Source organism: Rhinatrema bivittatum, chromosome 4, assembly GCF_901001135.1.
Source record: "Rhinatrema bivittatum chromosome 4, aRhiBiv1.1, whole genome shotgun sequence".
Taxonomy (NCBI): domain Eukaryota; kingdom Metazoa; phylum Chordata; class Amphibia; order Gymnophiona; family Rhinatrematidae; genus Rhinatrema; species Rhinatrema bivittatum.
This window is the reverse complement of record NC_042618.1, coordinates 145,747,155-145,891,333: the sequence shown is the minus strand read 5'-3', so window position 1 is coordinate 145,891,333 and position 144,179 is coordinate 145,747,155. Positions and strand designations below refer to the sequence as shown.

Sequence of the window (144,179 nt, the reverse complement as noted above, 5' to 3'; positions counted from 1 at the left end):
GCTGCGCTGGGTTTGTCCAGTTGTTGTTAATAATGCATCACTGTTAACCCTGGAGATGAAAAAGTGAAGCAATAGACAGGTGAAAATAACAACAGAGGATTTGTTTGCAGAGGTCTCACAGAGACACATGGGTTTTTTTTTGTTTTGTTTTTTAATGTTTTTTGATGGAGTTCTAAAAAGACATTTGTCCCAAAACATATAATCGTGAAACATATACAGTTCTGCTAGTGTTTGCATGTTCTAAATGTAAAATTAACATAAGTTGTCATTCAATAATAGTTATTTTATCTGCTTCCCTTACTACATATTATTTATTTTATTTATTTAAGGATTTTTATATACCGGGGTCCGTAAGAAACATCACCTCGGTTTACATTCAAACATTAATTCAGCATAGAGCTTTACAATATATTATGGGTACAAACTAGGGGACAACCCCCCCTCTCCATTCTGTGTTCAAAGCACAAAGGCACTGTGAACAGCCGTCAGTCATTCTCTGGTAATGATAATGGTTTTGTTGCTCTCTTCAGCCAACACAGAAGGAATCGTGGCTGATCAGTTTCCAATTACTAGGGCAGATATAATAGGTATGCAGCATACGTGAGCTCCTGCACACAGTCAAGAGCAAACAAGGGCTTATACTGTATTTATGAAATAGCACAGCCTGATAATGAAACTCCGCAGAGGGATTTCTGCAAACTGTACAAACAAGCTGCCAACACGTTTCTTAATGGGGCAGGTATTTTTCTTCTCTGAGAAAGGGGCAAAGAGAGAGAGAGATGAAAAGACTACCAAAATCAGTACTTACTGAGTGAGCCCTAAAGACGTCCATCAAGCAAAGTGAGCCTTCTGCAGTAATACAAAACTAACTTCTAATTATTGGCCCATTTTGATTATTAAGAGCTTAGGTTCCTTTGCCCTCTGCTCCAGGGACAAATGATGTTTATCAAGACATAATTTCTGCACTCACTGGTACAATCTCTTTCTGCTACCACAGACCAGACAGAAAGGCAAAATGCATTTCCAGTTGAACCATGAGTGGAGGTAAAACTTGCCTTCTTGTTTTAGGGGCATGACAGTGAGGGGTTGAACGACAGATGACAAAGGTAGGTAGTAAATGGAATTCATTCCAAGGAGAGAGCATTGATTATTTATTGGAGTGACTCGGGGATTTGACCTGTGGCAGGTTCTGTTCAATATTTTTGTGAGCAATATTATGGTAGCGTTAGAAGGAAAATGTTGTCTGTTTGCTTTGCTCCAAAATTTACAACACTTGTTTATGTTTCTGTTTATTAAAATGCATCTAAGGGAAAATGTTAAGTGATCTAAGAAAACTTGAGGACTGGTCAAATGCTTGATAGTTAAGATTCAGTGCAAAAACAAAGTGCAAAGTTATGCATTTCGGGGTGTAGAAATCCAAAGGAGCAATATGAGGTAATGGACAAGAAGCTGAAATGTTCCAACCAGGAGAGAGACTGTGAAGTGATAGTGTCTGATGATCTCAAGGTAAGGCAGTAGCTAGAGCCAGAAGAATGCTTGGATGCATAGGAAGAGACATAACCAGCAGAAAAAAAAAAAAAGGAAGTGATCACGCCACTCTACAGGTCATTGGTGAGTGCTGTGTTCAGTGTTAGAGACCACATCTCAGAAAGGATAGAGAGGCCAATCCGCCCCTGCTTCTATCGAGATTGGGCATCCCCCAGTGGGTCGGTCGCACCGGTCACATGATCTGCTGAGAGGAGCTGCTGCGGAAGAAGGTCTTGGCTGGGCCGAGACAAAGCACAACTTGCAGCGGCTGGATGAAGGGCTTGGTGGGGCTGCGATGGAGCTCAAACCGCTGTAGCTGAGGCAAGTGGTAGGGTACAGGGCAAGGAGTGGAGAAGAAAGAGGGGGACTTAGGGCATGGAGTGGATCGGGGGGGAGAGAAATAAGAGGATTCAGGGCACAGAGTGGAGTGAGGGTAGAAGGGGATACAAGGGAAGGAGGGGAAGGGAAGAGAAAGGGATTGCTGGGCATTGATTGGGGGAAGAGAAAACGGGGATGCTAGGTAGGAGGAGAGGGAGAGAGAGGGGTGGTGCTTTGCTGAAACTGCCACCACTGTAAGCACTGCTGTGCCTTTGCTGCTGAAGGAGAAAATGCTTCGTCAGAGCAGACACTGGTAAGTGAAATAGGGGGTGCCCGTATATCTACCTTGGGCACAGAAAAAGCTGGTCCCTGCTCTGATGGGGGGTGTTGTATGTGGGAGTGGGTTATGGTAGGGCTTGAGGCTATGAGGGCCATGTATGTGTGGGAGAGAGTGTGTAGTTTTAACACAGCATAACCACTGATTAAACAGACAAATGGACTGTTCTGCCCCTGAAAATAGGATTTATGATTAGTACGTTATTGTTGAACCAGAACATAGGTTACTTACTTAGACTGAGTCCTTGCCGGTACTTTGAAATGTAAGAATGTTAGTGATCATCAGTGGCATGCGGTGACATTTATAGCAGAGGATTCAGTATCATTCCCTCAGCCTGCACGTCACCAGCAGTCTCACTCCATCATTCTCCTCTCCCCTCTTACACACCCATTCCCCTTCAACAACACATACACACTCAGGTCTCCAGCAGTCTTGCTCCCTCAACCCCTTCTCCCCAAGGCAAAAAAGACACTTGGAACCCATTTGATATTTGGCCTATTGTAACATGTACTGGGTATGGGCTTAACCCTCAGAAAGCCATGAATAAACAATTTGTTATGACCATCGACCATAGCCATCCGTGATCGACCCAACTCACGTCATGTCATGCCTGGCTCTCCATTCCTGGTGAATTCGCAGCTGTGGCCAGCTGCTACCGCCACGTTCCTCCTGGCTCCCTGTGCCCCGCGTGGCAGCTGGGATGCCGCCGACCAACGCTCCGACTCTGGGCCTCCTTAGGCACGCGCCATCTGTCTGCCCTTTAAAGGTCCAACGGCAGAAACTCCAGGGTCATCCCCGGCTGATGATATCACAGGCCTGAGATACTTAAGCACCTCCTCTGGCCTTCGCAAACCAACTTGGTAACGAGTTCCCTGAGCTCCTCTGGTGCTTGTTCCTGTTTTTCGGTCCTGCGGTTCCTGTCTTGAATCTCTGCTCTCTTATTGTGGACTCTGGCTCTGGGTACCCGCTCCTCAGGGGCCTGCTCTGTGCTTCCATTCCAGGAACTCTGTCTCCGCACCTCCCCGCTCCTCGGGGTAGTCTCAGCCCTACTATGCTAGAGATCCTGTCTCCATGCTTCCCTGCTCCTCGGGGTAGTCTCAGCCCTACTATGCCAGAGATCCTGTCTCCTCGCTTCCCTGCTCCTCGGGGTAGCCTCAGCGTTACTACACCAGAGATCCTGTCTCCACACTTCCCTGCTCCTTGGGGTAGCCTCAGCGTTACTACACCAGAGATCCTGTCTCTACGCATCCCCGCTCCTCGGGGCAGCCTCAGCGTTACCACATTAGGGGTCCTGTCTCCGCACTCCCCATTCCTCGGGGCCTGCCCTGTGCGCTTCTGCATTGGAGATCCTTCCTCTGGTATATCCTTTCTCCAGACCTGCCCAGCACTGCGATATCATTGAACTGATTCTCTCTATCCCTGCTCCTCGGGGCACCCTGCAGTACTGCTGTGCAGGTGCCTGCGATCACGTGACTGTGACGCAGACAGTTCTTCTACACCTCCTCTCAACTGGGCCACAGCCATGGTCCTGTTGCCTTTGTTTCCAGTCAACCTCGCCTCCCGACGGTGGGGACCTTGGGCGCCCAACTCCTCAACTCCCACCTCGGGCCAAGGGTCCACGAAACCTACAAAACCTAACACAATTACATTATAGTAAACCTACCATACCAAAACAGCACTAATTGTCAGCAAACAAACAGTAATAACTCTTACCTATGAAAAGGCAACACTGCAAATATGACACCAATGCACCTCCTATCAGGAAAATAGAACAAGTCAGACTGCCTAAAAATACCTGTAAAATAAAAAAATACCTCTACCTAAAAATATTCCACAAAAACTTTTAAAACTATATAGGTCCCTTCTTCAGATGCAAGATCAGAGACAGTCATATCTAAAAATGAGTCCTATATTGGTCAATTGCTTATGTACAGTATTTTTGGATAATACTTATATAGATCCAATAAAAGTTATCATAGCCTGCTAAGTAAACAGTTTGCCCCAAGAGACAAATCTGCCATAATAAAACAACACTAACTCCCAAGACTCAACCAGCAACAACCCTACCCAGGAAAGAGCAGCACTGCAAATATTAAAGCAGGCCCCAGAAGATCATTCACCTCTTCTTGAAATTAGAAAGAGATGGTCTCTTATAGACCCTTACACAGAAACTATATGCTAGTAGAATCCCTCACTGGTCACACATACAGAACACAGACAAACCCTTACCAAAGACAGAACAGAAGACAAACAAACAAAATCAATCATAACAATAAAACAATATAACTATAAAACAACATCAATCATAACAATAAAACCATATTAATACAAAGAATAAGCATTTCAAAACAACTGATGAATAGAACATCCAATGATTAAAACCTCATAAAAATATTTATACATTTCCCAAAACACCAATATAATATTTTAAAACAGCAGACATATCAAATAATATTTTTATTTTTATTTTTTTTATTTAAAAACATTTCTATACCGTTTTTTCAAAAGCGAGATCGCTCACCAAAATGGTTTACAAATATAAGCAAATATATAAAAAGAAAATGAAAATAATATAAATAAAAATATAATTAAATAATTAAATGATAACGTCTAAATTAAGTAACTAAGATGAAAATAAAATAAAAAAATAAAAAAAAATAAAATAAAATAAACTAAAACTAAAAAACAATAAAAAATGAAAGCAAAAGTAGTGAAAATAAGAAAATACAATGTATTCAAATAAACCCTACCACTGATAAATATCTCTTTGTGATTAAAATTAACTATACTAAATTATATTACAAAAATAAGAAAAGTCAGAAATTAGAATAAAAATAGAACTAAAAAGAACAAATCTAATATGCTGTGATAATATCTGCTGCAATAAAATAATATTAACTATAGATGATATGAAACAGTGTGTACTGGGTAAAGAGTAGTTATGAAATCCTATGCCTAGTTCTTCAAACACTTTATTAAATGACTGCAAATAATGTATAAGATAAAGTATACAATCAGAGGTCCTATACGCAGTGCTATATTCTACAAATAAATCTTTTTTATTAAACACATTCAATATAAATCATCCTCCTCTATTGAATGTGTTTAATAAAAAAGATTTATTTGTAGAATATAGCACTGCGTATAGGACCTCTGATTGTATACTTTATCTTTGATATAGACGGAGGCACTGCACTATTTTAGTGTACCTGCAAATAATGTATGACATTTCAGTTTGATTATGTTCTTGTATCTAGATCCCCGAACGCTTCTTTAAATAGATGATGAAACTAATAAAGATTAAAAGATTAAAAAATCTTCTCTCCATACCTGGGATTTTTTTATTTCTAGCCACACTGAGATTGTCATGGATTGGGGAGGGGGGGCTGCACCAACTTTACCCTCGCTCTCTCACACATAAACACAGGCGCTCTCTCTCACACACATTCTCTCACTCACAGGCTCTCTCCTTTCTCACACACACAGGCTCTCTCCCTCACACACACTTACACACACAGAGTCTATCACACTCAAACACACACTCACATGCAGGCTCACACTCTCTTCTGGGCCTTTTCTTGTAGACTGGGCCTCCTTCACTCTCTTTGACCTCTGCGGGATGAGCTCTATAGCTGCTAGAGATGTGAATCGTGTCCTCGATCGTCTTAACGATCAATTTCGGCTGGGAGGGGGATGGAATCGTATTGTTGCCGTTTGGGTGTTTAAAGTATCGTGAAAATCGTGAAAATCGTGAGCCGGCACACTAAAACCCCCTAAAACCCACCCCCGACCCTTTAAATTAAATCCCCCACCCTCCCGAACCCCCCCCCCCAATGCCTTAAATTACCTGGGGGTCCAGCGGCGGTCCGGAACGGCAGCGGTCCGGAACGGCCTCCTGCAATTGAATCGTGTTGTCTTCAGCCGGCGCCATTTTTCAAAATGGCGGTGCAAAATGGCGGCGGCCATAGACCAACACGATTCGACTGCAGGAGGTCGTTTCGGACCCCCGCTGGACTTTTGGCAAGTCTTGTGGGGGTCAGGAGGCCCCCCCAAGCTGGCCAAAAGTCCCTGGGGGTCCAGCGGGGGTCCGGAAAACGATCTCCTGCCGCGAATCGTTTTCCGTACGGAAAACGATTCGTGGGTTCGGGAGGGTGGGGGATTTAATTTAAAGGGTCGGGGGTGGGTTTTAGGGGGTTTTAGTGTGCCGGTTTTCCTGCCCTCCCCCTTCCCCCGATTTACGATTTTTTGACGATAAATCGGGGGAATTGGTATTGTATCGTGGCCATAACGATTTTTGACTATTTAAAATATATCGGACGATATTTTAAATCATCAAAAAACGATTCACATCCCTAATAGCTGCCTGCCAGGCCTTCATTGCTATCTTCGGCCATTGTGGGATGGATTTTGTGGCAATTTGCTAGGCCTCTGTTGCTTTTGTCTCTTCCCAAACACCATCTATGAAAGCAACTGCAGATGAAGAAAAACAAACAAATAAATAAATTAAATAAATCAGGGTTGGGGATTCACAGAATTTCTTGAAGGCCCTGAACGCATGCCACTGGTGATCACCCTATTTCAAACAACCCCTCCCTTCCCCATTTTCACAGCCCTTCTGCTCCACCACAGGGCATGGGGTATGGGGTGTAGGAAATTTGCAACTTCATCCAAGTTTCCCAACCCCAGCCTCTGCTGAAAATTGGTAAGGGGCCATCCTACAATTCCTCTCCTCTCACAGAACATATACTGAAGGCATCTAGGAGATTGTAATTGAAAGGGGGTTATATTAAATATCAATTTTGTCATGTAATTTTTGAGGTTAACGTCAGTAATATGAATACTTCTGCATTAGGAACGTGTTTTAAATTTTTTAACAATATGAAAAATAAGATTGCAATATGGGGTTGTGTGGGGAGTGCAATATATGTGGCTATATATATGGGGGTATTTATATGGATGTGGGAGAAGGATGTGTGTGTGTGGTGTGTGTATATGTGTGTGATGTGTGTGTGAGGGGGTATGGTTTTATGTATGCATGGGGAAGTATAGGTGGGGTATATATATATATGGTGAGTGTGTTCGGGAGTGGTTTGTAGTTGGGGGAGAATGTGTGTATTTACAGAAGGAATGTGTATGGGGTATGTGGGTGTGTTTGGAGGGTATGTGTGGTGGTTTTATGTGGAGATGTAGGGAATATGTGGAAAAGGTGGGTGTAGGTGTTTTGAGGAAGTATAGGGTATGTGTGGTGTTGGGTTTGGGATTCTGAGGGAGTATATAGGTATCTGTGGGTAGGTGGATGTGTAGGTGTGGGGTATGGGTTTATTTGGGGTTGTATGTGGAATGGGTGAGTGGAGGGCTTAGAGGGTTATTTGAGGTGGATATGTGTGAGTGCAGGGGTAGGGGGGGGCCATATGTTTGTGTGGGTATGCATAGGGTTTTGTGTGTATGAGAGATATATGTGTGGAGGATTGCATGGGGTGGGTAGAAAATGGCATGTAAAGTATGTGTGGAAGAGTGCATGTGTATGGGGGACTGTATGTGTGTGTGTGTGTGTGTGTGTGTGTATATATGAGTGTATGTAGAGAGTGCTGGCTGTGTGTGTCGGGGATATATGGGAGTGCATTGAGTGGATGTGTGTGTAGGTGAGTGTGAGGATGAGGGTGTGTACGGGGCATTAGGGATTGTGAGATTTGTGTGTGGGGTGGATGTTCATATGTTTGGAGAGGTATGGGGGATGATATTTTGTGTGTGTGTGTGTGTGTATGTGTGTGTGTGTGTGTGTGTGTGTATGGAGGAGGTACAAGGAGTGGGGTACAAGTCCAGTGGTCTAGGGTCTTTGTGATTGTGTGTGGGAGTGACTTTGAAGATACATTTTGGTGCTACTTCAGTTATTTTTCTCTGCCTCTGTTGCTATGGGCTAAGTGCCCAGGGATGGGGGGAGGGCAGTGTTTCGAATGGATCGCTGGTCAACATTCTAACAATTCAAACAGCTTCTAACAGCTTCCTATAGAAAGCAATGGGGATTTTTTTTTTTTTTTGGATGCTTGGTTCTCTGAAAATACCGATTCACTGTTTCTGGTTTTCAGACTTATCCAAGATATTCACATTTTCTTACTATGCCAGTGTTGCGCGGGCCGGCCTCCCTGCCTGGCGTCCAGTCCCGCTTACTTTTTGCCGCAGTGTGGCTGGCGAGGTTCCAGACTCTCTGATCGCGGCTGGGGTCCGCCGCTGTTGTCCCGCGGTCGGCCAGCCTCTCCTCCAGCGGTGGGGTTCCAGGCTCCCTGGATGTTGCAGGGGTTTGCCGCTGTCTTCCCGTGATTGGCCTGCCTCTCCTTCAGCCGGCAGCGCGGTGGGACGCCCCAAGCCGCCTCTGAGCAGCCTGCAGGCCGTCCGACGAAGCCTGCCTCAACCGACTCCCTAGGCATGCGTGCGTGCGCGGGCCGTTTTCTTTTGATTTCAAAGGGCTATGACATCATATTGCAGGGACTACATAAAAATAGTCCCTGCCCTCTACCAGTGCCTTGGCAACGACTTTCCTAAGACTCCTGAGTATCCTGATCTTGCTGAGTGCCTCCTGGGTTCCTGTCTCATCCTGTTCTTCAGACTGATTCCTGCCTCGACCTTAGCCTGGACACCGACCACGTGTATCGCCACCTGCCCCAGCCTTTGCCTGGACATCGATCAGTATCACCGCCTGCCTCGATCCTTGCCTGGACATCAACCACAGAGACCCCACGTAAGTCCAGCCGGCCCCGGTACCCGAGGGCTCAGTCTAAGAGGAACGTGAGCTGGTGGTGGTGAAGCTCCAGCGGGGTCTCTGTTCCTCTCCAGCCTCGCCTGCTGAGATGGGGCTCCTCCTCACAGGATGAGACAATCCCCCTCGGTCCAAGGGTCCATGATCAGAACAGTCAGATTTGGTGAATTTTTGTCCCTTTTTTGGCAGCTTCTGCCAACAGACTGACAGATGGATGGATGGACGGACATTGATCGCCTCATTATAATTTTTTCCAACATCATCTGTTAGAAAGCATACAAATGGCAGCAGTAACCATATGTAAGTGCTGTTTCCAAGGGGTTTGTACCTTCTTCTTCTTTTTTTTTTTAATTTCTTTTTTATTCTTTTTCATACAATACATCAACATTACTTACTTAATATTTCCATGCTATATTCATTCTTTAAACAATTCTAATACAAAAGAGGAAAAAAAAAGAAAAAGCATTCTTTCCATATTTCTTTATCTTAATGGATGTATATATTTTTAAGTAATATTGGAAATAGGGGTGTATAAAAAGCGGTCTAAAGAAAAGAAATAGAATTTCACAATTGAACGTATTAGCACACTGGTGATATCTGTGAGCTATATATTTTGCATCAAGCATTAATCAGCAATCTCTAATGGGCGACCATCCAAAAACGTACATAAATCTAATGGGTCAAAGAACATGTTTGTTATCCATACAACTTAATATACATTTACAGAGATATTTAACTATAAATTCCCCCCCCCCCCTCTCCTTTCAACTTCAGATTTCATCAAAATACATTTTTTCCTTCTCTCCTGGATGGCTCTTGATAGATCAGGGTAGATCCAAATCTTTTCACCGTGAAACAGTTTTAACCTGTTTCGCATGAAGAATCTAAACACCATATCTCTGTCAGATATCAAGGTGAAAGAGGCAAATAGTGTTCTTCTTTTCATTACAATTGACTCTGATGATAGCTCCAGAAATTGAGATGAATTCATATTTTCTCCTGGCTGTAAAGTGTGTTGGTTTTCACTTTTTCTATCATCTCTCTCTCTCTGAGATCTTGTTAAACACAGGTATTATTTCTTTAGGTCATTCTAGAATTTGTAAGAGGCATTTTTTAAACATCACTAATGGGGAGATTGCATCCAAGTATGGAAGTACCTTATTCTTCTAAGGTAGCAGTTTTAAAACAACAATAGCAAGGTACATGTTTTTGCAGTACAGTAGCAATGAAAAAATACTGCCTTTTCAATACAATTCTTATATAGACCCAACAAAAAGAAGAGAATCACTATGCCTGTTACCTTGCTTCTGATTTAGGAAGCAGACTGTCCAAAAATGGAGAAACAACAGGTTTTTATTCAAATAGGTAAATTGCTCCATCTATCCAGATCAACATCCAGCGTTAGCCTGCCCAGTGAGTCATTTCTGCTGGCATAGCTTCCTCTTGCCACTGCTGAAACACCCTGTGATTACTACTCCCTTCCCATAATTACATAGCACAGGTTCCTCAGCAACAAGTGTGCCTACATGCAGCTCCTTCACTGACCCTTTGTTAGGATGATTCAGAATAGATGTCGGTTCCAGCAAGAACTGTGCACTGCCATGTGAAAGGTTCCTGGTTTGATGCCTGAGTTGGGTCTTGCCTTCCACTCTCCAGGTTGGCTGAGGCAGGGATGCTGTAGAGGCAGTGTTCGCGGCCCCAGGGAGAGGCAATTTTTGTCAGCCCTTAGAGGTGACACCTGGTGGCCACATTCAGGGCCCATGATTGCAGGCTTCTCTGGAAGAAGCCCTGTTGCATGGGCCCAGCCGAAGGACTGTTTGTTTTATTGGCCAGCCTGTGTTTGCTGGGTGACATAAAATAGAGGGGAAAATCCATGGATAGTTGTGCCTGGATCCCAGTCCTGATTCTGACCGAGTGGAGGACCAGAGGAGAAAGAGGAAACTTCCAGGACCAAAAAAAAGAGGAATATAAATCAATTCTTTTCGCAGATTTGATTTGGAAGAGTCGGCGTCACTGTTCTTGTGGACCCCCCTTTCAGGGTTCCCGAAATGGAGGAATACATTATTATGGGAAGTACAGGGAGGTATCATAGGGAGTAATGTGTAGGATGGTCCATTCCCCAAAAAGGGTTGGGTTGGGAGGCGGTATAAAAAGTACTTTCCATGAGACATTGAGAGGAGTCATAGCCTGGAACCAGAAGGGCTTTAGGCTGGTTTGTTTGCCGGGAGTCAGGGAGGGCAGTAAGAAGCTGTGCCTTGCCTGTAGTTCCAGGACTTTTTTAATCTGTGGAAGAGGAAGAACTCATATGCAAGTGGCAAGGGTTAACTCAGGAACTTCTAACCACCAGAAGAGCGTAGGAGGTTTTGTTCTGGGTCAACCATGCCAGTCGGAGGAAGTTCAAGGAGGACTGTATACCTATGGGAGAAAGTGTAGCCTTATCGGTGTGTGAGAAGATTTAAGCTGAATAAGCTCTGCATTATGTGAGCTTGAAACTCTGAAAAGAACAGTAAGATGGCCTTTCTGACTATTGCATCTTCTGGATATTGGAATTTTCTGGTATTTGTTGAAACTTTGTCATTTTTTTCAAATAAACTTTCTCTGGTTTAGAACATGCTTTCTGGCATGGACTATTTTAATTTTGTTTTTCTGGACAGTGAAAGTGCATAGTCATGCATTTGGGATGCGGTAATCCAAAAGAGTTGTATGTGATAGGGGATGAAAAACTGATGTGCATGGACCAAGAGAGGGATCTTGGGGTGATAGTGTTTGGGGATCTAAAGATGGTGAAGTAATGTGACAAGGTTAGGGATGTGAATCGTTTTTTGACGATTTAAAATATCGTCCGATATATTTTAAATCGTCAAAAATCGTTAGGGCCACGATACAATACCAATTCCCCCGATTTATCGTCAAAAAATCGTAAATCGGGGGAAGGGGGAGGGCAGGAAAACCGGCACACTAAAACCCACTAAAACCCACCCCCGACCCTTTAAATTAAATCCCCCACCCTCCCGAACCCCCCCCCAAATGCCTTAAATTACCTGGGGGTCCAGCGGCACACTAAAACACCCTAAAACCCACCCCCCGGCACACTAAAACACCCTAAAACCCACCCCGACCCTTTAAATTAAATCCCCCACCCCAAATGCCTTAAATTACCTGGGGGTCCGTAGCGGCGGTCCGTAGCTTAAATTACCCCCGGGTCCGTAGCTAAATCGGGGGAAGGGGGAGAGCAGGAAATCCGGCACACTAAATCGTGGTGTCTTCAGCCGGCGCCATTTTGCAAAATGGCTGCCGCAAAATAGCGGCAGCCATAGACCAATACGATTCGACGCAGGAGGTCGTTCCGGACCCCCGCTGGACTTTTGGCAAGTCTTGTGGGGCTCAGGAGGCCCCCCCAAGCTGGCCAAAAGTTCCTGGGGGTCCAGCGGGGGCCCTGGAGCGATCTCCTGCTGCGAATCGTTTCCGTACGGAAAATGGCGCCGGCAGGAGATCGACTGCAGGAGGTCGTTCAGCGGCGGTCTGGAACCCTCGCTGAACGACCTCCTGCAGTCGATCTCCTGCCGGCGCCATTTTCCGTACGGAAACGATTCGCGGCAGGAGATCGCTCCAGGGCCCCCGCTGGACCCCCAGGAACTTTTGGCCAGCTTGGGGGGGCCTCCTGACCCCCACAAGACTTGCCAAATGTCCAGCGGGGGTCCGGAACGACCTCCTGCGTCGAATCGTATTGGTCTATGGCCGCCTCCATTTTGCGGCGGCCATTTTGCAAAATGGTGCCGGCTGAAGACACCACGATTTAGTGTGCCGGATTTCCTGCTCTCCCCCTTCCCCTGATTTAGCTACAGACCCGGGGGTAATTTAAGCTACGGACCGCCGCTACGGACCCCCAGGTAATTTAAGGCATTTGGGGTGGGGGATTTAATTTAAAGGGTCGGGGTGGGTTTTAGTGTGCCGGGGGTGGGTTTTAGGGGGTTTTAGTGTGCCGGTTCACAATTTTAACGATTTTAACGATACTCTAAACACCCAAACGGCGACGATACGATTCCCTCCCCCTCCCAGCCGAAATCGATCGTTAAGACGATCGAGGACACGATTCACATCTCTAAAGGCGATAGCTAAACCAGAAGATTGCTGGGATGCAAAGAGAGAGGAATAACCAGTAAGAAAAAGGAGGTGATAATGCCCTTGTTCAAGACCTTGGTGAGGCTTCACCTGGAGTACTGTGTTCAGTTCTGGAGCCCGTATCTCAAAAAGGATAGAGACAGGATTGAGGCAGTCCAGAGAAGGGCAACGAAAATGGTGTGCGGTCTGTATAGGAAGACCTATGAAGAGAGGCTGAAAGATCTGAATATATATACCCTGGAAGAGAGGAGGTGCAGAGGAGATATGATACAGACCTTCAGATACCTAAAAGGTTTCAACATTTTCCATTGGCGTCACAAAATGAAACTCCAGGGGGATGACTCAGAAACAACTTCGTGAAATATTTCTTCATGGAGAGGGTAGTGGAGGCCTGGAATGTCATTCTGGAGGAGGTGGTGAAGAAGAGAACAGTCAAAAAATTCAAAGGGGCATGGGATAAACAATGTGGATCTCTAAAGGCTAGCGGACAAAAATGAGATAAGTGTGCAAGGGGGTATCTTGCTGGTACAATGGTTACTACCTTTAGCAGAAGGCATGGAGATTAGTACCCTTAACCATAATGCTTTGATGCTTTTAATGCAACTGCAACATTGCTGCCCACTTAGGAGATGGGAAAAAGAGGAATTGGATTCAGAAGACAACCGAGGGCCCCGACTTCCATAGTCTAGGATACTGATATGCAGACATTAGGGAAAAAGCACAGGACTACTTCTACAGCCAAGTCCTAAACGAAACAAAGAAAGTGTGCATGGGGGTAACTTGCTGGTGCGGCAGTTACTACCCTTAACCAATAAGCCTGGACACTTTTGATGCAACTCTAACATTTTCTCTCTGCTTCAATGGCAGGGGGGAAAATGGGAATTGGATTTAGACTGCAACCAGTGAGGGCCCTGACTTTTACAGTTTGGGAAACTGATAAGCATGGGAGTAACCTGAACAGAGCAACAGTTACTACCCTTAATAGAAGACATGGACTACTACCCTTAACAAATAAGCCTTGATGCAACTGCAACATCGCTCTCTGTTCCAAAGGAGGGGGTGGGGAATGGAGGGAAAGAGAAATTTGGATTCAGGGACAACCAACATGAGCCATTACTTTTTTCAGTCTGGAGTACTGATGCGCAGACATTAAGGAATGATAAAACACAGGACTGCTTCTATGGCCAAGTCCATAAACACGGCACGTCAAGCATCACTGGGGGTAACCTGCATGGCAGATACTACCATGGGAAGCTTGCTGGGCAGACTGGATGGACCATTGGTCCTTTTCTGCTGTCATTTCTATATTTCTATCTGAAACTCTCTTTGTATTCCCGCCCATAGAACCTGAGTCTTTCTCCCCATGTGCGAAAGGTCCGAAGCTCTCCAGAGCTGGGAAGTGTGTTCCCCTCCTCTGAGGGGGGAAGGTTGCACTCAGTCATAGAGGGGTGTTCTACAATAAGGACCCTACAGCATAACTAATCAATAAGGGCCCAATTCAGAATTCAGAGGTGAATGGGGGACAGGAAAGCTCTCAGCAAGGAACATGATTCAAAGCTGCATTGGCAGAATCATATTATTATCTTCTATCTTACAGGGACTTAAATTTGTTGTAAGATGCCCTAGATAAGGGTGTCAAAATGCTTAAATAAATAAATAAATAAATAAATAAATAAATAAATAAATAAGGGTTTGGGGATTGATGGCCACATGTCATAAACATAACTCCTCCCCTTCCCCAGCACTTGCTTAGAAAAGCGAATCAGATATATGCATCCAAAATCCTTTTGACAAGACCATTGCTAAACTATTTCAGACAGCTTGTGAGGTGTGAGCAGAGGTTGGATAGCCCCATAGTCTGCCAATCTTTGCTGGAGAACCAAAAGTGCCCAGACCAGCTAAACCACTTTCATGCTGTTTTCTCACCACAAAAATATTCATAATCTGATGCTTGTGCAATGACCTCTATCCATGATCATATTCTGACTTCTTTTTTCAATTGGATAATACACTTTTATCCCTTCTATACAACACTGCAGTTAGTGTAGCTGAGTTTAAAAAAGGTTTGGATAAATTCTTGAAGGAGAAGTCCATTAACTGCTATTAATCAACTTGACTTAGGGAATGGCCTCTGCTATTACTGGCATCAGTAGCATGGGATCTTCTTAGTGTTTGGGTAATTGCCAGGTTCTTATGGCCTGGTTTGGCCTCTGTTGGATACAGGATGCTGGGCTTGATGGACCCTTAGTCTGACCCAGCATGGCAATTTCTTTGTTATGTTTATGTAAGAATGTGAACCCTGGGCTGAGATGAGAGATGTCTCCGCCCACAGGGAGGAGCCCTGTGAGCCTCACCATCAGCAGGCGCAGTCTCAGTGGCGTGGGACACAGCTAGAAGTAGAGACTTTTTTATGAATGCAGAAAACAGTAATGTCCACAGAATTGAGGATTTAGTAGTATAGCCCTGAGCAATGAGGAATGCCCAGGGTGAGACCACAGATGAAAAGATCCGGTAGTGGCCCGCGGAGCGTGATATGCCGGGAATCCCCTCTGATGAGTATAGTACCTCTGGAATACAGATCCGGTAGTGGCCCGCAGAGAGAGGTATGCTGAGAATGTCTGTACAGTAGATGTTGAAGAAGTGGTAGAGATGCCGGATCCCGGAAGTGGCTCCCGTAGTTGGTGTGTAGATATTCTATAGTGCAGGAAAGCTGAATGGCTTCTACTGAAGGAAGGCGGTAGTGGCCCGGTGTTCGGGGTACACCGCCAAGAATCCTCAATACAGTTCATATATCAGAAGTCAGTAGAGATACTCACAAATAGATGGTTCCTGGATAGAGTGAGAGACCTGAGAAGCAGGTCTAGTAGTGGTCAGGCAGGTAGGCCCTCCGAGGAGCAGATAGCCAGGAACACAGGGGAGCCCCCGAGGAGCGGGTACTCAGAACGTTTAGATGCCAAGACCAAGTCAGGAACAGGAAGTCCTTGAAAGAGGAGAATTCAGCAAGACGGAACTCCTTGCTAACTCAAAGAAGGCAAGGGCTGTCGGATTAAATACACAAGCGGGTTGACGTCATCGGGAGGGGACGCCCCCGAGGTTCCGACCATGACGTCTTCAAAAGAGGCCCTTGTGGGTGCGCACGCACCTAGGTGATTCTGGGTCCAAGATGGTGGTCGGCAGCACGAACGCTGTCCCAGGAACGCAGGAGAGGTCGGCAGGAATTGACAGAAACTGCCATTCTTCCCAGAGTTGATGGAGTGGGGAAAAAAGAGGTGAGCATGAGAGGTCGCAGACATCTGCGACCGACAGGCGTAACATTATTATGTTCTTATGTTCTTCCTTTATGAATCTGCTATGTAATGTCAATGCCTGCAGAAGCTGCCAGTGTTACACTGCAGATGCTAGGTATTGGAATCATGGCTTGGATAAAAGTCTGTAGATTTTTAATAATATAATAAATTTGGATGATTATTACTAAAATGCTTTGCTACATATCTCTTTAACCACATAAGACTACTTATTGTCCCTCTGCACATCCCACATAAGACTACTTATGGTGTCCCTCTGCACATCCCACATAGTAGGGATGTGCAGAGGGACACCATACGTTGCATTCGGGATTCATATTCATTGGGAGCAGAGACGTTGCATTCGGCAAGGGGGGTGGGGGCCCTGATACGCTCATGTGTTAATTCTTATTCGTTTCCCAGCTAAAATTGAATTAACCTCAACCCCCCACCTTCCTAACCCCCCCAAGACTTACCAAAACTCCCTGGTGGTCCAGCGGGGAGTACGGGAGCCATCTCCTGCCAATAGCCTTTGACCTTATTATGTCACAGGGGCTACTGGTGCCATTGGTCAGCCCTTGTCACATGGTAGGAGCACAAGATGGTGCCAGCCATCTATTGCTCCTACCATGTGACAGGGGCTGACCAATGGCACCAGTAGCCCCTGTGACATAATAAGGTCAAAGGCTATTGGCGCCATTTTGAATACTGGCAGCTGAGGGCGTGAGTGCAGGAGATGGCTTCCGGAACCCCGTTGGACCACCAGGGAGTTTTGGTAAGTCTTGGGGGAGGGGTCAGGAGGGTGGGGGGTTTGTTTAAATTCGCTCCTTTAGACGGCCGAATAATTCGGTGAAGATTTGTTGTATTCGTGGGGAATCGCAATACGTTTTGCTTCCCCACGAATACAATGAATATGGCCCTATACGTTGCTCATTACCAATATGTAGGAAACGAATGCACACCCCTACTCATTAGTAAACACTTTCTAGCAGTGATAAACATTGCAACAGTGTACTAACTGCCATGGGGAAAACTCTCTACTTTGGTTGAGGAGAGAGAGGGATTGGCTCTGCTTTTTAACCTACCAATAAAGCAATAATATCAATAATCCATTTTTTTGCATTTTCATTTTTTTGCAATTTCAGGAAAAATACTATTCTAAGGTTCTTGTTTGCTGCCTGGGATCTTTCTAGGCTTTGAGACCTTTATTGGGTCAACAAAACAGATATTGTAGTACATGAGTAGTACATAGGTACATAGGGCTTATTCAAGTAATCTTACACAGCAGAGAACAGCCCTCTATTTCCTGCTCAAACCCCTCCCTTCCCCTCCCAGACAACTTGCAGGAAAAGGAGAGGAAGAGGTGAGGCAGAGAACATAAGAAATTGCCATGCTGGGTCAGACCAAGGGTCCATCAAGCCCAGCATCCTGTTTCCAGCAGAGGCCAAACCAGACCACAAGAACCTGGCAATTACCCAAACACTAAGAAGATCCCATGCTACAGATGAAATTAATAGCAGTGGCTATTCCTTAAGTAAACTTGATTAATAGCAGTTAATGGACTTCTCCTCCAAGAACTTATCCAAATCTTTTTTGAACCCAGCTACACTAACTGCACTAACCACAACCTCTGGCAAAAAATTCCAGAGCTTTATTGTGCATTGAGTGAAAAAGAATTTTCTCCGACTAGTCTTAAATGTGTTACTTGCTAACTTCATGGAATGCCCCCTAGTCCTTATATTATTCGAAAGTGTAAATAACCGATTGACATCTACTCATTCAAGACCTCTCATGATCTTAAAGACCTCTATCATATCCCCCCTCAGCCGTCTCTTGTCCAAGCTGAACAGCCCTAACCTCTTAAGCCTTTCCTCATGGGGAGCTGTTCCATCCCCTTTATCATTTTGGTTGCCCTTTTCTGTACCTTCTCCATCGCAACTATATCTTTTTTGAGATGCGGCGACCAGAATTGTACACAGAATTCAAGGTACGGTTTCACCATGGAGCGATATAGAGGCATTATGACATTTTCCGTTTTATTAACCTTTCCCTTCCTACAGAACAGAGAGAAAAAGAGCCATTCTGCTCCTATTCCAGTCCCTCCTCTCCAGGAGGTAAGAATGTGAATTTGGAGTAGACAATGCAGAGCAGACCAAAGAAGAACTACCCCTGACTATGAGCTTCTCTCATTTAGCTTGGGGAAAGATTCTGTAAAGTCTATAGTGGCAGGGTCGGGGGGGGGGGGGGGAAAGACTGGGAAGTGGGGACATGGGGTTATTTGTAATTCAGGGTGGGGGATTGTATTAGACAGGGATGGACAATGTGAAGAACCTCAGTACAGGCAGTCAGTTAGGCCCTCTCAAAATTCAACCACTGACTGAGCTGTATAAATTGTGAATATATATATATTTAAAATTTGTTGCCTTTTTTGGCTTCTCTTTTCTGATAAGTTCTCTGTCTTCTCTGGAAAACTAAACCACTGAATTTTGTGTGCTAGTGGTAAGTCTCTGAGGCCCTCAGGAAATCTGCATTACTGAGCTACTGTTGCGCAGGGAGGTGGACCCTTGGCCTGGTGCAGGATTGGTAGGCTCCCTGGTCAGACCGAGAAAGCGCCTGCCACCAGGAGGCGGAGCACAGGAGGAGACAGAGGCTAGCTGGTGCTTTACCAATAGCAACCCGGGTTCCCTCAAGTTGAGCCCTTGGTTACCCTAGCAGGATCTCCGAGAGATAAAGTTTAAGGGTGTGCCCACCACGAACAAGGGTGCATGGTCGATGTTCAGGTCAGGGAGTCCAGGACCAGAGAAGGCCAGAACAGAGTCTCTGAATGAAGAGCAAGGATCAAGGCCAGAGTCAAGTATAGCATGGTCAGCCAAAGCAGGGGTCAATACCAGTGGTCAGTCCGAGGATGGTCAGTCAGGCAAAGGTCAGGTTCCAGGTGGTGGTCAGATGTGGTCAATGATCAGGCAGAGGTTGGTTCCAGGCAGCGTGCAGATGTGGTCAGTGGACAGGCAGAGGTCAGTTCCAGGCAGCATGCAGATGTGGTCAATGGACAAAGCAGAGGTCAGTTCCGAGCAACATTCAGATGTGGTCAATGGACAAAGCAGAGGTCGGTTCTGGGCAGTGTTCAGACGTAGTCAATGGACAAAACAGAGGTCAGTACCGAGAAGACAGTCCCCCTGTTTCTATGTCTACCTGGGTAGACATAGAAACAGGGGGACTTTGGAACAGGAGGACGCTGAAGCAAGACACTGGAACAAGACACTGGATCAGGAAGGCAAACTAGCTATCACAACATGATTGACCCAATTGCCAAGGCAAGGAAGTGGGATCAATCAGGGTGCACAGCAGAGCTGGGTCCCGCCCCTCGCCCTTTAAGAGGCCAGGCGGTCCACGCGCATGCGCCTAAGGGGTGGGGCTGATGCCATGGAGACGCCGAGCCCTGCCGTGAGGCCTGGTCCAGAGCGGGAGCGCAGGGGGACCAGAGAACCGCAAGCTGGGAGCGGCTGTGGAGGGGACTTGCCCGGAGCTTGTAGAAGGCGTAGTGAGGTGAGCAGGCCCGGCCGCGGAGTGTACGCAGCCGGGAAGTGCAACAGCTACCTATAGGTTACATTCCACTGACCTTTTGAGTCTACACCTGGCAGGGCCCCTCTGCCCTAGGGCTGGAATGCATGGGAAAGAAGAAATTGCACAGCATGATTATTGGCTGAGTATTGGTGGGAAAGACATACAAAGAACAGATATTCTATTTAAACCACCTTACGAAATCAGCACTTCAGTACTGGCAGTAATGTAAGACGTTCATGACATGCCAGTGCTCCAGCGCTGAAGTCCTAAGAGTTTGACTGCGCCACTGCTGAGATTCATGGGATGACCTCAGGGAAGTGAGCAGATTTAGTTTTACCTTGAAATATATATATATTCTCTGGTTTTGATTTACTTATTCTATGCATATACTTTCCTACATCTTATTTTCTATTATATTTGTATTATTTTTCCTTGTTTACATTATACCTTATTCTTTTGTGCATTGCAATTTATATTAGTCCTGGATTATTATATATACTCAATTTGCTGGGACAAAAAATGTGAAAATCAGCTAAGCACAGTGTATTTCTGTTTGTGTCTGTAAGAATTAAGAAAGAGAACACCACCACCTAGCAACCTCATCCTCTCCCCAGCCACTACAGGGATAGAGGAGAAGTGATGTTCGGCCACAGGCAACTTTTTTTTAAAGACATATAGGTTCTGTCTCCACAGTATATGTATATATTTCTTTATTATACTGCCAACCTGCATCATCTTGTTATATTGCATAGGTTAGATTTTCAGTAGGGTTTAAGCCCTTTCCTGATTGGTTATTGTTAACTGCTTTAAACTTTCTTATTGGACCTGTTCCTGCCTTGCCCTTTCTCTCTCTATGTTCTCTTCGTATTGGTCACTTGACCCATAACAACCTGGGACAGTTTGCTGCCTGGAGGGTTTTTCGGTAGGGGTAAAGGCTCTTCAAGCTCACAGTTCTTCCTGAGTCCTTCTACAAGCTCCTAAGAAGCATCACTTTGTCACTGCTAATATCCATAGCTTCTACTATTTCTATTTCTATGCAGTGTCATCCTCTGACAATTGGGCTTCCAGAGACATAACAGCTGAATCAGGCTTTGCTATCTGTACAGTTATTCTTGGTGCCTTGTTACTCACAGTGAGTGTTGAACTGTTCATTATTCTAATAAATGTTGTTGGATATTCAAGAAATACATTTCTCTGGTATCCAAAGCTGGAAAAAGGTTTCATTGGCTATCTGTGAACACAACCTAATATACATAATTCTGAGGGCAGCACAGTATGAAAAACTAAAGGAGTTACTAATCAGAGGTTTCAGTAAAGGGCTAGCTGCAAGGACTTCCAAGAGAGGGAGGCGAGAAGATCCCCTCTGTCAATTTAAATACAGACTTGAAGTACTGTTTATATCGCTCCAAAGTCATTCATACTGTGCAAAATCAATTATTTATTCTTCCAGGGAGCATTTTCAAATCCTGCTAGCTCCCTCCCTCAACTGTAATTGCTTAGCAACCTGAAGAAGCTTGCAAGCATTGTTGCTACTTGTTGAGCTGCACAGCTGCAGAGAGCTCTAACCTGATCCTGCCAGTGTTTGTTATTGTTTCAAAAGATAGCAGAAGGTGCTTTTTCAGAGAATAATGTGGTCTGTGAAAATGCAAATAAGGCTGTCCTCCCAGCCACCACTGCTTCTAAAAGAATGTATGTTTTAACACTCAAGGCTTTAGAAAATTATGAATCTGAGAAGGCTGGTTACCTAAAAAGGGGTAATAAGACATAGGAAGAATCAGATTTTCACAGACATAAACTTGCTAGCATTACAGATACATAGTAAATTCAGCAAGCCACACATCAACTCAAGTATTTATTTATTTAATTTATTTATTTAAAGTCTCTTTTATACCGATGACCGTTCACACATCGCATCGGTTTACAATTAAACAGTAACAGATGGGCGGAAACCCTTACATATAACATTGTAAAACAGCGTAACTTTTGGGCAGGGCCCTTACATGTAACTGATAAAAAGGAGGCTAAAACTTGGAAAGGGTATAGAGCTGACTATACTGGGCAGAGTCCATGTAGTCAATAAATAGATACAGCCTAATCACTATATACATATAAGAACAAAACTATATACAATAGATAATGACATAAATAGCCGATTCAAAAGTACCAAATCGAAGGGCATAAGTACAAATCGAAGGGCATAAGTACAGCAACAGATGTTATCAACACCAAACAGATAGATACCTTGTATGCCTAACAAGAATCAATAGAAAGGGAAGCCTTGAGGAAAGAGACCTGTACAAGGACATTGATCTAGAACACGATAATTTATTGCAAGGCACTATTACACAAGCACAGTACAAATCTGAGAGTTTAAAGGAAACTGCGTCCCAATATTCCAACCTTTCCCAATGCTCTGCAAAGTCTTCAAGGTCATGAAAGTAGCCCACTCAAACCAGTATTCAGCAAGTATAGCCACTGCCATAGAATGCACAGAAACAGAAGCTACACGGGCACATGCTTCATTTAATAAACAAAAAGCTGCTTTAAAGCTAGCCAGAGTTAGAATTGATGAAGAAGGATGTTCAGCAGCTGCTGTTGCCACAGCATCTGTATTAGATAGAAGGGATCGGGAGAGAGTTGGGAGTTTGGATCTCTGGCCTTTTTTCATTTTAATGCTGAAGGGGGAATCAGAGCTTTATGTTTGTGGAGTTGTTAATGTTTCAAATTGCTTTATCTGTGCATGCTCCAACTTTAGTATAGTCATGTAATTTCTAACAAATCATATGAGCTAGCAGCCATTATTAGATGCCATTGGCTATGCACAGAGGGCTGGATTTTGAAAGCCCTACGCGTGTAAATCCAGAGGATTTAAGTGCGCTGGGCCTATTTTAAAAAGCCCCGGGATGCGTGTAAGTCCCAGGGCTTGCAAAAAGGGGTGGGGCGGAGTAGGGGCAGTGCCAGAGGCCTCCGACAAAGTGGCCATTTGCCGCTGTGTCGAAGGATCATGTGCCGGCAGGCTGCCGGTGTGCGCAACCTGCACCTGCCTCCAGGCAAGCGCAAAAGGTTAGATAAAGATTTTAGGGGGTGTTAGAGTAGGGCTGGGGGGGGGGGGGGGGGGGGGGGGGGGGAAGGTTAGGGGAAGGGGTGGGAAGGTTAGGTTAGGAGGAAGGGAAGTTTCCTTCCAGGCCGCTCTGATTTCGGAGCGGCCTGGGAGGGAATGGGGGAAGCCTGTGGGCATCGGCGTGCACAAGGTGCACTAGTGTGCATGCTGACCCCCGATTTTATAACATGCGTGCACCTGCGTGCGCATGTTATAAAATTGGGCATACATGTGTGCGTGCCGGGTAGCGTGCACACATGTATGCCCACGCGCACCTTTTAAAATCTACCCCAGAGTATTTATGGATCAGCCCTTGATATCCTACTCCAGAGGACATAATATTAAGGAACTCATGGTTAGAGCAGCATTATCAGTGTCATAAACGTGGGATAAAGTGGAAGTTGCAGGTCACTGTGCATGTGGGTTATGTTCATTTTGTCAACTGACTTTTGAAGGAACAGTATGGACACATACCAGATCAGAACATGCCATTTTTTGTAAATAGTGCAGTAGTTGCCTAGCTGATTTTGTTATATATGTGTTACAGTATATGCATAGGCATCAGAATGGAATAGGCTACAGGGGCCATTGCCCCACCAAAATTTGGGCCTCCATTAAAATTAAAGATCCTTTGGGATTTTTTGTGATCTTGACCAATTTCCAACAGAACAGCCATTTTTTCTTTTAGGGAGGGGCTCAATTTTCTAGTTATCTACCCCTGTAACCAGTTAACAGTGGTGACAGAAAGAGTTGGATTTGAAGACATTTTGAAACCCATTTTGAAGGAAGGAGGGTTTTTATTATATTTCTAACCCTTGCCTATGATTGTGGAAGAGGAGAATTTCCCTACTTTTCAAGGGAAGGGCATATGGAACACTAATTCAGATCAGAGGAGGAAAGCTAAGAGGAGGTGCACCATAGTTAAAGAAAATGCAGCCCTTGGAGTTCTTATTCTTTGTTTTATGTTAATTATTTCTTTCCATTCTGGCATAAATCTTGTTTTTTAAGTTGAAGTAAACCTATTTTTGTTGAACACCACTACCCGTCTGCTGGCTGTGTTTCTTTGTATGTATCCTGTGTCATGGACTGGCAGGCTGGAGTTAGGGAACACCCCCAAAGAGGCAGTACAGGGCTGCAGGACAGGCCTAGAACTTGTCTTCTGCCTATCCAACCCTCTCCTCTGCAGGTTAAACCCTTGGGTTCTGGGGGCCGGTAGGACTTGACTTCTGTGGAACATCATGGCACAGACATGGACTGGGAGCTTCTCCACATGCTCGGAGCTGAGGTCAGGCACAGGCTGAAAGCTGGATACAGGTATTTGGTTGAGCACTGGATGCAGACACTGGTTGAGGACTGGATACAGGTATTGGCTAGAGGCTGGATACAGAGTACAGACTGGGGGCTGGGTATAGACAAGGAACAGGATACAGATGCTGGCTGGGGCTGGATACAGAGCACAAGCTGGAGCTGTATCTGAGGCAAAAGACAAGGGCAAAGCCTGGGAAATAGACAAGGGACTGAACTGGACTTGGCAGGACAAGGACCAGACAAGGACAGGACTGGACTAGACAGATAACAGGGAACAAGAAAATCCAACAGAACATGAAAGTGAGCAAGGTAATCCTAATAGACCTGGGACTGAAGGAAAGACAGAAAATACCAAGAGAGCACAGAGCAAGGCTGGTAAGCGTGAGAAGCTGCAGAGCAAGGCCAGAAGGCCTGGTGTTATGAGATGGCAGAAAGAATCAGAGATCTGGGATGTTAATGAACAGCCTTGCGAGCTGTGTGGCCCCCTTCATACAGTCTATTAAAGGAAGAGAGGATTACAGTTATTTTGTGGGGATTGCCTCTCTTCTTGCTCCCTGAATCTGCTTCCAGTCTTCTTGCAGGCTCTGATGTATTTTATTTACCAAGTACAAATATTTTTTTTTGATAAACTGAATTAAGCCACATGTTTATGCCAAAAAGTGAAGCTACAAATACTCATTCTTCTGATGTTTCTTGGCTTTCCTTATAGGAATAATTGTTTCATATGCAAGGGAATAAATGAGGCATTCAAAATGCCAACAATCTTGAACATACACCAAAGAGAAACTGGGCTGGGAAATATAGTAACAATGCACTTTGTACTCAGTGGGATTTGTCCCATTGATGTTGTGCCTGAGACTGAAAAAAATCTTTAAAATATTTTGGCCCATTGGGGTAGCTGGCACAATGGCTTACGTGTTATCAGTTTCAACCAGGTGTAATCAGTCAAAATTGTGCCTCAAATTTAGCAAACTTTTCCATGTGGAATGTACGGCTAGTCTCAACCTAATTCCTAATGGTGGGCTGCAGGGTACTGGTGAAGCACTATACAGCCCATAGAAGGATCTGTGGCAGGTTAGGAGTGCTTCCAGCTGCTGACCTTTTGCAAATACTCACTTCCTTTTCTTAGAAGAAACTTTATTTTTACAAGAACTTTCTTGGTTACATTTTTTTCTCAAGAAAAGGTACCAGCTTTGCTCTTCATCTGCTTCATTGCAGAGGATTGCACACTCCGCCCTATGCGGGGGCATCTCTCTCTTCTATGGCTCTTCCATTCTGATACAACATGCTCTCTACAGACTTCCTATGCTGCTCCTTATGTAAAGGGTCACGGCTCTGCATCTCCTTAGCTTTAGTTACTGCAGCTGCACGCCTCTGTCCATCAAGCTTTTTACTGGGAACCGACCCAATGAGACCACTCTGGCCACAGAGCACCTAAAATGCCAAACTCTACTCCATCATCACATGGGTGATGGAACAGAGCCGTACCTCAGCTCAAATCTTAGTAGCAATAAGGGGAATGATGGAGGGCTTGTGGCTAGGCCAAAAAGACATGAGCATTCCAGATTTTTAATTATAGACGGAGGCAGGAACATGATCAGCAGATCCAGTGCTTTTCACACTTGCTACATCTTGCAAAATGGACTCCTGGGACTGGGGGCAAGGAAAGCATTAGCTTTGACCTGTGTGAACTGATCGATAGGTGTAGAAAAATAGAGGGGCATTTTAATTAGAGCGGGAAGGGTAGTCAGAAGGGTGCACTGCACCAACTTAATCAGGATAAAGGCACCAGATGCAATTCAACCTTTCTGATGATGCAGAGGATAATGGAGGAACAGATACCCCCTTTACTAGTTGTCTGTGGATGCTGAAATGGGTGTGATGGCCCCTGAGGTGTCAGCAATGGTTACACATGATACAGGTGGTACAAGTCCTGAAATTCTTCAAGGATGCTATAGAGGATCCGAATCCAACAACAGCTATGGGGAAGGTCATTCTCATAATCAATAGCCTGGAGAGTTTCCGGCGGGAGCAGGAACTGGCACTACACAACAGTTCTCCTGCTACAGGCCATAACTTCAGCAGTTGGCAACAGAGATCAGTATCCACCCTTCCCCCAGTGAAGAACTCTGTACAAATTGCAGTCACACAACTCCTTGAAGAGGCATTCAAGTTCATAGGCACAAACCCATTAGCATACTGAGCACAAAAGGCTATGGGCCGGATTTTCAAAAGGTTACGCACACCAGGCCTATTTTCAAAAGGCACGGCAATACGTGTAAAGCCCTGGGATGCATATAAGTCCCAGGGTTTTACAAAAGGGACGATCTGGGGGCAGGGCAGGGATGTGGCCAGAGGCCTCTGCACAGCTGCTGGGCTGGGGATCGCATGCCGGCAGTTGGCCGGTGCGCGCAACGTACTTCAGCCCCAGGGCTGAAGTAAGTTTTAAAACAAAAAAAAGAAAGCAACAATGGTAGGGGGGAAAAGGCGGGGGAGGTAGGGGAAGGGAAGGTAGGGTGGGGGGGTAAGGAAGTTCCCTCCGAGGCCGCTCTGATTTTGGAGCGGCCTGGGAGGGAACAGGGGGAGGCAGCGGGGCTTGGATAGGGCTCGGCGCGCACAAGGTGCACAATTGTGCACCCCCTTGCGCGCACCAACCTTGGATTTTATAACATGCACGCGCACCGGGTAGTGCACGCACATGTAGGGCCGCTGTCACGATCAGGTCCCTCCGCTCAGCATGCTGTGGGGCTTTGCTGGGCTTCAGGCCTCTGGCTTCACTCCTATGACACGTCTTGTCCCCTTGCACAGCTCAGGCATAGCGCTGCTATGGACTCCTCACAGCCTCTAGTCAGAGTGCCAGGCCCAGTCCTGGCACTCCCAAGCAGTACACAGAAAAAGGATCTTAATCAATAAGGAGTTTAATGTGGTGCTGTAGCTCAGCGGCTGCAGCCTTATATTAATGCGGGGTTGTCCTTACAAGCCCCAGGGTACACAGCATTTAAAACACAATTCCCTTCCCGCCTGTCTCATACATCCATACAGCAATACAGGATTTACCATCCCCCCAACCTCCTGGTTATTCCACCTCCATAGAGGAACAGCTGGAGCTTTCCTCTCCCCAGCTTACCTCCATCTCCTCCTCCAGAGACTCTGAGGAGCCGGGCTTTTGTGGCCAGGTCCACCACGGGGGGCACGCCCTCTTCCTCAGCCTCCATAGATTCTGCTGAGTCATAGGGATCAGTCCCAATTTCCTCCACCTGTTCCTGCTCAGGCTCCAGCCAGGGGTCAGGTGTTGGTTCGGGGAACCTGGGAAGTGTAGTCTTTGCTACCTTCCTCAGCGCCCTCCGGTGGCTAAGTTTGGTACCACTAGCTTCTGCTCGGCTGTGTCTCAGCTGTTTCTGCCCTGGGCCAGGTTGTACTGCATCACACACCCCCCCCCCCCCTTTAAAACCCTGGAACTCCTCACCCGAGTTCCAGTCTTCTCCCCCAACCGGGAAAGGAAATCAGCATTAACATGATCCCTACCAGCTCTGTGTCTAACCTCAAAGCGATAGGTTTGGAGGGTAAGATACCACCTGGTTAATCGGGCATTGGACTCTTTCATGACGTGCAACCATTTTAAGGGTGCATGGTCCGTCACTAACACAAAGGGGCGTCCCGCCAGGTAATATTTTAGTGTTTCAATAGCCCACTTAACGGCTAGACATTCTCTCTCAATAGTGGCATATTTTTCCTCATGGGGGTGAAGTCTCCTGCTAAGGTACAAGACCGGGTGTTCCTCCCCTTTGTCCACTTGGGAGAGAACTGCCCCCAACCCACACCCTGAGGCATCCGTCTGTAACAGAAATGGTAACGTGAAGTCAACCGCCTTCAACACGGGATCTCGGCACAAGGCCCGTTTAAGTCTCTCCACCCTCTCTACCTCCAGTGGGCCCCACCGCAACTTGTTTGGGGTCCCCTTCCTTAACATGTCATTTAAAGGGGTGGCCAGATCTGCAAAGTGTGGTATGAACCGTCTGTAATATCCAATGAGCCCTAAAAAGGCTCGGAGCTGCTTCTGGGTCTCGGGCAGCGGGTAATCCCGAATGCACTCCACCTTATCCAGCAAGGGTTTCACCACCCCTCGCCCCACCAGATGTCCTAGGTATTTAACCTCTCGTTGGGCAATCCTACATTTAGCCGGGTTGGCCGTCAACCCCGCATCCCTAAGCGACTGCAGTACCGCTCTAACCCTTTTTAGATGTGATTCCCACTCAGTGGAGTATATAATGACGTCGTCCATATAGGCCGCTGTATATGCTATATGGGGGCGTAACACCAGGTTTAGGAGGCGCTGACAAGAAGCCGCAGCTCCTTGCAGTCCAAACGGCATACGCACGAACTGAAACAGCCCTGCTGGGGTAGCAAACGCTGTTTTCTCTCGCGAGGACTTGGCCAAGGGAATCTGCCAATATCCCTTGGTCAGGTCCAGGGTGGTTAAATACTGAGCCCGTCCCAGCCTCTCTACTAGTTCGTCAACTCGTGGCATGGGGTAGGCATCAAAAGTGGATATCGCGTTAACCAACCGGAAATCTATACAGAAACGTAAAGTTCCATCTGGCTTAGGCACCAGGACAATGGGGCTACACCAGGCGCTACTGGACTCTTCGATGACCCCCAGTTGCAACATCTCCTCAACCTGCCTTCTAACCTCATCCTGCATGGCTTCAGGGAGGCGATAGGGCCTCCTCCTAACCACCTGTCCTGGCGGTGTTGTTATCTCATGCGTGATTAGCGTGGTTCGTCCTGGCAACGGGGAGAACACGTCTTTGGCCTGTTCAACTATCTCCTGTATTTGGGCTCTTTGCCTGGGAGTTAGCTCCTCTCCTATCGGGACCTCGACTTTTTTACTAAGTTCCCTTACTTGTGGACCTAAATCCACCTCTTCCTCGGATATCGTATCCGCGGACATACTTTGCCTCTCTACCCAAGGTTTCAGCAAATTGACGTGGTACACCTGGGGTCGCTTAAGTCCTACCTTGACTTGATAATTTAGGGGCCCCAGGCGCCTTAAAATTGTCCCTGGGCCCTTCCACTTGGCCAAAAGTTTGTTAGGGGACGTAGGCACCAATATTAAGACCTGATCTCCCTCTTGAAATTCCCGGTCCCTAGCCCCGCGGTCGTAGTAGGTCTTCTGCCTTTCTTGAGCCTGCTCGAGATTTTCCTTGGCCAAACCCAGGGCAGTCTCAGCATGCTGCCTAATACCCCCAATGTAACTTATGATGTCCTGAGGTTCCGCCTCAGCCCCTGTCCACTGCTCGTGTATGACATCGAGCAGACCCCGGGGTTGTCTCCCAAAAATAAGTTCAAAAGGTGAGAACCCTGTGGAAGCTTGGGGCACCTCCCTGGAGGCAAACAACAAGAATGGGATGAGGCGATCCCAATTACTAGCCTCTTTTTCTAGACAACTGCGCATCATGGACTTCAGGGTTTGATTATAGCGCTCCACTAACCCATCAGTCTGGGGGTGGTACGCTGAGGTTCGTATATGTTTAATGCCGAACTGGGCCCATAGGCCTGCTAATTCCCGGGACATAAAATTGGTACCCCTGTCTGTCAGTAGTTCACGTGGAAAGCCGAACTGGCAAAATATCCTTATCAACTCCGGGGCTACCACCCTTGCCCCAGTAGACCTCAAAGGGACGGCCCACGGAAATCTGGTCGCGTAGTCTAATACCACGAGAATATACTGATGACCGCGTTTACTTTTTTCTATCGGTCCAATGATGTCTACCGCTACCCGATCCATTGGTTCATGTACTACCGGCACGGGTACCAGGGGTGCCTTAGGGGGGGCCCTTGGGGCGACCCAACTGACAGTTGGGGCACGAGCTGCAAAACTTCTTAACTGTGCTGTAAATACCTGGCCAGAAGAATCGCCGCTTGACACGGGCTAAGGTGCTATGCAGGCCTAAGTGCCCGGCCAGGGGATGGTCATGCGCCAGTGACATGACTTCGGGTTGAAACCGTAGGGGCACTAACAGTTGTTTATGCGGTCCCTGTCCCTGCAGTCCTTCCTCTACCCTGTAAAGTAATCCCTTCTGGACCATAAAGTAGGGGTATATCATAGCCTCTTTATTAGCAAGCTGTTGTATAGATACTTTAGCCTTTTCCCAGGCCACCTTCAAGGCTGGGTCCTTAACCTGCTCCTCTTTAAACTCTGGGAACTGTGCTAGCAGGGAGCCTATCATTTCTTTAGTGGACCCCGCGTCCTCACCTTCCTCTGGGCCAGTCTGTCTCCTCTTCTCCCTCTTTCTCTCCGCTCGGGGCTTACGACTAACCCCGGGAGTTTCCACCACCTCCCCCTCCTCAAAGGGAAAAATCTCTCCTAGAGGGGGTTCATGCTCACGTACCTCTTGTGTCTGGGCTTGGGCTCTTGTGGTTATCAAAGTTTGCCTGCCCGCCAACACCTCCGCGAGGTGCCTCCACTCTCTCCCCAAAATGAGGGGCACCGGCAATCCTTCCACTATGGCTATCTCTACGATGTCCTCATGGGTTCTCCAACGTACCAGTACCTCATGTACCGGATACCTAACGGCCGTACCATGTACAGTTTCTTTGAGAGCAGCGCCTGATTAGTGCCAGTGTCTATTAAGGCCTGCACTGGCTGACCATTAACCTGAACCTGCTGAAAATAGGGATTCGGGTCTCTGGATACTGCTTCCTCCCTTCGCTCTGGTGGGTGGGCATATGCGGTAGCTAAGCGTGGACACTCCCTTTTGAAGTGCCCAGCTCCCCCACAATGGAAACATCGCCCTGGGGCCGGCCTTACCCCCGCCTCCCGTTCTGGGCCTGTCTCTTCCTGCGGTCCACCCCTTCCACCGAGCACCTGTAAGGGACCTCTCTGATTCCTTGCAACCCCTTGACTACCTGCCTTGCTCAGACCTGGTCCTTTAGACCCTTTCTCTTTGTTGGAGGATGCGCCACCTCCCATAGCTGCTTCTGCCTCCAAGTATCTCTCTGTATTCACTATCGCCCTCTCGAGCCCACTTGCTCCTTGGCGAATCACCCAGCTCCTCATTGGAGGTGGTAGTGCTCCTATATACTGTTCTAGCACTATCAGCTCCATGAGCTTAGTCACCGTTTTCCCTTCGGGTTCTAGCCATCTATATGCGAGGTCCTTCAAATGCTGGGCCAGGGCCCGAGGTCTGTCTTTCGGCTGTAACCAGGTTTCCCTGAATTGGCGCCGATACCAATCCTGGGTTATACCCAGTCGGTCCAAGATGGCTGTCTTCAGCAAGGCATAGTTCATGGCCTGCTCCGGGGCCAAAGCCCTATAGGCGGCTTGGGCCTCGCCTGTTAAACAAGGGGCCAACCGGGCAGACCATTGTTCTCTGGGCCAACCAGCCACCCGTTCAAACGTGACCAGGAAGGCCTCAGGGTCATCCCCTGGACCCATCTTCTCTAGGTGGATACCGTGCATGAGGTCCATCCGGCCTACTCCGCCAGTCCCAGTCATCGGGTGTGGGGTACCTGCTGTTCCAGTAGCCTGCTGGGCGGCCCAGAGCTGGGTGACCTTGCGCTGTTCCTCCAACATCTGGATCAACGGGAGCTGTTGCTGCTGCTGGTGATCCATCATGCGCTGAATCATGTGCTGCATGGCCTCTTGCTGCTGCTGCATCTGGGTTGCCATCCATTTTAGCACTTCCTCGGACGCCATGCCTGGAAACAACACGAAAAAACACCAAGTGTGGCCGTACAACACCAGCCCCCTTCGGCTCTCGCAGAGTCGTACTTCTCCTTGGGTCCCACCCCTTAGCTCTGGACGCTTACCAGAAACTAAAGTGGCAAGACTTTTTTTTTTTTCTCTTTTTTTTTTTTCTGTTTTCTCCCCGGCTTCAGTGAGCAATCCTGCCCCGACGCCCTCCTTCACCTTTACCTTCACTAGGTCAGTAGAAGCACAGGTAGTTGACCGCTGGGTCTGCCCTCCAGTCAGCGAGTTTCAAGGATCCCACTGCTGCTACCATTTGTCACGATCAGGTCCCTCCGCTCAGCATGCTGTGGGGCTTTGCTGGGCTTCAGGCCTCTGGCTTCGCTCCTATGACACGTCTTGTCCCCTTGCACAGCTCAGGCATAGCGCTGCTATGGACTCCTCACAGCCTCTAGTCAGAGTGCCAGGCCCAGTCCTGGCACTCCCAAGCAGTACACAGAAAAAGGATCTTAATCAATAAGGAGTTTAATGTGGTGCTGTAGCTCAGCGGCTGCAGCCTTATATTAATGCGGGGTTGTCCTTACAAGCCCCAGGGTACACAGCATTTAAAACACAATTCCCTTCCCGCCTGTCTCATACATCCATACAGCAATACAGGATTTACCATCCCCCAACCTCCTGGTTATTCCACCTCCATAGAGGAACAGCTGGAGCTTTCCTCTCCCCAGCTTACCTCCATCTCCTCCTCCAGAGACTCTGAGGAGCCGGGCTTTTGTGGCCAGGTCCACCACGGGGGCACGCCCTCTTCCTCAGCCTCCATAGATTCTGCTGAGTCATAGGGATCAGTCCCAATTTCCTCCACCTGTTCCTGCTCAGGCTCCAGCCAGGGGTCAGGTGTTGGTTCGGGGAACCTGGGAAGTGTAGTCTTTGCTACCTTCCTCAGCGCCCTCCGGTGGCTAAGTTTGGTACCACTAGCTTCTGCTCAGCTGTGTCTCAGCTGTTTCTGCCCTGGGCCAGGTCGTACTGCATCACAGCCACGCACATATATTTTAAAATCCGGCCCTATGGTTGTCCAGACTTCACGAAGGTCACACATTTCCTCTTCTACCCATCAACTAGTGTGCCTGATTAACAGTATTGAATGGAGTTACAGAAGGATCTTGCAAGACTAGGAGACTGGGCATTTGAAATGCAGATGAAATTTAATGTAGAGAAATGCAAAGTGATACATGTAGGGAAAAATAATCCTAACTACAGGTACACAGTGCTGGGTTCAATATAAGGAGTCACCACCCAGAAAAAGGATTTTGAAATACATTGAAATCCTCAGCTCAATGTGCAAAGGCAATCAAAAAAGCAAATAGTATGATGGGAATGATCTGAAAAGGAATGGAGAATGAAACAGAAAATATTATATTGCATCTGTACAGATCCATGGTGAAACCACACCTTGAGTATTGTGTGCAGTTCTAGTCACCCCATCTCAAGAAAGACATAGTGGAACCGGAAAAGGTGCAGAGGAGGGCAACAAAAGTGATAAAGGGAATAGAATAGCTCCTCTGTGATAAGAGGTTGCACAGCTTAGGGCTCTTCGCCTTGGAAAAGAATCAGCTGAGAGGGAACATGATAGAAATTCATAAAATCATGGGTGGGGTAGAATGAGTTAGCAAATGACAGTAATTTACCCTTTCAAATAATACTAAAACGAGAGGACACGGCATAAAACTAACAACTAGTAGATTTTATAAAATTGTATAAAGTACTTTTTTTTCTCAACACAAATCAAGCTGTGGAATCTGTTGCCAGAGGATGTGGTCATGATGACTAGCATATAGGGGTTTAAAAGAATTTGGACCAGTTCCTAGAGAAAAAAAAAATCATAAAACATTATTGTCCAGGTAGACTAAAGAAATCTATTGCTATCCCTGGAAGTAACAAGAACTAGTTCTACTTTTTGGGATCCGTCAGGAAAATGTTACCCAGACTGGCTACTGTTGGAGACAGAATGCTGGCCTTGATGGAGCCTGGTCTGACCCAGTCTTACATTTCTACTGTTCATGCCACTGTTGGTGCTGCTTTTTCCCTTTCATGGTGCTTTTGGGTATTCATGCTATCGGTGCTGATTTGCCCCTCTCACGTAGTCTTGGGGTGTTCCTGCCACTGTTGGTATTTCTTTGTCCCTCAAGGTGCCTTGGGATATTCATGCCACTATTGGTGTCCTTTTCTCTTCTTTTGGTGCCTGCAGTGTGTTCATACCTCCATTTGGGTAGCTATACCCCTCTCTTAGTTCGTTGAACAGTTCATGCTATTGTTGGTGCCTTTTACCCCCGTTCTTTTGTGCCTTAGGGTATTCATTTCACTGGTTGTATGTTCCTTTTGCCCTCTTTTGGTGCTTTTGGGTGTTCATGCCGCTACTTGTGCTGCTTTCCCCTCATATGGTGGCTTGGGGTATTCATGCCGCTGTTGGTGCCCGTTGCCCCTCTTTTTGGTGCTGTAGAGCATTCATTCCATTCTTGGTCTCATGGGGTGCTGTTGTTTCTACTGCTGATGCCTGTTAGCAAGTTTCATAAAACTGAGATATAAAACCCCAAATGTAAAAAAAATAGAACGGGTAGATGTGAATCGGTTATTTACTCTTTCGGATAATAGGACTAGGGGGCACTCCATGAAGTTAGCAAGTAGCACATTTAAAACTAATCGGAGAAAGTTATTTTTCACTCAATGCACAATTAAGCTCTGGAATTTACCAGAGGATGTGGTTAGTGCAGTTAGTGTAGCTGGATTTACAATAGTTTGGATAGGTTCTTGGAGGAGAGGTTCATTGACTTGAGGAATAGCCACTGCTATTGCTGGCTGCGGTAGCATGGGATCTACTTAGTGTTTGGGTACTTGCCAGGTACTTGAAGCCTGGATTCGCCACTGTTGGAAACAGGATGCTGGGCTTGATGGACCTTTGGTTTGATCCAGTATGGCAATTTCTTATGTTCTTCTTCTTAGGATACATTGCTTCCCCCATTGTCTTTTATGGAAACGAATGAGCTACTAATCTGAATCAAGCAAAGTGAAGAAAACCCCAAAATGTTTTTGGGGGTTTTTTTCTCATGCACACCGCTAGCATAGGAACTACTAGAGGCCATGAAAGCCTGGCACTGAATTTTTGAGGCATGTCTGGAAAGAACCTTAGAAATGGCAGCCTCAAAGCTATGAACTGGCCTCCCCATAACTTCCCTGGAACTCTGAGGGAGCAAATATTTCTTTAAATCTTGAGATATTACTACTGGAACAATAAAATGTAGACAGTGTATCAAACCAGCTAGATAATCATTAACTGGCAATTACAGTCACAAGCACTATTTTGCATTTATCAGAATGACCTTCCTTTTCCGAGAAAGCAATCTTAGGAATTTATTATCTATTCACTCTGGTCTTTCTTCCATATTGTGACTTTGAGAAATAGTCTGTTCAGAGAGGGGATTTCTTGGCTATGCTTAGCAATCTGGTTAAGGACTCAAGTTCATCCTTAGTGTTTTTACTCTCTGGAAGGTGAATAACTTGGAATATTTAGCAACTGTTGTAAAAGGAGTTAATCAAGAGATATTTGAGATTCAAAAGGATATTTGGCACAGCTCAAAAAAAAAATATTTGGAGCACTCAGAAGGAACCATCACACCCTCAACTCTGCCTATGAATTGAATCATAAAGAATTAGTCGCGTGCACATTTTACCAAAATTTTAGGTACCCCACCTAGTTTGAAGTACGTACACTCATTACTATTGGGCCGGTACAGTACAGGGCGCTCTGGTGGAGCACACTGTTAACCCGCGTTTGGACGTGCATTTTCGACGCGCTAGCTTTACCCCTTATTCAGTAAGGGGTAATAGCGCGCCGAAAACGTGCATCCAACCCCCCCCCCCCCCCCGAAACTAATAGCGCCCGCAACATGCAAATGCATGTTGCGGGCGCTATTAGTTATGCCCGCGCGATTCAGTAAGTAAAATGTGCAGCCAAGCTGCACATTTTACTTTCAGAAATTAGAGCCTACCCAAAGGTAGGCGCTAATTCTCTCGGCACCTGGAAAGTGCACAGAAAAGCAGTAAAAACTGCTTTTCTCTGCAGCCTCCGACTTAATATCATGGCAATATTAAGTCGGAGGTCCCAAAAGTTACAAATAATTAAAAAATATATATATATTTAAAATGGGCCTGTGGCTCGCGGGTTGAAAACTGGATGCTCAATTTTGCCAGCGTCCGGTTTCCGAACCCGTGGCTGTCGGCGGGTTTGAGAACTGACGCCGGCAAAATTGAACGTCGGCTGTCAAACTTGCTGACAGCTGCCGCTCCTGGTCAAAAAGAGGCGCTAGGGACACGCTAGTGTCCCTAGTGCCTCTTTTTACCGCGGGCCCTAATTTAAAAAAATTAATGTACTGAATCGCGCGCACAGGAGAGTGGCTCTCCCGCGATTTTTACTCTATTGGCCTGTATGTTCATATCGGGTGGCTATTAATCATCAGATAGGAAGGACAGTGCATACCAAGTGCCAGTGTACCTTTGCACCTGCTATTTCTGTGAATGCTGTCTCTCAACCGACCTAAACCACCTCCAGGAAACACCTTGTCATGGTTCGACTAAAAGCCCGTGCTTAATGACAATCAATCTGATTTGGAGAATGTTCTAACAAGGAAATCGAGTTGTTCAACTCTGTTGAAACCTGGCTAAATCTCTCTGTAAACTGTCTTCCCTATGTGAATTTTATTCACTGCCATCTTTCCTTCCTCCAGCTCCATTGGCACTTCAGACTGGTCCTCCTGAAGGAGACAAAGCATGCCATGGTGCAGTTAATTGGTGGGGAGGGGGAGAGAATAGGGAAGGGGGAAGAAAAGACAACTCAGAAAAATTTGCTCCATGGCTATCACAGAAGCAAAACATTACCCAGAAAATGAAAAGCAAGACTGTAAGCAGCACGTGGATGACCTTAGATTCCACTACAGGGTATCCCTTAGTGTATGCATGTATTTATCCAGTGAAGGAAAACATGGACCAGAAGAGTTTGCCCCTTGAGGGAGTGAGCACCATGGTCTCCCTAGACCGAATGAAAAAAAAAAAATATGGTACAAGAAGGAAAAACATGCTGAAGACACAGCTGGCAACTGTTCCAAAATATGAACGTACAGTGCAAAGAAGAGAAAAAAACAGAGCATATAACAAAGACTAACAGTGATGTCAGTAATGACAGTCATTCTGCACACAAACACACCAGCTGCATTTCCTTTGTATGCAACAGTGAATCACGCCCACATGCAAAATCAAAACAACAGAGCCCTCACGCAGGCACAAAGGACAGATGTGCAAGGAGCAGGTATACTGTGCATATGAGGCTGGAGTGTGATGCACAGAAAAATAAAGACTAAACAGCACCTGCCACTCAGCATGTCTAACAGACACAGACAGCATGTGAAAGCATATTATTCAGCCATTCAGAAGCTACCTCAGAAGAAACCGAGAGGCCCACAAAGAGAGTGACGCATAGAATGGGCGAACACCACCCACCACAGCTCATCTCCCAAACTGACATAACGGCAGGCAGGGACTCTCAACATCCATCTCTCTGTCTTTTCCCACTTTGCCCAGGATTTGCTCCCTAATTTTTCCCCAGCATCTGTCCCCTACCCTTTCCCTCCCCTTCTCCCAGCATGTGCCTCATTCCTCTCCCCACCATCTTCAGCATCTGACCCACCTCTTGCCCCTCTTCCTCAGCATCTATTCCCCCCCCACCTCTAGGGGCTAGAGGGTTCTCAATCAGGCTCTCAAGGATCAACCAGTCAGTCTGGATTCCAGGATATCCACAGTGAATTTGCATGAGATATATTTGCATACAGTGGAGGCAGTGATGCAAATCTGCCTTATGTATATTCATTGTGGATAGTCTGGTTGGGTGGTACTTGAGGACTGAGCTGAGAACCACTGGACCAGATAACCCTTTGTCAGTCTTGAGGCTCCTCCAGCCCTTCTTTTTCTATGATTCAAGCTTAAGTTATGAAAACACTCCAACACACAAAAGAATTGCAAGTCTGAAAACCCCTTTGTTCATGGAATTCAGCCATAAGACAGTTGCCTGTAACGTGTGGAAAAAATCCTTTAGCAGTGGTCCTCAACCCAGTCCTTGGGGATCCCCCAGCATAGCTGTTTTTCAGGATATCCACACTGTTTATGTCTGAGTTATATTTGCGTAAAACAACAGAGGCAATGCAGATGAATATCTCATATATGTTCCTTATGAGTATCCTGAAAACCAGTTTAGTTAGGGGATTCCCACAGGTTTGAGGTTTGATTCATGTCTGATTGTGATGCTGAAAAGTATCTGTCAAAATGTGTTTGCTGGCTTGGGCAAAACAATATTTAGTTGTATCTGCTGAAAAAAAAACCTGTAAGGGTTTAGGCAGGCAGACCCCTCTTTCTGGCATGTAATATACTATCAACTTCATTACAATGTGTATGAGGCTCATTAATCTTTTTTGGAAATGTAAATTGCTCTGCTGACTCCAACATCTGCAACAGGACAGAAGAACTGCTTGCAGCATGCTTACAGTGTGACCTAGGTACAAAATAAGGACAAGAAGCCATAAAATGCTTGCCCATACTTCAAGTCACCACTAAACATCATTTAAATATCCATTCAAACACTTATATGATTCTGTTCCAAGTGAAACAATAGGAAAGGCAGCAGCAATACACACACGCAAAAGTTATTTCCCTTTATGCCTTAGATACATAAGAGATTTGGGCAGAAAAGGACCACCCAGTCTCTCCATTAGTTTTTGCCTGCCATGTTGTCATAGATCTTACTTGATCTGTGAAAAGATTAACGGGTACTGACTCTTCTCTTCCCTTCACATTTTACCAGATGAGATTTGAACCAGCTGCCTTCTGACTCAGGAGTAGGGATGCTGCCACTGAGTTCAGATGCACAACCCTTAAGAAGGTGCACAGCAGAGCTTCCCAAACCTTTCCTGGGGACCCCACAGCCAACTGATTATATTTCTAATCTGGTTTTTAATGACTTTTCTCTTTCTCTTTTTTTTTTTTTACCTGCCTAATTTTTATATTTTTGCCATCAGATCTGGCAGCTAAACCTATGTTACTGTTCTTTTCTTATTCTTCCCTCTTTGGGTCTAAGAATCTCTGTCTGCGAGCTGGATCTTTATCTAGATAACAAGTTTGCTGATGAGTTTTCTATTCTTCCTTATTTCACTCACTTTTCTCTTTATGAAGGGCTGCATGTGCTTGTTTTCATGATAATCTGAAAACAATAAAAAGAAAAAAAATGTGGCAGCTTTTTTTTAGATTTTATACATATGTAGCGTTTTGCAATTAAAAGAAAGGAAAACTCTTTTCCTAAAGTGATACATAATCTGTGTTGTTGATAAAGAATGTTGCTCTAGTTACATCAGGTGAACATAAAAAATCATTGTAGATTGATTTGCTGCTATGTTGCCATTGCTAAACAATGCTTATGTTTGATCAGAGCCTGTGTATAAGCTGGCCCTTCTTTCTTGCAAGGCCTAACTAGGAATGAAGAAATATACTGATTTAAAAAGAGGGAAGTGCACAGTATACATTGACTGCAAAGCAGTTACATTTGCAGCTTTGCTCACATGCAGGGAGATCTGAGAGAAAGTGTCCAGTGCAGTGAGAGGGAGCTGGGACAATGAAGGGAAGGCAACAGTGGAAGGGAGAGATGGAGAAAGGGTGATGGAGGGGCGAGAGTGATATCGGACAATAGAAGTAAAGGGGTACGAAGGGGAGTTTAAGAAGTGAAGGTGGAGAGGTGGGAAAGGAAAAGATAGAAAGGTGGACCTAGTGGGAGAGGACAAAGGAAGGTGGAACACGGGAAGATGGAGTGGTAAAAGAGGGCAAAGGAAGATTAACAGAGAAAAACAAGTACCATCTCCGATCCTAATAGCTAAGTCCGATCCTTTTTACTAACCCTCTGAAAGAAAAGAGGGAGCAATAAAGGAATGAGAGACCGAAGGGAGCAATGAAGGAATGAGAGACTCACCATCATGTATCTATTTATTGTACTATTTATTTTTAAAAATGTAGAGCCCGCACTATTTGCAGGTCTAGGCAAGATAGAATAATACATACATAATAAAACTCATACCTATCAGAGTTCACAAACAAAACATAAAATTCTGCGCTGGGGAAGAAAGTTCCTTGTGTGTGAAATTCTTACTGAAACTCTACAAAGCATTATGCTCACTTAGGTCTGCTGATAAGGATGTTCCATCTGTATGCTTTGTGCATCTAGATGAGTCTTCTGCTTGGGCTTTCACAGTAGTGGGATCCACATAATAGCATGCCCTCCCAAACAAAGTCAGGGTAAGTGAATGCACATTCAGGCCGATTCAGTAAAGTCCACGGGAGAGCGGGCGAACGCCCGCTCTCCCGGTGCATGCACAGGCCACTTGCCTGTGCTCGAGATACAGTATTTAAATTAGGCCCAGCGGTAGAAACAGGCAAAAGGAGCGGCGGCTGTCAGTGGGTTTGACAGCCGACGCTCAATTTTGCCGGCGTTGGTTCTCGAGCCTGCTGACAGCCACGGGCTCAGAAACCGGACGCCGGCAAAATTGAGCGTCCGGTTTTCGACCCGACAGCCGCGGGCCGACTTCCAATTTTTTTTGTCTTTTTTTTTTTTTACTTTTTTTACTCTTCAGGACCTCCGACTTAATATCGCCATGATATTAAGTCGGAGGGTGCACAGAAAAGCTGTTGAGGGCGCTATTAGGTTTGGTGGGTTGGACACGCGTTTTCCGCCCCTTACTGAATAAGGGGTAAGGGAAAACACACGTCCAATAGCAGGTTAACAGTGCGCTCCGTCAGAGCGCACTGTACTGTATCGGCCTGATTGAGATTTAGGAAGAAATTAAAGGTCACCTTTTTTAAAGGAGGCTTTTGGATGATAAACATATTGAAGTCAAACAGTTTGAGGTTTCCATTGCTAATTTATATTGCAAGGCAGCATTTTTGATTGATTTTGACATGATGCCACAATTGATTGTTTTTGAAATTTATGTTAATCTTATTGTTAATGTTATATTATGCTTTATGTTGTTTAGTATTTATACAGTTTTGTTCATTATGTATGATTTTATGTGCTCCACTGAGAATGTTGGATTGCACGGATTATAATTGTGTTAAAATAAATAAATTACGATACACCCCCACCATCCTACCCTAATCTATACACCCCCACCTTGAATCCACCCAAGTAATTGCCCCACAATTTCCTCATTTTTTTGAACACACTGTACATTTTGTAAATTTAGTTCTTACCAACTGTAAATACTGTACAATTATTTTTCATACTATCTTACTTTGTTAATTAATTTGCTAATCCTCTCTGCCGTAACCATTTCCTCTCCTTTTACCCTTCTCAGCTACTCTAGCCTTCTCGCCCCAGTTTAGTTTCCTCATATTAATTGTAACTGCTTTTTCTTTTCCTTTTTCCAAAGTTATTGGTTACCCCCGTTTAATGTAAAAGGTAGGCGCTAATTTCTTCGGGCACCGGGAAAGTGCACAGAAAAGCAGTAAAAACTGCTTTTCTGTGCACCCTCCGACTTAATATCATGGCGATATTAAGTCGCCAATTTTGCCGTCCAGTTTCCGAGCCCGTGGCTGTCAGTGGGCTCGAGAACCGACGCCGGCAAAATTGAGCGTCGGCTGTCAAACCCGCTGACAGCCGCCGCTCCGGTCCAAAAGGAGGTGCTAGGGACGCGCTAGTGTCCCTAGCACCTCCTTTTGCCTGCTTTTACCGCCGGACCTCATTTAAATACAGAATCGCGTGCACAGGAGAGTGGCCTGTGTGCGCGCTGGGAGAGCGGGCAAAAGCCCGCTCTCCCGCATTTTTACTGTATCGGCCCGAATGTGAGCTGAAAACCAGCATCTCAAGGTAAGGGCCCAGAGAGGGTTTCCCTAAGCCCGAGTGCCTACAGCAAGTAATGTGCAGCATTGATGTTAACAGAGATGCTTGATTTCATTTTTGGATTTTATTTTTCTATATGGACTGTGTACGAAAGCTAGTGTTCCTGCTGTGATTTTTGCTTCCTGCAATCAAGATACCAGTAAAACATTTTTTTTAATTTGAAAAACTGTTATCGCCGCGGTCGCCGCGTCAGCGACCGGGCTCCTACCTCCTCAGCTGGGTCCGGGGGTCTGCCGCAAGCCGCGGGAGCCAGGGCCGGCCTGGCCGCATGGCGGTGATCCTCCCTCGTGGAGGACGCTGCCGAGCTCGGGAGATGGCTCCGCCCCCGAAGGGGAACGCGCGCGCGCGAGGGGCCGGCTTTTGACGGTCCAGCACCCGGATGTGCTGAACCGCCCCCTCTCTGACGTCAGCACCGGCGGGGAATTTAAGTCGCCTTCACTCCTTCCTACTTTGCCTTGCAACGAGTTCACTTCGGTGGATTAGTTGCTGCTCCAGGTGCCCCTGTTTCTGCTTGTCAGTCTCAGCATTCCAGTTTCCAGTTTCCTGTTGCCTGCCTTGATCCCGGATTGTCTTCTCGCTTCTGATTCCTGCTGCCTGCCTTGACCACGGATTGTTTCCTCGCTTCTGATTCCTGCTGCCTGCCTTGACCACGGATTGTTTTTCTCGCTCCAGACTCCAGCTGCCTGCCTTGTTCACGGTGCGTCTCTCTCTCCTGCCTTCACGCCTGTTCCAGTTCCGGTCCGGGTCTTCTACGCCAGTCCTCGCCTAAGTCCCAGCGGTCCGGGTCCCTACGGGCTCCTCCTGGGGGGACCTCGGACTTCCAGGGTGAAGCCACCTAAGTCCTAGCGACCCGGGCGTTCACAGCTCCTCTGGGGGTGTCACGGGTTTCCAGGCGAAGGTTCATCTACGGCTGTGCGTGTCTGCCTCCCGACCACTTCCCAGCAGGGGTCGGCCCAAGGATCCACTTCCGGATTTCAACAAAAACCACTGTAGTGTGCAATGTGTTTTGTTCCTTACTGCATTGGTTACAGAGGAGCCTCAGATTGAAAAAAAAACCCCTTAAGGGCCTTAAAAGATTGATTCTTTCTCCCCTGTATGGGAAGAAAGTGGGAGCACGGGTCCAGTTCTGGCCCATGACTCCCCCTTCAGTCCCCTGCATATCAGGAGAGGTTGTGGCAGGGGTTAAATCATTATTACTCATAAGATTAAAATAAATAAAATAAAATAAATAAAAAGATTATATTGATAGAGAGAGCATGCAGAATACTGCAGAAGTTGGCAGTATTCTGCCAACTTCTGCAGTATTCCCCAGCGGTAATCCCCCAGCAGTAATTGGACATATAGTGCACCTAAGGTGCAACCATTCATTTACTAACTAAAAATTACCCTAAAAATGAACATACGTGTAAAAATTTAATTGGCCAAGGCATTTGTCTGAAATAAGCATAACAGCACTTAAAGGTGAAATTTCATGTTTGAAATTGAAAAATAATACAAAATCACCCTCATGAGTAAACTAGCAAGTTTACAGGCTTGACTAAAAATTCTCCTCTATTAAAACAAGTCATTATGATGGGGGCGTTTCTCTGGAATGCATTCTTTGTCCTAGGGGTCTCGAGAGACCTGAGACAGGCAGAGTAGCACGAGATCGACAGGCCAGATGCTGGGCTCTGCGCGCGCGCGTTGTCTCCTCGATGACGCACCCCGAGGGGGCAGCAGCGGTGGCGTAGGGGGTGGTGAGAGATAGACGTGCACGTCCCCGAAACCCCCTGCTAGGAGCGCGCGCGCGCGCGACCGAAAGCAGCCTTTCGGCTACTTATCTGGGAGGTGTGGAGCGTGGCTTTTCCCTCGCCCAGGCATGTGAGCCCGTCAAAAGAGGGGGAGGGGGTGTTTTATGCCCTACCTGCAAATGGCAACTACAGTGGACCTCGAGGTACTAGAAGAAGTCTATTGTGACTCATTAGAAAACAGGAAAGTCATCTTCACAAGGCCAAATATTCCAGAGAGCTACAAGGAAAGAAAAGACCAACAGGGCGAGACCCCAAAATGCACAGGAGGGGCATCCGCAGGTAGATCTGGGGAGCTGACTTTAAATTCTAAAAAGAATGTGTCCCATAAAGAGCAAAGAAGAATTAATTCCCAGAGATTGGTTTTACAATACATTGTGCCTTGCATGGACTCATATGGCTTGTGTATAGTGGACAATTTCGTAGGACATAAATACGGAGAGAAGATCTTGCAAGAGGTCCTGGGTCTGTATCAGAGCGGCAGGTTCCAGCATGGAGAACTTGCAAATCAAAAATCGGGGAGCAACCAGGCTATTCGCGGGGATAAAATACTCTGGGTAGAAGGCAACGAGCAAGGATGTGAAAACATAGGAATCCTGCTGTCCAAAATGGATAAACTCATCATGTATGCAGATGGAAAACTTGGACATTACAAAATTAGAGGGAGGCATAAGGTCAGTACAGGTTCTATAAACCTCGGGAGTAACTTTTTTTAAATTCTGTATTTTACATTGGTGTCTAGTTTGTCAAAAAGCTAATGCACGCTAAGTGAAATTGAAATTGCACTTTTTATACAGCGGTTGCTGTATGAAAATCTTGAAGTATCTTAAATACAATGAATATTGCATATGTATGCATAAAGAAAAAGAACAGATATTCAGAAAGTGATTAATATGTGCTATATGATAGTAAAAATATGAAGTATTTGGGTACAAAAGTTTAATTTGAGGCAAGGGCGTAATATGAACAAGATATGTCAAATTTCTGCAGCAGGAAACTAAACTGTAATTACGGTTTAAAAGAGGAGGCAGTTGTGTGAAAGCAATATAAGCTCCTCCCTTTCCTTAATTAGTTTGCCATATAAAACGGACAGTAAATTACAAAAGTAATTTCGAGTTAATGGAAAATAATAATAAAGTAATTTGAGAGACTTTTTAACACCCTTTTGTTGGCCTAAAACATTCCAGGTAGATTTAACAATTCTTTTTTTATGTTTATTTTGCTGTTTTGTTTTGTGTTTTTTTTTTTCTGGTATTAAACTGTACTGCCAGACGATAGAAGCAGCTTTGGGCAAAGTATAATATGCTACATGAGAAAGCAATTGCTGCTGACACCACCCCGTGAGAGAGGGAGTGGTAGATCTTTTCTTCTCCTTTGTGTTTATAATGCTATGGAGTACAGTATATTCGTCCCTATATAGTTGCCCGTCTACATGCTTAGGGAGAATTCCTCAATGGCGGAGGCCACGCCCTATAGACGCTGTGACTAAGCGACGAGGCCACGCCTCTCTCCTGTCCCCCAATCCCCGACGCCTTGCCTGGATTCCGAGAACTGTGGACGGGGCCGTTCGTTGGACACGTGCGGCGCAGCTGAGCGCCTTCTAACAGATTCCCGGGGTCAGGATCGCTAGGCCACGCCCGCCTCCCTCAGCGATTGGTCTGCGCCGGAGAACGACGTAGCAAGAAGAGGCCTCTGCCCTCCCCTGTCCTGGAAGAGAAACAACACATTCTGCACGTAGCGTGTGTGCTACTGAAGGGCGGGGGTGGGCGAGCCATCTGCTTGGGGGTAAATAAAACCGATAACGGAGGATTCAAAGGTGTAGAGTAGCGTTATCCCTAGTCAGTCTTACTGGAGCTGTGAATAGTAGAAAGATGCGTTCAAGGGACGTGTGACCAAATTCAATATAGTATATCTCATCGTAATAATAAAGCAGTTTTTGAGATATAGCGGGCAATTTTAATGGATGTGTGAACTCTGCGGGGAGACTGCCTATTTATTGGTAGGAGTCTCAGTTTGGTAATTTTTAGGTTTTTTTTTTATATCGCAAGTCTCCGCGGTTTTCTTCACTTTTTTTGTAACAGTATTTTTAATGTTTTAAAATGGAAAATCTGTTCTGTCCTTGTAACACGGAAGACAGAACTTGCTGCTTCTAAACAGTTTCAGAAGTACATTTTATCTTCACAGGAAGCCACCGGCTAGTATTGTTTTTAAACATGCCTCTTAGATATATCTCAAAATTAGATTTGGAAAAATTAGCTCTGGAGCATATTATTCCCCGTCTGCATGATAGAGGGTTTTGCTATGTGGACACTTTTCTGGGGGAAGTAGTCGGGGACTGCGTGCTGGAGCAGGTGAAACGCATGCACTCCTGTGGGGCGCTGAAGGACGGGCAGCTGGCCGGCCAGTGCCGGGGCATCGCCAAACGTCACCTCAGAGGCGACAAAATCGCTTGGATCACGGGCACCGAGGAAGGATGCGAGGCCATCGGCTTTCTCCTGTCCTTGATAGACCAGCTGGTGCTGTTATGCGGGAACAGACTTGGCAAATATTATGTCAAAGAACGGTCCAAGGTAAGACAGCGGACGAGATATTGCGTATTTTAGCCACAGCTCACACTTCAATCGGGCATGCTAGATACGTTATAAAATTAGTCAAAAGAAAAACGACCAAGTAGCTGGGATGGCTTTCTAAAAGTAAGAAATACTGTAACTGTTGCCTTCCTCATGCAAATGCAATTCCTTACCTGTTGCTGTCCTTTTCAAAGTTACTATTGCCAGCTAACTGCTTGGTTTTCTTTTAACGCCTTATTTTTGGTAGGCTATTAAGAGCATACCTTTTCTCTTTTCTAAAAGAAGGAACGAACCACAGTTTATTGCACATAGCTGTGGTCATTTTGGATGTCTGGAATTTTGTATACATTGAAAATGGTTATTGCTTGAATCTGGAGATGCAGTTGATTTTCACACTAGATTTTGCCAGGCATATGGTGTTGCTATTTACAATTATCTGGCATGTCTAGTAATATAGAAATAGTTTAAGTATAGGGGAAATTATGCACATGTAGTCAATAATACAATGGCTCCGAGGACATGGGAAACTGGAAAAGTTAGTTTTTTGAGAGGTGAGCACTTGTAAGTCAGACCTGTATCAAAATAAGTCTCCCATTTACCCACCATCTGGGCATCTGAAAGTAAATGTGGTGCCAGCACAAAGTGTACTTTGATTTGGAAGATCTTGCGGAAGCTGGATAACTTGTAGGTAAGTGCTGAGATTTGAAAGTTAAATGGCAGAGGAGTAGTCTGCACTGCTAACAAGCACTTTTCTTAACACACATTGTAAGCAACAGGTTCAATAGTTTTTAGAAGTTAGGTAACCAGTCATTCAAATCCTCCTTTTTTTGTTTAATTTCTGAGGAAATATTGATTTGAAGTTTTTTGAAGACTCCTGCTACTCAGTCACACCTACTATTGTGGATCCAGTGTTAAGTAGATCTCCGTGGTGATCCATGTGAAAACCATACAAATGGCTGGCTCACTGATACACTTAAAAGCATGACTTCAGCACCGATAGGTGAAAAGTGAAGTTATGGAAATATTAAGAATCTGGCCTTTACCACAAGCACACACATTTTTCTTCAAAAACTTTTTAAAAAAAGGGTGGAAACATATTCAAACTGTATTTGGACAAAAAGAAAGGAGCCCATAGGAATAAGACATGCAGAAGAAATAAGAGAAGGAATAGTCTGGATGATGATTTGAAAGATCTGCTATCATGTATGAATTCCATGCATTAAAAAGGGTAGAAAAACCAAATGACTGCCAGCATGGTTAAATGGTGAGTCAAATGGACATCTTTCAAAAAGTGGAAGGCGGATCCAAATGAAGGAAATAGGAAAGAGCATAAGCACTGGAAAGTTAAATGTAAAGCATTAATGAGGCAGGTCAAAAGAGAGTATGAAAAGAAGTTTTCCAGGGAGGCAGAAACTCAACATAAAAACTTTAAAAAGAATATTCGAAGTAAGAAGCCTGTGAGTCGGTTGGAAGACATGACCAAGGGGTAAACGGGTGCTCAGGGAAGACAAGGTCAGAGCAGGAAAACTAAATAAATTTTCAACTCAGGGTGTTGGGGAGGTATCCATGCCTGAAATATCCTGTTGTAAACAGGGCGGAGGGCTGAATGATCACTTCTGTCAATGTAGATGGACAAATAGCGGCGTGCCTCATGGATATGTACTGGGACTGGTGTTTTTTAAATCATATATTTACAAATGATCTGAGAAAAGGAGTGTTGAGCGAAGTTATCAGATTCGCAAATTATGCAGTGTTTTTCAATGTTGTTGGATCACGAGCTGATTGTGAGGCTGGGGCATTGGCAGATAAAATTTAATGTGGACAAGTGCAAAGCGGTGCCTATAAGAAAGAATAATCCAAACTGTAGGTATATGATGCTGTTTCATATTGGGCATTACTACTCAGGAAAAGGATCTTAGAATCATTGTGGACAATACTTTGAAACCCTCTGCCTAAAGTGCAGTGGTGGCTAGAACAGCAAATAGAACGTTAGGCACTATTAGGAAAGGAATGGAAAATAAAACAGAGGATATCATTCAGTATCGATCAATGGTGTTACCTCACCTTGAGTATTGTGTGCATTTCTGGTCAGTCCTTCTCAAAGGTATAGTGGAAATAGTAAAGGTGCAGAGAAGAGTGATCAAAATGATAAAGGGGATGGAACTTCTCTCCTTCGAGGAAGGGCTGAACAGGTTATGGCTCTTCTTTCAGCCTGGAGATGAGACATCTGAGAGGAAATATGTTGAAATCTTGAATGGGGTGGACCTGGTAAATTAGGAATGGTTATTTTCCCTTTCAGATAATACGAGGATTAGAGGACACACCATGAAGCTAATAGGTAGCACGTTTAAAACAAATTGGAGAAAATATTTTTTTTCACTCAGCTAACAAAATGTGTAATTTGTTGCTAGAGAAAGTGATGATAACAGATAGCATATCTGGTTTTAATAAGGGTTTAGGAAAAAAGTAAAAGTTCTTTTAAAACTTCTGGTTGGGCCTAGGCCTGAGGCCCAAAGCAGGAGCCGCAGCCTATGCTTGAGCGCAATGCCGTATAGTGCCATAGAGCAAAATGGCACCCTCTGCTGAGGAGGATGCGCCAGAGTTAATTTACTCCGGCACAACCCCAGAGGATGCGTCATTTGCAGAAGAAAGAAGACAAGAAGAGGACCTACCCATTGCATTCTTTTGTGGTATGGGCTCTGGCCTAGCACCGTTCTGTGCCTCACACTGGTGGGATTTTCCCGCCCTCAGAATTTTGACACTCTAGACAGCTGCCCAGTGAGCCAGGGCTAGTGCATCCATTAGGCAATTATTCCCTCCGATACAAAGAGGTACACTAGCTTGCCTAGTGTTTTCTTAGCACTAGAAATTCACCTCCTAATATGAGGTGGAGTAAATTTTCCAGAGCTAATGTTAGTCTATGGGTGGAAGCTGGAGTTCTGGTGCCAAGACCTGTAGTTGGGATTTTATGTGCAGAAAACATGTAGAAAGCATTTTTCTGTGTACATAAAACATATTGGGGTAGATTTTAAAAAGCATTTACTCGAGCAAAACTGGTTTTTGCTCGAGTAAATACACTTTACTCAAGTAAGTGGGCTTTTCAAAATTGCTACAATATATGCCATTGAATTGTCCATAGGATTTACTCAAGTAAGTGCACTTTACTCGAGTAAATAGCTTTTGAAAATTGCTACGATAGTATGTAACATTTACATGCGTAACTCCTTTGAAAATGACCCCCATTTTGTGTGTGGAAAACATGATTAGTACATATAAACCATGTTTTCTCCACATAAATCATGTTACACTGTGTGATAAGCCTTTCTTTTCTGTATGTTTTCTTGTTTGTTCACATTTTTAACTTCTGATGTATTAGCATGCCATTAGCTTACTGCTTCAGGAGTTTAAAAAAATTAGCTTATACATTAGGAGACTATGTGCTGAATTTCAGCGCACAGTTTAAACGCTCAGCTTTTACCGTAAGCCTCCAAGCTGAGAGAGGAATAATGCTTGGAGAATTCACCCAAGAGAATAAAATCAGAAAGGAATCTTATTGTATGGGTGATTTATGAAACAGTGTTTAAAAAAGAAATTTGCATGGTATTAAAAACGGTCAGGCGAACACGTTTTAAGAGTATCAAAACTCATTTCCTATTTAAAAAAAAGAAGGTGTCTTCTTTAAATAAATGTCTCCTGGCAGAGATTGTTTTTTTTTTTTGTGTAACAATTTTTATTGCTTTTCCAAATATAACATCAAAATACAAATCAGCAAGTTGAATACCTTGTTCCTTAAGCAGTCAACCGCACCAAGCAATACTAAGTAACAAAGTTAATACAACCATACCCAACCACACTCCCCCCCCCCCCCCCCCCAACAGTGTGTCATATAGCTTACACTGTAGGGCTAGTGCCAGGCCACAGCAATAAAAGGTCCCAGGCTCAACTAAGACGAAAGAGGCTAGTCATTTATAATCCAACTACACACTCTGGGCCTCATTTTCAAATATCACATTGGTAACACATTAGGGGGTGTTACCAATGCAAATGAGGCTTCTTTCGTGCAGTGGGGAAACATCACGTGCAGCGATGTTTTCCCAGTGTGCGATGATTCTTTTGGTGTTTCATCGCAGTGCACAATATTTGCCAGTTTTTGCACTTCAATCATCGCGGGCCACAATAGTCCTGGACAGCCTGTTTGGGGGGGGGGGAGAGAGAGAGAGAGAGAGAATGCCTTACTATAATGCCTATGCCCTAGACAGGTATTTTAACCCCTATGGGAGGGCCACCTACTAACTCGGGGTGGGGATTAGGTATGAGCGTCGGGGGTTGGGGGCCACTTTCGCATTCCACATGAGACCTACGGACAGAACAGTGGTCTCTAGTGCAGATTTGCTGGCTGTCGGAGTGAGGACGCTCACTCCAAGAAGTGGTTTGGGCAACATTCTCTCCACCTAGCTTGTTGTTGCCCAGGTAGAGTGTCCATCAAGCTAGGTGGAGAGAACGTTGCCCAAACCACTTCTTGGAGTGAGTGTCCTCACTCCGACGGCCAGCAAATCTGCACTAGAGACCACTGTTCTGTCTGTAGGTCTCATGTGGAATGCGAAAGTGGCCCCCGACGCTCATACCTAATCCCCACCCCGAGTTAGTAGGTGGCCCTCCCATAGGGGTTAAAATACCTGTCTAGGGCATAGGCACTATAGTAAGTCTCTCTCTCTCTCTCTCTCTCTCTCTCTCTCTCTCTCTCTCTCTCTCTCTCTCCCTCTCCCTCTCCCTCTCCCTCTCTCTCCCCCCCCCCCCCCCAAACTTGAAGAAAAGCATGCTGTGCCTTTGGTGAGGTCTGAGCAGACAACTGTTCCATCTGCAGCAGAGTTTGTGTTCTGTGGTTATGTATTCCCCAGTTTGGGGGTTTTTTTCTTTTGTTTTTGGCCTGGCAATTTCCCCTTGCTCCTTTTGGGCTTCCTGCCCAGTTGGAATTGGCCTTTATTGGGTGACCGTACCACGAGTCTTCATTGCAACTTACCTGGGTCTCACCCCCCCTGTTTTCCCCGTATCCCTCCCAGTAACCTGCCCAGTTCTTGCGGTAACAGTCTTCAGCCAGCTGCCACAAATCATGCCCCTCTCCAGAACTCGGCTAATGTTGACCCCCCAAGTCTGGCCTCTTAAGTGTTTCTAGCCCAGCGATGGCTGACGCTCCCTCCTGCCCAGTGGTTGTGAGTGCTGCCTCTGCGGCATCCTCGCCACGGGACCGAGTCGTGGCCTGAGAACTGAACCCAAGTTCCCCCACGGGACCGGGCACTGGCACTGAGCTCCCAGGTCAGCCCTGTTACTGTTGCCCAGCGTTGTACCATTCCGTAGTGAATGTGGCCAGGAACCCAATTCTCGCGCCCATCTTCCCTTTGGTATCTTCTGTCAAAGGTGATTCAGGGATATGATTCTCGTCTACAGCGGGAGGAGGGCTGCACACTTTCTTCTGGGTGTCTCCCGTGCTACGTGACTGCAGTCTTGATTTATGATGAAGTAATTACCGTGGGTTTCTTTTGTAACATTCCATCTTAGTGACAGCATTGTGCAATCTTTTCATTACTAAACTTTGTTTCGTTGTGCAGCGAGGCAACATGAGGATGGATTTCACAAACGGGTCTCTTTGCTCTGACACGGTGTCCATATCCCAAAAATACAAGAGGAATTTCCTCTATTGTACCGTTTTTGAAAACAGAAATATCTTTTACTGCCTTGGCAGTAATTGTAGTGACTATCGATGACATTTGACCCAGTTATAATTAAGTGATTCTGATATCATTAGGGCCTGTTTTTACTAAGCTTGTTCCCCATAAGCACAGAGGGCTTGAGGAAATAATCCATATTAAATCTGGTGGGTAGTCTGAATTACGTTTGCATTTCTTTATTAATTGCTTTTGCCATGTGATCAATTTCCAATACCAAGGGTTGTAATAAATTAGTATGTATCAATAAAGTCTTTATTTTACTGAATTTAATCAATAAGATCTTAAGAAATCCTTTTCAAAGTAAGATCAGCATTCAATTTTCTTGTTTTTAAAGTTCTTTTTTTTTTTTTTTGGTAAATTGATTTATGCTAGAACAGAAAAAGTGAGAATTAAAAAAAAAAAAAATGCTCTCTTGCTGTGGAGGGGGCAGGTTTGAGTTGCCTCTTAGGAGCACCCAAGAGTTTTGAGAGTCAGCCAAGAAAGCAGGTCAGCTGAAACCCTATCACCTCATTCAAGGTTCTTCCCGAAATGAGACAGCAGTAATTGTGTTGATCAACTTTCTATGTAATTTACACAAAAAATAAAAACCCATCAATCCTGGGGAGAGTTCAGCAGATGTTAAAGGGTCAAGCTTTCTAGATCAACCTTTAACGATCATCCAAGAAACAGCTTAGAAAAAAAATAACAAATTATGGTAAACCCAAATTGCCATCATGCTAGATAACATTTTTCCTGTCATGTCTTCAGCCTTGGCTGCCACTTTTGTCGTGGATTTTATGCGTCGACTCTACAGCATTATTAGTTTAACTTCGCCTGTCTGTAGTTCTCAGCTATGTATTTCGTGCTCTGGAAAATTCTTTCAAAATGAATTTCTCTTTTTCAGATTTTTGCAAGAAGACTGTTCATACGTATTTCTGCCTTTTAAAGTTTTGACAGGCTTGGGTTTGGTATGGTGTACATACCGGTTCGCTCTGAGTGATAGGTGGCCAGACTGAGTGTCTGCCGCCAAATGTTAAATATTAGTGGAGTGCGGATTGATAGTGGATGGGCAAGGATATGTACATTTAGAGGAAGTCCTTGAAGAACCAGGGAGCTGGGCAGAGTGGAGATGCATGCTGAGAAATATAGTGGGTGGGGAGTGGGCTCTGTGGGGGTATGGGGTTGTATGCTGGGTATTGGGGAGTGGGCATAGTGAAGATGTGTATTGAGAGGGATTGGTAGGAGTATATATTTGCCAACGTTTGGACATTAATCCTAAGAGCAAGGGTATTGGTTCAGTGAATAATGGTGGGGAGTGGGACAGTCAAGCTATTGATTGAGAAGTGGGTGGAGAATGGGCATAGTGAAAGGTGTGTGTGGATAGATGCGTTACTAGAAATCACTTCTTGGCTCATGATTCAAAATATTTGTTTCCTACCTAATGAGCTGAGTAAACAGAACAGTCATAGAAACATAGAAATGACGGCAGAAGAAGACCAAATGGCCCATCCAGTCTGCCCAGCAAGCTTCACACACTTTTTTCTCTCATACTTATCTGTTTCTCTTAGCTCTTGGTTCTATTTCCTTTCCACCCCCACCATTAATGTAGAAAGCAGTGATGGAGCTGCATCCAAGTGAATATCTAGCTGATAAGTTAGGGGTAGTAGGGGTAGTAACCGCCGCAATAAGCAAGCTACACCCATGCTTATTGTAGTAACCGCCGCAATAAGCAAGCTACACCCATGCTGTGATGTATGGAAGTAGATAACATGCATATTGTTTTTCTTCTGCTTCTTCCCCTTTCCTGTAACTTTCTGTTCCATGTCCTACTGCAGTGTATTTACAGGTATCCAGTATTTTTCTTGATTTTCTTCTGTAGCCAGCAACATTGGTTATTTCTTAGAAGAACACTTCAATTTATAGATACAAGCACAGACTATGGTTTCATCAGGGCTTTTATAGTAGAGGTCATGTACTGCCGCACGGAGCCATCCAGAACCCTTCAGGCAGGGCCGGCGAAAGCAGTAGGCGAACTTGGCCTGGGGCGCTGACCATTAGGGGACGTGAGCATTGTGGAGCTGCAATCGGCGGGCCACAAGCAGCACCCAACCGGCTCGTGGCCCAGAAAACCGAGAACGAGGTAGGAATCGGGGCTGAGACTGGGGGGTGGGATGAGCACAAGGCTGAAGGTGCTTAGGGCACCTAATCCCCTTGCACCGGCCCTGCCTTCAGGTAATCTGACAGGTGTCTGAAGGCTGCTGGAAGATCTAGTGCCCAGGGCAGGCCTGTCCCATTGACCTGACAGCCAGACGGGTTTTCTGGATATCCACAATGAAATCAGCTTGTATGTACTGTATGGAGTCTCCAGTTTATGCAGATTGGTCTAGTGCATATTCATTTAGGATATCTAGAAATCCCCACTGGCTGTGAGGTTACCAGGATGGGCTGAGAAAGCCTTGGTTTAGTGCATCAAATTACAAGTCAAGGAATTCCTAGGTTGCAAGTTCACACCACATCTGTCACTGAATCCTGAGTGAGTCACTGTGTCTCCTTCTGCCTCCTTTTACCCAGCAGTAATTAGGTAATATAATTTATGTGTATTTTTAAATTGTTTTTATTTCTAAAGAATATGCAGCATATAATGGATTAGCGTATAATTTCAAAGAGAGGGAAAGTAAAAAAAAAAAACCAAAAAACTTGTCATGACATCAGTGAGAACACTACTGACCCGAGTAATCAAAACACAATGCTGGCCAAAGGTCTGGAATTAATTCCCAGGCTTCCTCCAGGTCCAAGATGATGAGCAGATGCAGTCATGAGTTTCCATTCCCTCACCGAGAGCGAAAGTAAAGTCATTTTAGAAGCGTGATCTCAGCTGGATTATTTTTCCAGCACTTGAGCTGTGCCACTTTTTTTTTTCCCCCTAAGAGCAGTAGTCATGCGGCAAGAACTAACTAGTTTGCCAACTTTTCGACCTCATAAGACCTAGCCATCCCACCCAGAAAAACCTAACGGGCCAATTTTAGAAGGCCCACACGCGTAAAATTTGGGGATTATGCGCGGGGCCGGGCCCTGTACGCGCCGGGCGCATTTTCTAAAGGACCTGGCCACGCGCGTAACCCCCCCGATATGCACTGAAGGGCTGGGCCCTTAGAAAGGGGCGGCGGGCCGGGACAGCGCCATTAGACGCTGCCCTGGGGAAGCACGCACCGGCAGCCAGCGGCGCGTGGAAGATATTTCTGTTCCGAAGGAGCAGTAAGTAGAAAAATAAAAAAATTGGGGATAGGTAGGGGGTAGTTTAGGGGTTGGGGGAAGAGAGAGGAAGGTTAGGGTTAGGGAACTGGTAAAAACAGAAATCACGTTGCCGCGCGTAAATTAAAAAAAAAAATACACACACCCCCCCACGTGCAGAAGAAGCCACCTTGCCCGTACATGCGCACGCGGATATTAAAATCCAGCGCATGTGTGTGTGCACAGGAAGACTATTTTATAACATGCGCGTGCCGACGCACCCATGTTATAAAAGAGCCACGTCCATGTGCGTGTGTCGGGAACCGCGCACACATTTAAAAAAAAAAAAAATCTACCCCTAAAGGAGCAAGCGATTGAGTTCAATGGAAAAGGCTACTACTTGTGGTTTTAGGTTAGTCCTATCTTGCTCATTTGATATTGTTGCATGCTATTTGTTTAATCCCAGATGTATCTTAATTATTTTGTAAACTGTGAATAGTGAGACGCGGGCAGCCTGCACATATGCGTGCGGCCATCGGATTTTATAACATGCGCAAAGGGTTGCAGAGATGTGAAATGGAAGCTCAATTTCCTTTAACTCGACTGACTGGCATCAAATTTTGTGCAAGGAACATAAAATGTTTCTTTTATAAACATCCATCTGGTTATAAAAGAAACATTTTATGTTCCATGCACAAAATTTGATGCTAGTCAGTCGAGTGAAATGGAAGCTCAAATTCCTTTAACATCTTTGCAACCCTTTGCGCATGTTATAAAATCCGATGACTGCGGGCTGCCTACGATTCGCGCAGGGGGGAATGTTCAAATTACGCACGGTGACATGATTGCCCGCTCCCTAACCTTCCACCCCTATCCTCTGTCCACCCTGACCCCTAACTACCTGTCCTATTTTTTTTTTTTGTTCAGTAACTTAACCTGCTCGGGGTAGAAGTAAATTATGTGTGCCGGCCTGCTGCCTGTGCCCACTTCCTCGAGACAGTGTCGAATGGCGCTGTCCTAGCCCGGCACTTCGACGCGTAACCCCGTTATTTACGCGCATGTCCCTTTTATGTGTGCCTCCCATCTTCAGGATTCTTGATTCATCATCTTTTTAATCTCACCAAATTATCATTTACAGAAGAAACCGGATGGGCAACTTTCACCACTATCTCCAGTTTGAAATTGTTCCTCATGGTGATGATTTTTTTCTGACCTGTTGTCCAGCATTTTCTGGAATGCCAAGTTTTGGGGTTTTTTAAAATTCTTTATTTATCAATTTTTAGCATTACAAAACCCAAATTTTGCAAATATAGAAAAACAACAGAAAGAAGGGATGAAATTTTCTCAACACATACATTTTTCCAAAAGTAAAATGATTTAAACTTCCCTTCCTTTCTTAATCCATAAATCAATATAATATATTACATTGGATCTGAAAACATAGAGAGATACTTATAAGTAACATCAAAATTGAAATAAAGATAATTACTGCACGTCTGTCAGCTATTTCTCAATCTTTACACATTTATGGGAGATAAAGTGATAGGAGTTTTAAATTGCAAAAAGGTTTTCAATTGTTCAACTGTAAAAAAAAATACAATTACTTCAGAACCTTTCTTTAATACACATTTACAAGGAAATTTTAACTTGAAGGAATACCCCAGCGAAATTGTTTCTTGGCGCAGGGTTAAAAAGGCCCTGCGCTTCTCTTGTGTTATAGAAAAAAGGTCTTGAAAAATTTTTACATTTTGATTGAGAAAAGAGGTCGGGAACTTTCTAAAATAATTTTTCATTATAGTTTGCACAGCTACCAAAGATGTAAGTGATATCAGTAGAGTATCTCTGTCTAATACTTCTATTGATGAACTTTCTAATATTTCAGTCGTTTTCTTGAAGATTAAGTCTATTTGTTGTAGAAACAGCTTTAGAAAGGAAATAACATTTATTTACTGCTGGTAAATTAATTTCTTCAAAACCAAGAACCTCTTGAAAATATCTTTTCAAAGAAACATAGGGTGTTTCACCCAATACGCGAGGAAAATTTAAGATTCTGATATTTAAGTGTCTAGAAGCATTTTCAAGAGCTTCCACTCTTCTGGCGAGAAATTCTTTATCTTTTACAACAGCAGCTTTAAATTTTAAGTTCTCTCGCTCCTTCTTCTCCAGTCTCCACTTTCGTTGTAATCTGTTCTATTTTCCTTTGAGCATCATATGAAGTAAGAGCGTTTTGGGACGCAAAACTCTCTACTTTCACACTCACCATTAAGTCCCATAATGCGGCCATAGTGACGACTTCAGGGCGTTCAGGAATCATTAAAGGCTTTATTTCTGGGGTAATCACTTGTAACTGAAGGATATTACTCTTGTGACTTACCCCAGTTGCCCCTTCTTCAAGTCTGGTTCTCGATATTCCTGCATTGATCGTCTCTCCCGAGGTAGTCGCAATTGCTGGTACTGCCTGTGAGGCTGCGATCAAAGTTGGAGTCTCTGCCAGCAACCCGGAAGAGGTTTCCTCGTTCAACGTGTCGGGTTGAAACAACGACCCTGATCTTTGCCTCGGTGCTGGCCTTAGATCTGGGCTCAGTGTTGTCTCCTCTGGTGCTGAAACTTCCCTCTCAGTTTCCTGCACCAAGGGTTCCTCGACTCCTGGAGTTTCTAAAGCTGACGAGGTAAGGAACCAGATAATCTCCTGCTGCATCGCCATTGAAGGTGGGGGTGTAGAAGGGTATACTCTAATTTTCCCCTTCCTCTTTGGAGGCATATCGATACGAAAAAGCTGTAGATTTTTACCAGCAGCAGGACACCGCTCCGCACCTACTCGGAATGTGCAGCCATCTTGGATCCATCCATGGCCAAGTTTTTTTATTAAGTGAGACAATCCCCAGAGAACAAGTTCTTGGTGTGCTTGGGCTTTTCGGCATCAGTCTTTTTAATTATCTGCTGGGGTTTTTTGGCTTGTTCTGCTCCACAGGACTGGAAATGATTTCTTTTCCAGCTCTTTAGACATCCTGGACCCAAAGCTTCTTGGAAAATGTGTGATTTTAAGGTAAATTAAATTAGGTTTGTCTGGAGCTCTTCCAGTCTTCATCTGAAGACTTATCGGGACATCATCATATGACCTCCAATAATTTTATGTTTGAAGGAAATTAATTTTCTGTAAATAGAATATGGAATGTTGGCTGAGAAAGAACCTTGTGTTCAGCAAGATCCTAAAAAGAATACACAAAATCATATTACAAAATATTATTCAGATATATACTTACAAATGGCCCAAATGGATAAATTGCACATAACCTCAATTCATTGAAGTGGGGTAAGGGTGAAAGATTTTTAAAAATAAGAAATGACCTTGTTTCATAAAGATTTGAATTTGAACTAGTTTAGAATCATGCATGGCCCATTATATTGAGGAGCATGCTGGATGTTTAAAGTGTTCATCCTGTGCTCTGATCTATTCAGAAATCATCAATTCATAGCCTAAAAAAAATAATTTTTCAGATTAGTTTCATGTTATGTTTTTAGATACTGTTTTCTGGGGTCTAAAAATCTGCTTCTAATGTGCCAGGGAGCAAACCTGAGGTTGCTAAGGAGCTGTAACTATTAAAGATGTGCATTTGTTTTGAACAAATTAGACAATTCCAACGAAATAGTTCGGGAGCGCTCTGAAACGAAGGAAATTTTTCAGAAATTTTGGAAAAATTCGTATTTTGTGTTGGTGCGTGCTAACACGAGATTCAGGAACCACAAAAAAAAAATAAAAAAATCCAGAACCGCGGAAAAAATGAAATTACCTGCGGGGGACCTGAACCAAACCAAGAAATGAAAAAAAAAAAAGCTACACATCTCATATATGCCAGGCACAATTATACAAGCAATCTTCACATTGAGGGATGGGGAGCATCAGTCATTTCCACAAGAAGATAATAGTTCAAGACTTTGGTTGGATAGATGAGTTGAATAATTTATGTAGATCAGTTTATGCTGTATAATGGTGATGATGATTCGGATTTGAGTTACTTAGGTTTTCAAGATGGCATTATGGAAATAGATACCTGTACCATCTATCTGAGACTGTGGAATTAATCATCCTGGGGTCAATTCACAAAGTCCAGGCAAACTTAGTTATTTGGGCAGGCTGGTGAATTAAAATTATTTTCTATTCAAAGCTTGAGCGGAGGCTGTATGGGAGGCCAAATAGCAGTGAATAAGATGATAATGAGCATTTAATGAAGCATTTGGGGCCTGACCTGTTTTGCTACCTGGAATGCAGTAGCTATCTTTTTACCATAAACATGAGTCTCCTCATCCCTTTTTTGACAAACAGAGTCACTCTGATGATGTCAGCTCCAATAAAAAAAAAGGCAGGACAAGCACCCTATACATTTGTTTTTATGGTTAAGGAACCCTGTTATTATATATTGTGATATCCTCTGGGACTGCAGCTATTCCTGCTCCCTATCCAATTGTGCAGAACCATGGTTGAAAAACACAGCTTTAGGACTACTGTTGAGCAGTTAGAAGCCGCAGGAAATGTGTTTGTGTTTACATTTTGCAACACTGATTTTTAAGCCCAATGTTGTATTTCTCCTCCCCCTTGTCCACATCTAGGGTAAGTCCATCTGGCTTCATTTTTTTTTCCAGGCCTGAATGATCCTCTCCTGGTTTTACCCCAGTGCATGCAGGGACTTGTAGTTCTAATTTCTCTGTTGCAAGCCCTAAGAAAACAGACTCAAAGCTCTGCATTGGCTTGTCCTGAAAATACGGAGCCAGTTGACAGCACTTTCCACCTGCCTTTTCCCGTCTTTTCATGGCTTTGGCAGCATAACGGCTGTAGCTGTTTAGAAGACTTGTATTTTGCATACTGTTTGCTTTTCCCTAGTCACGTGACCATGGCTTTTTGGCATGCTCGGGTGTTCAGCAGAGACCTGAGGCGCTAGATCTGTAAATGTGACATGCCAGGCGTTTTCTGATACTAAACTGAGGAATTTGCCTTTTAGCAGAGTTCCTAGAGTGAGTGCGCTGGCTGGGAACTGATGTGCATGTCTGGGTTTGTCAGGTGGTTAATTGTACACAAAGCACAGACATTACATAATAATAGTAAAACTGGTACTATGGATACTCTGTATATTCTACAGACCTTTTCTAGCAGGACGCTGTGGGCTTTTTAAACATTTTTTTACTGTGTTTTATGCAAAAAAAACAACCCAATGCTTTAACTTTTGTCTGTCCTGTTTGAGCCATTGATGTTCCAGTTGTGCAGACAAAAGAACAGATATAAGCAATGGAGCACCTGGGCGGAGGAGAGGAAAGAAGCCGAGCTGGTGCAGAGCCTGGGCCTTGCCAGTTGAAGAAAGGACCTGGAGTGGCCAAAAAGCAGCCTAGTTCATGCTCCCCCCCCCCCACCCACCAAAATAAAACAGCAGTGGCAGGAGTGCAGGCCCTACCCCCATACCACAGTAAAAAGCAGAGACGGAGAGGGGAATTAAAGTGCTGCCAGCACTCACACACAGCCAGCTGCCCGCATATACCCTCGAAACACTGGTCCCTTAACAACACCCATCCACACAACTCTCTTCTCGCCCCAGCCACATACACGACCCTTCCTCCTCACTCCTATCCTACCACCACCACCACAGCAGCTGGAAGACACACACACACACATATATCAGTGTAATACAAATATGTAATGAAGTCATTACATGCGCTCTTTGCAGTTGTCATACAGTTCTAGACTTTTTTTTTTAAAGAATTTGTACATACAGTATTTGTGTTTATTGCACAGATACCAAGGCATCAAGTACTTTACAGGGTTTTCTAGAACAAAAGACAACTCATGTATTCCGCAGTTAGTTGCGAAGTGATAGGACGCTGGTTTTATACCCTCCCCTCCCCCATGATGCAAGGTGAGCAGTAGCCAACAGAAGTGCCCCAGTTCAGCTGTTAAATGAAGTACCAAAAATGTCTGACGTTGGGCTCGATTTTGCATGTGTGGTAGTCTGCTGAGATCACCTTGTTTTCCTTTCTTTGTATTCAGCTAATCTGAATGCCCTAATCCCTGAAATCTCCTCCACCTCTCGCTGACATGACAAAACCCATGTATCCTGCAGGTTTGATTTACAGAAGAAGTTCCCAGTACGCCTTCCTCTACCAGCTTTGCTTGCTGAGAAAGGGCCGCAGCTGTAAATAGCACCGCAGGGTACTGGTAGTAATAAGAATTCAGACGTGTTGTCGTGCAACACAAGCCCCGCGGATGCAGCTATGAAGCCAGACTGTGTGATGGCTGATTACCGAGTGATGGCTGGATTGACTTAAGTTGCAAGCTTGTGAGTATTAAAGCCCAGATCAAAGGTTCAAACCCCTGTTACTGTCCATTCCCTTGCCTCTGCCAGAGCCTTCTGTCCCCCATATGGAGCTCACAGACATAGGAGAGAGGTCCTAGGTTGAAGGCTGACTCTTTTCAGGGGTAAAGGTTTTCGTTTCCAGGTGAAGAATCTGATTTTCAATAGGGTGCAGAGAGAGGGGGGGGGGGGTTATTGTACTCTGTATAGGAAGGCAAGATTAAAAACCCTGGTAAAAATGGGATGGAAGAATCCATAGCAAAAGTAAGAAACTGCTGTGGATTTCTGCCACAGTCCTGCTCCTTCTCCCCTTATTTCTAAAACTTGGCCTGGATTGTAGAAGAGACTTTTGCAAAATTATGGGTTACTCAAACTACAGACTAGTTACAGTCACAGTGAGTACCAACCAGAGATGTCATGTTTGTTAATGCAGGTGTGCCTTGGACATGAAAAGGCTGATAAACACTGGCCGAAAATGAATATCATAGTAATAAAGGTTACAACCAAATGCTAAAATAATAGCATTTGTGTGGCACACCAGCCTCTCCCGAGCAGCCAGTGCGGACATGGAGATGACGCGTATGGGCGTAAGAAGAGAGAAGAAAGCACTGAAAAAAACACCTCTCCAGTCTTTCTTCCAAAGACTGAAAGGCAGGAGAAGGGAGAAGTTGGTTTGGTGTGGTTACCTCGGTTGCTGCATGCGACTGTTAGGAGCTCCATGTTTTTAGAGTCACTGCTGGTGTCTTTCTTGTTGCTGTGAGGTTCTGAAAGCAGAACGCGAGTGCTGGCCTGGATGTGAGCATCAGCTATTGATGGGCAGTGGTGACTTCCGTGGCACGGCTGATCTGGTCTGAAGGTACACTGGTTGGAAAACCCCGATTTTTAGGCAACTTGAGTGCTGCAAACAGGTCTGGGTTTCAGGATATCCAAGCTGAGTATGCATGAGGTATATTTGCATGCACTGCCTTCATTGTTTTTAGATATATCTCAAGCATATTCATTATGGATATCCTGGAAACTCTGACCTGCTTTGTGGCACTTGAGAACCAGCGTTGCCTGCCCTGATTTAAAAGAGAATCCTCTGGAATATGAGGTTTCATAGGGGAGAATTGACAGACATTCAGAAACATCTAAAGTATAGATAATGCACAAGTGAGAGAGGTTTGTTTGTTTTTTCTTCCTGCAGATAGGATGTCCTAGCACAGTGGTTCCCAGAGCTGTGCTGGGGGAGCCCCAGCTGGATGGTGTGTTCCAGGATATCTGCCATGAATATGCATGAAAAATCTGCAGGCAATGGAGGCAGTGCATACAAATCTATCTCATGCATATTCATAGTGGATATCCTGAAAACCCAACTGTCTGAGGGGCCACTGAGACAGGTTCAGGAACCTAGGACAAGAGGGCGTACAGTATGAGGCTGTAAGGACATAGAAGGGGGAGTAACCCTAGAAAATATTTCTTCACAGATAGGGTGGTGGATGCAGGAGACATCCTCCCACGAGAGGAGGTGGAGGCAAAAATAGGTAACGGGATTGAAAAGAGCCTGGGATAAAAAGTGCAGAGAAGCGAGGGGAAAGCCAGAGTACAAATGGGATCTGTGGCATTACAACAGGAAGAAAACCGAGCAGATAAACTGGGCTTTGGGTCCTTAATCTGCTGCCATTTTTTCTTTTCTATGGACTGTTTACATCCGGGGTTTCCCAAACCTGTCCTGGGGACCCCATAGCCAGTCGGGTTTTCAGGATAGCCAATTTGCATATACTTGGTATGCAAATTAATCTCATGCATATTCATATTGGATATCCTGAAAAGCTGACTGGCTGTAGGGTTTGGGAAAGTCCTGTGGTAGATGGTTTGAGGAAAATGGGAATTGGTCACTAGGTCACTGTGCCAGGTTTTGCCACTTAGTAACTCCCTTTTCTATTCCTGCATGAGCACAAATTGATCCCCGTCCAGCTTTATTCTTGAAAAATAGCCTCTTGCAGCCATGGCCAGTGGGGCCAGGCATCGTGGGCCTCTTAAATCTCTAGTGACACAAGACTGCCAGCCATTTGGGAAAAGTCTGCAGTGCAGGTGGAGACAGTAGGGTTAGACGGGGTTATTTTTCTGTTTCCTGCAATCATTAGTCAAGCTGTTAGATGTTCCTGCCAGGTGATGCTGGCCATGGTATGGCCAGGTTTTAGCACATCTGCTGGTTAGATGGTTGGATCCTGCTCTGTTTTCACTTGCCATTTTTTATTTGTTATTGGAGGTTAAGTGAAGGTTTGTTTTCCAAAAATTGCATCAAAGTTGCATTTCTGTTGGCTAATAGCCTCTCATCTCTCTGTGCCAAAAAGAGTGAACACAGTACCCCAAAACTATTTGATTGAATGAGAGAATATTTTGTTTTGCAAACCTTTTTTTTTTTTTTTTTTTAACTTGGTTTATTTTATGTTGAGCTCAAGGTTGGCTTGTGGTAGCAGCGATGAGATCTTTCGCTGGCAGGTCAGTGATAGATCCGGATGGGTACAGCACCGAGGGGAGGGGCTCATGACCATTCTAACCTGAAAGTGCATCCTCGTGTTGATGTTGCTAATACTGGCAGCGGTGCTGTAACATCTCCCAGCATGCAGCTAGTGAAGACCTCCTACTACATGTCCTAGCCAAAGGCAAAAAGACTGTCTGTGGTAATAATTTGTGTGCACCTTTTCAGACTTGGACCCAAAGATGACTGTTCTGAATGCTCCCAGTCAGCAAACTTATTAGCAAATTATAGCCTCTGTCTACTCTACATCCTTTGCAGGAGATAAAAGATTTTAATCAAAGTGTATTTAACCTATAATTTTAGTGCTAACAGGTGTGGCAGAACCTCTGTCTTTTACTTGCTCTGTTGCAGGCCAGTGCAATACTGTGCCCTGGCTGCAGCGCACGGCTCAACCCGCGACTGGACACATGTTTTGCACGCTTGTCGATAACTGCTGATGCAAAACTGGGGTTAGCGCGTCCAGAGCGCACGTCCAGTCGCGCGGTTAGGAAATAGCGCTCATCACAGGTAAATGCATGTTGATGAGGCTATTATCTGTTCCCCCGATGTGATACTAAGTCGGAGGAACTAAGATAAGGGACGCTCAATTAAGAAGTGTCCATTTTCCTAACTTGTGGCTGGGCACAGGTTAGGAAAACAGATGCTCTAAAATTGAGCATCCGTTTCCCTAACCGGCTGACAGTCACCTCTCCCGGGCACCGCTGCCAAGGAGGTGCTAGGGGCTGCATGTTTCCCTTAGTGCCTCCTTTTTACCACGGCACCCGATTTTAAATATTAAATCGGGTGCCGATTTAATATTGCTCTCAGAGGTGCTTCCACTTAACTTCTCCACTGACAGTCAACTGAATCAGGGTGCTGCTGTGCTGATCATCATAAGTTCCACACAGGCTTTGTACTGATATGTAGAAAGCATATCGTTCTGAGTAGAATCGCAGAATGAGATAAAAACAGGGTGTGGCACTAATACAAAGTTGCACCCTTTCTTTGCCAGAAAAGTATTAAAAATAATAGGAGATGATATTGGGACAAAAAAGAAAGGAGACTTAGGAATAAGATCCTGTGAGGATGCAATAGTACCAAGAAATAGGCAAGCTGACGTTCTGAGTACTGTAGTCACTGTAGCATCACTGCTTTTTAAGGACTGCAGAAGAAGCGTGAGAGTGATTCTTTTTCTCGCACTTTTTTGGAAATGAGACCTGAATTATGCTGGTGTGCCCAGCATTTTCCTTCTGTCCCTTATCCCCCCCCCCCCCCCCCCCCCCATGGTTTATCTGTAGCATGTACTGTGTGGCATGTACTATCTGATTGCTGATACCCTCACGCTCAGCACGTAGCACTGTCATTAAGCCATCATCCTGCTGGCTGGGAGCCAGAGCTCAGCAGTTTCTGGGGCCGCCTTGCTAAAACCACAGAGTTTTTATTGCTATGAGGACAGACGTACACATGCTCACAACTGCTAGCAGCCTTCAGATTTCGAAACCTCAGTGTTCTGCCAATGTAGCTGGGGGGGGGGGGGGGATAGTAATTTGTAGACAGCCCCTTGCTCCTTGAATGAAGGTGACTGATGGCATGGGAATAGCTCAGCTTATTCCTGGTTGGGGAGCCTACCACCCCCCAGGCCTCCCCCCCCCCTTCTGCAAACCAAGGCTTTGTATGACGAGGATCCCAGAGACATGGGGAGACTCTATCTCTGGGGGTGCTGTACTGAACAGACTGGCAATACATGCACAGGAACCTGCTCATGTCCCCTGTAATTACAGGGCAGTCATTAAGGCTTGAAGCTTTTGTCCTTCTTGCGAACCTGAGAGCAATTGGATCCTTTCTTCTAGTACTTTGGCCAGTCTTGATTTGTTTTTGTTTTTTTCCCCAATTTTAAATCTAATATATTTTGGTGTTTTATAGACTTAAGTTTCTAAACAAAACAAGATGTAAAATCTCAAGCATATATTTGTTTAGGGAGTTTTACTCTCCTCTGACTGTACTGTCCAGGATCCTCTCAGAGATAGTAAACCGTGATATTTGGTACCTGGGGTGCATGGAGCAGGAGAAGTGCCGGGGATCCTTCTCTGAAATAGGAAAAATGTCATTCTTGTGCATTTGCTACTGCGGTCCGGTTCTGCAGTGACAAACCCTCGTAATCTCGGCACATCTGTCGACTGGGTGCCAGTTATCCATAGGGACAGCTGAACTTTCATATTGGCAGTTGTAGATTTTTGTTTATTGGGTGTTGGTTCTAAGGGCTGGCAACATTCAGCCATAGTGGAAAGATTTTCTTTATCTTTTCCAGGGAAAGTCCTTAGTGTTCACATTCCTTGCCATTCACTGGAGGAATAGCATTCTGGTACAACAGGAAACCTCTGGACAAATATATTTCTTTTCCCCCTTCCCCCTGACTAGTAGTAAAACTACTATTAAAATTATTTGATAGCATCATATGGGAGCGAGGTCTGGGGTCTATTATTAACCCAACAGAACCCCAACAGAAATCCTATACAGTGGACCCTTGACTTACAAACTCAATTCGTTCGTGAGGGCTGGTTGTAACTCAAGTTGGTTATAAGTCAAGACTATGTTTTCCATAAGAAATAATGGAAATACTCATAATGCATTCTGAACCTCCCAAAGCACCCCTTACCCAACATTTTCATAATAAAAAAAGGGTTGTATAATGTGTGTAATTACCAGAAACACCTATAATTTTCCTAGTGTACTCACCAAAAAGTTATAAAATGTGCCTAACCTGCCAGAAACAACAATTTCATACAGAATGTTAGGAATTATTAGGAAGGGAATCGTTAATAAAACGGAAAATGTCATAATGCCTCTGTATCGCTCCATGGTGATTCCCGCACCTTGAATACTGTGTACAATTCTGGTCGCCGCATCTCAAAAAAGATGATATAGTTGCGATGGAGAAGGTACAGAGAAGGGCAACCAAAATGATAAAGGGGATGGAACAACTCCACTATGAGGAAAGGCTGAAGAGGTTAGGGCTGTTCAGCTTGGAGAAGAGACGGCTGAGGGGGGATATGATAGAGGTCTTTAAGATCATGAGAGGTCTTGAACAAGTAGATGTGACTCAGTTATTTACACTTTCCAATAATAGAAGGACTAGGGGGCATTCCATGAAGTTAGCAAGTAGCACATTTAAGACTAATCGGAGAAAATTCTTTCTTTTTCACTCAACGCACAATAAAGCTCTGGAATTTGTTGCCAGAGGATGTGGTTAGTGCAGTTAGTGTAGCTGGGTTCAAAAAAGGTTTGGATAAGTTCTTGGAAGAGAAGTCCATTAATGGCTATTAATCAATTATACTTAGGGGGAATAGCCACTGCTATTAATTGCATCAGTAGCACGGGATATTCTTAGTGTTTGGGTAATTGCCAGGTTCTTGTGGCCTGGTTTGGCCTCTGTTGGGAAACAGGATGCTGGGCTTGATGGACCCTTGGTCTGACCCAGCATGGCAATTTCTTATGTTCCTCACCATTCAAGTTGACATCTTTGGCTCGCAGGAAGGGAGGAGGGGGAGGATTCCCCCCTCCCCACCCCCTCAGAGCACATCTCTGGCCCCCAAACACTCATTTCCCCCTCCCAGCATACTCATTCCTCCCCTCCTGATACCTTGCTGTAGCCAGCTGAGTGCTACACTCCCTTTCTGCTGCTGCACAGAAGCTTCCTTGGTCACCAGTGATGCTGTTGCTTGTGAACATTTGCAGCTCTGGGTGCACCTGAGATGGACAGGCCTCATCGGCAGCAGCAGCCAATCACTGCAACAGCAGAGCAGAAGTCCCACCCACCAAGCCCCAAAAAATGCGATTTACAGGAAAAAACGCCCAGTTAGAAGCAACCGCACACACAAGCAGATACACATGGCCTTGGCCGGCATTCAGGTTGTAACTCAAGAGTTTGGTTGTAATCCAAGTTGTTTGTAAGTCAAGCCGGTGGTAACTCGAGGGTCCACTGTACCTCTGGTTCTGCAAGCAGACACTCCACATCCACAGAAACATCTCTAATAATAGGTATAGAACAGAATTAGAAAGCTTCTCCTTTACTACGTTTCATCCAAAAAAGAATATTTAGATTCTGGTGACATCTGATGAATAATCAAAACTCCTTCCACTTCCAAGCACTCTGTGAATCAGCACAGGAGGCAACCAGCACTGATGCCCAGAACTCAAACCACTAAAATCCGGCCTACGAAAAGTCGGCAAATTTCCCTCCAACACCTTGCTGCTCCTATTGGAAGATGCAGATTGGAAGACAGAACCCTACACAGAAACTGCAGGCTACAACAGTGATTCTTAAGCAGCGGATCACCAAGAACCGGCAGGTGTGTCGCAGCTTCCCGGTGTCCCGCTGCCCCGGTCGTGCTTCCAACCCTCTCTTTCATCACAGCGAGTCACATATATTCTTCCACTAATACTGCTGCCGTTTCATTCGGGCAGGAACAGCAACGGAGTTAGTGGAAGCCAGTGGTGTACTAAAGTTGGGGGGGGGGGGGGGTGCCACCGGGCGTGTTTCGTAGCACCAGACAGCTGATTTTTATGTATAATCTAGCGGCACAGCTGCAGAAGAGAAAAGAAAACATTGTTTTACCTGCCCTGAGTGTGTGCTTCTCGTGCCAGCTCTGCTGTGCTCACTGGCTCCCATCCTGCCCCTCCTGGTGCTTCCCTTGCTGTGGCCAACAATTAGAGGCCCAGCGCGGTGCAGATTTGTGACAGGCAGGCGGGGGTTCCCACCCCTCAGCCAGCAATTAGAGGCCCCAGTGCAGTAGCACTGTGGTGACCTGCCAGCGAGCTTCTTGCACCTCGCTGGCAGGAAGGAGGACCACCTTAGGGCAGAGGTGAGTCACATGGTGTTGTGACAGAGAGAAGAGGAGGGGGTGAGAGTGAAGGACGGGAAGGGGAGAGGGGGGTGAGTGACAGAGGAAAGTGGGGGAGGGAGGCAGTGGGAGGAAGAGGGGGAGTGAGGGAAGGGGGTTTGAGTGACTGGGGGCAAGGGGGAAAGGGAGGTGAGATTGGGGAAAGGGGGATGAGTGACTGAGAGGTAAGGGAGGGGAAGGGGGAGTGAGGGAGAAGAAGGGTGTAGAAGAGTGACAATATAAGAGAGCAGAGAAAGTTTGTGTGTGCCCTCCACTAACCCATTACAATCTCAGGTTTACTGGAAATCAAAGGTTTCCAGGTTTAGCGTGGGTGAAAATGTTTAACCTTATTAGTTTTAATTATTAGGTGTTATTTGATATGTCTGCTGTTTTGAAATATGTTATTGATGTTTAGGAAATTTGTACAGGAGCTCTAAATGAGGATGATGTTCTGTTCATCAACTATTTTGATATGTATATTTTTTTAGTATGCTTTTACTATTCTATTGATTTATATTTCTTGATTGTCTTGTTTTGAGGAATAGTGATGTTCTGCTTTTCCATTGTTGCATTGCATACAGAATCTGGCTTGTTGCGGTTTCTGGTTCAGTTTTTTGTCTGTGTGCGTGTTCAGAGCAAGAGACAGAGGGAAGTGTGTGTATGCGTGCCATCAGTCTATGATAATCTCAGGGTGACAGATTTGGAGAGTAGAGTATTTTTAAAATCCTTAGTAGTTTAAATTATTGGGTGTTATTTGATGTGTCTGCTGTTTTGAAATATTTTATTGATTTGTTTAGAAAATTTTTAAATTTATATATGGGTTGGGGTTGCCAAAGGAAGTATCTGCCCCGGGTGCCAAATACTTTAGGTACACCACTGGTGGAAGCTGTCAACATCAGCGGCATGGCCCTTTCTTCTTCCTGCCCCTACAGCCCGGAACAGGAAGTGATATATGTGGGGCGCTTGGGAAGAAGAGAGGACCATGCTGCATAAAGTAGCGGCAGAAGCGTGGACCCGGACTAAAATCAAGAGCAGTGTTAGTCCCCGCAGCTGATGGGATTCTTCATTCTCAGGCCGCAGGGGCTGGAGGAGGAGGCTACTGCAGCTGTCATTTGTGCTAGGGGGAGGGGGGATTGTGAGAGCAAGCCACGGGGAGAGAGAGCATGTGTGTGTGATTGACAGCATGTATGTAAGTAAGAGAGAGCGTGTTTGTGCAAGTGTGATTGACAGTGTGTGTCAGAGTGAGAGAGCATATGTGTGATTGAGAGAGAGACAGGTCAGGGAGATGACTGGAGTGTGGATGTGTGTGAGAGAGACTGGTCAAGAAGGTAGTGGTATGTGTGAGGGAGACAGAGGCTGGTCAGGGAGGTGACTGGTATGTGTGTGAGGGAGACAGAAGATGACTAGTATGTGTGTGAGGGAGACAGAGACTGGTCAGGGAGGTGACTGCCATTTTAATTATTGGGTATTATGAGATGTCTACTGTGAAATATTTTATTGGTGTTTGAAGAATTTTTAATAAGTTTTATGTGTTTTTAATTGTTTGATGTTATTCTGTTCATCAGCTGTTTTGTAACATTTATTAATATAGCTTTACAATTATTTTTGTGTGGGGATCTATAGCAGCTGGTTTTATTCTGTTTTCCTAATAGGAGGTATATTAGTGTTTAGGGCCTGGTTTAATATTTGTAGTGTTGCCTTTTCATAGATAGGGTTGTTACTGTTTTGAGTGCATGCCATAATGCAGGTGTAACTTTGTGTAGATTAGTTTGTGTGCTTTATTACAGATCCTTTGTGTCTGTTAGATGCTATATTTCTGTTTCCATTTCTCCAGGTTTGTACTGCATGCAGAGTGGCTTTTTTGGGTTTCCATTCCAGTTTCTGTCTCTATATATTTGTAATTTGTAGTCTTTTTGTACTTGGTGAAGGCTAGTCCTGGGTGTGTGACCGAGGTGAGGTATTTTACTAGCATGTAGGCATTTATATCAATCTTATTTGTTGTGTTTCCTCAATAGGATATACATTAGTGGTAAATTACTGTCTTTTCATAAGAAGGGCTATTGCGCCTGGTAGTAAAGGGAGTTTGTTTTCCTGCGCTGAGATGACACCAAAACCAGAATATCGTTTATTGTACGGGGAATGTCCTAGTTCTGCTCTGCACCCATTGTGGAAGGGGTTCCTGTGGACACAGAGTGTATGTTTACATTTAACCCCGTGACGGTCATGTGTTCAGTGTCTCTCGCATGCGAGAAACATCTGTCAGGTGTGTCCAGACCGAAAAAAGGTTGAGAACCACTGGGCTAGAACAATGCCTCACCTCAGTCACACATGCAGAACAGTGACAGACTCTCACCAAATACATCTTAAGTGACCAGATCAGAAACCAGAAATGTGCAAACAAATATTGAACTGCAAACTCCAAGAAACCAAACTGTATACATTGCGGCACTGGCAAAACAGAAACAAATGCAAAGGATATCAGGGATGCATATGTCCCAATACTAACAGAGAAAAATCAGACTTCCCACAAAAGAATGAGCGGGAAAAACTTCATAACCCTGGGAGGGAGAGTAGAAACAGCAGCTACGGCAGCAAAATATGTGGTGTCCACCATCAGGCCAGGGACGGTACGGACCAGCACCAAAACCTGGAAATTGTCCTTGTCTTTTCTGTACACAGTAGTTTTTTGGTAATTTTGTTCCCTTTATTTTAAATTGCTTTATCTATTACTGCGACAACACATTTAAAATTATTTGTATGACAAAGTAGTTTGAAGTTGGTACAATTTCAGAGGAAAGGAATATCTTCCTGATGGGACTGAAGCAGAAAAAAGCTGCTTGTGTTTATCGACTACACGTATTGGTTTACTGTAGTGCTCCCATTAATTTAGGTAAATGGCCCATTGCTATTGTCCTTGCTGGCTTCTGTGATAAATGAACATTAGAAATCCTTGTCCAGTCCTTGTGGAGCTAGGTCTGATGATAGTCTAAAAATCTGGGGCCTTGGTTTGTTGATCACTATAAAGAGTAATATTATCCACCATGAGTAATGTATGAGCAGTCGAGGAGTGACCTCCAGGAAGTCTTGGGGTAGTAATAAAAGGAGTGTACAGAGAATGGCAGAAATTATACAAATGCCTGCTATTAGGTCAAGAGTAGGCAATTCTGTTCCTCGAATGCCACGAACAGGTCTGGTTTTCAGCAGACAGACAATGAATATGCAAGAAATGGATTTGCATGAACTGCCTCCATTGTATTTAAATATTTGTCATACATATTCACTGTGGATATCCTGAAAACCAGACCTGCTTGCAGTGCCCAAGGGCTGGAGCTGCTTACCTCTGCATTAGGCAGCCCATGAAGGAAGGAGAACCAGGAACAAGACCACAGCAGGAGAAATGAAGTCAGGAACGAAAGACTTTGCTATCTTGAAGGGAAAAACGGGAGTTGCTTCTACTAGAAACCATTTTTCGTTGTGTGGTTCGAAGGTTAACGTCAGGAGCTTAGGAAAAGGAAATCTTCATCCGACTTGGTGTTCGGTAATGGTGGTTTTTAAGTTCATGGAGTATTTTTTTTATTGCTGTGCTTTCATTGAAGGAAGTCCTTCAGGATTCTAGCTGTATGTTGATGCTATTTATTGTAGTCGTTGCTGTAGACAGGACTGACTCCATGCCATCGTGGGTGGAGTTATGTTGACAGTAGAGATGTACATTCGTTTTTGCCAAATTGGAAAATTTCAACGAAATTGTCCAATTCGGCATGTTTCAGGGAGCCCGAAAAAGATCGGGATTTTCCTGTTTTTTTGCAAAAATTTGTTTTCCTGATTAGTGCGTACTAACGGGAGTCAGTGCGCGCTAACTCCCCGTTAGTGCGCACTAACAAAAAGTAACAAAATCTAACGGTTTTTGTTAGTGCTCATTAACGGGGAGTTAGCGCGCACTAACTAAAAATCGATTTTTCGCGAAAAAAAGACCCAAACCGAAAAAAACCGACATTTTCCATGGCGGCCGAAAAACGAAGAACGACACGAACAGAAAAAACGATGCACATCTCTAGTTGACAGTGCTGATTCATGCTGGGCTGCTGAGATGTAACCTGGTTCCTTTAATACCCAAACCTCTCTCCTCTTGCCATCCCCAGTCCCTTCCTTTTTTCCTCTGCACTCCCTGCCTCCTCCTCCTCAACTTATCTGCGGAGATGGCTTTTGACAGCATAATTCAGCTCATGGCATAGGAAGCAGAAAACCATCTTCCGTCACTGAGCTTAGGCCTGGATTCCAAGTTCTGCAGCTGTGGCTAGTGATGGGAGATTAAAGGTATGCCAAAAAGTAGAAAAAAAATCAAGCAGGAACACTGGATTTTATTTCCTTGTGAAATACCATTTTTCGCTTTAAATGCATACATTTCAGCCTTGGTAAGATTCTGGTTCAGCTGCGGGCGGATAATATATTTTTCCAGAAGCACGCTTGGTGTCAGTTACCTACAGTTATAACAATTACATGTATATACTTAATGGCCTAAATGACATTCAAACCAAGTTAAAATCAAATACTGCTCTATGCTATCTGCCTCAGCTATACAGATTTTTAATTTTTTCTTTGAGTGGTGGGGAGGTTAGTAAAACTTGTGCTTGTGATAACAGGAGTTTTATTGTCCATGTTAAGTGGAATTTATTTTTTTTTTTATCTGCAGAAGAGGTACAATATGGGAAGAGCAGTTCGAGCTTGCCTTAGGCCCTGCCTCATTGAACATGAGGCACAGTACTGGACGAGAGGAAGTTAGCCCCCAAATGCCTTCAATAAAATTGTATATGATGAGAACATTTTAGCAGAAAGAAAGCAAAAAAAGGTGACTAGTTTCACCAAAAATAAAATGTGAAACTGACAACAGACAAACCCCCCCCCCCCCCCCCCCCCCAAAATCTCCCACTTGTGTCAAGGTAACTTTTAATAGACATTCTTTTACATTTTCGGTTGGGTGACTCTGCCCAAGTGCTGCATACCTGTGCTGGTCCAGGGAAGGAACATGGGCCGGCTCAGCTCATATCAAGGCTCACATGTCTTTAAAAGTTATTTTATATTCTGCTTCGAAAGCTCCATACTGCTGTGCTTGAGGATTATACATTCCCACTGATAACACCAATAGCATCCACTTCTCGGGTATACTTAGGCTGTTCCATTACAGTTTAAGGTTATTTACTGGTATAAGCGCCAGCCGCTGGAATTAGCATATAATTTCCAGAAAGGCTTCTAATATAGAAGCATATAGAATGACGGCAGATAAGGACGGAGAAGCTCATTTAGTCTGCCCATGCCTGATGTGCCTAGCCAGTCTCGGCCTTTAGGCACACGTTGTGCTGCTTCCAGATTTTCGTGAATTCTGTTACTGTTCTAGTCTGTCGCCTCCACGGGGAGGTGGTTTCATGTATCCATTACCTGCTCTGTGATGAAATATTTCCTTGTGTCACTCCTGAGTCCTATCCGATTTTATCCTCCTGTCAATGCCCCTGTGCACTAAGGTCTGTAATGGGTTAACCCATCATAGCCTAGGATGGTGTATGTTTGTTTATTTATTTATTTATTTATTTATTTAGGTTTTTTATATACCGGCATTCGAGACAGCAGTCACATCATGCTGGTTCACATAAAACAGGAGTGCGTAATAAACTTAAACTAGAACTATGGTGCGGAAAGGCAGTTACATGTAACAGGGTGACTAGAACTTGGCGAAGAAGGAAGAGAAAGGACAGGTTACTAATTAATAATGGCTAACGATAGTAGAGGTAGTTAACAATGGTGTAGATGATGATGCGTGTTGATGTTGAGGTGTTAAATCAATTGGAGTCCGGAAATGCTTGTTTGAACAGCATTTGAGTCTTGATTTTAATGATTTTAATTTTTAATAATTGTTTGAGTCTTGATGTTTAATGATGCCCGCTGTGACTCTTCTCATCCTATAACAGCCACCTCAAACAATTCCAGTGCGGGACCCACCAAACTCAGGAGAATAGTTTTCCCCACTCGGCTCAGCATCTCTGGATGTGCCTAACCATCCACTATAACCCAGGATCTAAAAAAAGCCACATTGAAGTACACAAGAAAGCACTGTGAGGGAGTGAACATTCTGCCTGCTATAAGGGAGCTTTGCCTTGCTGTGTTTGTGCTGAGCATCCTTGGGTATTCTTTGTGAAAGTCACATACCCCTGGTGACAGCCGGAGGCCTCACTGAGGTGAAGCTGCTCCAGACTGGAGCTGTTCCAGGCCGCACACTGCTGAAACTCGATATTATTTCAACCGGCACTAGGAGGATCAGAATGATTTCCTCTCATTGTCCAGGGCTTCGTTCCAGCAGTAACGGTGCCAGGAAAAAAGAATATTTAATTTCGGCTAGTCTCTCCCCTGGAGGCTGATCATATATAGTAGAAAATCATGGCTGAAATAAGGTGTCGGGATGATTCCTTGCTCACAGGGAGAGTGTTGGCCAACATTTTGTAATTTACATTTCCCCATCCATTGAATTTTTTTAAGCTGCTGCCCTGTTGTTTCTGTGCTCTTCGGGGAGCAGCCATGTGACATATCACATCACCTACATAGCATGCTGTAGGGGTGGGTCTGTCCAGCTTTGGTAGTTGGCAATCAAAATTAATCACTGGTATGTAGTTGGTTTATGAATCCAGATTCAGTTTTACCATTCAGGCCAAAAAGTATTTTGCTTTTGGAGCAGAGGGCAAAGTTTCTTGAGCCATGTGTGTGTGTGTGTGTGTGTGTGTGTGTGAGAGAGAGAGAGAGAGAGACACTCAAATTGAGATACGTGTAATAGCCAAGAAGCTATCCTTTTTATCTTCTTGTGAGATCCATAAGCTTTATGGATCTATGCTGTGCATAATAAAATGCATTCAGCCTACAGGAGTAGGTAATAAAACTGTTGATGTTCTGGCAAACGCCGTGTCTAGTTTACTTGTGGTGGTTTGCTGCAATAATCAAAGCAAACTTGCACAAGTAGTTTGCTTTGATTACTGCCCATCCTTCCTCAGAATTACCTGCATAAAATTTGCACCTTTTTATTGTGTGTGTGGATAAATATATATCTGTATAGCCCATTTCCACGGGCCAAATGGCTTTCATTATTGGCCTTCCTATGCATAAGGGCTCTCGTCTAGAGCTACAGTACGAATGGCCTGACCCTAGAGGTGGATATACAGCTTGGGACGCTTCTCTTGTGCATAACATTCTGAGACATGATGAAACAATCTGGACAAAGCAATGTCTAGACTCTTGTTTTTCTTGTAACCCCCCATGTCAGGTGCATTTTGAACTTGTAGGCAATTGTTTGCTTACGTCCTCTCCCAGATTGTCTTTATTCCTATAATAACGCAAAGATATTGCTGTATAAAATAATTAGCCTGACTGTCAGGAGCAGCCATTGTGCTGTTCACAGCCAAGGCCTGGATTCTGAGCAAGTCCGGCACAATGGCTGAACTGACTGTCCGGCCGAGCTTTGTATCACGAGCCCAGGATGTTCACGGCGTGTTCAACAGGAAGGAAAGAAACCTCCATGAGGGAATCCACATTGATGCCTTTAAAGATGCATCCTAATCGTTCCCCCTCCCCCTTTCTAGATGCCGTGCGGCAGTGCGCTGTCCTCCGGACAGACAAAAGCTTACGGTTTCCTGCCACTGCTGAGCCTGGCTGGACGATTATTAAAAATAGCCAGCAGCAACAATGAACCGCCAAGGTACAGGATGCTGCTGCCGTGCCGCCTGTTCTCGGTAGGTGTTCCTCTGCGAGCATGCACATGAGAGAAGTAGCTGGAGGGCTGTGTGTGTGTGTCGCCAGCGTGTGTGCAAACAGTCCGTCACGGCACCCTGTGGAAAGCGGGCTTCCCGGTTTTTTTGTTTTTATTTGCATCAGCAGTCACTTGTGGAGATGTTTGCTGTATAGAAAATGTGTCTTTGGCAACACATGGAAAGTTACCTGAATCTGATTCTGGAAAACTAACAGTGCTTTTCCAGTACCAAGCCAGGAGCAGATCCAGCTATCCAGTCAGCATTGCTGGTCTAGATTGTACTGTTAATCCATTTACGACACTAAATGTATTTTACATGGAAAAATTGTTGGTGTTTTTGTCTTTTATGAGTGGATCTGCTCGCCTGCAGACTCTTTCCTAACTGAGAATGCATTTCTCTTTTCCTACCTTCAATGTCAAAAGTGAAAAAAAAAAAATACCCTCTTTACAGAGTAAAGTGAGGCTGTTTTGGGAATGATACCCCCCCACACCCCCCAAAAACAATTTTACAATATCAATAAACAAATGCTGGCCGTGGACTGTGGCACCTCCTGCTCCCTCGCAGCAACTTTAAAACTACCAAAGTGTCAAAGGTGCTTATGGGTCATGGAAAAGGCGCTGAAGATGTCATCGCTTGCATTAGCTCTGATTTTAGCTTTACCGGTCTCGTTTTAAAGAAGGTTCAGTGAATCGAAACAAAACTGGGGCACTGTTGAGTGTACATGATGGATATGTTGTGGGGTTAGTTTATTTCTGGGTTTTACTTGTTCAGCTGAGATAGGTGTGGTCTAAACCACGAGCTCACAGAGTTAGCATTGTATCGTGGAAAGCGTGTAAGCCTCGTGCAGAATCGCACTACAGTGCCTGCCGCTCTGTTTTCCGCAATAAAAATAGGTTTAAAAACATGGGGGCACTGCTGTGCCAGGCACGACCTAAAGCCTAACTTGTGCCACAGCACAGACGGAGGAGGTGTGGCTTCAGGGAGCAGACAGAGGAAGCAGCAACAATGATAAGACATGCACACCGATTTCCCAAGCCTGTGCAAACACAGGAAAGACAATCTATTTGTACAAACCCAGAAAGGCCTAGGAGTAAGGATTCAGAAAAATGCAGATCCTCATGTACATTGCAAAGTGGGAGGGAATAGCAAGGCAGATAATTGATACATTTTCTTCCAGCTAATTGCTTGACTGAATTGCCTTTCTGTTTCGCATAGTTGCTTCCTCCTCTTTGACCTTCCGGTTTCATCAGAACCCGGTTTTATTGGGTTATGGTGCCAGAATCTTTCATTTGCAGCTACCTGTGGGCATTTCTCTATTTTATCATCCCCTTCCAAACTCATGTGGCCCAGTCATTGCAGCAGCAGCAGCAGCTGCAATCCTTGGCTGCTAAGGATGTGTAGCCAACAAATTATTCGGGTTTTTTACTTTCATTTTGTTTTATTTTTATTAGGTTTTGTTTTCATTTTCGTGTGCACTAAAACAAAACCATACAAAACGAATGCATATCCCAGTTGGACTGCAAGCTATGCACAAGGCCTCCTTTTGGAGCTCCGCAATGATGGGCTTTATGTCTGCCTGCTTAATGATTCCTCACCTCCCCAAGCTATGTCTACTCCTCCCAGCCAGGAAAACAGAAACCAGGCCCAGGAATCAAACTCGGGTCCTATACAGCAGTGCGCACAGCGCTGCCACTGAACCAGCATGTTGGCCCTCGGATCACCATGATTAACTTTACAAGCTGTGTTTTATTTAAAAATAAAATGCAGACTGGACCAAGAATGATGTTTGCATTTCCCATTCTTCTCTCCTTGACCCCCTGCTGACTGCACAGTACTGATGCTTTCAGGTGCTGAATTGAGCGTGGCCTGTTCCAGGGTATCAGGGGTAACAGAGGGCATTTGCTGCTGCTGCTGCTGCGTGTGTGTGCGAGTCTGCACAGAGGGGCCAGGGTCCTGCTTCCTGCTGCTGGGGCGCTGGCCTCCACGTGGCTGTGTGCTGGGAAGCTGAAGGAAGGAGAGAATTGCTTAGCACTGCAGGTGTCTGCCTGGCTACGAAATGTCTCTGTGAATGTGCTGCTATAAGTGTGCCAGACACGCTCCAGAGAGAGAGAGGCTGGTCGCCGAACTCCATCCAGGAATAGCCCGGGGGGGGGGGGCCCTCTCTCTCTCTCTCTCTCTCTCTCTAGATGGCCAGCGCTAACTGGCATTCTTTACATTTATTATTATTATTTTATTTTTTTTTAAAGCAAACATCAATTAGCAGTTGGTCAAAAAATGTGTAAGGAATTGCTTTGGCAGTGAAGACCTTTTTTGAATATGAATGCCAGAGAATTCTAGCTGGATCCGTGGGGTGAACATTATCATGGGACTTGCCTTGCTTTCGGAGAGTCTCTTGTGGCTGTGAGTGGGGTCAGTATTTATAATAGTTTTATGCAAGCAACCCTTCCTGAGGCTTTCTCTGTTCCCCAGGCATGAAACAGCAGGCACCATTCAGAAACTCAAGGGGAGGGCTCAGGGGCTGTAAATAGCTTGGTTGATAACACGTATTCAGCAGAATGTTATTCTCACTACTGGTCCTTTTTCTAAGCACTTCTTAGTGTACGAGACACTCTTTAACCCCTCTCATGTTGAGGTGTATACCTTCTGCTTGCGTGTTTTCTGGTTTATTTTAGAAGCCTTGATGGCGACCGGCCCCATGGCTTGTGACTTCTGTGTACTATGATCCATGTCATGGAGGGTGCTACACTTGGATGTTTAGGAGGAGGGGTTGGTAACTGTGGCTGCAGTGCCAGCCACTGATGGCTCACAATCTGTGCCGAGGGGGGCTCGGTTTCAGCCCTTGGCCAACTCCTAGCTCTGGTGGCCTCCTCCCTCTCTCCCATTTCCATTTAATGCGTGCTTTGTATCTTTTTAATGTCCCTGGGTGGAACGGATCTTGCGCTGACTGCCTTATCCCAAAGGCCGCAGACCCAAACAGCTTGGCTTGAGGCTGATTTCTGAGAGGGAGTATTTAATTGTTGCTGTTTTTTGTTTTTGTCCAGGCAATGGTGGCCTGCTACCCTGGGAATGGAACAGGCTATGTGAGACACGTGGACAACCCCAATGGTGACGGACGCTGCATCACCTGCATTTACTATCTGAACAAGAACTGGGATTCCAAGGTAGGGGCTGACGCTCTAACATACCATGCACTATGCCTGGCACTCGGGCATGAGACCACTGACCTTAACTTGCCCAGGCTTTCCTTGCCGCCCCCCCCTCCCCCAGCATGTGCAGAGAAATGCCCCTGTCTGTCCCCCCTATCCCTGCTGAATCCTTTAAAGTCAAAGCTGCACATTAGACCTCTGGTCTCCCGTGGGCTTCCCTCACTCTCTAGTGATTTAACAGAAATGTCGCAGTGATCCGGCGGGCAAGCATTTGACCATTATCTTAACTAAATTGGCCTTGGAGTGTAAGCCCTGGGATTTTTTTTTTTTGCACCCTGATGGAACAAAGTTTTCGCCTTTTCCTGTATTTCGCGGAGAGATTTTATTTAAGCTCTCACTGCAGTACATGTCGGCACTTGCTTCCCTTCCTGGAAAGCCTGAGGAGTTCTCCTAGGAATTAATGGGCTAACAGCGATTTGCAATGTACGGTCCACCCAGCCCTTGTGCGCTGGTCACAGCTACCGTGGCTGGAGGAGAAAACTCAAGAAGCTGGCTGCACGCTTTGCCTTGGAAAAGCCATCCAGTGTGCACAGTGTATGACAGTCCCTGTATACCTTGCACCTGCAAACTACCTACATGCAGGAGTGTATGCATGTTGATTTACAAATAAAGCCTCTATGAATGTTTTGATTCCCCCAGTTTGTCTTTCTGTCCTTTTTTTTTTTTTCATGTGGGTAAAAGCTCAAATATTTTTCCTGCGGCAATCCCTTTGAGAACAGTTCCCTAAGGGAGAAAATTTCAGTAAGCCACTTAGCAGCAGAGAGAAACTCTCTCTGCTATTTGTCTAACTGGGGCTCCAGAAGAGGAACTACACTGGTGTAATGGGAAATTCAATTATACTTGCATACGTTTCTCCCCCAACTCATGCACGCCCACAGGAATGCCGTGGCTGTGAAACAACGTAGCCGTATATATAGCTGCTCTGCCTTGGTCTAGATTTGTAAATCCCTTTGAAAATTGTCCTTTGTAGGCCTAATTCATCAAGAAATACAGACGGAAAGAAAAGCCTTAAAGGATCAGGCCTCATAGATGGGGAAAAAATATATTGAAAACCTGGGCATCAGCCAAAATATTTAGGAGTCTAGGCAAAATATTTTTCCCTTGACACCTCCTTTTTTTTTTTTTTCCCCCCCTTCAGTTTTTTGTTTTATTGGTGTGTTTATTTTTGCTCTGTTTCTTAGGGGACTTTCATCTTTGTTTTGTCTGTTTCTCAGACTGTTTTGCATTTTTGGTGCTTTTTTTTTTTGTTTTTCTGTTTTGGGGATCTTTTTATTTTTTCATTTTTGCTTTCTTGCTTTTTTGTTTGCCATTTTTAGAGAGTGTTTTGTCTAATATATGATTTTTATTTTCTTTTGTTTTGGTCTCTTCCCTCTCCATGAGGCCTCTCTCCTTCTGTGGGGGGGGGGGGGGGGGGGGGGGGGAGTATTCCCAGTCCCATCTGCCCCTTGCCCACTGACATGGTGATCCCTCCCATTGGACCCGGGCCTGCTGAAATAGTGCCCTCTCATCAGGCCTGGGCTCACTAAACAATCAGGGGTGGCTTCTGCCTTTGGGCTGGGCTGGCAGCCAATACCAGGTGGCAAGTCTTAGGGCCTGTCGGGATAGAAAATTCCCTGGTGCTTATGTGCAATGGGGCATGTTCCCTGCTGTCAGATTTGAATAGTCCATGCAGAGATCCCATGCAGACAAAATCGTTTTTTAAGGTGACAGTGCAGCATTAACTTAAGATTTATGTTTATTAAAGGACTAAGGGCCTCATTTTCTAAAGTATCGCAGGCTTGCGATACTTTAGAAAATTGCGCTACTCTGGGGCGGGGGGGCGGCGGTCCTGCGCTAGCAGGCAGCGATCGCACCGCCACGGTGCAATCGCTGCTGGCATCGCGCCCAATAACTACACCATAGAAGGTGTAGTTATTGGGCGCTAAATAGCGAGCGAAAAGGGCCTTACCTTTCCGCTCGGCGCGCCATCCTCGCGGAGTCGGCCCCGGTGACGCCCCCAACTCCTCCTCTTCCGGGGCCGACTCCGCCCCGATTTTAGTAGCGCAGGCCTGCGATAGCTTTGGAAAATGAGGCCCTAACTGATGTTCAATATCAATTAAAACTGGATGGTGTCACAGTTCATCAGTATGTTTTACAGTTTCATAAAATGCATCTTCTTGCAGAGTACATTGCTAGAAATCATCAACGTTGATAGGAAATTATAAGAGAGATCTGCAGTCCAGTTTGTCATTCTGCCTTGCTGATTCATTTGGAAATCCAGTAGCACTCTCTCTCTCTCTGTCTTTTCCTTTGCCAAGTCCCCAAAAATGCTGAAGACACTACAGGACAACATGCCTGCTGCCAGTCCCCAGCTTGCATGTCGAGTTCTGTAGGTATACAGGACATTCTTCAAAGAGAGCGAGCTGCGTAACTAAGGAGTTAGCTGCTCTGAGAGGTGCAATTTCTAAAAATACTGCAGGATTTCATAATGCGCATACCTGCAGCCGGATTAGAAAGAGGTGTTCTGGGGGTCGTGTTCAGGTTGTAGGAGTAAACAACGTGTGTGCCGTCGTGCTTTGGCCCCATGTACACCACCTGCACCAGTAGCAGGCCAAAAGTACACGATTACTTTTGTACCTTTGTGACTTGTAGGTCATTTTCAATTGGAAACTAAATTCATACTTTCACAGCAGCACAAGCAACTCAAAATTTCTCCCTCTCCCTCCCCGCCAGACGGCCAGGACCCTTCTTCCTCATCTGAAATAAACCAAAATTATCCAGACACACAATAAAGGAAGGAAAACTATTTGTATACATAAGATAAAATCACATTAATACGCATTTATAGAAATGTGCTGCCAAATGTTCCAAGTCTTACCCCAGAATTGGCTGTGATGTGATACTGCAGAAGCCTAATTCCATGCAGTCTGCAGGATGGTTTGCAGTACTGTTCTGAACAGGTCTTCTCCCAGAAATTCAGGGAAATTAAAAGGGAGCTGCTTTGAAAAGTAAAGATAATGGTAACTCATTAGAGGAGTGGATTAGTTGTTTGCTGTATGTCATTTTGAAATATTAAGGGTATGATTTTTTTTTTATAAGAAATGTTTTTCATTTCATTTGTTCCTTCCTGCCATTTCCTCTGAGATAGCTGTGTTTAGTGTCTGTATCAGGCAGACTTTTACTTCTCCTCTCTCTCCCATCCCAATCCCCTGCTTTGTCCTCATAGTCGTGACCTGGCTTGTGATGGGTTGTAGCAGGGACTGCAGAATCTCCTGTCTCATTACTTTTCATATTTCTTGGATATTGTATGACTTTTACCCTTGAATAGAGAATATGTTTATATTTTTGGTACTTGGTGCACAGTGACACTTATAGCAAGGGATTCGGTCTCATTCCTTCAGTCCCCTCACCCCCTCCCGCAATCGCCGCCCATCCACCCTCCCTGCCCGAGGGTCAGATTTTAACGCCTGCTGCTGTGGGACTGGCCCCACAGAAGCAGAAGATGATTGGATAAACGCGACTCCTGCTGCCCACGGTGTCTAACGAGGTGTGATGCCATTAATCGGATCTGGCAGGAGTTTGGTTTATCCCTGCCCGATCCGATGTGTAAATTTGGGTGGCACTTGCCATCCTACAGAGAGACCTATGGGCTGTGGATTGACTGAATCCCTTGAAGGCCCTGCCCGCATGCCATTGTTGCCAACCAAAATTAACAGAGTGGTTGTTCATTCCTGCTCTCCCTCTGCCACCGCTGACGTTTAGTTTGCAACATCGTTAACGTGTATGCGAGACCTCGATGCACAGATAGACCCTGCTACAAGCAGATACAGGAACCGTCCGGTGGACGAGCTGGTCTGTTCACCTGCTTCGTGATTAGCGTAGAGAGCAAAAGAGAGGATATGTTCAGCACTATGGAAGGGGAAAGCAGGAGCCTTAGGAGGGAGAAAGATTGGGCACCAATGCAATATTTGTGCGTAGAAAACAGCCGCTCGATTGTTGAGCACCCATTTTCCTAACACGAGCCCAGTCACCTCTCCTGGGCACGCGGTGCAATATTTAAATGAGGGGACTTGCTAACAAGGAGACGCTAGGGAAAATTGTACGTCCTTGGTGCCTGCTCGACATCAGGCACACAGGTGGCTGTCAAGTTTGGGTTGGGAAAACGGACACTCAGTATGAACACCCTTTTTCCTCCCACGGCCTGGACCCTGTATCTTCTGCGTTTTATATTGGGCATCCAGAATTATTTGGGTTTTTTTAACCTGAATCTGTAGTTCCTCCTACTTGGTGTTGCTACGATACTAATATTTATTCATTTATTTAGGCATTTTATTTACAGTCATTCCAAAAGAAGATCACAATGGTTTACAAAAGCAACATTCACATTGTAGGACAGCACAACATCAAAACATGTTAACTAGATTATTAAGAGTAATTCATGATAAAATAGTTCCTTTTCAATAACTTTTACGAGGTAGTCAGTTGTCTTAATACTCTAAGAGGTAGATCTTCAAAACATACGCGCGTGCGAACAAAAGTACACCAGATTTTATAAGATACGCACGTAGCCGCGCGTATCTTATAAAATCCGGGGTCGGCGCGCACAAGGCTGCGCAAAATCGGCAGCTTGCGCATAGCGAGCCGCATAGCCTGCCTCCGTTCCCTCCCGCGTCCCCCCCACCTTCCCCTCCCTTCCCCACCCCCCAGCCCTACCTAAATCCCCCCCTCTCCTTTGTTGGCAGTGCCGGGGGACTCGGGACCGCCCCTGGACAAGCCCCCTCCCGCCCCTTTTATGAAGCCCCGGGACTTACGCGCGCCGGCGGCCTATGCAAAATAGGCCGCCAGCGCACGTAAATCGAGGAGGATTTACGCACGCAGGGGTTTTAAAATCTACCCCTAAGTGTCATTGTATTTGTAATTTTCTATAAGTTGTGGTTTTATGTTAGATCATATGCGTTTTTGAAGTGCCATGCTTTTAGTTCATGCTTGAAGCTCTTTCTTTCTGTAATTAGTCGTAACGACTCAGGTAGAGAGTTCCACAACTTGGTGCCTGCTTTATAGAGAACATGTGGTCTCTTATTTGCATTAGATGAGTGCTCCACGATGTAGGTATGGTTAATAGTCCTTTGTTTGTTATGAATTCTGCCATGCACCTCATCACTGGCTTACGAGAAGGCAGCGGTGGGAGAAGGATCTCTCTTTCTGCCGGGTATCTAGGCTGGCTTGGACTCTGCACTGGCGCTGCTCGCTCCAGTAGCCGGGTTTTCAGTTCTTTCTTGCCTTTAGCACACACCGACTTCTTTCTTAGCTATTCTTCTCCTGCTTTATCTTCAGCAGCTTCCCCCCCGCCCACTAGCCCTGAACCGTTTTGTCCGCGATGGTCATGTAATATCTTAGAAACAGAAAAAAGATAGCAGGTAAGGCCTGCAAGGCCCATCTGAGTCTGCCAAGTTACTCCCTGGTGCAATGCTGTGGACCCCAGGTGGATAAGTTCTTGGAGGAGAAGTCCATTACCTGCTATTAAGTTCACATAGGGGTAGATTTTCAAAAAACGCGAATAGGCGTACTTTTGCTGGCGCATCAGGCGCAAGCAAAAGTTCGCTGGATTTTAGTAGATACGCGCGGAGCCGCGCATATCCACTAAAATCCTGGATCGGCGCGCGCAAGGCTATGAATTCTGTAAAGCCGGCGCGCGCCGAGCCGCGTTGCCTACCCCCGTTCCCTCCAAGGCCGCTCCGAAATCGGAGCGGCCTTGGAGGGAATCCTCTAACGCCCTCCCCTCATCTTCCCCTCCCTTCCTCTATCTAACCCACCCGCCTGGCCCTGTCTACACCCCCCCTTATCTTTCTCCGGGGATTTACGCCTCCCGGAGGGAGAAGTAAATCCCCGCGCGCCAGCGGGCCTCCTGCGCGCCGGGCCGCGACCTGGGGGCGGGTACGGAGGGCACGGCCACGCCCCCGGACCGCCCCGGGCCGTAGCCACGCCCCTGTACCCGCCCCCAAAACGCCGACACGCCCCCGAAACGCCGCGACGACAGGGCACGCCCCCGACACGCCCCCCTTGGAGAACCCCGGGACTTACGTGAGTCCCGGGGTCTGCGCGCGCCGGTGAGCCTATGTAAAATAGGCTCACCGGCGCGCAGGGCCCTGCTCGCCTAAATCCGCCCGGTTTTGGGCGGATTTAGGCGAGCAGGGCTCTGAAAATCCGCCCCTTAGAGAATAGTCACTGCCATTAGCAATGGTAACATGGAATAGACTTAGTTTTTGGGTACTTGCCAGGTTCTTATGGCCTGGATTGGCCACTGTTGGAAACAGGATGCTGGGCTTGATGGACCCTTGGTCTGACCCAGTATGGCATGTTCTTATGTTACCTCTGACTTTCCTTGCTCTTTTTTTCACCAGCGTGGATCCTCTGGATTTTTGTTCATTTTTTGCCTCTACTACCTCCCTTGGAAGGTCATTCCGAGCATCCACCATCCATTCCATGAATAAATAATTTCTAATGTTACTCTGAATCAGTCCGCATGGAAGTACATAGAAATATTTGTGTTTGGCATTCACTAAAGAAGTGATTGGAAAAGGACTGCTGACTGTATTGTCAGTCCCCTTGGAGTGTGTGTCTCCAAGGGAGTAGATTCAGGATTAATAACAACATTTATTCATGCATAAAACAGTATATATGAGAGGGAGTCAATAAGTAAGATGGATTTCAAGCTGTTCGGAGACGCACACATAGACGCTATACAGTCGGCAGTCCTTTTCCTATCGCTTTTTAGTGAATGCTGTACAAAAGTATTTGTTTAGCATTTCTGCTTTTCCTTGTCACCCTGAATGCATTCCTCTTTATCTCCTCCCAGTCTTAAGTCCTAGCTCTGCCCTTCCTCCCCACTAACATACCTGGAAAAAGTCTGTTACTTCGCTTTTACCGCCACAGCTTTCTTTTTTTTTTTTCTTCCACTTGTTTATTTAGACATTTTATATACCGTCGTTCCATAAAAATGGTCACAACGGTTTACATAAGTAACATTCATAGTTGTCAATCAGCAAATCCTGACGGTTTACCTACCTGGTATCGTAAGCAGGGATTAACATTTCCCGAATGAAAATGTAATGTCCTAAAACGGATTAGATTGCTTACTGACGATCTAAGACTAAAGGCAATAAATCTGTTCAATGTTTTTGTTCAATGTAAAGCGCCATGCCTGGCGTTTGTTTGTGTTACACTGTAAACCGATGTGATATCCTGGATGAATGTCGGTATATAAAAATTTTAAATAAATAAATAAAATAAATAAATCTGGAAAATACAATAACAAATATCGTATAATATTCTGTACATTGTCTTAAGCTGCTTGTGTTCTCTCATTACGTTTTATTCCTCATGCTTTAAATAATCCCTCTCTTCTCTCTTGATATTGCAGTTCATTTCATTGCTGTGTTTTTAGGTTAGGTTCCTTGCACTGCTACTTGTTTGCCCTCCTGACTGCCTTCCCTGTCTCTTTCGGCGAGTCGCTGTACAGCACGGTGGTGGCCCCTTCCTCCCCTTTCTGCCTTCTTCGCTCCCAGACTGACTCAAGGACAGGGGCCCTATTTTCCTTCCCCCTTGGCAACAGGCCCTGTCTCTCGGCTTTTCCAAATATTCTTTCCCGTCAGCCTCCTTCACAGCTCCCTTGCGCTTCTCGCATGCTGATATTTCTTTTTTGCCCTGACTCTTTTCAGCCACCCGATTTTCGAAACCCATTTCGGTTTCATCAGAGTGCTCGAATGCGCCATGGAGAGTCCGCTGCCGTTTGTGCTTGTACTTTCTCGCTGTAACGGGGGCTGTAGGTCCTAACTGCCGGTTATTCAGAAAAGCAGAGCAGCTCATTACCCTTTAGGGACTTCCCAGATTATTTAAATCAACCTGGTACTAACCATAGATGCAAATAAGCCAACAAAGGCTGAATGACTGCAGATGCTCGGCAAAGGAAACATGGAAACCATTGCAACCAGTCCCTTTGGCTTTTCAGATATTAATGCATCATTTTTCAGCATTTCAGTGGGTGGCAGAGGGTCCACGATGTGTTAGTCTTTGTAACGGAAATGCTGTTTTGAGCCCGCACCCACAGAGGGGGCTAACGTCTCTGCATTCTGCTTTCCAGGTGCACGGCGGGATGCTAAGAATATTCCCGGAGGGGAAGTCTTACGTAGCAGATGTTGAGCCCCTTTTTGACAGATTGCTCTTCTTCTGGTCCGATCGAAGAAACCCACACGAAGTGCAGCCTTCCTATGCAACCAGGTGAGTGCACAGATGTGCTCACCTCCAACGTCTCCCGCAGGTGCCGGCCCAGGCATCCCTGCAGTACTGTGCCCTTGAAAACCCCCCTTTAACTTCTTCCTGCTTTCCCCAGGAGAAGAGAGTCCATGAATTCAGGACAAAAAAAAAGTCCAGCGCTTTGTGCATTAATGGAGCAAGCATGGGGCGATAGCTGCCCCGGAGTGAGGCACTAGATAGCGAGTCAAGGGACAGAGATTAAATTAAAGCTACAGCCATGAAGGTCCCGTTCTTACCCACTGACCTACAGGTTGCATGATGGACGGCTCATGTCACTTTTTTTTTTTTACCATTCAGTTAGCGTGAAGTGAGGGTGAATTGGTACTTAGGAATCCATCAGAAACCGACTACACTGGGTGGTGATGGATCGTGAAAGATTTATCCAGAGTTTTGCTTTCCATTGCTGTGACTTTTTTAAATATTTTTCACTAGACGGCCAGTAGAAAGAGATACCGTTGGGGTCAGGATCATGGGAAAGAGAAGCTTTTGAAAAGGGTTGTGCTGGCCTAGTGGCTTAGCAATGCTCTGCGTTGTCTTAACCATGTAATTATTTTGTTTCGACACCTTTGAAATAGCAGGCCTTGGTGTGTGCCGTACTGTATGGACTGGCATCTGTTTATGCTTTAGAAGCTAGCGTTGCAGGGTAGGACTTTCGTGTCCCTTCAGTTTTCATATTATTGATGCCACACCACAGCTGTGCCCAACATGCCAGCTCATTGCAGATTCCCACCTTGGCGGAGTCCCTTTTAAGCAAGAGACAGTGAGAGACTCCCTTGGAGGTAGCATCCGGGGTTCAGGCTATGGGCAGTGCTATTACTTAAGCACTTTTAATGCAAGGATCCATTTGAAAGGAACCCTCTGGTAGTATGGTTTTTAGGGTAGACTTATTGAACCCCCTCCATAAAAAGATATTTATGGTCAAGAGTGTAGCAGTCCTTATCCTGCATTGAGGGGCTTCATGGCACCTAATCTAATACACTTTTAGTTTTTCTTATTCTCTTTGTAAAAATTGTACATATCTGCCCCTAGACGAAATCTCAGATGTGAGAAATCAAGATGGTATTTGGCTGAGTAGACGCTAGACTATGAGCTCTCATTTAGATGCCCTGAATTGATTTTCTTAGTTTGTTTTTTTTTCATTTCCTGACTATGGGAAGAAAAGAAAACGTAAAGCCATGTCTTACTCAGCAGAGTCTCTGGCACCTGAGGCTGGGCCTTTGGACTCTTGGGCGCACGTTCCAGCTTGATAGTCTTTGAGAGCAGACGCTCTAGGATGGACACCAGCGGAGGTGGAAGTCGCGTCTCCTCCAAGCAGTGAGATCGTTTTGGATCCTGCCGTCTCTGCCCAGAGGGTATCTCCCTGTCGATGGCGGACCGGCAGTGTGTCTGGGTCTGATGTACAGTGGCCACGCTGCAGCCAGAGAGTCTGCTGTGGAGATTCTCCCTAAAACGAGGCTTGACATGCACGTCCGCATGTTAAAAGATCGTGGTTTCTCCGCACAGCCCCCTTCCAGGCCACAACCAGAGAGAGTGCCACTTGGGAAGGTAGAGGAGAACTGTGAGGCAGTGCCCCAAAATTGGCTCCAGTGAAAATTCCTGTTTGATGTAAGGATGCAGTCAGGCAGAAGTACATGCTAGCCTCTGTAAAAAATCTGGGACAAATGTTACACCACGTGGAGAACATTTTAGATGACTGTGTCTTGCAACTTTGTAAGTTTTCTGTCAGTGCGACTGCTAAATTTGATCTGCATGACTCCCTTTTGGAGAGCCATACAAGTCAGATAGGACATTGCTCTACTCATATTTCCTCACTTTAGGCCTCTAATGCTGTAATAATTAAGGATAACTTATTTCTTTGGAGCAGAATGGAGTCTCTTGAAAACAACTTCAGATTATAAATTTGTGAAGTTTGAATTTTCCTAGAAAGTGATTGATGTCATCTTATAATATTGTTAAAAAAGTATTTCATTGAGAATCCAAAGTTTTCTCTATAAGCAATGCCTTGTGCCACCCCTGTTTGAAGTGTATTATATTTCACCCTGTGGATCGGCTCCACAAGAAGGGAACTTCGAGCCCTTGGTTTCTGACGATCAGTTTGGATGTCTCCACTACGTTGGAATCATCACAGGCAAGATGATATGACTAGAGGGACTTCGATAGTGTCCTTTGCATTAGAACTGGATAGAGATTCAATAATGAAGCTGTTTTGCAAAAACAGATTGTCCTTTGTTCTTTGACGAGAGGGTTAACATTTTTCCTGATCTTTGTAAGTGTTACCTAGGTTACCAGAAAAGCTGTCTTGAGAGCTTAGGTCTCAGGTATTGGGTGTGGGTGAAACTTCTTTTTTTTTTTTTTTTCCTCCCTCAAATTTCCTTGTAGATGTATTGTGATTTGATTTATAAAGGGAGTAAGTTTTTTTTTTTTTTTATGAGATCTCTTAAAAAGATTTCTTAGTGATTAAAATGATTGTATATTGATTTCCCAAGATTATAGGGGAGGTGACTGTGAATATATATTTCCAAACTGAGATCCTGTTTTGTACCAGTTTCTTTGTCTGTCTGCCCAAGTAACACCATTTCCCCTCTCTCCGCGAGACTTGGAAGTCATGCTTTGGTTTGTAATTTCTGTAAGATGGTATTGTGCTCTTGCAGTATTTTTTATATTTTGGTACATTGATGTGATAATTCAGTATAGAACAGTGGCTGTTAAAATTACAATAAATAAAAATTGTAAAAAAACAAGCTCAAGTCTGCTTGTAGCAGTTTTAAACTTTGAGAGGGTCATTTTCAAAGAGTTTATGCCTGTAAAATTGGGATATAATTAGAGAGTGCAGTGAGTACCCGTGTATATGCTCTTTTGGAAACATCACAAGTGCATGCGTGCTTGTAATGTGGCACGTGATTGTTAACGGGGAGAAAAGTGGCGGCATGGGGTGTTCAGTGGTAGGGTTTGAAAGTATGCTATTGTGCAAGGGTGCTGATCATAGCAGTATAGGTGGTGATTTTGTTTGTCTGTTTTTATCCCATATTTCCAATTCCTGTAATATTTTATTGTATTTTTTATCTTTTCATTTTATGTTTATTTTTGTTATTCGCCTAGCACAAGTTTTGTTATAGGCGGAGATAAATACTTGTATGAATAAATAAATAAATACGCTGCTATTTTGTAAGCAATATCTTCACAAAGATTTAAGAACTTGCCATATACTTTTACACCTGCTAGTTAAGCTGCAGAAGTGAAATTGCACTTGTCTTTTGTCTGTACTGAAACATGTGTCTGTACTGTCGGGGTAGAAAAACGCAGTAGTCTATAAACTGTGCGGCTCCCCGTACACAGTTTATAAAATGCTAACCCAAATTTTCACAATGCCACTTACGCATGCATTTGTTGACTTACACAGACTATTGAAATTGGGCTCTTATTGTGGGTTTTTTTTGTGGAATTTTGGAAAATAATGAAAATCAGATGGAAAATTAAATCTGCTTAATAACATAAGCAGAAATACAGTGGTGCTGTCCTGTTGTGATGTACAGCTTGCAGAGATTTTGAAGAATGTAGGGGGTTTTCCTAAATGCCTCTCTTTATTTCTAATTTTTTAATCCAGATCCGATCTGTTTTCACGATACCTGGCTACCCTGAGATACAAACTTTTGAGCATTAATGGCACAAAAGCCTTCATACTGATACTCCTTAGCTGCTCGCCTTGGCAAGAGGAATTACTAATGTGTCCTATCTGTGTGCATAGACAAGAGTTAACCTGGTATTTTTCCTTAACAGGTATGCCATGACTGTGTGGTACTTTGATGCAGAAGAAAGAGCGGAAGCCAAACAGAAATTCAGAAACTTGAATGGTGAGACCATAAATCTCCCGCGTCGGGTTTGGGAATTAGTATTGTGGGATGTGGCGCAGGCTGTAGGTGTTTGAGCCCAGATGGGATGTGTCCTGGGATACTGAGGGTGCTCACAGAGGTCCTGCTGCATCCACGGGATCTGTTCAGTAGATCTCTGAGCGCAGGAACTCTGCAGGCATGGAAAGGGGTGGATAATGAATTCTACTGTAACAGCAGATGGGCTCCATCTTTCACTCAGTCCTGTTTGCTGGTCCAGCTTGTTTATATGTAATGTCCTTTTGTTTATTTGTATTGTTGGATTTTAATTTAGGTTTTATTTTACACTGCTTTGGGTGTCTATTATTGATCAAGTAGGCAGGCTAGAAATATTTTAAGTAAATGGTAGGGAGGGAACCACAAGTCGGTTTGTCTGACCTCAGTGGTGGGGAAAATTAATGGAAACAGCACTAAAGGGAAAGGGTAGTGGATTAATCCTAGATTCTAGCGGATTGCAGTATCCGAGGCAGCATGGGTTTACCAGGGGGAGATTGTATCAGACAAAGCTGATCAATTTCTTTGGGTGACTAAAGAATTAAATCAAGGGCATGCATTGGATGTGGTTTTCTAAGGAATTCAGCAGAGCCTTTGCTAAGAAGCTCTGAAATAAACTGAGCAGCCCTGGTGGTGGACCGCAGGGGGGGGGGGGGTGTGGAACTAGATTAGAAACTGGTTTAGAAATGGGCAGCAGAGGGTAGTGGTAAACAGAGTTCATTCTGAGGAAAGAAAGGGGATCTGTCCTGGGGCCAGGATCCATTCAGTATCTTTCTGAATAATATTGTGCAGGAGTTGGAAGGAAGAAAAACTTAACTTTTTGCAGATGACACTAAAATCTGCAAACGGTAGATATACCTGAGGACAGAATGAGAAGTGATGTAAGAAAGCTGAAAGAGTGATCAACTGCTTGGGAGTTAAGATTCAGTGCAAAAAGATGCAGGTAAACGACAGGTGGAGAGATCCTGATGTGCACCAGCTGGGCTTGGGGGATTGACTTTGTCTGATGATCTCAGAGTAGCATATAATAGTATAATAAGGTAGTGGCCAGCGCCAGAGGGATGCTAGGATGCATGGCAAGAACATAAGAAAATGCCATACTGGGTCAGACCAAGGGTCCATCAAGCCCAGCATCCTGTTTCCAACAGTGGCCAATCCAGGCCATAAGAACCTGGCAAGTACCCAAAAACTAAGTCTATTCCATGTAACCATTGCTAGTAGGAAAAAAAGGAGGTGGTGCAGGGTGCTGGTGTTCAGTTCTGAAGGCTGTACCTCTGCAAGGATAGAGACAAGCTGGAGTTGGTCCAGAAAAAGGGCCCCCAGGATGGTGCATGGTCTACATCAAAAGCCACAGGAGGTATGAATGTTATGTAGCAGGAGTATTCACAAATACGCAAAATTATTTTGAAGAGTTAATAAATCAGACTGTCGCTTGAGAAGGTTACTACAGATTGTATTACATAGCATAGTAATTGATGGTAGAAAAAGACTTAAGTGGTCCATCCAGTCTTCCCAGCAAGCTTTTTTTTTATTTGTTTATTTTAGGGTAGTAACTGCTGCTCCGTGCAGGTTACTGCGGGTCACCCCTTTTCTCCCTCTCCAGCTTTAGTCCTTAAGGATCCTCCGTGATTTCTTCTGCGCCCTTTTGAATTCCACGACTGTTCTCGCCCTCACTGTCTCTGCTGGGAGGGCATTCTGTGTTTAGTCCCTGTTTGAAACGAGCAATAGCGTGATGCTTTGTGTGTTAGAATATGCTATTTTTCATACACCTAGCTATTTGCTTGCAACACTAATCATTGGGAAATACAAGAATTTTGAAGAAACCTTGTGAAATGTATGCCTTGGAGGAGAGAGAGGAGACGTGATGCTGGTGGTGGTGGTGGTGGTCCCTAACCTCATCTGCAGACTTAACCGATCATGGCCCTATCATTGTGGCCGTGACATGCTTGGCAGGATGCTGCAGTGGTGTGCCATCGCCTTCTGCGATCCACAGCTCCCGGTCTTCCCTGATGGTCTCCACTCCTGGTACAGCCGGCCATGACTCTTTTTTTTTTTTATTAGCATCTGAATAAGGCAGTATTGCTGGGGATATGATAATGACTTCACTTTAGAGAGCTCCGCTCCCTTCATCGGATCAGTGCAGAATAAGAAAGGAGGATGTTGCCGGAATATGCAAGTAAATGTGAGATTGCTTTACAGTGGTTGTGAAGTGGGAGGCCTTTCCATGCATCTGCTACCCTCTCTGTAAAGAAATATTTTTTTAAGATTACTCCTGAGTGTATTCCATCTCACCCTCATCACGTGTCCCCCTCCTTACCATGGAAACCTTTGAGATATTTGAATGTCTCTATCATATCTCCCCTGTCATGCCTTTCCTTTAGGGGTGTATATGTTAAGATCTTTGAGTCTTATCTCCGTATGCTTTACAACAACTGATCATTTCAGTAGCCACCCCCTGGGCCAGCTCCATCCTGTTTATAATCTGAAGGTGCGGTCTCCAGAATTGTACAACTGTATTCCAAGTGAGGTCTCGCCAGAGAGCTATACAGGGGGCAGTATGAACTCCCTTTTTCTGCTGATTATTTCTCTCAGTATGTTTACCTCAGGTTAATATGGAAACACCGGCTTCCTGAGAGGGTGAAATCCATCATTGTATAATGGAGATCTTTCATACAAACACAGAAGCTTTCCATAAGCTAATTTCCAGGTAACATTATTGGTTCCTTTTGTCATTTCAGCGACAAAGAAGAAAGAAGCCCCTCTCAGTGAGGACTAGTGGCTGACGGACTGGCGACTTTTTATACCATCAAAAAACACATGGCCTGCAAGCGCATCCCCCAGTGACGCTATCCAAAGGCTTCCTCCAGTGATCGAGTGGAGGCAAGGGCCGCATCTCCCGCGCACCACCCCTGACCTGTTACTTCGTGCGCATCCTGGACGGTACCCTCGTTGGTTTCCAACGATGCGTCTTGTCAGTAGACGTCTTCATCTTAATCCTGCACCTCGCCTCCTGCTTGGCGGCTGCGAGTTGTTTTCTGGTACTGTGGATACAGAAGGCAGCGGCACATCGAAGAGAGGAGGCCGTGACAGGAGCGGGCCATTGTTTGCACTTTATATGCATTTTCTAGCTTGCTGAGGAGAAGCAAGAACGGTGGTGCACTGCAGGAAGGTAGTCGGGGAACGGGAGGTACTAGCTCTCAGAAACCTAAGCAATATATGGTTTCCACTGAATATGCTTAGGTGCATGAACTAGTGTCAAGACCATTTAAAGTCTGAGCATGTCCAGCCTATAAAAGGTGGTTCTGGAAACCTACTGGGTGGCTTCCATGCTCACTTCACTTTGATCCTGTTTCTAAATCGACCCAGAGCCTTTTGAGATTTATAGTCCCATGCTACCCTGAGGAGATGAAAGCTATAAACTCCAGAATGCATGGGAATGTAAGTTAAAAAAAAAACAAAACAAAATAAAAATCCAGAATCAGATTAAAAGTGTAATTTTATAACAGCAGACTTAGGCCTAAAATCTCTGTGTAGAAAGTACTCGCAGATTTTTATCCCCAGTTTACAAAGGGGACTTAATGCACCGAACTCTGCTTTGAAAATCATTGGCTGCACATTTGCATTCGCTTGGGAGAGGGCGTAACTATGTGAGTGTTGGGCGCATATTTCAGAAAATCAAAAGTGTGAGTGTAAATGGTTTCCCTGCCTACGGGACACTCCTTTTGAGTGTGTGGAATCCCTTCTGTGCACACATGTCCGTCCGTCCCCCTCCTTTTTTATAAAAGCATAAAAATGTATTTTATGCACATAAATCCTAGAGTTCAGCCCTAAAATTTCATTTCAAACATAGACTTCCATCTGCTCACCCTATGAAAGCCACAAATCTCCCCCAATCCAGATCAGTGACAAAGGGGATACGTGCCTGTCCCCTAACTGCAAAATAGTTGAAATAAATGATGCAGTCCTTCCACAAATGTGTTTGGAAATTGGTTGCCATGTATTGGGTTTTAGTCCACAGAATGTGTATAGCCATCTTCCCAGCACCAGCTGAGTTTTCCAAGGGAAAGGACAGCCCTCCCCCTGTCATCTCATTGCCCAAACACCTCTCACTGTTGACGTCCTACTTTCAAGAGTGCAATGGTTGTGCTTAGAGCAGCGCCCTCTAGTGGCTGGCAGGGCCTGCAGTGCGCAGATTTTGCAGCCAGTGATGTTCAGCATGTTGCTGGCTGAACCCTGTGTTTTATATTTCCAGCGGAGAAGAAAGTCTCACATGTGGCTTCTTGATGTTCATCTCATTGATGTTCATCTCATTGCTAAGTTTTGCTTTCTATATAGCAAGAGCTTAGCACTGATAGGTTGTGCTGGACTGATATAGCGACAGATATAAAAGGAACTCCATTAGCCGTCTGCATTGTGATGCAAGAACAAGAGAATAGGCGCTTGTGGGGCTTCTGTACCTTTGTCCATCCAAAGGGATTTCTCTAATTTTCATACTGTTGTCCCCCTGTAGTCTGTGAGACTTTTGATTTTACTCTACCATCTGTCAGAAATTCAGTTTACCAAGTTCAGAATTCTGTTTTATGACGATGATAATGGTTATCAAAGAAAAGTCCAGCATTATTTTGCATGTTTTGTATATTTTTTGTCTGTTTACTTTGTATGCTAAAGTTAATCTGTTAAATGAATACTCAGCATACACTTCCTTATTAAAATAATTGCTGCTGAAATTTACAAAACATGCATCCTGAATCCACAAGAGTGAACAGGTTTCTGGGCCTATCTTAGGAGTGACTGGCCCAACCCAACCGAGCATAAATCTGTGAGCTGAAAGAGTCCACATCAAAAGTAATGTGCGAGCTGTGCTGAGCACAGGTTATTTAAATGAAGCAAAAGCATGTAAATAGTTTTTATGTTACGTTTTAAAGTTACTTTAATGGGAAGTGCATTTCCTAAAAATAGGAAGCTGTAAGCAGCTTAATAATTAAAGTAGTTTTGTCAGAGGGCTGCATGGCTCAGGGAATTAACACCTGAATATGGAAGCTTTCACCTCTAGGCCTTGTGGTTAAACATGGCTGAGGCTGGAAGTGACAGCGGGTGGTTACCAGATCACATTTTGTTGACCCATATGAAATGAATTGATGATCATGGTCCAGTTCCAAGAGGTCCACATTGCTAAACCCACTTCTGCAGTTGGGGACCTGCTTGGTGGTTTGAGTAGAAAGACCACATATTGACCGTCTCCTGAATCCAAGACTGGGAAAATCCCAGGCACTGAAGCAACCACACTCTCTCTTTTTTTCACCAATGCCCACAGGAAGAGAAATGTGGCCATAACCTGAGGCAGCCCCCTGCCACCAGGATGTATAGAGGAGGAGCTGGGTTGCAGCTTGAAAAGCTGCAGAAGAAAACAAAAGCTGAAAAAAAATACCAAATTAAAAAAAAAACTCACAAAAATAGAGGAAGCAAGAATTTTAAAAAGTCAAAAAGAAAACAAATTGATTTAAAAGGAAAAAAAGAAATGTTCCCTTGGCTCCTTAAAAAAAAAAAATGTTGGCAGGCACCCAACGTATTTTCTGAATACGTTTCCACCCCTACCTGAACCCTAAAGTCAGTCCTTCTGGGACTGACCCGGGATACGTTGGTGAGGAACAGGTGATAACTGCAGGAGCCCTCTTGAGAAGAACAGATTCAAGTTTCTGTGTAACAACAGAGTTGTGATTGAAGCCCAGCATTCGCTACAGAGTTCACAGATGACAATCACATTTTAAATCTGGTTTGTCTTTTTTTATCTGTGGTTGTTCCAAAAACTGGAAGAGCCACCACACCTGTGAGCTACTGGCAGACATAAGTGTGACTTGACCGAAGGCCATGGTTTCACACACTCAACAGCCGATGTTAAAATCTGCAGCATCTTCTGCACAAAATGCTTGAGCTTAATCACAGCTCCAGTTTTTCTCTTAAGGGAACAGAATTACTTTCTGGTGTCATTATGAGTTCAGAGAACTGAACTTGACGGGCTCTGACGTCTTACTCTGATTTTGATCATGGCTGTGTCTGGGCCATGAAAAGAAGTCTGGTCCAGTAGTTAAGGTGGTCAGTATAATTTACTTCCAGTAGATAGCATTTGATTAGATGGATTTGTAAAATAAAAGATCACAAATAAAAAGCCTGGCGCATCTTAGTTAGCAGTAAGTAAAATTAAAGTTACGGATGCATGGAGGTAGCTGTAGTTCTGTAACTGTTCCGTTACTTTTCCTGCGTCTATAATCTAAAATTGGGTTATGGTTAAAGGGGGTGCACTCTAATCAGATGAAAGGCTGTAGGGGGGCGGGCTCTGCCTCAATACCTGCAAAGGCTGTACAAATAGCGCTGTACCGGGCCACAGTCCAGCACGGGCGACGCTGTGGGGACAGGTGGGAAACGCAGGTCTCGGCCCGCTGCCTCTGTGGGCTGTGTATATGTGCCGGTAGACAATAGCCCCCAGGCGAGAAGCGTTTCCTGTGTGGCCCTGCTCTCTGTACCATTGACCCAGCTGCGCTCGGAGCTCTGCGCCGGTCTTTACAGGCAGCAAAGAAGTTGAAATAGAAAAAAAACCAGAGGCTTTCCTTTTTAGGTCCTCCAGACTGACTCAGTACTCTCCTTCCTATCACGCTGCTGTCCGCCGTATCTCATCCGTCGCTACGTTTGTTTCTTTCCTGTTTCTACTCCCCCCCACCACCAATTGAGAGAGAAACCTATCTCCTTGCTCAGGTTCCTGACCTGCCATCTTCCCTGTCCAGGTTCCTGTTCCTCCCACCACCACCCTTTTTTTCAAGTTTCTGTCTCGGCATTGCCTTCTCCGGACTCAGAAATGGCCGGGTTCCTCTCTTAGCAAGCATGGCCTCTGCCAGGCCCTCCTTTTTTCTGCAGCCGGAGCCAAAGTGCGGTGAAATGAAAGCACCGTGCGGGGTTGTCTGATGTGTACCGTCCCACACATTGGTTAAAAAAAAATTTGAAGAAGCGGGCGGACCCCAGCAGAGCAGCAATGTCACAGAGCTGCCCTCCTTGTGAAGACCGAGGGATGTCACCCAGTCCCGCCCCCCCCAGATGGTATGGGATGTTCCCAATACCAGGAGCCTTTTGCAAAGTGAGCTGCTTTGCAATCCCTCCAAGCCCCTAGGCTCTAAAAGGTAAACAGCAGCTGGGGAAGTGCTCCCACACACCTGCCTGAACAATAAACCGGCTTGCAGTTTGAATCGTGCAGGTCCCCTTTTAGAGAGAGTCCTCTGTCGCTGCGCTGTAGCAAGGCTTTGGTGCCGGGGATGCTGAGGTCCTGAACGTTCTTTCCTCCAGCGGTATATCCATGTCGTCTTGTGCTGCTGTGAAAATAATTTTTACGTGCTCTGCAGACAAGTCGCAAATCCTGTTCCGTCTTGCCTCGCCAAAGTTATACAGCAGTGCCGTGCCACTGCTAGTACATTAATACATTTGTACGGCTGGCAAGGGCTCGGGTGGGTGTGTGTGTGAATCGTAGTCCCAGACTCAACAAGTGAAGCTTGGCCCTTGCAGTTTTCTTGAGGTCTATTTGTAACCGCATGCAACACAGTTATTCAGGCTCCTGGCCCTTTAAAAAGTCTTCAGACTATACTGTTTATACAATATAGCAGTCTTCCAGCAATCGGCCCCAGTGTCATGGAATCAGGCCCTCTAGAAATCCTCTGCATAAATAAAAAGGGGATAATATCAGTCCTTATCATTTCATGGGCGTGTTCTGTATAACAGCTCTTCGCTTTCGGTCAGGGCAACCTTCAGTCTTGGACCACCAGTACTCTTGGGATTCTGATTTCTAGCTCCTTCTGTGCAGATTTTCTCCTAAGCCAGCAGCTCTCAGCCTGGGCGGGCCATTGCAGACCACATACATTATTGTTTAATATTGCTTGGAATGGTGATCTGTAGTAGCTTGCTTGTGGCTTTCTAACCCACCCACTTCCTAGAGCTCTGCCACAGTACCCTTTCCAGCCTGGGAGACTGGCAGTGCCTACCCAGCTGGAGCCTTCATTACTCTGCTTGGAGTACCACAGACCTGTGTAGCTTTTGGACGTCTGCATGCTGTAGGAGGCTGGCAGGTTTCTCTGTGCGGAGTATTCCTGGCTTGCTATAAATAGTCTAGGGATTCTCCAGAACAGTGAGCCAAATCTAGAATACTGCAGTGGAACAATAAATACTGCAGGGTGCCAGAACCACAGCTGTAGCTGAATATCCTGGCCATAGCAATGCAGTCAGAGGGCAGCATATGCCTCCAGTTCATCTCTGCGTTACTGGGGTAGGGTGTAGGGGGGGTAGTTCTGTGAAAACTCAGCTGCACATTCATGGGTCTAAGTTCATCTGCTTTGCACTGACGAGGGCTATCTGCACACTGCCCTCTCTGTGTCCATGGGGAAAAGGCCCTAAGTGTGGTCTGTCTCGCAGATAATCAGGGAAAAGTTTAATGTGTGGGACAGTTTGGAGTCTATGGAGCAGGAATAAGCTTTTAAGGTGTGGTCACCCTGAGCTTGCTGTTTATTAGCAGAGGGGGGGTGGGGGAGTAGGAATGGAATAATATGTATCAGCTTTCTCTCTTCCACTCTCACCCCCAAACTTTATCTCTTCCAGCCCCCCACCCCCCCAGTTTTCTTTTCCATCTACCACCATCACCTGACCCCCTCCACAGATGATCCCACCATAATTCCTCTTCCAGCATTCTTTGCGTCATTCCCCCCTATAACTTACATCTCCGTGACTTTATGCATCCTCACTCTACCCTTAGCTGAGTGATTCTCAAGTTCTGGAATCACAGCTGCAGACTGAGTTGTGTGTGTGGTGCAGCCCCTCTCCAGTTTCTCCCCACATGCTGCTTGCAGTGTCTACTCCAGACTCACCCCCACTTACAGGCCGATTCTGTAAAGTGTGCTCAGTTGAGTGTACTATTTTACCTGCAGTTGGACGCGTGTTTTCGACGAGCATCCACTACCCCTAACACGGGTTTAGCACATCGAAAACGCGTCTCCGACTCCCCCCTCCCCCCCAAAACTAATAGTGCTCATCACATGCAAATGCATGTTGATGAGGCTATTAGTCATTCGCCTGGGATACTGAAAAAAAAATGTGCAGCCAATCCGCACATTTTACGCTCAGAAATTAGCGCATGCCCAAGGACAGATGTTAATTTCTGAGCAGCCGGAAAAAGTATACAGAAAAGCAGAAAATACTGCTTTTCTGTACAGTCTCTGATTTAATATCCCTAGAGATATTAAACCTGCGGGTCAGGTTAGGAAAACGGACGTTCAGTTTTACGAGCATCCATTTTCCTAATCCGTGGCTGTCAGTGGGTTCGGAAGATGGACGCTTGTAAAACCGAGTGTCTGTTTTCTAAACCCGCTGACAGCCGACCTCTCCTGGGTTTCCGCTGCTAAGGATGCGCTATGTGGATCACGTGCCCAGGAGAGGTGGCTGGGCATGCGTTGTGAGAGCGGGCACCGCACAGGGTACAGAATCGGCCTGTTACTGAGGAAGGGGAGTGGTTGAGTTGTATACAGAGAGGCCCTGAGATTTCTAGTGTTTCCCTGAGTCTCGGGGTGAAAGCTTGAGAGTTCCACGGTATATATGAATAAGGCAGGGACCATAGAGGTGTACAGACAGGACTGGATAAATTGCTACACTTAAGTTTACATGTTTTGGTTTTTTTTAAAGGGAGAGGTTGTCTTTTTTTTTTTTTTTTTTTTTTTTTTTTTGCAAAACTCAGTCTTGTAACTCTTGCAGGAGGACATGAATTGTACTGCAGGTGTATAGAAATGCAGAATCCATAAAATCATGGGAACATATAATGATCCAAAAGTAAGTCAGCGTTCCTTCCTCCCTCTGAATTTGTTTTCTTTGCATTTTAATAAAGCCTTAGAAATTCCTGAGAAAATAGGCGTATAAAAAAAGTACAGGTGTGCTGTGATAGCAGTCATGGAGGGCACTGTATTACCTATTTTTTTACATGGAATTTTGTCTGGGAAAAAGCTTTGGAGAAGATCGTAGATCAGCTGTTAACAATGGGAGAAGTTCTAGCTAAAGTGGTCAGTATCCTGAAAAGCCCTGAATGTGCTTTTGTGCTGCTAATATGGTCCATGGTTTCTATGTACGGTATCTGTAAAAACAATAAATAAAAACTTCTTTTCAGTAAGAAATTATTTAAAAGCGTAATTGGGGTTTTTCATACTGAAGGTAAATGAGATGCACACTTGCCTCTGCTCCATTGATGTAGTGTTAAAAATCAGGTGTGTGGGTGTGCAGGCAGACACTTGGTATCGACAAATGACAAAAAGCAAAGTGGCATAGCACATACCAGAAACCGCAGAACAAATGTTAGAAAATCACTTAAGGTTGTTCATATGTTCCATGACCTCTGGCATGAGCGTAGCAGGGTAGGTTTGTCCTTCAAGTTCTGTCGGCCATTGCATTAACCAGATAAATATCGGAGGACTGCCATTTTGCTAAGAGGTGTGAATGTAAAGCAGTTTCCATTTTCTCTGGATCTAGATGATTTGAAAATGCTGGAGCATTTCCTGGCGAGTCAAGGTATCCGGGACTTCTGAGCTTCCATCGACAGCCACACGTGCATTCTTCTTTCACACCCTTTTCGATCACGCCCACTGTCACAGCCTGGCATCTAGATTATGCTTTTTGTTGCATTTCTGCTTTGCCTTATTTGAGTGGATGCTTCTATGTGTGTGTCACTTACTATGAAAATATTCTTTGTATTCTGATGATATGCGATAAAGAAACCAGTTCAGTAACCATCCTTGCTCTCTACTGATGGGACCTCAATTCTGCAATGGCATCTGATATTGGGTGGCATGCGAGTTGTAGATATTATATTACCTGTTTTCTAGGGCTGTCCATTTCTTAGTTTAAAGAATAGCTAAGGAAATATATTTTTTGTCTAAATTGGACACATTGGATTTTGGTGTACTTCTGTGGAGAAAAATGTACTTAATGACTGGTGAAGGGAATTTAACAATTTTTTTTTTTATGTAGATGCTTTGAAATTGTGTATTTTTTAATGTGTGTCCATAAAAGCACATGATTGTACTTATGAAAATTGAGTCAGCCTACGAACTTAACCACATGAATAATTCAGGAAGTGTTGAACCTGACATAACATGGAATGTTTCATAAATGAAGTAGGAACTGGGTAGCTGTACAGTATTGACTGCACAAAGTTAGCAATTATAGTAGGAAAAAACTGCCACTTTCAGGCCTGACAACCCCCTACAAAATTTTGTTTAGCACGTACTTCCCTAGATTGTTCTAAGGCAGCCATTGTGTGGTGCACAGAGACCAAGATGTCTGCTAAAAACTCAATGAAAAAGCTAAGGCAGTTGACCTAGTCTAAGAATCAAATATCTGGAACATTCTAAAGACATGTCCAAAAAAGACATTTCAGTAAGGGACCATCTATAAATGTCATGCTCCAACAGGAAGGGGATACAACTTTTATGACAAGGCGGGGTACTAAGTTGAAAGGGGGTTTGGAGATTTGTGATGAAGTGTGATTTGGGGGGGGCGGTGATGTCATGTCATGTATGGACAGTCCCTAAGCTGAATTCATTTTAGGTTGGTTTTATTTGAGAGACCACACACATACTGTTCCAATTTTTACAGTGTCTTATCACACCTCTGTCTCTACATGAGTAGGGAAGGAGCATTACTACTGGCTAAACAGCCATGACGAGGAGAGCAATCTGGGGACATTGTAAATGCACGGGGTAGAAATGGGTACAAGTCTAGTAGGCGTAGACATTAGTGGGACTGTCCAGAAAAAGCAAACCATGCCAAATATTCAAAACAATTCAGAGGAAAGAAGTAGTTACAAGAAAACAAATATTTTTGAGCAGAGGAAAAATGCTGCACATGAGGTAGTAAAGCTATTGTGAACATGTTGAATTCCTCGCTTAAGCTGTTTCAAATCCAATCACTATTTCAGGAATGTACAACATGGCTGCTGTCCTTCAGAGTACAGACGAACCCTTACATCAAAGAAGTGAAAGGCCACTCATCACATACTAATGAGAGAAGGTTTTGCAGTAGAACGACCTTGTAGCTAGGGTTACCAGATGGCTTCAGGTCATCGGGGCCAGACTGAGCCAGTCTCCCCATTGTTCGTATTTTTATTGTGTATGCCTAAACTCTAGGCTCTGTGCAATCTGCCAGTCCTGCTTATTGTTGCTGGCCCTCAACTCTTCTTCATGGATGAAGCATCCCCTGTGACTGTCAGTGTTCCAGCAGTTGGCTTGGTGTGTGCCCTCTCTCTACTGCTACATTGTTTGCTGGTCAACAATGCTAGCATTAGGGCTGCTTATAAAGCACAAGATGGCATCAAAACACACGTAGTACAAGAAAATGTTGAAAGACATGAATGAACTGTCAATAAAGTCTGATAGATTCAGTTGCACATGATAAGCCTGACTCATTTCTTTTGGAATTGTTTGGTTGTTTGTACATTTGTTCCTTGCATGCAGCCAGGTATAGCAGAAGGGTGAGAAAAGGTAAAAAAGCCGTTTCCTTTCTGACAGTATTGCCCTTGACTGCTGCTCCAGCCAGACCTGTCTTAAATGGGCCTGAACATTCATGCATCACATTCCATGGGTCAGCCGTTACCTGATATATGGAAGACTGGCCCAGCGGCACATCTGCCATGGAAGAGCCGTGGACTCTGTAGAGGACTTGGGTATTCCACTAAAATATTCCTCAAACTGGGCTCAGGTACCAGTTTTTAAAGTGCCCGTTTAGGCTGTTATCAAGCAAGGAGCATAATAATATCCCCCCTCCCCACCCAAATGCAGTGGTAGAAAATGCTCTCAGCTAACTTCAGTTCAATTTGAATAGTTTCAAGAAGGTAGATTTTAAAAGGGCCATGCACACACCCATAAATGCACATATCACGCCGTGCACAAAAATATGTGATAGTTTATAACCTATGGGGCGGATTTTAAAACCCCTGCGCGTGTAAATCCGGAAGGATTTACGCGCGCAGGGCCCTCATGCGCCGGCGCGCCTATTTTGCATAGCCCGTCGGCGCGCGCAAGTCCCGGGGCTTCCTGTCGGGGGGCGTGGTGGGATGATGCGGCGTTTAGGGGGCGGGGTGCGGCTTTCTGGGGGCGGTGATGTGGGCGTGGTTTCGGCCCGGGGGCGTTCCAGGGGCGTGGCTGCGGCCTCCGGAACAGCCCCCGGGACCGGACCACGGAGCGGGGCAGCCGGCCGATGCGGGCAAAGTTACGCCTGCTTTCAGCAGGCGTAACTTTGCTGACAAAGGTAAGGGGGGGGGGGGGGTTAGGTAAGGGAGGGGAAGGTGGGGGGAGGGCGAAGGAAAGTTTCCTCCGAGGCCGCTCCGAAATCGGAGCGGCCTCGGAGGGAACAGGCAGCGCGCGCTGGGCTCGGCGCGTGCAGGTTGCACAAATGTGCACCCCCTTGCGCGCGCCGACCCCAGATTTTATAAGATACGCGCGGCTATGCGCGTATCTTATAAAATCCAGCGTACTTTTGTTCGCGCCTGCTGCGCGAACAAAAGTACGCGCTCGCGCAAGTATTTAAAATCAGCCCCTATGTGCGTAGGTTATAAATTACTCTCCATGCAAACATCACGAGAGAGAGAGGGATACTTTATATATATATAGACTATTGTAAGGGGGCACTTTGATTTGGGGTGAGTTTTCGGGAGGTGGGTTGGGTGGGTGCTGTTACAGACACATTCAGAAGTATCCATTGTAAAGTTCTTATTAAAGATTTCTTGACCTTATAAATGATGAAAAGGAGTTGATTTGTACACTGCAGTCTCTGCTAGCTGCATTGTACAAATCAACTCCCTTTCATAACTTATAAGGTCAAAAATTCTTTAATGAGGTCAATTTTACAATGGATAAATATGAATGTGACTGTAACAAGACCCCCCTAACCCCAACCCACCTCCTGAAAACTCACCCCCAAATCAAAGTGCCCCCTTACAATGGTCCATATATAGAGAGTATCAGACTGAGCCCTATAAAGAGTCTCTCTCGCTCTCTCTCTCTCTCCTGTGTCTTACAAGGAGCAGTAGGAAAGTGGCACACATATGTTACGCACGCCGGCTGAGGAAAATTAAGAGGCTACATGCAGGGCCGGTGCAAGGGTATTAGGTACCCTAGGCAAACCTTACAGCCTGGTGCCCCCTCCGCCCATCTCCCCATACACAATTTTAAATTATGCATTTATAACAACATATTTTACATGAAAAATGACATTCTGAGGCAAAATTAATATACACGTTGTGATGCCAACAAGAAAACTTTACATCTTGGAATTCATATGGCATCGTACCTATTGTGATATGTTTCAACATGGTCCTCGCGTATCAACACAGTACTATCTGCCAACACTCAAAGAATAACAACCCTACCTATGAAAAAGAATACCACAAATATTACACCAGAATCTAAAATATCAATACACCTCCTATTAGGAAAACAGAACAGGCCAAGCTACTACAGATCCCTACAGAGAAACCACATGCTAAAAGAATGCTTCATCTCAGTCTTTGCATGCAGAACACAAACCCTCACCAAATACAGAATTAAGCCATCATAAAGTATAATTAGAAATGTGCAGACAAAAACTGAACTGTAAAATGCATCACGCCAGACTCTATACAGTGCAACAATGGAAAAACAAAAATTTCACCATTCCTCATGAAACAAATCAAGATATATAAATCATTAATCATAATAGTAAAATCATACTAATAAAATGATTTCAAAACAGCTGATGAATAGAATATCCAATAAAGACTCATGCAAAATATGGAAGTTTTACCAAACACCAATAAAATATTTCAAAACAGCAAACACAAACGCTACTCAATAATTAAAAAGATAAAAAATATCCCAAAATCCATAACTGGGAACTTTTGATTCTCAGTCTGAGCTTGTCATGGATTAATGAGAGGGGCTGCGATACAAAGAAAGACTTTCTCCTCTCTCTCACATACACACGCTCCAACACAGGCTTACTCGCTTAGTCAAACATATTCATACACACACTCACTCCCCAACATGCTCTGTCACACACAAACGTATGCTCTCTCCTCCATATGCTGTCACATACACTTGCTCTCTCTCCTACATGCTCTCTCACAGACACACACACACACACACGTTCTCGCTCCCCTCTCATGCTCTCTCAAACACACACACACTTGTTCTCTCTCCTCCCTCATGCTCTCTCAAACACAAATGCTCTCTCTCCCCCACAGTTTCTCACCCCACACACTCGCTCTTCCTCACATGCTCTCTCTCACAAACACATACTCTTTTCCCCCCACATGCTCTCTCTCCCCATATACACTCATATACACATGCACTCACACATTCTCAAACGCATATATATTTTTTACTTTCCATCCTAGTTGTAAGCAGCAGCAGTAGCAGCTTTCTTCTTGGACTTCCATGGCATCAGGAAGCCTCCACCGTCTTCCTCGTTCAGCAGAGATGCTGCCTCTTTTCTGCAGTGCGCTCACCCGATCCCGCCTTTCTCCTGCCGTGCAGTCTGGCTCATTGGTGCCTCTCTCCTGCTGCGTGGCCCGGCCAATTGCTGCCTCTCTCCTTCTGCGCGGCCCAGTCGATCGCTGCCTCACTTCAGCCGCACAGCCCGACCGATCCCGTCTCTCTCCTACCGTGCGGCTGGCCGATGCTGCAATTGACCCTCTCAGTCTTTTCTTCTGGCCACTCCTTCCAGCTACGATGATTGGGCATCCTTCTTCCTGCCCATGCCGGCCCACAACACATTTCCTCTTCCGGTCCTCGAGGGCTAGAAGAAGGAGGTCCAATTGCCTGGGTCAGTGGTTTTCAACCTTTTTTCTGTTGGGACACACCTGATAGATGCGAGGCACACTGAACACATGACAGTCACAGGGCTAACCCCACCCCGACCCTCAGTAATGGGTATAAAGCAGAACTAGAACATTCCCCGTACAACTCAACATACAAAAAAGTTATTCTGGTGTTATCTCAATAACAGCAACACAAACTCCCACTACTACCAGGCTCAATAGCCCTACTTATAAAAAGATAGCAGTTCACCACCAATGCATGTCCAATTGAGAAAACACAACAAATAAAATGAGGTATTTTATGTGCCTACATGCTGGTTAAATATCTCGCCTCGGTCATACACACAAGATCGACCTTCACCGAGTACAGAAAGACCACAAATTACAAATATGGAGACAAACTGGAATGAAAACCCAAAAAAAGCCAATCTGCGTGCAGAGCAAACCTGGAGAAATGGAAACAGAAATTATAGCACCTAACAAAGTCCCAGGATCTGCAATAATGCACACAAACTAATACACACAAAGTTACACCTGCATTATGGCCTGCACTCAAATGGAACAGCCCTACTTACAAAAAGGCAACTCTACAAATATTAAACCAGGCCCTAAACACCAATATACCTCCCATTAGAAAAACAGAAAAGGAGGTCACGTGATGTGGTAGCGGGGAGGAAGCATTTCTCCTCGGCTCCAGACCAGCCTTAACAATCGCGAGCCATCCACCACGTTAAATTCTACTCTGAAGCAAGAGCTGTGAACCGGGGACAGAGCTTATGTCCGAGTCCGGAATAGGACGCCGCTCCCGATGACCATGAAACCTAGCAGAAAAGAAAAAGAGAAACCGAGAGAAGTGGAACCCAAGATGGCGACCGCGGCTGAATGTGATTCTCCCCCCGTCCCTCTCACTCTCGCAGATATCAAAGACGCCATCCGGGAGGCTTTAGAGGAGAAGTGGTCGGCACTTACAGCTCAGTTGGGGGAGGTTCGGGACTCTCTGGCAGCTTTGCCACCGCGGCTCGAGACGGCAGAAACAAGGATCTCTGCGCTAGAAGACGCCACGGTGGATACCACATCTAAGATGGCCGCCCACGACAGTACCATATGGGCCTTGCAAATTAAGGTCGACGAACTTGAAAATCGAACGCGCCGGGATAACCTACGGTTCTTAGGGTTCCCCGAAACCATTGAAGATCACTCCTTATGCTCCTTATTGGAAACGTGGCTACCGGAGGCACTATCCTTGCCCCACCTACAGGGAAAGCTGGTTGTGGAGCGTGCACACCGGCTAGGGGTGAGGAAGATGCAGTCAGGGCGCCCGAGGCTGGTCATAGCCAAAATTCTCAACTCAGCTCACAAGGGAGAGTTCTGGCGAGCCTCACGGGCGAAGCGGGAGCTGTGCTACCAATCCCATTCCATAAGAATCTTTCAGGACTTCTCTGCAAAGGTGTCCGAGGCACGCCGAGGTTTCTCACCCATTTGTTTCACCTTGCATAATCGTGGTGTAAAATTCGCTCTCATGTTTCCAGCACGTTTAAGGATCTGGCACGCGGATAAGGTCCACAATTTTGACTCGGCGGAGTTAGCTAAGGATTTTGTGGATTCTTTTGCTACCTGAAACCACACTCTTTGAGCTGGCAGGCACCAATGCCTTAGCCCAGCACATTGTCCTTACTGGATATGCAACAGCCTGGCGATTCTTTTATCGTGCTGGGGCTTTGTGGGATAGGACCTGTTTATGCCCCATACCTGCAGCCAAAAGGGGGATTTATTTTGCCCATTCATTCACTTACTTATACTGCCAACCCGTCTTACAGTGGCCTGGATGATTGGGGTTTTTTTGGGGTACTCCCCACCTTGTTGGGAGACGCGTTTAGTCTCACTTGGTTATTGCATACGTTGGAGGATACTTTTAAAATTCTTTTTGTATGTTATATATATCTTCCACAGGATGTGGGAGACTGCTGCGTACAGTGTGGCAGAGCCTGGAATACACCCTGGAACATCTGGGACGCGGGGTGGTGGCTCATCCACCTGGACTGAGACTGGCAGGGCAGTTTTTGTGTTTTCCCATGCAGAGTGATTATGTATTATTGCATGGCTAATGGGGGGAGGAGTTCTCCCTCTGCATGCAGTGGAGCCAGCTAAGACTTTTGTGGACTATTTGGCTAACTGTAGCAGCGATCTCTGAGCTGGCAGGTCCTAATGCATTAGCCCAGCACATTATCCTCGCTGGATATAAAATAGCCTGGTTGTATCTCTTATTGTGATGGGGCTGTGTGGGACAGGACATGTTTATGCCCCATACATGAAGCCAAAAGGGGGCTTATTCTGCCCCTTCATCCCTTTATTTATACTGTTAACCTGTGTTACATTGCCATGGATGATTGGGGGGTTTTTGGGGGGTATTTCCCATCTTGGCGGGAGACGCGTTGAGTCTCACTGGGGCACTGCTTACGTTGGAGACGCCTTTTTGCGTTCTCTTTATGTGTTATATATCTCTTCCACATGTTGCGAGGGACTGCTGTGCACAGTGTGGCATGCCCTGGAATACACCCGGGACCATCTGTGACGCGGCAAGTTTTTCCCACTGCGAACAACATAGTTTGGCTGCAGGTCTCCTCGACTCTGCAGCCAAACTATGTTGCCCTCTAGTATACATATCTCAACCACAATTTAAGTTTATCTTTTCTCTTTTTTTTCTCATCTTCTTTTTCTTTTGTGGCTGAGAGGGGGGGGTGGCTCACCCACCTGGACTGAGATTGTTTTTTTTTGTGTGTTTTAACATGTGGAGTGACTGTGTTATGGTATGACTGATGGGGGAGGAATTTTCCCTCTGTATATATTAAAGTGTTCTATCAGGTGCTATGTTTCAGTGCTACATAACCTGAGGGAGCACTGGATGGCCGGCGCCATCTTTAAAAATGGCGTGGGCCATCCAGTGTTCCTACCATGTTACAGGGGCCGGCCAATGGCACGGATACCCTGTCACATGGTGTAAGGAATCAGGTAGGCGAGAATAAGGTAAAAGTAAAATAATATGTTTATTGATATACAATCTTAATAATTCTAAGTATTAAAGGTATACAATTCTAAACACTAAAATATATACAGTTCTAAGTACTAAAGTATATACAGTTCTTAAGCACTAAAATATACAGCTCTAAGTACTAAAGTATACAGTTCTAAGCATGTACAGTTCTTAAGCATTATTGCTAAGCATATTCATCTGTTTCCGTGCACAATATTCTGGTCAATACTCACAACACCCTTTTCATCATCAGCCTGGCAAGGAGAGAGCGCATCACAGGCGAAAAAGGGGTCTTTACTCACTTTGTACGTCTACAAAGGACAAAGCATCACTTTGCATGTCAGCAAAGGAACTCTCTCAGTTTGTCAGCCATAGCTGTTCGTCCTTTATAGCCCAATGTAAACAAGTGTGCGTGCAGGATAGGATTACTCACTATCCCTGCCAGCAGTTCCAGTCTAAACAATACTCAAGGATAGATAGTCAGGTCATCTCTACTCCAGAACGAATGTCAGTGCTGCAGCTGATTCTGCAGCTTCCCTAACACATGGTAAGGGCAAAGGGCCATCGGCGCCATTTTGATTAGTGGCAGCTGACGGCCCGGGAGCGGGAGATCGCTCCCGGGACCCCCACTGGACCACCAGGTACCTGTAAAATGTTTTGGGGGGGGGTCGGGAGGGTGGGGGAAGCAAAGGGATTAGTTTTAAAGGGTCGGGGTGGGTTTAGGGGTTATTTTTATGTGCCGTTTTTCCCGCCCTCCCCAAAACGATAAGAGAATCCCCACGATCAATATCGTTGGGTTTTCCTATAGTTCGATTTTGAAAATATCGATGATATTTTCAATCGTCCGAAGCCCGATTCACATCCCTAATGTCTGCGGGATACACTCGCTCTAAAATACTCTCCCTGTTAAAAAAAAAAGTCGACCCTGGTAGCCTATTTACAGGAAACACATCTCTCCGATGGAGAACACGCTAAATTACGACGCGATTGGGTGGGGGAGGTGCATTTTGCCTCCGGCTCTACAAAGTCCACAGGGGTTGCAATTCTGATCTATAAGCGCCTACCCCTTATAATCACCAAGGAGATTGCAGACCCCCAAGGCCGCTTTCTCATTTTAGTTGTGGAGCTCTATGGCCAAACTGTCGTGGTGTGTAATGTTTATGCCCCTAACATATATAACCCTTACTTTTTCTTCAGTCTTTACTCGCATTTGCTCCTGTATATCAATGACACTCTGATAATGGGAGGTGATTTTAATACGATACGCGATGTGGACCTAGATGCCTCTCAATCACATAGTCGTGAACGGGGTATGGGACAGGGCCCGCAAATGTTGGAAACCACATTACACTTGCTGGATGCATGGCGCACTTTACATCCCCTAGAGCGAGACTTTACTCATATTTCACGCACACATGCCTCCTTCTCGAGATTAGATTACTTCCTTATCAGCTGTCGTGCGTTCTCTCTCGTCCAAGAGGCGGGAATAGATAACATCATAATATCTGAACATGCTCCCGTTTGGGTTGATGTTCAATTTTCCAGTAGCCAGTACTCGACCAAACAATGGCAATATCCTTATTTTCTAGCCACAGACACGAAATTTCACGAATATCTGCATGCTAAATGGGAGGACTATGTGACCCTGAATAAAGCACATGTTTCCCAACCCGCGAAAGTGGTTTTAAGAGGGGACATTATATCCTATATTTCCCATTATCGAAAGAGTCTTGATAAACGTATACTAACGCTGAACACACAACTGCGTAAAGCCAGGGTGCACCTGACGGCAGTTGAGAATGAGGAAACGCAGGATGTCTATAGATCGTTGCAGGCGGCTCTTAATGCACTGTTACATCAACGAGCAAAAAAAAGCTTTCTATACTATCAGTACCATCTTTATCAGTATAGTAACAAGACTGGTCGGATGATGGCTAATTTGATTAGATCAGCTAGGAAAAAATGATTTATCCTGGCACTGTGGGCCTCACCCACTGGGGTGGTCGGGATACCCCCTCCAGTTTAAATAGCTTCCGGGATTTCTATTCTACTTTATATGCTTCGGAAGGCAGGAGTGAGGAAGGTAATACATGGTTTTGTTCTCAGGTGTCCCTTCTGTGCTTGTCAAGGACACAACAAGAAACGCTCAATCAGCCCATAACAGAGCAGGAGGTAAGTTTGGTCATTTGCTGGCTTAAAAACTTTAAAGCTCCAGGCCCGGACGGATATATGGCTGAGTTTTTTAAGCTTCTGGTTGATCGGATATCAGCACCTTTGGCCGTGGGATTCTCGGAGTTGATAACTCGTGGATCCTTCCAGACACATGATAATTTAGCATTAATTCCTTTATAGCAAAAGCGGGTAAGGACCCTCTTTTACCCGAATCCTATCGTCCGATCTCCTTATTAAATTAAATCACAAAATCTTGGCTAAAATACTAGCTGATAGGTTGGCCCCACTCTTACCCTCTTTGATTGGAGACCATCAGGTAGGCTTTGTACGGAAGAGATATGCGCTGGCAAATGTACGCTGTGTATTGACGGCCATGACGATCTGTCGACAGCTAGATACCTCATATCTGGTAATTAGCTTTGATGCCGAGAAGGCATTTGACAGAGTGGAGTGGCGCTATTTATTTTACATTTTGGACAAAATGGGGTTTAATGGTCTCTTTCTATAGGCGGTGCGGTTACTATATTCGGACCCTCGAGCGGCTATACTGGCGAATGGCGCACAGTCGGAGCCTTTTGTGATTGAGAGGGGCAATAGGCAAGGTTGCCCATTGTCGCCCTTACTGTTTATTTTACAACTAGAACCTCTTTTATTAGCTATTTATGGCAGGCGCGAAATCCGGGGAGTTCGGTTTGGTATGCGACTTTTTAAAGGAGTGGCCTTTGCGGACGACTTGTTGGTCTTTGTGACAGACCCTCAGGCATCTCTGCCCCATTATTGCATTTAATCTGGGAATTTGGGTTGTTCTCAGGGCTGAAATCAAATGAATCTAAATCTTCAGCTTTAGCTTACCCTCTTACTTTTCCAGCTACCTGGCCAGATACCTTTCCATTACGATGGGCTGCTGATCATTTGTGTTACTTGAGGGTGCACATCCCGGCGGACCCAGCCCACATATACCAGACCAATGTTCTCCGGCGGTTACAGACCACAGTGGACAGTTTGGCTAATTGGAGCAACCTGCCTCTTTCTCTCTATAGCCGAGTCAATTTATTTAAAGTGGTCATCTTGCCTAAATGACTCTACCTCCTCCAAAACCTACCAGTGATTTTGCAGTGGGCAGATCTCTGCCGGCTAGATGGTGCCTTGGGGCGGTTCCTTTGGAAGGGGGGAAATCATGTGTCCCACTGAGTTGGCTAAGGGTGCGCTGGGGGAGGGGTGGATTGGGGGTTCCAGACTTGGGGGCCTACAACTTGGCGTGCAATTTAAGGATTATTTGGGATTGGTTAATGGAAACCCCTGTGTACACTCCGTTATATGCTGATAATGCTTTAATGGCTCCCTTAGGTCCTGCCTATGTGGTACAGTCTGGCTCTGCTAATCTCCCCTCTTTTCTCATACACACCGCCCTGGTGCGCCTGTTCAGGTAGACGTGGAAGAGACTGACCAAGTTATTAAAAATACCATCTCAATGTGCCTATTTCTTACCGGTGGGGGGGGGGGATGCTGATTTCACACCAGGGTATCAGACCTCCAGCTTTGCGCTTTGGGAGTCCAGGGGGATCACTCGACTGGGGCACTTGTTGAACAAGGGGGGTACTTCTCTCCTTCCAGAAGTTCCAAGAGCTATATGGTTTGGGGGTCGCACACACCTTTCCTTATCTACAAATTGGACATTACATACGGGCTATACCAGGTGGATATAAAAGTCCCTCGGTGTTCTACACCCTGGATCAGGTGTTTCACTTCGAGAAAACAATTGCCCCATCTTTGTCAGCATTTTACAAGCATAAACAGAAGCGCTCGGAGGTAGATCTATATCCCATTTTAGAATCACGATGGAAAAGGGATGGCAACTTTGTTGTTACTCAGTCCATTTTAAGGACATGTTTTCGGGGCATAGCCAGGATCTCGATCAATTTATATTATAGAGAAATGCAATTTAAATTCCTGAGTCGGGCATATGTGTCACCACAAGTAGCTTTCCATTTCAATATAGCCACTTCAGCTGGCTGTACTTGCTGTGGCCATGCCCCAGGTACCTTATCTCATGCATTCTGGACTTGCCCCCCCATACAGCGAATTTGGCACCATATGGCGGATTATATAGCTGACCTAGTGGACGTGGCCTTCCCTGTTACACCTCTCTGGCTATTATTTGGGTGTATTTCCCCAATTCGGATCAGAGATCCTGGCTCACGTATGTTATTACGCAAAGCGTGTCTTGGAGGTAAGAAGATTATCCTATTGGTCTGGCGTTCTTCTGACAATCCGTCGTTCTGGGCCTGGAGGAATTGCTTGCATGTCATGATGACCATGGAATGTCTGGCATCCCGGAACTCTCCAAATCGACGGCGAAGATTTCTTGCACTCTGTCAGTCCTACATCCAGTCTCTTCCGCATTGTGCAAGGAGCCTTGTAGTGAATGATTAACTGTGCAGTTTTTTTTTTTCTTTTTATTCTTGCCTGCTAAATCAAACAGGCTTCTATTGTTTTGATGGAATGTAACTCACCAACCTACATCTCTGTAACATTGGGCGGGTGGACACAGTAAACAGAGGGAAAGTAGAGATTAAGCCATTGATGGGAAGGAAGATCATCTGGGTAGCAGAAGGGAGGCCAATGTTGGGGTTTGAGGTCAATTGGGTAGAAATGAGGAAGCCATGATCTGAATAGAAGGTCAACTAAGTGTCAGCGTTCCCTCCATGCTGTTGCACTGACTTCTTAGCTTATCGCTTACATTTCACCCTCCACCCAGCTAACCTTTTCCCTGATTTCCCCCACGCCACCCAGTTGAAAGGCATATCTCCCTGTCGCGTGGCCAAGCTCCGCCACAGGTCCTGGAATTTCCCTTTGCTACCCAACTGTCCTCTGACCCCTATCCCTGGCCATCTTACCCAGCCAACATCTGACCTTGTTCCTTGTCTAGCGACATTCTAATCAGCAAACCTCCAAATCCCATCCCTGCTGTCACCTCTGACACTCAGCTAACTTTCTATTCAGACCATGGCTTCCTCATGTCTACCCAATTAACCTCAAACCCCAAATTTGGCCTCCCTTCTGCTATCCAGATTATCTTCTTTCCCATCAATAGCTTACCCTCTACTTTCCCTCTGCTTACTGTCTAGCTCTGTCAACAGACCTGCCATTGATTAAGAGCCAACCAGACAACTTCCAGCCTAATTGGTATTGTCCCTTTCCAACCAGCTCACCTTCAACTCCATTCATATTATCCACCCCTGTTATATAGGTGACCCACTCCTCTGTCCCTGATGTTGCTCTCTGTCACCTAATTGAACCCCCAGCACAGAATATACCTTCAACCCCATAACTGTCTTCCCACCCCCACCCACCTTCTGATCTTTATCCTGATTCTTGTATGTAGCCAAGCTGACCTCATGCCTCCCATTTTTCTTGGCTTCTCCATCATACCGGTACAGGATTTAATCCCTTGGTATATTTATTTGTCAATTTAGTGACCGCCATTGCAAAGATCCTGGCAATATACAATACAACATTCATAATTCTAAAACAACATACATAATAAAAGCAAGTTGTTGGTTTTTTTATATAGAAATCAATTTAAAACCAAATAAAATAACGACCACAGACAGCTCCAATAACTGTGACTCCATGATTCACTTCTTCACCTGCCACTCAGGTGACCTGCGTCTACACCCATGCTGGACCTTCCGTGCTGCTCAGCCAAACTCTGCCAGGAGCTGTGACGGAGGTTGGTTGTGTGACAGAACTGTGTGCTGAGAATGGAGTCAACTGGGTGGTGTGGAGGACTTTAGGGATGAGTTTGGATGGGAGGCAGTGTGGAATGCAACTGGCAGGGTTAGCGGTCAGTTGAGCCACCGCTGTGGTGGTGGGTTTATTGGGTGCGCAATATAAATATATACTGTATATAATTAAAATCTATAGTTAATTTGCTAAATTGTGCCAGTGAAAAGCCCAACCACTTCATGTCTGGTTTTTGTTTTTTTTTTTTTTATTTGAAAGGAGCCTGTGTATGTTAATGGTTTACAATACTGACAAATGCTGTGCTAGTGTGTATAAAAAAAAGTTCTTCTGTGCTTCTTCCAGAAACAGGCATGATGGCTCCTGTATGCCCTGAAATAATAATCCTTGTGCAAAATGACCTCATCCTGAGAAAACTGTTTATAGCAGCAGCCCGAGGGCCACAGGAGTTCTGCTTGCAGGATTTAAGACGTGATGAAAACAGAGTCAAACGGCACAGTAAAATGCAGCCCGTGCCAAGAAAAATACTGATCCATCTCAGATGCTGCCCAACATATGGAAAAGAGAAAAACAGGACATTTGTTTTAGCATGCCTGTTTTAGAGGTCATCCAGGATTGGCAAGAAGAACACCTCCTTGTATTGTATTTCCTGGTAATTATAATCTGAAGGGAAAAAAAAAAACCCCTAGTCTGATTCCTAATTGACTATTTCGCTATCTCACTGTGACCTGCTGCTGTGTGCTCCCCTCCTTTGCTTATTGCTAAGCCAAACCCGCTTTATGCGGCATAACAGTAATTAACTCTTATGACCTCTAATGGTTCTACTAGGTGAAAAAAATAAATATAAGTGGTTACATCCGCACGCCTCAGAAAAGTAATTAAAACTCAGGCGCCTGTAGCTAATAACTCGATTTTAGCTCCATGAAATAATTGTACAACAACTGCAGTAAGTCTGACAATGTTAAGAGGGTCTATAAGCAGGCAATAAAGTCATACAAACTACTTCGGGCTTCCAGAACGGATATAGGAGATGTATAACATTTGCGCAATATAAATATATACTGTATATAATTAAATTCTATGTCAAGATAATTTGCCAAAATGACAATAATCTGATTCCAGCCATTTTTATATACTAACGCGAAAGATGGCTTACAATGTTAAAATCCATCATAATTAAAAAAAAATAATATAATCATGAACCATATATAATGGCTGTCTATAAGATAGATGATTCTATGCAATAATCTTTAGGTGCGTGGCTCCTTGTATGCATGTTAAAATGCAAAGCTATGCAGGAAAGCCTCAATGTAAATGTTAAGAGTCCTAGGCGATGTTAGTATGAGAACACCAAAAATGTGCGCGTCCGTTGATGCAAATGATGTCATTCATGGTGGAGTACCCCGTGAGGAGAGAAGACAGCCACAGCTCGGGGCAAAATGTCCCCCATATGGTCTCCCCACAGATGAGATGTGTCCTGTGTGCCTGTTTGCCCATTGCTGGTCCAGTCCCGAGCCCAGATGGATCCTCTATCCCCAACCATGATGTTTATCTGCAGCACGTTGCAAGAACAGGACCACTGGTAATGGTGGCTTGCACTGGAAGGGGAGTGACCAGGAGGGTTAGGGGGTGTGCTTTGGTGTTTGGGGAAGCATGAAGTTAAAGTCTCTGCCCCTCAGTGAAAGAGGTTAGGTAATGAGTTTGGTAAAAGGTCAGTAGGACTGTATTGGTTGGATTTTGGATAACATGTATTCATTGTATTTTTTTTTAGATTTGTAAACTTTGCCTTTCCTCTTAGTGAGGGTGGAGGTTAGGAGTGAATCTATATTTTAGGATTATTTTATATGATGTATTTTATTTATTTTGTATTTGCTTTATTGTAAAACTCTTTGGGTCAGTTTTTTTTTTGGGGGGGGGGGAGGGGCCAGGAGGTCTCTAAGTCTGAATTATATTGCATCAATATGAAAAAAGGATGAACTAAAAAAAGAGCTTAAGAATGGAGCTTTGTAAAAGCAGGAGTGCACAACTTTTATTAAGTAAGAGCATATCAAAATATTGTTTTAAAGGAATGCAAAAACACATGAAGTTAGCAAGTAGCTCATTTAAAACAAATTGAAGAAAATTCTTTCACACTCAGTGGATAGTACAGCTCTGGACTTCATTGCCAGAGGATGTGGTTATAGCAGTTAGTGTAACTGGGTTTAAAAAAGGTTTGGATAAGTTCCTAGAGGAAAAATCCATATATTGCTATTACGGTAATTAAGCAATAGTAGCTTGTGATTTATCTAATGTTTGTGTACTTACCAGGTACTTGTGACTTGGACTGGCCACTGTTGGAAACAGGATACTGGGTTTGATGGACCCTTGCTCTGATCCAGTAAGGCATATCTTATGTTCACTGAAATATAACACCATGGGGCCAATGCAATACAGTACGCTCAGCCGAGTACACTGTATAACCCGCAGTCAGACACGGGTTGAATAGTCGCTAATGAATCCCCTAATGCATGTGATTAGGGCTATTAGCATTCACTCCAAATGCAAAAAAAAAAAAAATGTGTGTCTAGGACGCACATTTAGCGCTCAGCAATTAACGCCTGCTCCAGCCTGAGAGCATTTAAAACAAGTACAGAAAAGCAGATAAAAATGCTTTTCTGTACTTGTTTTAAATGCTTAAAGAAACTGTGCTTAAAAGACGGTCGAGTTAGGAAAACTGACCCCCTAATTTAAATATTGCATGGCACCCCCGCCTGGGGTGCGTTAAGAAAGCGGGCGCTGACTGTTCAGCGCCCGCTTTCTACGCACTTTTATTTAAAAAAATAGCCTGCTAAATTAATATATTGACTTAGTAACATAATAGATATTGGTAGATAAAAATTAACCTGTCTGATTGCCCCTTCCAATAGATCTTTAACCAGGGATATCTCCCACTTGTTAGCTGTGCAAGTTTGACTGCTGACAGGATATCATTCCTTATCCAAGTCAGTTTGTCATCTCCCTTCTTTGGTCCTGGTTACATGAGCATACAATTTCCCATACCTAAACCAACACCTAGAGTACCCCATCCCCTATTCTTTCACTCAGCCTCTGCTCTGACCACTTCATTCTGTGTTTGTTCCAAGTGGGCTTGAATTTTGTCATGGTTTGTTTACTACCGCCACCTCTGCTAGCTTATTCTTAGTCCTCTCATCATCCTTCCCTTTAAGCTTCCTATCACAATGCCTAGTCTTTGAATTTTCTATGTATCTATGATAAATCTTATTATCTATAAAAGAGGAATCCTCTTACCGCTCAGGGAATGAAATTGTTAAAACTTTTGTGCTTCATTTCACTGATCATCAGAAGGAAAGTAATTATGAAAGGGTCAATAAATCAAACAGGGATGGGTTGCCACCTAGTGGTCACATTGAGGCATGGCATCTCATTTATCAATGTATCAACAAAAGGTCTTTAAGAGGACTGAATTTAGGTCTTAATATAAAACTATTTGCAAAATTTATGTAAACAGTGATATGTAAGATCCTCATATGCATAAAAAAATGACAGCATAGGACCAGCAGCAGCTCCTCAGTTATTTCTGGCATTCAGAATAATGAAGTAAATTAAGTTCTGCTTTGAAAACATTTCATCTGTTTCATTCTAAGGGGAAATCTTGAATAATCCACATAAGTGCAAGGTTTGCTGGTACTTTGTTACTGTGGTACCTTGTAGACAAACTATGTGGGTATGCTTATTAAAGAATGTTCCGTTGACCTTGCACCTACTTTTTTCCTGTGGGTCAGCTACTCACTTGAAAATTAAAGTATAGATTGGAAAAACAAATCTAATCCTCACTTTCCTTCCTCTGACCCAACTCTGCCCCAGCATGGCTTAAGAAAGACATGTGAACTCGGTTTCTAGACTTAGCTTCTCCAAGGGGTACAACTGAAAGTCTTTGTACAAGGTGCAGTCTTTCAAGACTACAAATGATCACTGGGAATACTCATCTCAACTGGTATACACGAAAAAAGCAATCGTGATTGTTTTGAGATTCTTCAGAACTTCTGGGAGCCGATTATTTATTTGTTTGTTTATTTACAAGAGTCTTGCAAGTAATCTTACACTCAGTTTATTTGATTAGCAAATGGCACAAAATTATTCAAAGTTGTTAAAACAGCATGAGGATTGTGAGGAACTGCAGGACCACCTTGTGAGATGAGGAGACTGAACATCTGAGTGGCAGATGAAATTTAATGTGGACAAGTACAAAGAGATGCACACAGGGAAAAATAATCCCAACTAGAGATACACAGTGCTGGGTTCTATATTGGGAGTCACCACTCAGGAAAAGGACCTTGGAGTCCTTGTGTACAGTACATCGATATCCTCAGCTTAGCGGGCGATAGCAGTCAAAAACGCAAACTGAATATTAAGAATCATTTGAAAAGAAATGGAAAATAAAACAGAGAATATCATAATGCCTCTGCATCAAGTCATGGTGCGACCTCACCTTGAACATTGTGTGTAGTTCTGGTGTCCCTATTTCAAAACTAATATAGCAAAACTAAGAAAAAAATACAGAGAAGGGCAACAAAAATGATAAAGGGGGAACTACTTCCCTATGATGGGAGGCTACACAGGCTAGGGCTCTTCAACTTGAAAAAGAGACAGCTGCGAGGGGGACATAATAAAAGTTTATAAAATCATGAGTGAAATGGCTAAATAAAGGAGAGTTATTTATCCTTTCAAATAATACCCAGGAAATTAACAACTAGAAGATTTAAAACAAATCCCTTTTTCACTTATCACACACAATCAACTTGTGGAATCTGTTGCCAGAGGGACATGGTCAAGGTGACTAGCGTAGAGGTTTGGACAAGTTCCAGGAGGAAAGGTCCAGGACACACTACCAGCCAGATAAACTTGAGAACAGAAACAGATCTACCTTTTGGGCTCTGTGAACCAGACTGGTCCCTGTCGGGAAGCATGCTGGGCTCAGTGAATCTTGGTCTGCACCAGCATGGCGTATCTTAAATTCGTATCGGGCCTCAGTGATTAGCTAACAAATCACTGTGGATAAGGTAGTGTGCTTGAATACACAGGCATAAATAAATAACAGCAACAAATGTATTAGGTGATAATTTTCGACTTCAATCATTTTTTGATTGGTTTTTGGGAGCTAATTCTTCTTCCCATGAGTCAGAACAGAATAAGCAAAAAAAAAAAGTGATGATAGCAGAAATATAAGTGATTCATAAAAGGCATTTCAATGATACTGTGAAGGGGAAGAGGGGTGATCAGAAGGTGACAGGTAATTTAATTTTATAACACATAATGGGTTAAGAAACAAATGACATTGCAAGCTATTTGCAGGATTTCCTAATGAATCCAGTCGGTGGTGATTTTCTGCCAGGTTTCCAACCCAGAACCTTTGTGAACTTATTTCCTTTTTCCCATTGGGAAAAAGTAGAAAATGGAGGCTGCTGCTAGACCTAACCCGGTACCCTTTTTATTTAGAAAAATACCACTGAATCCTCTATTTTCTTTCTTCTGTTATGGAAACAATAAGTAAAAACGTCAGTCCTCTTAGATATTCCATAGCATATGGGCAGGGACCTATCTTCTGAAATCTGATGAACTGGATCAATTTTTTAGCGTTGGATCAGGAGAGAACATTAGATGCACTGTTTTGGGATTTCAGTAAGGCCTTTGGCCTGGCTCCACATAGACGGCTTACAAATATATTGAGCACCCTTGGAATGGGTCCTAAAGTGACTGACAGGGTTGCGTGGGAAGTGACAAAAAGTAGCTCACTCCAAGGAAAGGATCGTTACTAGTGGTATGCTGCAGGGATTGCTCCGAGCACTGGTTCTTTTCAACATTTTCAAAGTGATATTGCGGAAGGGCTATCAGAAAAAGGTTGTCTTTTTGCGGATGATACAAAAATCTGCAACAGGTTAGGCACCAGGATTGTGTGAAAAGCACTGTAGGAGCGAGACCCAATAAAACCTTTTGACTACTGTGTGTATTGACAAAATGGAGTCCCTGTTGCAAGGCAGAATGGAAAACTTGGCATTCTTCTCTGCACAAGAAAGATTATTTTATACACAGGGCAAGAACAATGAAGGCATGTTTACCTGCAAACGCAGAGCAGGCTGGGCACCTCTGAGACTGCAGTTTATGGCCTAACTGCACTGAGCCATCTATCAACGTTGGGAGATTTATCAGAAAGATGTTTACCTGCTGTCATCTGGTCATTGTCTCTCTGGCCAAAGACTGACCTGCTTGTGTTGAAAAAATCCTGGATGATCTGGACCGATGTCAGCATTTGATGTGAAGCCCTGCTGATTCAAGTACTTTGACAGCTGAGATCATCCCCTAGCAGCTGGCAGACGAGCCAAGCATAGACTTTAGACTGTGTTATAAGGTGGGCATTTATGTAATCTAGCAGTCCAAGGTGATACTGAGTTTGCAGGTGATCTTTCTCCTTACAGGCAGCATACGGGCTTTCAGACTGGAGGTGGGATTGTTCTACTATGTTCCAGAAGGTCTCCTTTATATGCCTGTATGTTTGCCGCAGCTCTTCCAGGTCTGCCTCTCCAACCTCCAGAGATTAGACTCATTCTCTGAAAGTCAAGAGCTCTTTGCATCAAGCACATACATGCAATATCTCACCATAAGAACATAAGAAATTGCCATGCTGGGTCAGACCAAGGGTCCAAGCCCAGCATTCTGTGTCCAACAGAGGCCAAATGCATGTTGATGGGCCTATTAGTCATTCCTGCGCGATCCAGAAAGTAAAATGTGCAGCCAAGCCGCACATTTTACTTTCAGAAATTAACGCCTGCCAAAGGCAGGCGTTAATTTCAGCCAGCAACGGGAAAGTGTACACCCTCCGACTTAATATCATAGCGATATTAAGTCTGAGGCCCCAAAAGTAAAAAAAAATTAAAAATAAAAGAGAGTGGCATGGGCACGCACTCGCCGGCTCTCCCGCAGGTTTTCTGTATCAGCCCGTAAGTAAACTTAATTAATAGCAGTTAATGGACTTCTCCTCCAAGAACTTATCTAAACCTTTTTTGAACCCAGCTACACTAATTGCACTAACCACATCCTCTGGCAACAAATTCCAGAGCTTAATTGTGCATTGAGTGAGAAAGTTTTCTCTGATTAGTCTTAAATGTGCTACTTGCTAACTTCATGGAATGCCCCCTAGTCCTTCTGTTATCAGAAAGTGTAAATAACTGATTCACATCTACTCATTCACGATCTCTCATGATCTTAAAGACCTCTATCATATCCCCCGTCAGCCATCTCTTCTACAAGCTGAAAAGCCCTAACCTCTTCAGCCTTTCTACATAGAGGAGCTGTTCCATCCCCTTTATCATTTTGGTTGCCCTTCCATGTACCTTCTCCATCGCAACTATATCTTTTTTGAGATGCAGCGACCAGAATTGTACACAGTATTCAAGGTGTGGTCTCACGATGGAGTGATACAGAGGCATTATGACATTTTCCGTTTTATTACCCATTCCCTTCCTAATAATTCCTAACATTCTGTTTGTTTTTTTGACTGCTGCAGCACACTGAGCCGACGATTTCAAAGTATTATCCACTATGATGCCTAGATCTTTTTCCTGGGTGGTAGCTCCTAATATGGAACCTAACATCGTGTAACTACAGCAAGGGTTATTTTTCCCTATATGCAACACCTTACACTTGTCCACATTAAATTTCATCTGCCATTTTGGATGCCCAATCTTCCAGTCTCACAAAGTCCTCCTGTAATGTATCACAATCTGCTTGTGACTTAACTACTCTGAATAATTTTGTATCATCTCCAAATTTGATAACCTCACTCATCGTATTCATTTCAAAATCATTTATAAATATATTGAAAAGCACCAGTCCAAGTACAAATCCCTGAGGCACTCCACTGTTTACCCTTTTCCACTAAGAAAATTGACTATTTAATCCTACTCTCTGTTTCCTGTCTTTTAGTCAGTTTGTAATCCATGAAAGGACATCGCCTCCTATCCCATGACTTTTTAGTTTTCTTAGAAACCTCTCATGAGTGACTTTGTCAAACACCTTCTGAAAATCCAAATACACTACATCTACCGGTTCACCTTTATCCACATGTTTATTAACCCTTTCAAAAAAATGAAGATTTGTTAGCCAAGACTTCCCTTGGGTAAATCCATGTTTACTTGTGTTCCATTAAACCATGTCTTTCTATATGCTCTACGATTTTGATCTTTAGAATAGTTTCCACTATTTTTCCCAGCAGTGAAGTCAGGCTCACTGGTCTATAGTTTCCTGAATCACCCCTGGAGCCCTTTTTAAATATTGGGGTTGTTAGGGTTTGTGGGTATATGGGCCCTGGGCCGAGGTGAGAGATGGTACCGCCCACGGGGAGGAGCCCCATGAGCCTCACCGTCAGGAGGCGAGGTCTCAACTGCTGGGTGCGTAGAACAGCAGGTACTGGAGAGAGAGCAGAGAGAATAGAGGGACATTGCCCGCGGAGTGGGGAGTGTATCAGGAAAGTCACACAGACACAGGGGTGCCACAGGATCTGTAAAGTGGGGTATACCCAAAGAGGATTCCTTTGTATATGGCAATGGTCCACAGGGCATGGAACACTGGTGAGGGTTCCTCAGTAGAGATGATACTGCAATGGTCCGCAGAGCGGGGTACACCAAAGAGGTTTCCTTAGTAGAGATGATATGGCAATGGTCCACAGAGCAGGGTACAACGATGAGGGTTTCTCAGTAGAGATGATACTGCAGTGGTCCGCAGAGCGGGGTACACCGATGAGGGTTCCTCAGTAGAGATGATATGGTAGTGGTCCACAGAGCGGGGTACACCGATGAGGGTTCCTCAGTAGAGATGATACGGTAGTGGGCAGCAGAGCGGGGTACTCACTGAAGAAGTGGTGATGGTTCCAAAGAAAGTCCCAGGGAACGAAGCAGGCAGCCGTCCTAGGTGCAAGGCCCTCCGAGGAGCAGATAGCCAGAGACGAGGAAAGGGCCCCTGTGGAGTGGGTACCCAGGATGTCTCACGCCGAAGAAGCAGGAGCTGGAACGGGAAGTCCATAGAGATTCAGAAATGAGGGAATTTGTTGCCAAGTAATAGACAGACTGTGCCAGCTGGCTTAAGAGTCCATGAAGAATGACGTCATCTGGAGGGGATGCCCCTGAGGTTCCCGCCATGACGTACACAAGACTGGCCCAGGCCCAAGAGCGCGTGCGCGCCTAGGGGACTCCAAGGGCAAGATGGCGGTCGGCAGTGTCCACGCCATCCAGGGAGTCCCGGAAACAGGGGCAGTCAGGCCGGCGATAGCTGGCGGAGGCCGCAAGTCTACCCATCGGAGACAGTGCAGTGAGGCAAGAGGTGAGCAACAGCTGTTGCAGCTATTTACGACCGACGGGCCTAACAGCGGTTACATTGACCACCCTCCAGTTGGTTGATAATCATACATGTGGCACTCGGTGCAAAAGACTGGAAGGCCCCCATTTTGCTGCTGGGCTGCTGTCTGCATCTTAATATTATTGTTAAGGTTGTTAAGGGAGTCAGAATGCTTAATCTAAAGTAAAATCTTTTAAATTGGCAATGATCTGCAAGGAGACAACAATCAATCTATTGATAAGGGCTGGGCTACATCCTAATTTTGTCTAAATCATTGATTGAATCTTACTGTAAAAGTGTCTCTTGACTACGGTAATTAGAGAAACAGTCTATAAATCAAAGAATGTGCTTAGGGGTGAGTTGGAGTTGAAGTGGGTGGGAGGGAGGGGAAAAGTACACTAGAAATGAACCCAGCTTTCTTTTATTTTAAGCACAAACACTAAAAATGTACTCCACTGAACATCCAAGTCCCCATATTTCTTGACCTCAATGCTTACAACCCTTCCCTGCCAGACATCTGTGAGGGGTGTTACATGACTGAAAAGGATTGGTTTTTTGAAACCTTTCCATGGTACTGAGCAAGGTTGATGCATGCAGTTGTTTGCCCTCCCTGTTATCTGCAAATGGCTTATCTTGGCACTGACCCTTTATTTTAACTCCCTTTCAAAATAACTTCCAGTATTCTATTAGTATAACTGAAGAGTTGTGCTCAACAACTTGTGTCCTACCTTTCTGAATGTTTTATCCTTTGCATGAAATGTATCAGCAGGCAGTCTCCAAATTTCACGTAATTTTTCTTTTGGTAGATTTTCCAGATTCTGCAGCTGGATTTGGAACATTCTGTTGCTCACTGAAGTTTTGATTTTCTTTCAGTAAAGAGAACAGCACTGCAAGTGCTGTCCATTAGTAATGGGGGGTTGGAGGGGAGCATGGTAAGAAGCTACTCCTTCTCTTTCCAGGCTTGATATGTCTTGTCAAGTATGGTTTAGAAATGTTAAATCTGAATGCAGATAAGTGAATCTGCCCATGTTCCTTCCTGGTTCAATATCCTAGACCCTAGCTGATCACTGATCTCTGTCTTTTTCATTCATATCTGTGTGATCAGGGATCATCTATACTTATCCCTGTTTTATATGCACATCTTCCCCTGGAAGACCATTACATGCATCTAGCAACCCTTCCTGCTTCAAAGTGGCCAACCTTTCGAGTTGACGAATTTAAACAGCCTTCTGAAACCAAAGCTGGGCAAAATATACCATGCACATTCCCAGGGCAAAAGAGCAGCAACCTAAAATAGAAGGGTGCTGAATTTAAGGGACAAGCTGCTATTTGAAAGATTTAAGCAATATTTTTTCCTCCCTATTCAGTCAGATATTCTTCCTAGCAGCAGTCAGATAGTGGTATATTTGATTCCTTGTAGACTGGGATGTTGTGCGTCGCTGTCTTCATGGGGGTCACTGTAACACTTTAGCCTGTTGGAGAGTTGCTTACTCTAACTGCAGCTCTTTCATTGGCTCAGCTGGCGGGAGATAAAGGGTCATCAAGTACCAGATACCCAGAACGCCCCCACTCCCATGCCCCCAAATCATAGGGAAAACTGTTTTAATAGAAGCACCTTTAAAAAGCATCCATTTCCATCAATGTCTCTAATACCTTCAGATAGCATAATTTCAGTGACTTGTGAGAAGAGGAGACAATGAAGATGTTTTAGTAAGCAAGTTCAGCAATGCTGTTAACCTGTGCCCATGCAGCACACTTTTACCTGGGTCTGTGCACCTCTCTTGCTGTGCAGTAGATGGTTTCTGCCAGCAGAAGGTGCACAAGGACCTCAATGGGAAATTTCTAGTTGCTTTCCAGGCTGCAGGTACTAAACAGCTCTTTAGTGGGAAAGATTCCCAGGATAGAAGGGAGAGAGGAGCTAGAAAATTTAAGGTCTTAGGAGTCTCCCGTAAACCTAAGCCAGCTGAGTTTGGGTGTTGTGTTTGGCAAGTCACGGAGCAAGTTGATTTGAAGGGCTGAGATTGCCATGGGCATTCCTGATCTGCTATGCTGTGTTAGGATACGAGTGAGAATCGGCAATAATTTTATTGGTGGCCAAACAGACAATCTAACCAACCAATCTAACCAATTGGGCCGAAAGTAAGTAGAAATTGTTCTATGCAGGCAAGATAGATTGTTGGAAGTCTAAAATGCCTTGAAGGACAGAGTCTAGAAATGGTACCCTTCCAACTAGCACAGAGGTGCAGGGTTAGGGGATTTAACTGTACCAAGCAATATTAACCCGCTTCTATTGGAATGGATATAAATGCATTGTCTATTTTGGGGGGGGGGGAGAGATATTGCTAATCATCTATTTCTGAATAAAAAAAACGAAGTCTTTGGGAACATCAAGCGTTTTATTTTGGGAAACAAAGACTAGAACTATAATTTCTCTGCACCAGAGGGTGGGGAAGATTATTTTTCCCCCATCCCCCATGGAAAAAAACCCCTATGTCCATCTCATGTTTAAAAGTGAGCCTGGGATACACATTTTCAGCTTTGCCATGATTAGAAGTGATTAGCATCGGTAATTATACATTTATACTATTTATTTGAAAATTCTTCTATACCACTTTCCTGATAAAGAGACCTATGCCCAAAGTTTCCCCAGTAGTAACATTTATTTACAATTATATAAAACGTTTCTCTCATTTCTAAAACAGGATTTTGTCTCTATCTAGAACTAATTAATTACAGATCCGTTCCTTAAGTGAAAAGCCCAGCATTACCTGTTGCAGTGTCTCTGTAGCTGGGTTTGACTGTATTTTAAAGAAACTCCTGCCTCAGAGCTGATAGATGGATGTGCCTATAATCCACAGTACTACCTTGGCATACCGTTTGACTAAGATCAGACCTAAGCTTTGAGCTATGAGTCGATCTAATGGTCTCTGCTGGGCCTGTTGGCTGAGAATGAGAACCCGTACAGCACAGTTCAATGCCCTGTCACCCTATCCCCACTGTGGATGCAAAACCGTTGGATCCTGGACAAATAGGGAGAATTAAACCTTGTGTATAAACAAAATAATATTAACCTTTGCACAGAAGATCTTCTTCTTGGAAAGCTGTCAGCCAGTAGCCATTAATCAAATTCCCGGCTATCTCCAATCTCTTGAGATTGTTGCTAAACACTTCAGTGAAGTTGCGGGTCGGCTCTGTGACATTTGACAGAGTGATTAGGTGAGATGGGAGACTGTGAATGCTTTCTAGTCTCAAAAGAGAATGTGGTGGAAATCGGTTCTCCATTCAGTTTCAGAGCTGTCTGACATAGAGCGGCAGCTTTTGTATGAGTTGTGCAACTTACTGGGCCGGATTTTAAATGCCCTGCGCCGGCGTGCCTATTTTGCATAGGCCACCGGCGCGCGCAGAGCCCCGGGACGTGCCTAAGTCCCGGGGCTTTGTAAAAGGGGCATGTCGGGGGCGAGTCCTAAATGACGCGGCGTTTCGGGGGCATGATGCGGCATTGCGGGGGCGGGCCTGGGGGCGTGGTCGAGGCCTCCGGACCAGCCCCCAGGTTGGGTGATGGCGCGCCAGCAGGCTGCTGGCGCGCGCAGATTTATGTCTGCTTTTAGCAGGCGTAAATCGTGCAACAAAGGTAAGGGGGGGGTTTAGATAGGGCCGGGGGGGTGGGTTATGTAGGGGAAGGGAGGGGAAGGTGGGGGGAGGACGAAGGAAAGTTCCCTCCGAGGCCGCTCCGAAATCGGAGCGGCCTCGGAGGGAACAGGCAGCGCGCGCTGGGCTCGGCACGCGCAGGTTGCACAAATGTGCACCCCCTTGTGCGCGCCGACCCCGGATTTTATAAGATACGCGTGGCTATGCGCATATCTTATAAAATCCAGCATACTTTTGTTCGCGCCTGGTGCACGAACAAAAGTACGCGCTCACGCAGAATTATAAAATCTACCCCACTGTGCAGAGTCGCACACTTCAAGATACACCCTTATTTCGATCATGGTGGGAAAGTAAGCTTAGCACACCTTACGTGCACTTAAGAGTCCTCATTCATGTTTACACTTTAATTTGTGCATTTTCTATTTTTCAAGGTATAGCAATACTAAGGTACATTTTTCAATACTGCATGGATTTCCTGGGTTTTAAAAGTGCAAACATCAATAAACCAAGACAGTCTAAAAGCATGCACTTTTCTGCTTTCTTCTGTATTGCACACTTTCTGGAATGTTCAGGAAAGGGGTATTTAAAAATCGTTTCTTAAATTACTGTAAGCCTCCCTGCCAGGGGAAGTCTCTTCCGCTACAGTGTCTATACGTTTGCAGAGGGTATATAAGGCAGAGACTTATGAAGGAGCTGACAGGGGCCACTCTCAGAAGCCCTCTCGCCTATTGGGTGTTGTAAGTGAGGGGACTGGAGCCCACCCAATATCATCTCCCGCAGGTAGGGAGGGAGAGCAAGTGTAAAAGAGGGAAAAGGGAGAAGGGTACTGAATGACTGGGTTTCTTCTGCTGTATAGTAAACAAGATTTAATTTATTAAGCAAGAGCAGTGATGAAATGCAAAGAATCATAAACAATGTTGATTAGAGTGCTGAAAAATTCTTTTATATACAAGATGTTTTATAAACACTAAAGATGCAACTATTCATGTTCAGTCCTTCAGTCAAAAATTACTGTCAGATAAGTATTCTGTTAGTACTTTAAGGTGTTAAGTATTAACCCAAAATATGAACAGTAGTTTCAAGAATGTAATGCTTTGCAGTCACTGTCCTGTGGCAGGTGCCCTGTTCCTGCCTCCAGCAGTCAGCAAAAAGGTAAGTATCTTTTACTTTAAGACTGTAGCTGTGTTTTGTTATTCATATATTCTTTTATTAAACCTTTTCTACTCAGAGTTGTCTTGTAGCTGTCTCTTTCTTTGTCTGTGTAGGTGCACACTTTTTGATCCTATGTCTTTCCTGTGAGGTGGTCTAGCTAGACTGTAGGCTGTAGTGCAAGTATATGTAGCTCAAAGTCTGTAGCTTGGTCTTTTGAAACTGGTTCCTGTATCTTAATCCTGTATTTTGGTTTTCTCTAGGTCCTGCAATTGATGTGGATGCTGGATCGATGATTTGTAGATCTTCTTTCTTCAATGTGTTACCTATGCTTTAATTAATTAAAAGGCGGAGGGTCTCATTACACTCTCCACAACAATCTTCTGAAGGTGTACTTAAAGCAGTGTTAACTCAGTGAGGTCCTGAAGAGTTGTTCATACTGTATTTCTAGCTAAAGAGAAAAATAAAAGGATAAGCAATTTCCCCCTATTCTCTGTAAATTATTCTGGAGTAACCACAACAGTGAGTTCTTTCTGTAAAGGATTCCCATAGATAAACCTTATATCTCTCAACAGAACAGGTGGTATCAAATAAATGTTCACTTTCAAATTCTTCAACAATAAAGATTATACAGTCCTGTCTTAATATGCTGAATTGGAATAAACATGCATCTTCTTTTACCATTAACTTTCTCTTGATTTTTATCCTCTGTAACCAGCATAAGCAACAAAACAAATATTGTTTTGTAGTTTCTTCTTCTTTATGTCACCAGAGCAGGTCCTGTGGAATGGCAGGAGCAATGCTTTTGCCTCTGACCTGTTTCAGCTGTTTTTCCTTCTTTGCTTTCTTTTTCTCTTTGATGCTGTTTCTTTTTCTCCATTGCTTTCTTTTTCAACTGTGTCTTTCTCCAGCCTGCTTCAGATACTGTCTTGCTTCTCAGATGCTACCTTCTTTCTTGCAAATGCACATGAAGCCAGACCCTTTATTTTGAACTGGGGTAGCCATCCTCTGCTGATAATTAGAGAGAAAATAGTGCCCAGGGGCCCTTGGAAGTAACATTTACCATTAAAAAAACTTTCCTTTTTTTCCCTGCTTACAATTGCCAGCAGAACTGATAATTTTTGGCAATGACTAGGTCATTGAAATAACTTTCAGTAACCTTAATTAAGCTGAAGCACTTCAGGAAATAGGGTATCCTCCCACAGGTCTCTTAACCTCCTAGAATTTCTAATTGCTTGGCAAGATGCCAAGTCTGGAAGTCACAGTGAAATCCTGAACTGGATTCTTGTTTAGATTGGAGTCCCAGCACAAGGGCTTTCCCTGTCCAAATAAATACACCAAACCCACCTTGCACAAGTGATAGGGGCTAGCACTGGATATCATAACACTCTAGTTCAAATATTTATTCTTAAACTATTTTTCCCGGGGGCTAAATGGACTTGCTTTCCAGGATACATTTTTCTCTCCAGGACCCTCTCTCATACAGCCTAGCAGCAGAGGCTATCACAGCATCCCTTGCTGCTGTCCCTGATGTATTCTGTGCTCCAGTGTGCCTCTATCATTCCCAGAGGGGCTGTGGTAGCTTGTCACTGCTGCAGGAGCTTGGTAAGTGCCCTCTGCTACTTGACCTTTCTCCCTTGATTTAATTTTACTCTGTTTTAGCTTTGTTTTACTTTGATTTCTTTTATTTTATTTTTGTACCTGCCCCTGCGGTGCTGATATAATCTGGCCCCTTAAAATTTCCAGGCAGACATCATCATTGCTGGGCTGCTAATGAAGGTGGGCAGCAGTAGTCCTTCTCTCTACTTTAACAGCTGATATTGGGTACCAAAAACATGAGAGTAACATGTTGTCTCTTCCCAGCCCTGCTTTTGCAAAGCCCAGATAACTTTTATTTAATAATAATTTTTTAACCTGTTCACATTACTGCTTTAAAAAAAAAAAATGCAAACATTCAGTGGAGTGCTCAGTGGTCAGTCCTGGGTCCATTTCTGTTCAGTATTTCCATAAGTGATATTGTGCAAGTGTTAGTAGGCCATGGTACAGTCATATTCTACATGGAAAGGGTAAGGGATGTATGGAATGGCTACTCCTGGGCAAATTCTGCGCACAAACATTTAAAATTCTATATACAAAAATTACTCTCCTGGCCAGACCCCTTTCTCTTTGCCCTTTCAGGACCCATGTCTTCCCCCCTCAGGCTCAACCCCTTCCAGACTTTGACCCTCTCTCAATACTGCCCCTCACATAGGCTCCATCTTTCCCTCTCTCACACACCCCCTCACACAGGCTCTTGCTCTCTCACACATACTACTTACATAGTTTTCCTCTTTCTCTTGCACACACCCCCTCACACAGGCTCCCTCTCTCTCACACACACATCCCTTCACACAGATTCTCTAACATGCACCCTCATTCCCTCACATACACACACACACAAAATTGCTTTTTCACAAACACCAGCTCCCAATCTCTCACACCTATACACTTCAAAAGCTTCTCACATAGGCTTCCTCTTTCTGGCACACACACATGCACCCTCACACACACACACACACACACACTTACACACAGGCTCTTTATCACTCACTCTCACCAAGCCTTTCACATGTTCACCGCAAGCAGGATGGGCTCCATTCCCAGCATGCCGGGGCCTGTTCCATTCTTCGTCAATGAGCAGGATGGGCTCCACTCGCGATTGCCGGGGCCTGCTCCATCTTTGTTGCATGTGGGATGGTTCCACTTGCAGCATGCTGGACCTGTTCCATCTTTGCTGCACACACACAGGGCACCAATCCCTTCTTTCTCACAATCATGAACACTACCCAACTATCATTGTCCCCCCCCCCCCCTTATATACAGATATATGCCCACCGAGCCGAGGTCCATCTCATTCCCCAGCCTCTCTTCTCACTCTCTACTGATCTCTGCTCAGCTACTCCTAATCTACCTTAAGTGATCCCCATTTGCTCTGTCTACTGCAATCTCACTCCCCTCCTCTTTTGTTCCCTGGAAGGTAAGGGGGCTGGATCAGGAAACAGAGAGCTATTCTCTGCTGGGTGAGATTCAACACAGTTGGAAGGCAGCAAATCTTCAGCCAGCCTGCTGCCCCTCCCCCAATTTTTGCCTTCCTAGGCACAGGTCTAGTGGGGGCCTATTGACAAATCCAGGCCAGCCCCAGGACAGATTTGAGAAGCCCTGTTCTAGAACAGGGCTTCTCAAACAGGCCTTATGGGGCCCTCCCAGCCAGTCGGGTTTTCAGGATATCCCAAATGAAAATGCATGAGAAATATGCGCATACCCAGGAGGTAGTACATGAAAATAAATCATACATGCAGAAAGTTACATCCTTTTCGGAGCAGGTACAACTTTCTGCATGCAGATGTGCGTGCATAGTTTTGAAAGCTGAAAGTCACAAGTATGTAAATCCTTTCCTCATGTGAGTACGGGTAAAACTATGTGCAAAATTGGGTTTCATGAATTCTTTATTTTTATTTTTTTTTAATACTTACTGTTTATTAAGCAAAAAAATGTACCTTCAAGACATTTGCTGTCCATGTTACAAGGTTTTTGTTTTACAGTACAAACAATCATCAGAACAATAACCAACCTACACACACACATATATATATATCTAAGCTTTATTACAACTATAAATCATTACTTCAAATGAAGAAATTCCCTGTCTCTCAACTGCGCCCCTTCCTCCCTACATTCTCTTGTCCAGCCCTTCCTTGGCTCAAGCATAAGATGTTGAAAAACCTTCCATACATCATGGAAATATCACACATCGTGCAACCTAAATTACTGGTTGACATTTGTGCTCTCTAGATCTTTAATGATTTGTTCCCGTTACCTTTGAACCCTTGAGGATTTTCCTCTACATTTGGCTATCAGTTCCATCTTAACTCCTGGTACCAGTCCTTTATAATGGGCGAGTTGCTCTTTTCCAATATGTTAAGAGCACTCTCCTTCCAACAGCAAGGAGTTTCTTTACTGTTTTCATGTTCTTTCCACCTCCTGAGGGTAGAAAACAGAATAAAAAAAAAAAAAAAGCTTGGATATTCTGGAATTTCTACTTCCAACGGTACAGTGTTTTTAACACTATCCCAAAAAGTCTTAATGAAGGAAAACAGCATATATGCCAAGTTCCCTTGGTTTCACAGCCTCTCCAGCAGTCATCTGAATTTGTCGGATCCATGACTTTCAAGTGTGATGGAGTTAGAGATGTTCTCATACAGATGTGATATTGTTGTTCCACGTTATCCAGTGATCTGGAATAAGTCCACATTCCATCAAACACATTACCTTGAGAGATCGGGCCTTTTCAACAGCCGGCCCCCTTCTATGGAACTCCATCCCACCGGACCTTAGACAGGAGCCCAGCCTCCCAACCTTCAGGAAGAGACTCAAGACCTGGCTGTTTAAAAAAGCTTTCCCGGACACCGATTAATTCTATTCAGCCAGATTCTACCACTTCCACATGTAAAAATGTTATTACTAATGTAAATACCTATACCTAATGTTATTCTCTCCCTTTTCTTCTCTCCTCCCAGTTCTATTACCTTGTTATTTGTAACTGCTTCCTTCTACACAAATAGGTTATTGAATTGTTCACTGTACACCCCTGTTATATGTAAACCGGCATGATGTGTTTGCAACATGAATGCCGGTATATAAAAATTTTAAATAAATAAATAAAATAAAATCTATTACTTGATCCAAATTCTCCTGTGGAATCTACTATCCTGTTTCTTTATCCCAAGTTTCCCAGACTTTTAACTGCTTTAAATCCTTAGATCATTGAATAGCTTTATGAATTTTATGTCTATGGCCCCTGTAAATTTTATTTGAAAAGATCATTTTTCCAATATTCTGGGGCGCCAAGATATAATACTCATAGAGGTCAATATCCAAAAGCCATTTAGATGAATAACTCACAAGTCGGGTACTTATTTTTAGCGCTGTGTAGGCTACGCTTCCAGTGCAGCTTTGACAGAGGCTGCCCTGGACGTCGCCAGGAGCAGATAAGTTTGGACCCCCTCCCGGTAGGGCTTTTACAGGTTTGGGGGGGAAAGGGGGAGGGGTCCAGGGTATGGGGGGGTGCAACCAATTTATCAAGATGGTGGAGGGATGTGGGTCTGATGGAATTCTTACACATCTGGGGTGGGGGGGAGGGGAAGGTCCACAGTGGGAAAGGTAAATTTGATACATACAGGAGGTGATGTGGGTTGGGGATTGCAAGGCCGTTATGGCCTCTTTGTAATTTGATGATGTGGGTGGGAGGAAATCGGGCCACAGGGCTCTGTGCTTCCTTTATTTTATTTTATCTTTTTTTTTTTTACCGTCCTGGTGCTACTTATCTGGATATCTTTTAAAGAGATCTGGATAAGTAACAAGTTATCCAGCCACACAAGTCAGATAACTTTAAGCAGGTATATTCACCCGGACATTTATCCAGCTGAATATACGGAATAAGTTATCCGGCTATCCTTAGTTGAATAACTTCTCAAGTAAGAATATAAGAACATGCCATACTGGGTCAGACCAAGGGTCCATCAAACCCATCACCCTGTTTCCAACAGTGGCCAATCCAGGCCATAAGAACCTGGCAAGTACCCAAAAACTAAGTCTATTCCATGTTACCGTTGCTAGTAATAGCGGTGGTTATTATCTAAGTCAACTTAATTGATAGCAGGTAATGGACTTCTCCTCCAAGACCTTATCCAATCCTTTTTTAAACACAGCTATACTAACTGCACTAACCACATCTTCTGGCAACAAATTCCAGAGTTTAATTGTGCGTTGAGTGAAAAAGAACTTTCTCCGATTAGTTTTAAATGTGCCACATGCTAACTTCATGGAGTGCCCCCTAGTCTTTCTATTATCTGAAAGAGTAAAAAACCGATTCACATTTACCCTTTCTAGAACTCTCATGATTTAAACACCTCTATCATATCCCCCCTCAGCCGTCTCTTCTCCAAGCTGAAAAGTCCCTTCTCCATCGCAATTATATCTTTTTGGAGATGCGGCAACCAGAATTGTACACAGTATTCAAGGTGCAGTCTCACCATGGAGCGATACAGAGGCATTATGACATTTTCTGTTTTATTCACCATTCCCTTTCTAATAATTCCCAACATTCTGTTTGCTTTTTTGACTGCCGCAGCACACTGAGCTGACGATTTCAATGTGTTATCCACTGTGACGCCTAAATCTCTTTCTTGGGTAGTAGCACCTAATATGGAACCTAACATTGTGTAACTAAAGCATGGGTTATTTTTCCCTACATGCAACATCTTGCACTTGTCCACATTAAATTTCATCTGCCATTTTGATGCCCAATTTTCCAGCCTCACAAGGTCTTCCTGCAATTTATCACAATCTGCTTGTGATTTAACTACTCTGAACAATTTTGTGTCATCTGCAAATTTGATTACCTCACTTGTTGTATTTCTTTCCAGATCATTTATAAATATATTGAAAAATAAGGGTCCCAATACAGATCCATGAGGCAGTCCACTGCCCACTCCCTTCCACTGAAAAAATTGCCATTTAATCCTACTCTCTGTTTCCTGTCTTTTAGCCAGTTTGTAATCTGCGAAAGGACATTGCCACCTATCCCATGACTTTTTACTTTTCCTAGAAGCCTCTCATGAGGAACTTTGTCAAATGCCTTCTGAAAATCCAAGTACACTACATCTACTAGTTCACCTTTATCCACGTGTTTATTAACTCCTTCAAAAAAGTGAAGCAGATTTGTGAGGCAAGACTTGCCTTGGGTAAAGCCATGCTGACTTTATTCCATTAAACCATGTCTTTCTATATGTTCTATGATTTTGATGTTTAGAACACTTTCCACTATTTTTCCTGGCACTGAAGTCAGGCTAACCGGTCTGTAGTTTCCCAGATCGCCCCTGGAGCCCTTTTTAAATATGGGAGTTACATTAGCTATCCTCCAGTCTTCAGGTACAATGGATGATTTTAATGGTATGTTACAAATTTGTACTAATAGATCTGAAATTTCATTCTTTAGTTCCTTCAGAACTCTGGGGTGTATACCATCTGGTCCAGGTGATTTACTACTCTTAAGTTTGTCAATCAGGTCTACCATATCTTCTAGGTTCACCGTGATTTGGTTCAGTCCATCTGAATCATTACCCATGAAAACCTTCTCCAGTATGGGTACATCCCCAACATCCTCTTCAGTAAACATCGAAGAAAAGAAATCATTTAATCTTTCCGCGATGGCCTTATCTTCTCTAAGTGTACCTTTAACCCCTTGATCAGCTAACGGTCCCACTGACTCCCTCACAGGCTTTCTGCTTCAGATATATTTAGAAAAGTTTTTACTGTGAGTTTTTGCCTCTACAGTCAACTTCTTTTCAAATTCTCTCTTAGCCTGTCTTATCAATGTCTTACATTTAACTTGCCAGCATTTATGCATTATCCTATTTTCTTCTGTTTGATCCTTCTTCTAATTTTTGAATGAAGATCTTTTGGCTAAAATAGCTTCTTTCACTTCCCCTTTTAGCCATGCCGGTAATCGTTTTGCCTTCTTTCCACCTTTCTTAATGTGTGGAATACATCTGGACTGTGCTTCTAGGATGGTATTTTTTAACAATGACCATGCCTCTTGCACACATTTTACTATTGTAGCTGCTCCTTTTAGTTTTTTTCTAACTATTGAATATTGGCCTCATAATCTCTATTCTAGTTGTTAAATCCTTGAGTTGGAAAAATGCAAATGAGGAACTTTCTCCATCTTAAACAATTTATAAAATCAGACCACTTGCAGAAAATTCCCCCTTCAAACAGCTGAGAAAAAGTGTTCAGTTTTGAATCTAAGATATTACATATATTTGAATCCCAAATGTTTTGCAGCTTCTCACATTCTGGTAAGGGTGTTATTCCTAAAATATGTCCATCCTTCCCCAATTTCCAGCAAGTCCACCATTTTCTTGTAGCAACTGCAGAACCAAATGACATATTAGAAGAAGCTGAAGCCTCATGGTTACCATCCCCTTTTAGTAACTAGTTCCCTTTTTTCAATCTCTATCCAATACTGGATGACACTAGGATTATTCCACTGAGACAGGAGGTGGATGGTTGGTAATATTCATAAAAATCAGGAAGGTTTATACCCCCCCCCCCCCCCTCTATCTTGAGTCTCTGCAGGACTTTTAAGCTAATCCTGGGAATCTTATTGGTCCAAAGCAGAAAAGGAAGATGGCAATAAGAAGGGCAACTTATTAAATATAAAATTCTAGGTAGCCAAATCATCCTGATCATGTTGGCCCAGCCCATCTATGATATCTACTTTTTTCTACTAGTGCCACTGGAGGCCCAGTTTTTTTTGTAGAAGGCTATTTTTGGTTTTTTCCATTCCAAACAATCCAAAAATGGCTTCATTAAATATGAATGCACATCCTTACCAAAGACTGAAGGATTTAGCAGAATTATTTCTGATTTGTTGACATTGATTTTATATCCTGAAATCTTTCCAAAAACTTCTAGCTTATCTAAAAATGCTGGGATTGATGCCCTTAAGTCATTAAGATATAAAGTATGTTGTCGGCATAAGGAGTAATCTTTTGCTTTTGCTCCAAGGCCATAATGCCTTTGATACTATGGATTTTCTAGCCAAAGGTTCAATAACTAAAGCAGTCAGTAAGAGTGATAGGGGACTACCCTTCCTAGTTCCCCTATGTAATTGAAAAACTCCCAAGGTTACTCCATTCATAACCACTTCAATCTTTGATGAAATGTATAGCCTGACTCCCTCATAAAATTATCCTCTAACCCTCCCAGGCTTTCTTTCACAAAACTCCACTCATAGTCTTTTCTGCATCTAATGTTATAAGAATCCCTTTTTTCACTATTACTAAGCCTAATTATTTCTAATATCCTCAACATATTGTCACTGGATTGTCCACCAGAAATAAAACCTACCTGATCCCTGTGGATTAGCTTCCCCAGTCTATTTGCTAGGACCTTTGCCTATATTTTCATATCTGCATTTAACAGGGAAATGGGACGATAGGCTTTAGATTGCCCTCTTTTCAAGCCGATGCAATATCAGTGAGTAAAAAATGTGTCCGAACAGGGCACTTGTTTTTTGAACACACACATCCACTTGTCCTGGGCACTCGATGCAATAGGCAAATGAGCATCCGCGCTAAAAGCGACGCAAAATGGGTAATTTGTGCACCCCTAGCACTCTACATAGGGCACCTAAGAGAAGTGGCTGCAGGGCCCGTGTGTCCCATTAGGAAAACTAGGAGGTTGCCTAGGACGCCAACCATTAGGGGGCGGCGAAGAGCAGCCATGTGGGGCTGTGAGCGGAACCTATCCCACTCGCGACTGAGAGCAGTAGAGACTCAGCGGGCCACAAGCGGCACCCAGCTTGCTTGCGGCCCAGAGAAGCACAGAATCGGCTGGCTGCGAGCAGTGCCCATGCTTTAACGCCTGCTCCCGGGAAGGCATTACATTTGTGGCATTAAAATGGGCACTGTGGCCGTGCAGCAATATTTTGCATTGGGGGTAATAGCTAATAGCTTCATCAACATGAATTCACCCGTGATGAGTGCTATCAGCGACGTGCTGGTTTGGACGCGTGTTTTGGACATGCTAATCTCCTTATTGCATGAAAGGTTTCGGATGCACATCCGAGCACGTGTAAAACCGTGCAGCGACCTGTTTGTGCATCGTTGTTATGGCATTTTCATACGTTGTCTTAGGGAGAGATCCTGATTTCAATACGTCCTGGAATATCCGTGCTAGGATGGGTGCTAATAATCCCGTGAACTTCTTATAATATTCTATAACAAACCCATCAATACTGTAAATCTTACCAACTTTCACTTTTTAATGGCACCTATTACTCCAAGTGCTGTAATAAGTAACAAATTTCTAGCCCACACAATAAACATACGGAAATATACATATATCAAAATAAGAACATAGAAAAAGAACATACTTAATTATGCTCAAACTAAAATACTAAAGACAGCTCATACATAGGAGCGTCCAAAACATTCTCGTTGAATCTGACTTTGGGGGTCATTTTTCAAAGCGATTGCACGCGAAAAGGGACGACGTCAAGACCGGAACAGGAGAAGTCGGGGCGGCACCGGGGCGGACGCCGCAAACACAGTGTGGACTGAAAAAGGTAAGGAGCCTTTCGCTGCCTATTTCACGCCCAATAGCCCCACCGTTTATGATGGCACTATTGGGTGCGAAAGCTGGCAGCGATCACACAGCTTTGCCCCCCCCCGCCCCCCTGTACCACGCGATTCACGACGCCGCGGTAGGTTAGAAAATCTAGGCTTTAATTTGGAGAGGCTTCTTTTAAAAAACCTTTAATTTCCTCTGGGCGCCATTTGCACAGTCAGGTAATATATATACAATCTCTCCCCTCCCTTGAGAAGAGTATAAATTTTCACAAAAGTTTTTAAAGGCTTCAGCCAACTCTTCGGGCAATACAAGAACCCTCCCTCCTGCTTTATTCTCTTTAATTCCATCACGTCCATTTATTTATTTAATTTTATATTCCGCTTTTCTGCTATATTTATAGCTGAATGATGTGTCGCAAAAAAAAACAAGAGGCGGGGGGGGGGGGGCGATAGCGGGCAGCCGGCCGCGTTGCGGCGGTGCGGTTTTGCCCACCGTGGTGCAGCCGTGCCGCACACTATCGCCCCCATAGCACCGCGGGGAAAGGTGTGGTTATTTCTCACTGTGCTGCCGGTGATAAAGTGAAAAACATTATCGCCTGCAGCGCTGCCGGGAGGTAACTCTGCCCAAATCCCGCCCACACTCCTCCCCTTCCCCTAATTTGAATAATACCGCTGCGATGCAGCCGGCATCACGCGCAGTGGGGGCCTTATCACGTGCGAATCTAGCACATTGCAAAATAATGAATGACCCTGAGGCATCACAGGGTAAAGTGACTCGCCCAAGGCTTCTTTCCTTTTAACTGATGTGCCAAAATCCTGTCAGATTTATAACTTTTATCAAAAACTGCAATTTGGTAAGCCTCAGCAAGCCTCTGTCTTGTCATTAAATAGAATATTATCCTGTGATTTCAGCTTGCATAATGCTTCAAAGTAGATTTCTCTCCCTGTTCTTTTCCACTCATATTCAGTCTGTTTAATACAACTCTCTAACTGGAGAAGTATAACCCTTCTCTCTTTTCTGAAAGCACCAGCGGGAATTAAATAGCCTCTCATTGTTGCTTTCCCAGCCTCCCACAATATTTTAATATCAGTCCCAGGTTTACCATTGAATCCAGTACACTCCTCCCATGTGTCCATTATTTTTTGGCATGTCCCTGTGTCTTGCAAGAGAAATTAATTCAATTTCCATCTCCTCTTCTTGCCCATATAACTAGGACCACTCCAGCTGCAGTGTGACTGATGCACAGTCAGATACCGCTACAGTACCTATCTCACAGCTTCTCAGCCGCCACCATCCACACCATAGCAGTTCCTGTACAAGATCCACATGGGGCTGAGAAGAATGTGAAATCTTTTTTTTTAACAGGATTACATTTGCACAAATCCAGCAGCTTTCATGATACATTTTTTTTTAAATTAGAAAATATCTTTTCTCCCACATTTCAAGGCAATTTACCTCTCGATCACAAATCTGGCCCAATATCACATTGCAATCTCCACCCGTTACAAGAACTTCTTTACCCTCCAGAGTAAATCTATTTCTTGTTTGGAAGAAAGGTTTTGACCATTCATTAGCGACATATGCATTCAACAAAGTTATTAAAGACCCATTTAACATCCCTTTCACCAAAATATATCTCCCTTCAGGGTCTCTGTATTTTCGCATTAAAAATCAAGATCCCATATATGCAGCTGCATGTAGTTGTTTGAAAGTTATCCTGTTAAAATGCACTAACCTATTGACAATTCAGTAGCATATCTTGCAGTAATTTTCAGAAGCTCATTTATACACATAAAACCCAGTTTTAAACACGTAAATCCTTTTGAAAATTATCTCCTTAGCCTTCAGCATATAGTCTCCTGAAAATTCCATCCAATGCGTCTCTTGGATAAATACTATCTCTATGTTCACCGGGTGGAGTACATATAATGCTCTCTCTCTCTTAAGACCTTTCATATTCCATATTCAAATCTTCAAACCTCCCATCTTATTTTACATTTAGAAACATAGAAATATGATGGCAGAAAAACACTGTACGGCCCATCTAGTCTGTTCCTCCGTTTAATCAATATCGCGGTATGAATGCCAGAGGAGAGGTGAAGGATGGCACAGCCTGCCTGATGGGACTGGTGGGAGCAGAGGGCAGCGATAACACCGGCTGGAGCAGGAACAGGTAGGGGAGAGGAGGCTGTCTGTACACACTCGAGGCGCCAGTGAGTTGCATTCTCAGAAGCCGAAGGCGCTTGCGCCATGAGGCACACGACAAAGGAGCATGCCCCTTTGTGCACCCCTTCGTGCACGTCTGAAGTGAAGCCTGCAGATACTCTTCTCTACTGCTCTTCTGCTCTGACAATTCAATGAAAATGGAGCAGGAACACCCCACTTCAATTACGATAGAACAAGGTTCACATAGAAACCTTACGAATTTCCCTAAAATCAAACAGCAAACACCAACCTAACCTATTCCTTAAGAAACAACTCTATAGCAGCTAACTCCTACCTAATGTTCTCACTGCTTCTTCTAAACATGCAGTCTATTTAGAAAAAAAAAATCTCCCTAATAAATGACCTACTTGAGGAATTAAACCCAGCCATCTTCTGCATCACCGAAACCTGGCTGAACAATAATGATTTCTCTTAAATCAAATCAAACATCTTTCACTTCCCCAAGCCTTAGCGTAGGGGCGGGAGACTACTAAACATTAGTAAAAAAAAAAAAAAAGAGCTCAAACTTATTCCATACAAGTTAGAGGTTAACCCTCCTTAGGAAGTGGCAATACTTAAATCGCCACAATTAAACATTGGTATCGTCTATTGTCCCCCTGGATTACTTCAAAAAGACTG

General features: G+C 44.6%; 1 protein-coding gene across 3 annotated transcripts; it reads left to right on the top strand.

Moving 5' to 3' along the window:
- Window positions 1-43,714: 43,714 nt before the first annotated feature.
- EGLN3 (egl-9 family hypoxia inducible factor 3) lies at window positions 43,715-104,620 on the top strand. 3 transcript variants are annotated; one of them, XM_029598935.1, is made up of 6 exons: window positions 45,499-46,343; window positions 76,617-76,766; window positions 79,826-79,945; window positions 88,110-88,246; window positions 92,060-92,133; window positions 94,902-104,620. In XM_029598935.1, exons 1-6 carry the CDS (start codon window positions 45,987-45,989, stop codon window positions 94,937-94,939), a joined length of 876 nt encoding a protein of 291 aa, XP_029454795.1. In that variant the 5' UTR covers window positions 45,499-45,986; the 3' UTR covers window positions 94,940-104,620. The 3 variants fall into 3 exon arrangements, with proteins under 3 accessions (XP_029454794.1, XP_029454795.1, XP_029454796.1); XM_029598934.1 differs by lacking the exons at window positions 45,499-46,343; window positions 76,617-76,766 and adding an exon at window positions 43,715-44,447; XM_029598936.1 differs by lacking the exon at window positions 76,617-76,766.
- The last annotated feature ends 39,559 nt before the right edge of the window (window positions 104,621-144,179 follow it).

Bases quoted from the DNA above. Each gene is read 5' to 3' on its own strand.
- EGLN3 (XM_029598934.1), top strand. From the start codon at position 43,881: ATGCCCTACCTGCAAATGGCAACTACAGTGGACCTCGAGGTACTAGAA. The intron at 79,946-88,109 runs GTAGGGGCTGAC...TCTGCTTTCCAG, and splicing joins ACAAGAACTGGGATTCCAAG to GTGCACGGCGGGATGCTAAG. The intron at 92,134-94,901 runs GTGAGACCATAA...TTGTCATTTCAG, and splicing joins GAAATTCAGAAACTTGAATG to CGACAAAGAAGAAAGAAGCC.